Here is a 139,457-nt window from a genome sequence, read left to right as displayed (position 1 = left end):
CTAAGTGGCAGAGATTGGGTGGCTAAGAGGATGCTCAGAATAAACAGGAGAGAAAGATGAAAAGCAGAATGAGGATTTCACATGCGAGCCTCACCTAATCCATTACTTTTCAAATGATCAGGTCTATCTCTGTGGCTGAAAATCACCTCAGATACCTGGCACAGTATCTGACATACAACCTCAAAGCTCAGCTAAGAAAACTTACAAAAATCTCTCTGCTTTAACTTCATCCAGCCTCTTTCTCTTCAGCTTCTCCTCTGTGCTCATTGGTTATAAACATATTTATTGATACTTACTAATGCAAGCCAGAAAAAGAAATGTGAAAAAAGTCATCCTTCCTCCAAAAGAGTTCGTAGTCTAATGTTACAGCAAGTTACATAAGCAAACAACTTTACAAACCAGTGGCCGGGCGCGGTGGCTCACGCCTGTAACCCAGCACTTTGGGAGGCTGAAATGGGCAGATGGCTCAAGCCCAGGAGTTTGAGAACAGCCTGGCAACATAGCAAGACCTCATCTCTACAAACATTGTTTTAAAATATGCCAGGCATGGTGGTGCATGCCTGTAGTCCCAGCTATTCAGGAGGCTGAGGTGGGAGGATCTCCTGTGCTCAGGGGTTCACGGCTGCAGTGAGCTAGGAACACACCACAGTGCTCCAGCCTGGGCAATGAAGCAAGACCCCATCTCTAAAAATAACGTTTAAAAAAACAGTTGTGAGGCCGGGCACGGTGGCTCACGCCTGTAATCCCAGCACTTTGGGAGGCCGAGGCAGGTGGATCATGAGGTCAAGAGATCGAGACCATCCTGGTCAACAAGGTAAAACCCCGTCTCTACTAAAAATACAAAAATTAGCTGGGCATGGTGGTGTGCGCCTGTAGTCCCAGCTACTCAGGAGGCTGAGGCAGGAGAATTGCTTGAACCTAGGAGGTGGAGGTTGCGGTGAGCCGAGATCGCACCATTGCACTCCAGCCTGGGTAACAAGAGCGAAACTCCATTTCAAAAAAAAACACAAAAACACAACAGTTGTGATCTTTGCTTTAATATTCCTGGAGTGTGACGTGTGAGGCAATCGGGGGAGCAGGGTGAGTGCTGAAGATGAGGCGGACAGTGAGCCATCAGCATGTCAGTAACAGGGGGATCGGATTGAACACTGAAATTATAGTATTAGAGTATGTGGGGTTTGCTCATATACTTAATTTTACCAGTGGATTTCATACCTTCAAATGTTTTCTTTTTGCATGCTAGTGGTTTTTTCTTTCAGTTTGAAGAATTCTCGTTAGCCCTCACTTCTTTTCTTTTTCTTTTTTCTTTTTTTGAGACGGAGTCTTGCTCTGTCACCAGACTGGAGTACAGTGGCGCAATCCCAGCTCACTGCAACGTCTGCCTCCTGGGTTCAAGCAATTCTTCCGCCTCAGCCTCCCAAGTAGCTGGGACCACAGGTGTGTGCCACCACGCCCGGCTAATTTTTGTATTTTTAGTAGAGACAGGATTTCACCATGTTGGCCAGGATGGTCTCAATCTCTTGACCTTGTGATCCACCCGCCTCAGCCTCCCAAAATGCTGGGATTACAGGCGTGAGACACCAGGCCCGGCCAGCATTCACTTCTTGTAACACAGGTCTGGCAGTGGTGAACGCTCTCCTCTTTTGTTTGTCTGGGAAAGACTTTTATGCCCTCTTCATATTTGAGAAGACACTTTTCTAATACAGTACTTTTTTTTTTTTTTTTTAATTAAGACAGGGTTTCACCATGATGGCCAGGCTGGTCTTGAACTCCTCACCTCACTTGATCCACCCACCTCAGCCTCCCAAAGTGCTAGGATTACAGGCGTGAGCCACCGCGCCAGCCCTCTAATACAGTATTCTCAAACGGCAGTGTTTTTCTTTCAGCACTTTGAAAATGCCATCCCTTTCCCTCCTGAGCTGTGTGATTTCCATTGAGAAATCGGTTGCCAGACCAATTGCAGCCTCTTTATCTGTTATTTGCTTCTTTTCTCTTGCTGCTTTTAGGACCCTTCTCTGTCCTTGACCTTTGAGCGTTTTGTGATTGTCGCTTTTTGGCAGCCTTATTTGGGTTGAACTGTCTGGTGTTCGACCTTCTTGTTCTTGAGTATTTGTCTCTTTTTCAAGTTTGGAACGTTTTCTGGGCTTTTGTTTGTGTTTGGTTTTGAATCAGCTTTCCACCCTTTACTCTTGCTCAACTCCCTTTTGTGTGTGTTTGTTTGTTTTGAGACAGAGTCTTGCTCTGTCGCCAGGTGCCAGGCTGGAGTGCAGTGGCGCAATCTCAGCTCACTGCAACTTCTGCCTCCCGGGTTCAAGCATTTCTCCTGCCTCAGCCTCCCGAGTAGCTGGGACTACAGGCGTGCGCCACCAAGTCCAGCTAATTTTTGTATTTTAGTAGAGACGGGGTTTCACCTTCTTGGCCAGGATGGTCTCAATCTCTTGAGCTCGTGATTCTCCCACCTCGGGCTCCCAAAGTGCTGGGATTACAGGCGTGAGCCACCGCCCCTGCCTCAACTCCATTTTGAACACCAAGAATTCTTAGATTTGGTCTTTCGAGGTAATTGTCTATATTTAGCAGACAATTTTATTGCATGTGATTCTTTTTGTTTGTTTGTTTTGCTCCTCTGTGTATTTTGTAGAAGCCTGTCTTTGAGCTTGCTAGTTTTCTCCCTCTACTTGATTCATTTAGCTGATTGAGAGCCTCTACTGATTTTTTTTTTTTTTTTTTTGAGACGGAGTCTCAGTCTGTTGCCCAAGCTGGAGTGCAGTGACACCATCTCAGCTCCTGCAGCCTCCGCCTCCCAGGTTCAAGCAATACTCCTGCCTCAGCCTTCCGAGTAGCTGGGACTACAGGCTCAGGCTGCCTTGCCTAGCTAATTTTTTTTTTTAATTTTAGTAGAGATAGACTTTCATTGTGTTGCCCAGGCTGGTCTCGAACTCCTGAGCTCAGGCAATCCACCTGCCTCAGCCTCCCAAAGTGCTGGGATTACGGGAGTGAGCCACTGTGCCTGTCCATGAATTCTTTAGTTGAGTGAATTTATTTCTCAACCCCAATGTCTTTCTGTTTCATTATTCAAAATTTCAATTTCTGTGTTAAATTTCTCCTGTAAATTGCTGAATTACTTTTGTATGTTATCTTGGAGAGCACTGACTTTTCTCGAAACTGCTATTTTGAATTATTGGTCAGAGGTTCGCATATTGTCTCCTTAGGGTCAGTAACTGGTTCTTTGCTTTGTCCATTTGAGCTCAGCGTTCCCCTCTTTGCTGTTGTTTCCTGTCATGTGAGTCTATGTCTTTGCATTAAAGGATTTGTTGTTTATTTGTCTTCTCTGTCTGGCTTGTTTCGTTTTTATCTGATATGTTTGCTTTGAGTTTTTTTTTTTTTTTTTTTGAGTGCACAATAGTTTTGTTGTTTACAAATACACAGCAGTCCTTCAAGTTTTCAAGTTTCATAAAAAGGAGGAGGGGTGGAGAAAGGGGGTAAAAAAACAAAAACAAACCGACGAACCAAACAAAAAGGAAAAAAAAGAAAAACCAAACATGGAAGAAAAATAACCAGATAAACAACACAACCGTATCGCTCCGAAGACCACAGAGTTGACAGGTTCACACACGGTTTGCGGTATGTACATCAATTACAGAGGTGGCGACGCAGGGGACAGGGGTTCATATTCGTGTTTTCGCTTGTGAGAGGCACTCGGCCACACCCAGCACGCATGTGTGCCAGAGCACACGAGCACACGCATGCGCACTCACGCTCGCACGACGTCCACACGCACGGACACGCCTGCGAGTGGCAGGCACAGGGGAGCGCGTATCAGCAGTCCGCCTCCCTCTCTGTGTAATAATCAGGGGTGATACCATCAAAGAGGCCGGGGTCGAGGGACTTCCGCTGCTTTCCTTTGGCGAAGACGCGGGAGATGGAGCCGAGGCCCATCTTCTCTTTCTTCTTTTTCCGGTTTTGGTCTTCAAGATCCTCCAGTGACTGTACAATAGGGTTGTGCAGTTTCTTCGGAACTGGGCCGGGACTGTAGCCGTTGCAGAGGGAGTGCGTCCGGTGTCGAGGGGAGTTGATGTCGCTGGGTGTGGACGACCGGTCGCCTTCGGCGACAGATGCGTCGGAGATGAAGGAAGGCTGCCCGGAGTGGCAGGGGCTCACCCTGACCACCTGCCGGTCCGCAGGGTGAGGGGGGTGTGAGTGGTAGAGAGTTTGTGGATTCTGCCGGATGGCTGCGGTCAGCGGAAGGTCCGCCTGCACCACCCACTCCTGGTTGTCATTGAGCACCGTCTGGTTCGGCATGGCGAGGGAATGCCGCTTGGGGACGTTCTTGGTCAGCGTGGCTAAGGACTGCTTGGCCATGGCCAGCTCGGCCTCCAGCTTCTTCATCCGGTTGTCCTTGAGGTCCAGCTGGGAGCGCAGGGCCTCGGCGTGGTCTGTGGCCTCCTTGGCTTAGCGTCGCAGCTCCCACTTCTTGCGCTCCAGCAGGTCCTTCTCCTTGGCCAGCGCTTTGACCGCGTCTTCGCTCTCCTTGCGGTGCAGCTCATAGTTGCGGATGAAGTCGCGGAGCTGCTCCTCGCGATTCTCCTGCGTGGCATACAGCTGCTGCATCTGGCTCACCAGGTCCGTCTTCTCGCCCTTTAAGTGCGTCCCGTCAGCTTTCATGGCCTGCAAAGCTGCTTTGGCCCTGGCTAGCTCCTGCTCCTTCTGGGCCAGCTGGACCTTGAGCTTGGTGGCCGAGAGGACCTCAGAGGACTTGCCTCCCTGTGACTCCTCCAGGTCCTTTGCCAACATCTCCGTCATCTGCCGGAGAAGGTGAACTTCCTCCTGGAGCCGCGCGACCCCTCTTCCCGCAGGAGCTCCGGCTGGCCGCAGTCGCCAGGCCCTGCCACGTCCACGCGTGGCTCGGAGGCTGCAGGTCCCCGGGGGTGCGCGGGCCCGGCCCCCGCTCCGCAGGAAGGCGCCGGCTCGCCCTGCGCTGTCAGCTGGCGGACGCGCTCCCACGAGCCCGAGTCGGCCGTCGGCATCCCGGGTGCCCGGGAAGCGCTGCCTGGGGGTGCTGCCCGCGGCGGCGCGAGGGGCTCCGACGGCACGCGCCGGGCTCACAGCTCCAGGGTTCACCGTCGCATCGGGGCGCAGCCGAGCGCCATGCCTGCCGCCCGCTCGGCCGCCCCGGCGCCCCGGACCCGGGCTCTCCGTCTAGCGGGACGCTGGGTGGTCCGCGGCCGAAGCAAGCGAGGAATTCGGCCGCCGGAGTTTTTATTTTTAATTTACCTGTTGATTTATTATTTTTTTTCTAGCTAGGTCACCGCCTCCTTTTTGAAACTAGATGGCGGCATAAGCCAGGTTTGCCTTGGTGTAGAAAGCAGTTGAGTGCCACCCATTGGGATTAGGGAGGTCTCAAAGGGGACATTCAGTAGTGTGGGAAGGATGGTTAGGAGTTGTGCACCTACCGCCCCCTTTTCTTTGTTTCGGGGGACCTCTGAAACAAACCTACCACGTGCTGCTGCTGAACAGCCACGCTGATTTGCTGTCTCCTTCAGCCAAGTTAGAGCAAAGGGTCCAGGGCTGGAGAGGATCCTGCCTTCCCCTCTGTCTCTGGCTGTCCTCTGGGATATTTCTCTTTTCTGGCACACTAGATGCTTTCTGTGGGTTGAGTCAGGGACAGGTCTCCTGTCAGTGAACCCAAGATGGTGGAGAAGCTGGTTGGCCATCTCGATCTCATTTTTCCAGTGCAGAATGCATGAGTCAGGGAGTTTTCTGCATGCTTGAGTGGGGCGGATTTCAGGGAGGGGGATCATGGAGATAGAAGTCTGAGTCTCAACCGGGAGCAGTGGCTCACGCCTGTAATCCCAGCACTTTGGGAGGCGGCGGTGGGTGGATCACTTGAGATCAAGAGTTTGAGACCAGCCTGGCCAACATGGTGAAACCCGCCCCCCTCCTAAAAATACAAAAAGTACCCAGGTGTGGTGGCGCACACTTGTAATCTCAACTACTCAAGAGGCTGAGGCAGGAGAATCTGTTGAACCAGGGAAGCATAGGTTGCAATGAGCCATTGCACTCCAGCCTGGGCGATAGAGCGAGATGACCCTGTCTCAAAAAAACAAAACAAAACAAAAAAAAACTTGGCCAGTCACGGTGGCTTCCACCTGTAAACCCAGCACTTTGGAGGCCAAGGAGAGTGGATCATGAGGTCAAGAGATATGGAGACCATCCTGGCCAACATGGTGAAACCCCATCTCTACTAAAAATACAAAAGTTAGCCGAGCGCAGTGGCGGGAGCCTGTAGTCCCAGCTACTCAGGAGGCTGAGGCAAAAGAATTGCTTGAACCTGGGAGGCAGAGGTTGCAGTGAGCCGAGATCGCGCCACTGCACTCTAGACTGGCAACAGACCAAGACTCCGTCTCGAAAATAAAAAACTTTTTTAAGTGTGATTCTCTTGACATCTTCTGAAGTTTTTTCATCTGTGACCCCGGGGACTGTCTCATCCTCATCTCTGAGTTCTGGGACAAGGCTGGTGAGGATCTCGGTGCTGTGTGTTTCTTTCTGGTTTTCCGCTGGGGAAGTAAAGCCAGCTTACTTCTGCAGCACCCTAATGAAATTTTGATTGAGAAATACTCTGCATATGTTTGTATATGTTACTTCCTTTTCAGTGATCTAGCCTTGTGATTAACAAGGACTTTCTCATGGTTCTGTACCCCTCACCACCTCATTCTCTTTTTCTCCTGTATATAGGAATGAAAATTCTCAGCCTCTCATTCTATGGACTCATCTCACATTATTTCTACCAACATTATTTCTAGTCCGTCACCTACAGCCCTCTTTTCTTTTTCTTCAAATCTCAATGTACTTTTTCTTTTCTTTTTGAGATGGAGTCTCACTCTGTTGCCCAGGCTGGAGAGTAGTGGCACAATCTTGGCTCACTGCAACCTCTCCTGGGCTCAAGCGATTCTCCTGCATCAGCCTGCTGAGTAGCTGGGATTACAGGTGCCCACCACCAAGCCTGGCTAATTTCTGTATTTTTAGTAGAGACAGGCTTTTGCGGTGTTGGCCTGGCTGGTCTCAAACTCCTGATCTCCGTAATCTGTCCACCTCAGCCTCCCAAAGTGCTGAGATTATAGGTGTGAGTCACCACGCCTGACCAATGTACCCTTTTAAAAATATATAAAATGCCGGGCACGATGGCTCACACCTGTAATCCCAGCACTTTGGAAGGCCGAGGCAGGTGGATCACGAGGTCAAGATATCGAGACCATCCTGGTCAACATGGTGAAACCCCGTCTCTACTAAAAATACAAAAAATTAACTGGGCATGGTGGCGCGTGCCTGTAATCCCAGCTACTCAGGAGTCTGAGGCAGGAGAATTGCCTGAACCCAGGAGGCGGAGGTTGCAGTGAGCCGAGATCGCGCCTTTGTACTCCAGCCTGGGTAACAAGAGCGAAAACTCCGTCTCAAATAAATAAATAAATAAAATAAACAAAAAGAAAAGGAACAATTTCTATCTCCGCTAAGAACTCACCTCTGAGAAAAACGGCACTGACATCTCTCAGCCTCATTCTGAAAATCAGGATTCTGGAAAGTCTTGTGCTCTAAGACAAGTGATCTAGGCAAGAAAACTCTATACATCTATTTATTTGCCCCTTAGAAATCAAAGCTGATCACTTGTACAGTTTGGTGGCATTCTCCCGTCAGGTAAGAGGTGTCCATCTTTCAGTCTCCATAAAATGTAACTGACATCTTTAGCAACTTGGAACTCTCACTTCTGGTACATTTAGTGGGGAATGTTGTATTGAATTTAATAGATAATGTTGTTCATAAGAATTTTTTTTTTTTTTTTTTGAGATGGAGTTTTGCTCTTGTCCCTCAGGCTGTAGTGCAATGATGCGATCTTGGCTCACTGCAACCTCCGCCTCCCGGGTTCAAGTGATTCTCTGGCTTTAACCTCCCGAGTGGCTGGGACTACAGGCGTCCACCACCATGCCTGGCTAATTTTTGTATTATTATTATTATTATTGTTATTATTTTTCTTTTGAGATGGAGTTTCGCTGTTGTTACCCAGACTGGAGTGCAAAGGCAGATCTCGGCTCACCGCAACCTCGCCTTCTGGGTTCAAGCAATTCTCCTGCCTCAGTCTCCCGAGTAGCTGGGACTACAGGCGAGCACCACCATGCCTGGCCTTGATTTGGCTTTCTATCTCTAGGCGTGCCCTTGTGCAAAACACAGTGCACAGCGGGGTGCTGTAGCTTTTCAACTCCAGAGACCTTGGCGTCCCTTCCTCTTGCCTTGTTGAAAAATTCAAACTGTAAGAATCTTACAATGCTGGGTATGGTGGCTCATGCCTGTAATCCCAGCACTTTGGGAGGCCAAGGCGGGCGGATCACGAGGTCAAGAGATCAAGACTAACCTGGCCATGGTGAAACCCCGTCTCTACTGAATAAAAAAAAATACAAAAATTAGCTGGGCTTAGTGGCACGCGCCTGTGGTCCCAGCTACTCAGAGGCTGAGGCAAAAGAATCGCTTGAACCCGGGAGGCGGAGGTTACAGTGAGCCAAGATCATGCCACTGCACTCCAGCCTGGTGACAGAGCAAGACTCCGTTTCAAAAAAAAAAAAAAGGAATCCTATAAAATAAAATGCAATTAGTAAGCACTCTTTAGGTGTTTAGGGCTCTGTTTAAAGACAGAAGCTACTTCCCATATATTTATTTTCTTTTTTTTTTTTTTTTTTGAGACGGAGTTTCGCTCTTGTTACCCAGGCTGGAGTGCAATGGCGCAATCTCGGCTCACCGCAATCTCCGCCTCCTGGGTTCAGGCAATTCTCCTGCCTCAGCCTCCTGAGCAGCTGGGATTACAGGCACGCACCACTGTGCCCAGCTAATTTTTTGTAATTTTAGTAGAGACGGGGTTTCACCATGTTGACCAAGATGGTCTCGATCTGTTGACCTCGTGATCCACCCGCCTCGGCCTCCCAAAGTGCTGGGATTACAGGCTTGAGCCACCGCGCCCGGCCCTTATTTTCTATTTGACAATTTTTTTTTTTTTGAGACGGAGTTTCGTTCTTGTTACCCAGGCTGGAGTGCAATGGAGCGATCTCGGCTCACCGCAACCTCCGCCTCCTGGATTCAAGCAATTCTCCTGCCTCAGGCTCCCGAGTAGCTGGGACTACAGGTGTGCGCCACCATGCCCAGCTAATTTTTGTATTTTTAGTAGAGATGGGGTTTCACCTTGTTGACCAGGATGGTCTCGATCTATTGACCTCGTGATCCACCTGCCTCGGCCTCCCAAAGTGCTGGGATTATAGGAGTGAGCCACCGCGCCTGGCCCTATTTGACAATTTTAGTCAGAACATTTAATATGTCACTTTAATTATTTTAGTTATTTTCTTAAACTATTATAACTATTATTATTCTGATCATTTTTTGACATGGCGTTTCACTCTTATTGTCCAGGCTGGAGTACAATGGCACAATCTCAGCCCACTGCAACCTCTGCCTCAAAACAAAAGTGCATTGTGTTCAAAGTGCCTGTAATCCCAGCACTTTGGGAGGCAGAGGCTGGTGGATCACCTGAGGTCAGGAGTTCAGGACCAGTCTGGCCAACATGGTGAAACCCCATCTCTACTAAAAATTCCAAAATTAGCCAGGCGTGGTGGCGAGCGCCTGTAATCCTAGCTACTCGGGAGGATGAAGCAGGAGAATTGCCTGAACCTGGAAGGTGGAGGTTGCAGTGAGCTGAGATCACACCACTGCACTCTAGCCTGAGTGACACAGTGAGACTATCTCAAGAAAAAAAAAAAGAAATAATGGTGGGTGCAGTTGCTCACACCTGTAATCCTAAGCACTTTGAGAGTCTGAGATGGGCAGATTGCCTGAGCTCAGGAGTTCAAGACCAGCCTAAGCAACATGGTGAAACCCCATCTCTACTAAAACGCAAAAAATAAAATCAGCCGGGCGTGGTGGAAGGCACCTATAATCCCAGCTACGTGGGAGGCTGAGGCAGGAGAATTGCTTGAACTCGGGAGGTGAAGGTTACAGTGAGTTGAGACTGTGCCACTGCCTTCCAGCCTGGGCAACAAAATGAAACTCTTATTTCAAAAAAAAAAAAAAGAAAGGAAAGAGAAAGAAGGAAAAGAAAAGAAACAACGAAGATACTGTATTTGTAAAAATTGCTTTGAAATGAAAGGCAAACCTCTGATGGTTCTATTTGTGTGAGTGTGAGTTTGAGAGGCAGCATACTGATGGTTCTAATGTGAATAAAATGACAAGTACACTCTATTTGTTGAATTATGCAAGAAATGCTCATAAACATGGCTGAGGGGCAGATTTAAGCCCACAGTGCTTATGAAACCACTTAAGAAAAGTATCATGCCAGGCACGGTGGCTCAAGCCTGTAATCCCAGCACTTTGGGAGGCCAAGGCAGGTGGATCACAAGGTCAAGAGATTGAGACCATCCTGGTCAACATGGTGAAACCCCGTCTCTACTAAAAATACAAAAAATTAGCTGGGCATGGTGGCACATGCCTGTAATCCCAGCTACTCAGGAGGCTGAGGCAGGAGAATTGCCTGAACCCAGGAGGTGGAGGTTGCGGTGAGCGGAGATCGCGCCATTGCACTCCGGCCTGGGTAATGAGTGAAACTCCGCCTCAAAAAAAAAAAAAAAGAAAAGAAAGAGAAATATCACAAAACATTGAATTTTTCACGTAAAAGAAAGGCTTCAGCAAACTTTCACAATGTCTCCATATTTCTCACGCCTAGAGTCTAGGATTCCTAGGCATCACAGCTCTTCAGATCTAGTGGAAGATGCCTTTCCCCTGTATTTCCCTCCAGGGTCCTTCCTCTGGTTATTCTTTCATTCTAGAGTGAGAAATCTCTAGGGCACAATCTCCATGTGCTGGAGGCTCAGCGAGTCATGATGGACGAACACAGATGCCAGACTGTCATGAGCTAGGAGATCTTGGACAAGTCCCAAAGCCTCTGAGCCCCCATTTCCTAAGCTATAAAACAAACATAATGCCAACATTGGTAGGAAATGTGTGAATATTGAGTAAAAATGTATAATTGAAAACAGTTTGTAAATTCTGCAGTGATCTATAAAATACGCTATTAGATTTTTTTCCCTTTCTTTTCTTTTCTTTTTTTTTTTTTGAGACACAGTTTCCTTCTGTCGCCAGGCTGGAATGCAATGGCGCAATCTTGGCTCACTGCAACCTCCACCTCCTGGTTCAAGTGATTCTCCTGCCTCAGCCTCCTGAGTAGCTGGGATTACAGGCATGAGTCACCAGGCCCAGCTATTTTTTGCATTTTTAGTAGAGACAGGATTTCACCATGTTGGCCAGGATGGTCTGGCTCTCCTGACCTCGAGATCCGCCCACCTTAGCCTCCCAAAGTGCTGAGATTACAGGTGGCAGCCACTGCGCCCGGCATTTTTTTTTCCTTTGAGACAGAGTCTCCCTCTTTCACCCAGACTGGAGGGCAGTGACATAATCTCAGCTCACTACAACCTCTACGTCCTGGGTTCAAAAGATTCTCTTGCCCCAGTCTCCCAAGTAGCTGAAATTAAAGGTGTGTACCACCACACCCGGCTAATTTTTGTGTTTTTAGTAGAGTTGGTTTCTTTTTTCTTTTTTTTTTTTTTGAGACGGAGTTTCACTCTTGTTACCCAGGCTGGAGTGCAATGGCGCGATCTCCGCTCACCGCAACCTCCGCCTCCTGGGTTCAGGCAATTCTCCTGCCTCAGCCTCCTGAGTAGCTGGGATTACAGGCACGCGCCACCATGCCCAGCTAATTTTTTGTATTTTTAGTAGAGACGGGGTTTCACCATGTTGACCAGGATGGTCTCGATCTCTTGACCTCGTGATCCACCTGCCTTGGCCTCCCAAAGTGCTGGGATTACAGGCTTGAGCCACGGCGCCTGGTGGAGAGATGGAGTTTTAAATTCATGTTGGCCAGGCTGGTCTCAAACTCCTAAACTCAAATGATCTGACTGCCTCAGCCTCCAAAATTGCTGGGATTATAGGCGTGAGCCACAGCACACAGCCACATTTGGCTACTTTTTAATTTTTTTGAGAGATGGGATCTTGCTATGTTGCCCAGCTGGTCTGAAACTCCTGGGCTCAAGTGATTCTCCTGCCTTAGCCTCCCACAGGGCTGGGGCTGTGGGTAAGAGCCACCCTGATGGCAGATCCACCTTTTTGTTTTTAAATTTATTTATTTTACTTTAGGTCCATACTATATCTGGCATTTTTCCCCATGTTATCCCTCCCCACCCCCCATTACCTCTCCACTACCCCCCCAACTGTCCCCTGTGTGTGATGCTCTTCTCCCTGAGTCCACATGTTCTCTTTGTTCAACACCCACCTATGAGTGAGAACATATGGTGCTTGGCTTTCTATTCTTGGGTCAGTTTGCTGAGAAATGATGGTTTCCAGATTCATCCAAGTCCTTTGTAGGGACTTGGATGAATCTCATCATTTTTTATGGCTGCACAGTATTCCATGGTGTATATGTACCACATTTACTTTGTCCAGTCTATCATTGATGGGCATTTGGATTGGTTCCAGGTCTTTGCTATTGTACACAGGGCTGCAATGAACATACGTGTACATGTGTCTTTATAGTAGGATGATTTATAGTTCTTTGGGTATATACCCAATAGTGGGATTGCTGGGTCAAATGGAATTTCTATGTCTAGATTCTTGAGAAATCACCACACTGTCTTTCACAATGGTTGAACCAATTTACATTCCTACCGACTGTGTAAGAGTATTCCTATTATTGGCCGGGTGTGGTGGCTCACGCCTGTAATCCTAGCACTTTGGGAGGCCGAGGTGGGTGGATCACCTGAGGTCAGGAGTTCAAGACCAACCTCGCCATGATGGTGAAACCCCATCTTTCTAAATAAATAAATAATAAAAAAAGAAGATGGAGTTGAAGCAAAGAAGCACCCAGGAAGAAAGAAAAAATAAAAAGAGGCCGGGTGCGGTGGCTCACGCCTAGAATCCCAGCACTTTGGGAGGCCAAGCCGGGTGGATCACGAGGTCAAGATATCGAGACCAACCTGGTCAACAAGCTGAAACCCCGTCTCTCCTAAAAGTACAAAAATTACCTCGGCATGGTGGTGCATGCCTGTAGTTCCAGCTACTCGGGAGGCTGAGGCAGGATAATTGCTTGAACCCATGAGGCAGAGGTTGTCGTGAGCCCAGATCGTGCCATTGCACTCCAGCCTGCGTAACAACAGCGAAACTCCATCTCAAATAAATAAATAATTTAAAAAGAATCTTCTTCAATGGAATTTTTTTTTTTTTTTTTTAGAAACTTGGTTTCATTTTCCGTTAAGGTGAAAGCTAACATCTGGGTTCAATTCAGTTCTTAGCCTACACGCGGTTGTTTTCTGTCTTGTCTACTGCGTTGAGGTGTTGTAGACATTGCTGTGTTTCGGTGCAAGGTGCCATGTAGACACGTGTTGGCTAGCTTTGGGTTGTTATTACTGAAGAGGTTCATGTCTTCAAGCTTTGCTTCTTCTCTACCCTCGCCATTATTTTTAGAGTTTATTCTAGCTCCTACGTAACAAAAACATGTAGTGATTCGGACAGGAGGGAAAGTCACGTGTGCTTTGAGTCGTAACACCAGAAGGAGAATTGGTATTCGCGCCTCCTTCCCGTGGTGCCAGTCAGGGCTGCTGGCTGAAAGCAATACCAACCACTGTGGGTAACTTGAGCAGAGAAGGAATTGACCAAAAGGTAATTTCCAGGAAGCCTGGGGAACCAGGCTGGGACAACGGGCCAAACACCAAGGCCATCCAGGCACACAGGACACCAGCCAGGACCAGTGTCAGAAATAGTGTGACTGATAAGCCCCTATGGGCACTGCCTCTAGGGACACTTGCCCGTGCTTCTGGGTAGCAGCTTTAACCATCTCTACCTCTGTGGCCCTCCCTCCAGATTTGAACACTTGGGCAGGAATAAATGAGCAATGGGTAAACTGGGCTATCTGTCCAAGCCCACACTCCCACCGGGAAGACGGATGCTGGTTCAATCTTTCGTAGAGGAAGACGTGGCCCTTCCCCACACTTGGACGTCCTCACTGAGAAAGACAGATAGGATGGGGGGTTGGGGAGAGGGCAATTGAAGCAATGGCGCAAGTCCACTCTAGCCCACCCTTTCATTTCCCTGTACCCACGTGCAGCCTTTTAGGAGGAGCTCCCAGAAGCCATGCGCCTCCCTGTCCATATTGCCTGTCAGAACTCTTGGTAACTGGGATCAGGGAATGACCCCAGCCAACATTTCAGCTCCCCTCTTCCTGTTTGCCTTGATGGCACAAGGAGACAAAACATCAGGTGTCTCTATTCACACCCCTTTCACCACGTCTCCTGGTGCAAGCATTCCCTGCGTGGGTACTGAAGTCTCGAAATCAGTCAAGAACAGATTCATGAAGACAGGAAGCAAAAAAAAATCGAACGGATCATTCAATGTAACTTTGTCCACTTCTACCTCCTGCTTCTTAGCTCTGCATATTTTGGCCAATGGGAGGGACCAAACCACGCGTCGGTTACTGATTAAGAGAAGTACTAACTTCCTGCCACCTAGCACACCCATCTCTGAAACTGTTAAAATTGTGTCTTTGGAAACCCATGTTGTGTCACTGTTTTATGACTTCTAGATAATAGTTACGTGATGAGACGATTGAAACCCATGAGAGAAGCCCATTGCCACTGGCTTCTCCTCCCCCTCCCCCTCCTTTTTTTCTCCCCTCCCTCCTCCTTCTCCTTCCCTTCCCCTCCTCCTTTTCCTCCCCCCTCCTCCTCTTCTTCTTCTTCCTTCTTTCTTCCTCTTCTTCCTCCTCTTCCTCCTTCCTTCCTTTCTTTCTTTTCCTGATACAGAGTCTCCAACACTCTGTTGCCCAGGCTGAGTGCAGTGGTGCAATCTCGGCTCACTGCAACCACCAGCTCCCAGGTTCAAGCAATTCTCCTGCCTCAGCCTTTTGAGTAGGTGGGACTACAAACGTGTGCCACCATGCCTGGCTAATTTTTGTATTTTTAGTAGAAACAAGGCTTTGCCATGTTGGCCAGGCTGGTCTTGAGCTCCTGACCTCAGGTGATCCACCTGCCTCAGCCTCCCAAAGTGCTGGGATTACAGGTGTGAGCTACCACGCCTGGCCCAAGGCATTCATTAATGTCACATTTCATGTGTAGCAGAATCAAAGAAAGCAAATACGGGCCAGGCACGGTTGCTCACACCTATAATATCAGCACTTTGGGAGGCCAAGGCAGGCGGATCACAATGTCAAGAGTTCGAGACGAACCTGACCAACATGGTGAAACCCTGTCTCTACTAAGAACACAAAAATTAGCTGGGCGTGGTGGCGCATACCTGTAATCCTAGCTACTCGGGAAGCTGAGGCAGGAGAATCACTTGAACCTGGGAGGCAGAGGTTGCAGTGAGCTAAGATTGCTCCACGGCACTCCAGCCTGGGCGACAGAGCAAGACTCCGTCTTGAAAACTAAAATGGAAAAAAGGAAAGCAAACACAAATCCAGGTCAACTGTCTATTCCAGTGAAGACACAGAGGCATTCCTTTCCTGATGGGAGGGGTCTAATGTTTAATCAAAGGTCTAATGTAATAAACCTGCCACCAGGTAGCTGGCTGGTCTCCTCGATGACTAGAACCGTAACAGAGACAGCGAGCCGGCACGCTGCTAACTGGGCTCACAGCAGTGGCGGTGTTCGGGTCCACCTTGATGAGCGAAGGTTTGTGTTGTTGACAAAGCGTAAGACCTCCATTCCTTCCACTATGACCCTTGGCTCCTGAGCCCCACGCACAAGAAGGAGGCTCTCGGACATCCGCAGAGCAGACCATCTTACCCACTCGCCTTTTAGGAAGTGGAGTTCTTTCTATAAGAATTCATAGGGGACACAAACGTACCACCCAGAAACATGTACTGCCCGTGGTTATTGAGAAGAATCAATGAGCCAATATATTGGAAATGCATGCCACACGACTTGTGTTCAGTAAGTGGCAGTTACTGTTACTAAATAACAGAGTATGTGCAATGTAGAAATATACCCTAAAATCCCATTAAAAATACAGTAGAAAATAGAAAGGTATACCGTTTGTACAATGCATAAAGCAGCACTCAGAACGGACCCTGGCACACAAAGAAACCATGCTATTTTCTAAGAAAGCCTTTATTGACTTTGGTCAAATTCAATACTAGTTACTCTAATCAGGAAAAAAAAAGGTGGCATTTTTATTTATAATCAGAGTTACAATGTCAGGTTCAGTTGCTGTGTTTGCCTAGAACTTTATGGGTTTTTTTTTTTTCTTTCTTTCTTTTTTTTAAAGACGGGGTTTCACCATGATGGCCAGGCTGCTCTTGAACTCCTGACCTCAGGTGATCCACCCACCTTGGCCTCCCAAAGTGCTAGGATTACAGGCTTGAGTCACCGCGCCCGGCCCTTTTTTTTTTTTTTAATAAAGATGGGATTTCACCATATTGGTCAGGCTGGTCTTGAACTTCTGACCTCAGGTGATCTGCCCGCCTCAGCCTCCCAAAGTGCTGGGATTACAGGCGTGAGCCACTGCACCTGGCAAACTTTGTGGTTATGTGAAACTCATGGGCCCCTGTACATTGGATGGAAGTGGATTCATGTGATGCAGAAAACCACAGAAGGGAAAGTATTTACAGGTGTTTTTTTTGGTAAAGGGAAGTGTTTCAAAGTTAATGCTTTACTTTTACGCGACTTTCTCCCCCTAATGATCTAAAACTGCTTGTTAGGCAACTGTGGTCTGTGGTCACCACTTCGCAAAATGGGCAATAAATTTCATTAATAATCCAATTGATATTCGGGTCCAGGGCAGGAAAAAAGGTTCTCCAGCTTCTGTGGAGCTCCCATCCAATCCGGGTGAAACAGCGTGCTGCTGAAGAGGCACACTTACAGAACCACGGGGTGAAACGCAGAGCTCCGAGACATTATGTGATGGCTGAGCATCTGCAGTTTCTTTCTGCTTAGTCCCTGTGGAAAAAGCCTCAATCCAGACAGACAGGGACTGCTCCAGGTGCTCGGGTAGGTGAACGCTGGACCCCAGGGAAGCAGCTGAGGCTTGAAGGAGAGGCTCTGCAGCCAGGGCACATGCAGGAAATGAAGGGACTCAGAGAGGATGAAGGGTTTAGGGTGGCTTTTTATATTGAGCACAGAGCTGGTCAAGAAAACTACAAATTTACACTCTCAGGCTCCTAACACTACTGGGAGACCTGCCTCTTTGATAGCTCATGAATCACAGAACTTCCCAGATAAATCAACTCATTTAATTATCCTCTTTGCAGCTGTCACTAACCCGGTACATTTTCCCAGAGCTTCCTAGTTTTATCACAGATAGTAGAGGTGGAAAACCTAAATTACACTCGAATGGATGAAGTGTCAGTTCAAAAATCCCACGCTGTTCCGCAGCACTTTTCTCTGGCATTACAGAAGTTCCCCCACAAAGCTTCACAGCCATCAGACTTTGATCCCAGCTCTGTTTGACACCTCCCTGCAGTTCCCTTTCTACCATTTCATGTGTGTGTGCACCCGCTATTGCAAATGCCTTGGCTGTCTCAAGATTTGTATGTTTCACCGCCCCCCCCCCACCATGTGGTATCATGGTAGCAGTCACATAATTGGCTCCCAATAAACATTTACTCGAAGTTTGAGAAAAATTTACGCCATTTAGTGCTACTCCTTTGTTCTCTGCTTCTGGGTGACCTGAACTGAAATCCTTTGCTCTTGATGTTAATGTTCCCTTACCTTCTGTTCAAGGTGAAAAGGATTCATGAATTCTCTCTCACACAAACCAGCCATGCAGGGCAAGATTTACTTCTAAGTGTTTCCTATCACCTTTGAAGTGTGATTGCAGGAGTTAGGCTTTTGTCTCTCTCCACTGATGCCTAAACTTTAACCACTGGACATTCATTCACCTGTACTGAGTATGTCATTTTCCCTGTGCCCTTTTTACATAGACTTTGCATGAGCAGTAAAGAACCATAAATGAGGAACCTAGTTGACTATGTTGCCCAGGCTGGTCTTGAACTCCTGGTCTCAAGCAATCCTCCCATCTCAGCCTCCCAAAATGAGATGAGATTACAGGCATGAGCCCAGCCTAGATTTGCTTTTTTTTTTTTTTTAATGTAGAGTCTCACTCTTGTCAGCCAGGCTGAAGTGCAGCGGCGCCATCTCAGCTCACTGCGACCTCCGCCTCCCGGTTCAAGAGATTTTTTTGCCTCAGCCTCTCAAGTAGCTGGGATTACAAGCGCCTGCCTCCCCACCTGGCTAGTTTTTGTGTTTTTTAGTAGAGACAGGAGTTTCACCATGTTGGCCAGGCTGGTCTTAATATCTTGACCTCATGATCTGCCCTTCTTAGCCTCCCAAAGTGCTGGATTACAGGTGTGAGCCACCACGCCCCACCCGCCATCTGGTTTTCTGATACCACCATGTTAATAAAAGACCTGTGCCAACAGAATTCAGCATGATTTAATCCTCACGGTGTTTCTTTTTCTCTTATTGCAGGAGTGGTCTGTGGGCTGCTATTACCACCGTACGTATTCTTTTTCTTTTAAATAGTTACTTAGATGTAGTTGACATGCAAACCAATTCACCCATTTAAAGTAGGTGATTCAGTGTTTTTATTATATTTTCAGGGTTGTACAACCATTGTTACAATCTAATTGTAGAAGCTCTTCATTCTGCCGCAAGAAACCCCATTAGTAGTGACTCCTCTGTTTTCCCGAACCCCTGCAGCCCTAATCTACTTCCTGTTTCTATAGTACGCTGCCTTTCCATATTAGCCAGTTCTTCAAATGACTATTTCACAGTGATGAGGTTGCTGTAGCTAGGAAGCCAAGGCTCTTTCATTTTTTTCTGCCCCTCTCCTTTGCCTTCCTTCAGCACCAAGGAGAATAGTCCAGCAGCAGCTCAGTCCATGCTTGTCAGCCGCCCAGCTCCATACACTCCAGCCCTCGTCCACATTCCCCAAAGCTCCTTGTGATATTCCTCAGCAGCACCAATGCACTGACTGTCGCTCTGTCTTCTCTTAGGTCCTGTTGACGTCCTCCAGGACTGCGTCCTTGAAGACATCGAGGACGAGGAGCCCCTGGTGAGATGCATTTGTTCATCTTGAGGAGAAATGTCTTTTTCTGGGGCTTCTAGAATATCAAGTGAATATCATTTTTAACTGCCATTGTGAATCAGGCCTCAGCTATCATGGACTCTAGCTACCAGTCACTAGAGTTTATAACCAACTGAGGCCTGATTGATGATGTCAGTCAAAAGATGACATCACTGACAAACTAGTAGTGAGCCTATTTCTCAGTAGCAACATTTTCTTCCTGAAAAATAATTTTGTATTTGGCAGCCAACATGGACTGGCTAAATATCCCATGAAAACCCACTGTCTCAGTGGCTCACACATGGAATCCCAGCACTTTGGGAGGCTGAGGCAGACAGGGCCAATATAATGAAACCTCATCTCTACTATAAATACAAACATTAGCCGGACATGGTGACAGGCACCAGTGGTCACAGCTACTTGGAAGGCTGAGTGAGGCAGGAGAATTGCTTGAACCCGGGAAGCTGAGGTTGCAGTGAGCCGAGATCATGCCACTGCACTCCAGCCTGGGTGACAGAGCAAGAATCTGTCCAAAACCAAAGACAAAAAGCCACAGCCCTTTCTCCAAGCATCCTCTATGCTTTATTTGGGGGTCAGTGACTTGATCACTGTTTGATACCTGGTTTTCTAACACCACCAAGTGAATAAAAGACCTGTGCAGTCAGGACCCAGTATGATCTGATCCTCATGATGGTCTTTTTCCCTCTTACTGCAGGCGGATGCGGCACGTGAGGATCACCACCGTACGTATTCTTTGTTTGACATAGCTTCATTGGGATGTAGTTGACATGCAACCCAATTCACCCATTTAAAGTGGGTGATTTGGTGTTTTTACTCTATTTATAGGCTATGCACGCATGTTACAATCTAATTGTAAAACCTCTTCATTCCTCCTCAAAGAAACCTCATTAGTAGACACCCCTCTATATTTCCCAACCTTGCACCCCCGGTTCTAGGCAGCCCTAATGTACTTTTTGTTTCTATATACAGTGCCTTCTTCATCCCCTGACTTCCACAAGCCTGTTCCAGAACCCTACACCCATTTTCTCTTCTGAAAATGAATGCTGAATGAATGAAATTTTAGGTAATTTTTTTAAGGGACCCATTCTGTCCATATTAGAAGTGGCAGAACATGTTCTGATAGTGGAGACCATAGGGATCGGGAGAGGGAAGAGGAGAGCTAACAACAGATACCACCCACTGTCCTCGCTGTGAGCCTGCAGTCCCCTGCCGCTGGGGCCTCTGCAGGGAGTTGGCAACCCTGATTCCTGGGCCTAGAGACTGAATGAGACTTTGGCTTTGCAGTCCCTTGCTGAGTCAGACCCTGCCTGGTGGGCTCTCAAAGCCCCGCTGCTGCAGCCCCTGCTGAGCATCCTTCTGCATGCACTTTCTACCCTTGGGGGACCCTCCTCCTGGTCCCCCCAACCTCAACATTTCCCTTCCCTGCCGGCCCCTGGATGGGTGGGCCGGGCAAACCCAGCAGCAGGGGCCTGGCTGTATCAGGACAGCAACTCAGTTTTCCACACGCAGGCTCTAGGGTACCCACGTGTTGAGCTCAGTTCCTCTGACTCTCAAGCCAGGGCTCTGACGGCACCTGCCTCCATCAGGGTGCAGGAGGTTGGTCTGGGCAGGGATCTTCCTAAGGCAGGATCAGTGTTGAGTAAAGGCCAAGACCATTTTCCCAATCAAGTAAGGCCAGGCCCAGGCCTGGGTCTAGGGCCTCTGAATCTACTTCTGCCCTTTGGCCAAAAGGGTCATGAGGGGTGAGTGGCCTTTTTCAATTTCCCAAGCAATTTCCCCAGGTGTTACCTCGTGTTATACTCATGAGGACCACCCTGTGAGGTAGGAATTAGCAGCCCTGCTTTAAAAGGGAAACTGAGGTAAAGTATGAGGCCTTCCTGGCAGGGCCAGCCTCCGGCACAGCAGCAGGGGGATAGTGAGGATGGCCCCAGCTGGTGCCCCCTCCCTAACTGCCCTCCCTTCCAATCTACAGTCTATTCCCATTCTACTCATTTTCTCTCCCGCTTCCCCTCCCCTTCTGCCATGTTTTTGATGCTTGTGAATGTCTTATGCAAGAGTTTTCAATAGCTCCTCCCAACAGTCTTATAAGGCAGTGTAAAGGTGACCAGACATGGAGCCCCAAGAGTTCCCTTGGGGTTCCCAAAGGCATGTATAGGATCCAAGGTGCTTTTTCTGGCTCCAACTCTGCTCCCTTTCAAGAAGTGCACTTGTGGTTCTAAGTTCAGCTTTGACTGCCTCCTGTGGGTGTGCAGGAGAACACAGTAGGCTAGAGCCCAGCTCGGGGCCAGAGAATCTCATCCTACTCAGGAGGGTTCTTTTGGTGGGTGGGTACAAATCTCAGAACCTCCCCACTGTATGTGTTGTGAGGGTGAGATGGGATGCGTTGGGGGAGAAGGGGGCTGCAACGGGTGCAGCTGCAATTATTCAGAGCAGAGGTGGCTTAAAAGACTGCACTGTGTTCACCATCCAGGGGCCCTCTGCCTTGGGAGGAGTCCTATCAATGCTTTCGTCATGTGCTTCTGGAAATTATGTGGAAGATACTTTTACAAGTCGGTTGAGGCCCACTGTCTCTTTCCAGTTCACATTCTCCCTCTGTCACACACCTGTCCTATTGCAGTGGCTGTGGCTATTTTGGATGTGGCTTCCAAGGCAAAATTGGGGGATCATCTTGCATGGGTTTAGTGGGATTTCTGGGCTTTGAAGTCACTTCTGTATCTACTTAAATTGCTATGGTTATCTTTGTGCATAAATGGCTTCTGGTTGATGCAGGCGAACCCCCATATTGGGATTCAGCCAGGGAGGGTTCTTGGCTTTGCACTGCAAAGATTTCCACAGAGAAAACTGAAGGCAAAGTGAGTATATTCCAGTTTGCTCCTCCAGAGACAGAGCTGGGCGAACCCATAGGTAGAACAGCACTCCAAGATTTCTGGCAAACCACAGTTATACCCACTGTTAATTATATGTTAAATAAGGGACAGGTTATTCATGAACTTTCTGGAAAAGAAACGAGAAGTCCCTGGAACCATATACGGTCATTCCTGGGTTATTGCCATGGCGTCATTTATAAACTGTCATGGCCCTGGTGGGTGTATCTTATGCAAATGCATTATAATTCCTAATCTGAGCTAGTTTTGGCTCTTCTTTATTATTGTTATGTCGTGTTTTGATCAGCAGGGTTTTCACCTGTGCTTGGAAAAGTCCTGCTGATCTCCTACCTCACAGGGATCTGCCTACTGCCAAAGGAGAGGCAGAACTGTCTTTCTATTCTCTCCATAGGAAATATGACACAATCACTGTCACACGAGAGTGCGATCAAAGAGTCTGCAGCCAAAAAATATGAGGGAACAGAGTATTTTAAAGGTGAAGGTGGCTGGCACTTAGTAAAAATGTCAGATTTTTTGTTTTCCTGGAGTTTGTGGTGCTTGTCAGCTTTTCAAAATTCGTCATTTCTTAATCTAAATAATCATTTTATAGAGAAAAAAATTACTCATCAGTGTTGATGATGCCCTGGTTTTCTGTTCAGTTTTGTTTTCCAATCAACTTTTCATCCAAGACTCAATCTTCCCCTCCAACTCTTCACGCAAGACTCAATCCTCCCCTCCAACTCTTCACCCAAGACTTAATCCTCCCCCTCCAACTCTTCATCCAAGACTCGATCTTCCCCTCCAATTTCACCCAAGACTCAATCCTCCCCCTCCAACTCTTAACTCAAGGCTCAATCTTCCCCTCCAACTCTTCACCCAAGACTCAATCTTCCCAACTCTTCACCCAAGACTCAATCCTCCCCCTCCAACTCTTCACCCAAGGCTCAATCTTCCCCTCCAACTCTTCATCCGACTCAATTCTCCCCAACTCTTCACCCAAGACTCAATCCTCCCCCTCCAACTCTTCACCTAAGACTCAATTTTCCCTTCCAACTCTTCAAGACTCAATCCTCCCCTCCCAGTGCTCACTGATTATCCTCTTATCAGCTATTAATGGGGTCTCAAACATTCTCCATGGCTCTGTTCTCATGCCATGCAATCTGCTAATCTTTATAAACTGAAGACCCCACTTAAATGCATTTAAAGTATAATGTGACCCAATAGCTTCTTTACCCCAAGCTTATTGCTTCCTATAAGAATCATCATCCTCAAGTCACACATGAAGAAACTGAGGTCAAGGCCAATGCTAAGGCTAATGGAAGTGACTGATGTTGAAGATGACACAGCATGACCCAAGGGATTAAGTCAAGGATATTGATGAGATCAAGACAGCTGCTGTGCTTTGTCCCAAGGCCATTCCAGTTGGTGACAAAATAATAATCTGTCTCTAACAGATTCCTGGCCAGGGCTTCTCCCTCAGACCAGCTGCCTCCTACTGGAGCCAGCAATTATGCCTTGGTTTATATAGTTTCACTCATAGGCTGTCTTAGCTCTACTTAAGCAGGAAAGAGCGGAAATGACTTGCCCAAGATCACTCAGCTAGTAAGCGACAGACACAGGTTTCAAATCCAGGTTTCTGGACTCAGGGCAGAGCCAAGGAGAATGAGGGCAAACAGACTGGCAGTTGATCAAACTGATGTAGCCTTCCTGGTAAAGGGAACAGTGAGGAGAAACTAACAGGAGGCTCTGGCCAGAACAGGCTGCCTCCAATCTTCTCTCACCAGTGGCCCCTAAAGCCACGTGAGCTGGGCTTTCTGACAACACTTCATTGCATTTGCAGACCTTACATGCTTTAAACATGCTTTTAGTATCTCACTGGGTCTCTAACAACCCCAGGAGGGGGCAGAGCAGTAATTATTTCATAGATGGCAAAACAGCTTCACAAAAACATTGGGAGCTCAATATTTTCCCTATTGAGATGTATCCCCGCATGAGCATCAGGATCTGTAAGGAGAAAACCAACAAGGTCTTCCCTGAGGGATGTGGGCCTAAACCCCAAGATCCCTGCACCATTTTGTAACCCTCTTGACATTTCATAAACCCTGATCAGAGTAAAACATTCCATGAGGAATGTTTTTAAAAACATACTGCCTAACCACCTAACTACAGGAACATCCCTATCACCTCCTGCTGGACAAGGAGCCAAGGAGCAGCTTTATCAACATGCTGGGCAGCAAGCCATACTGCCCCCCTCCCCCCTTCCAGACATGTAACTGACAGAGCAGAAGCACTGCCATCTTGAACACCACCATTCTAAGTTCCCCCTTAATTAAAAGCTGCCTAAATCCAGCTCCAAAACATCAGTCAAATGGCTGTCAGCATACCCAGAAACTTTCCAACTCTAAGATAAACCCCTTTCTGATCAGAAATATGCCAGCCCCAAGATAGTCTCCTCTCCGACCAGAGATACTCCAACCCTGCCATAAACTTTTCCTCACATGAAACATTCTGAACCTATCATAAGTCCCCTTCCAAAACCCTTAAATATCCTTAGTTTGTAAGAGAGTGTGGCCTAACTCAGCCAGCAGCCCCTCTCAGGTTTGCCTAAACTCATCCCTGTTGACTGTCCAGTCACCCTTCGTGTCGCTTTCTTCTTTTATTCTTACAATAACCATTCCAGTCTGTAAGCAGGACACATGCTGTGAAACTAAGCTTGTCCCCCCTCCACAGGTTTGTGCTGGCATGGCAATAAACCTGTGTTGCCGTGAAGCCGCCAACTCTTTTTTTTTTCTTTTAATATATTTCTGTCCTGTCTCATGGCATTGTGAACCCTTCTCGATTCTTCTTGAACCCTCACCTTCCCTTCAAAATCTAAGAAGGATGAATTTCTCCCATCTCCCTTCTTCAAAACCTAAGAAGGATCAACATCAAGATAGAGAGGGTCAAACCCAAGGAGTAGATTCCATGAGAAGTCTCCCTACTGACAAGGGTTACTAAGGATGGGGTCTTCTCTGGACCCCCTAGTCTTAGACATAGTCCACCACAGCCAGACACCCTTAAAATAAGATTGCAGTTCTTCTGGCGTAGCCGAAGACAGACTTCCCTTAAAATCAGTGCCTAGCTCTCCGCAGGCTGTGCCCTCATTGTTAGTCCAAGCTGTATTCTTTTGTAAATCCGTCATTTTGTAGACGATGGTCAGAGTGAAACATTCCACAGGGGTTTGGGCTTTCAGTAACACCCTGCCTAATTGTCTGACTTCTTTTTCACATCCTGTTGGACAAAGATTTAAAGAATATTTTAATTAACATCTTCTTGGGCCGTAAGTCATACCATCCAGACCCCTCTCGTTAGAATTTTTCCAGCCTGTAAGTGGTAGTGGGGCTTTGGCATTGAGTTGGTCCCCACCTCGCTAGGCTGTGTTAATAAACCTGTGTCTGAGTCATCAACTGTCTTTAACCTCATCTTTTTTTCAAAATCTAACACTCCCGTGTTCTCTCCCTTATCTCCCCCTTGCATCCCTTTGCTACTGTCCCTCTGTCCTTCTTTCCCCTCCTTAACGCGAAATCTCTCCCGAAGGTAAAGGTTAAGTCTCCCATGGGTTAAGAGGGAGCTTGAGGCACCACAAAGAGCTGCAGTCACAGCCACCTAAGAAAGCCATCTCGGAGGTCTCTTCCTGTCCAAGAGCTGGGGTCCTGACTCAGACCAAGATGGCTTTTGTTTTTTTTCCTTTCTAGCCCCCCACTCCCCACCCACCCCTTTTCTGCTCTCTAGCAGGGGCTCGTTATAGTTTATAGGGCTGGGGAACGATGCCTCTCCTGCCCTCCATTTCTGCCATCTCCCTTCTTTCCCCTCCACTTTGAGTCCACCCCTCTCCCCTTCTCTTTCCCTCCCTCTGGGACGCTGCACAGTTCCTTCCACCCGACACGGCCTGGGACTCCAGACTCCCTCTGAAGGCACGGAAGTAGTTCCTTCCCTCCCCTCGACCCGGGCTTCGGCCCTTGATTCAAAACAATCTGAGATTCCTAGGCCCTTCCCTTTCCACCCTGCGCTCCCCAGTCCCGGGAAGTCTTCCCGCCCCTTCCCTGCAGCCCCCGAGGCCACCAGGACACAGGGAGCCATCCGGCGGCGCCCTCAGAGGCCCTAGATACACTGGCGGATGGTCACCGGCTCCTAACGGAACAGAGAACGCCCGTTGGCCGCTGCCCCGTGCCAGTGCGTCCCCAGCATGCTCTGCGCGGGGGCGGGGCTTCAAGGGGCCAGGCGAAGGCGGAACTGGCTTGGTCAAACCAGCCCATCAGCCTGTAGCCTGCTCCGTGCGGGGGCGGGGTGGGGCTCGGTTTGGGTATCCTGGCGTTTTGCCCCTGGGTTCTCTGAGATGCTCCCACGCAGATGTGTGGGCCTACTTCGCTAATTTCCACTCTATATCCGGTTCCATTCTCTTGTAATGGGCGTTTGGAGTGTTGCCAATTTTTTGCTATTTTATAGATTGTAATAGTACATAATATGTAATATTACATAACATCTTGAACATAGTTTGTAATAACATTAAATATAGCATATTGAACATACAGTTTGAGCATGCCAACCTGATGGGTGTGGAATGTATTATTCATTATAACTTTGATTTTCATTTCCCTGCTTTCAATAAGTTTGAGCTTTTAAAAAAATGTGATTATTGGTGTCTGTAATCCCAGCACTTTGGGAGACCGAGGCGGGTGGATCACGAGGTCAAGAGATCGAGACCACCCTGGTCAACATGGTGAAACCCCGTCTCTACTAAAAATACAAAAAAAAAATTAGCTGGGCATGGTGGCGCATGCCTGTAATCCCAGCTACTCAGGAGGCTGAGGCAGGAGAATTGCCTGAACCCAGGAGGTTGCGGTGAGCGGAGATCACACCATTGCATTCCAGCCTGGGTAACAAGAGCGAAACTCCGTCTCTAAAAAAAAAAAAAAAAAATGTGATTATTGGCTACACTGTTTCATGTTCTGAGAATTGCCTGTATATATATATATATTTGCCCATTTTTCTACTGAGTTGTGGTTTTTTTCTTATTGATTGGTAGTTCTTTACAATTTTATGGATACCAGTATTTTACTAGTTCAGTGCATTAATTGCAAATATTTGCACCTACTCTGTGACTTGCTCCCTTTCCACCCCCAATTTCTAAGGTGTTTTTTTTGAAGCACAAATTTGGAATCATAACAGGCGACTATCAATCTTTTCCTTAATGATTTGAGCATTTTGTGTTGTCCTTAAGAACTCAGGCCCTGTCCCAAGGTCATAGAGACATTCTCTTGTATTTTCTACTGATGCACCCACCATATTTAAGTCCATCTGTACTAATTTTTATGTATGATATGACATAGAGATTCTACTTTATTGCATTAACCAAAAAAATAAAATAAAATAAGACAGGTGTCTCAATTAATAAAGGTTAATTTAGCCAAAGTTTGAGGACGCGCCCAGGAAAGACACAAGTCTCAGATCCTAATGTTAACACCTCACATTTGGTAGAAATGACCTTCAAGATTCTCCATAGCAGAGATGTGGTTGAAGAAGAAAAGGAAGACATTGAGTTCGTAGATGGCAGTAGCTTCCTGAAAGAGGCAGAAGAAGGGCAGAATATGCAGTTGTCTCCTTGTGGGAAAGCATAGAGGCCAAAAGCCTCCCTGCCCAAACTTCAGCCCCAAAGATAGAGATAATAAATAGCCTTAACCAGCACCCTGGCACTAAGAAAAGGCAAGGCCTTATTTATACAGACGTGAGATACGTGTTCTCTGTGATCCATGTTCATGGTGCAATCGAGTAAGAAAAGGGACTTCTAAATGCCAATGACAAATCAAATATGCAACATAAATATTGGCACTACTGCAGGCGGTGGAAATGACAGATTGCTGAGGTCATCTAATGGGGGACTTTGGAATAATGAAGGGGAGCAACCTGGCACATACAGGGAGGGAAAGTCCTTGCTTCCTTCAATACCGCTTTATGAATATAAACCAAGACACTCCCCTAGGGAGTTACAGAAAGCCATGTAAGAGAGAGATCATCAGAGTTCCCTCTCAGAGGGATGGGCCCTAAATAAGAAAGGCAGGATTTGGGTGTCCAGAAATCTGAGTTGGGCTACTATAAATCCTGCCCATGATCTCTCGAACTATGGCAAGGAGGCTATGCACACTTGGCTCCTCAGGATAATAAGGACCCCAAAATTGAAGAAAATGATAGGTAAAGTGGCTGACCAGTGTGTCTATTGTCAGAGAAACAATGCTCAAACCAGACCTCCCATACCTCCCTTGGCCAAGGTGGTACAATTCAGGGGAATCGTGCAAGGGGAGGACTGGCACATTGGCTCCATGGCTTCCAGAGGATTTAAATATCCCCTGGTGCTTTGTTTTCTTGACGCTTTTACTGGCTGGATAGAGGCTTTTCCATGCTGGACTGAAAAGGTGGAAGCCATGAAGGCTTTACTAAAGGAGTTTACCCCTCGAATCAGTCTCCCTAAGTCAGTCCAGAATGCTAATGGACCCACATTCATTTCTAACATAGTGGCAAAAACCTCCCAGGCCTTGGTCATACAGTGGAAGTGGCATGTAGCCTGGAGACCAAACTGGTTGGGAAAGACCAAAAGGTCCAATAGAACTCCCAACGGTAGTTTAGCCAAGTCCTGCCAGGAGGCCCAAGAGAATTGGTTAAGGCTGTTACCCATACTCTTGGCCCAAGTACGGGTAGCACTCAGAGGAAGAATGGGACTTAGCACCTTTGAAATGTTATATGGGGCCGGGCATGGTGGCTCATGCCTGTAATCCCAGCACTTTGGGAGGCTGAGGCAGGTTGATCACTTGAGGTCAGGAGTTCAAGACCAGCCTGGCCAACATGGTAAAACCCCATCTCTACTAAAAATACAAAAAATTAGCCAGGTGTGGCGGCGTGTGCCTGTAATTCCAGCTACTCAGGAGGTTGAGGCAGGAGAATCATTTGAACCCGAGAGGCAGAGGTTGTAGTGAGCCGAGATCACACCACTGTACTCCAGCCTGGGGGACGGAGCAAGACTATCAGAAAGAAAGGAAAAGAAAGAAAGAAAGAGAGATTATATGGAGCTGGGCATAGCGACTCACACCTGTATTCCCAGCACTTTGAGAGGCCTAGGTGGGAGGATCATTTAAGCCCAGGAGTTTGAAACCAGCCTGAGCAAAATAGTGAGACTTCATCTCTATTAAAATAGTAATATTAATAACCCAGTGTGGTGGTGCGTGCCTGTAATCTCAGCTACTTTTGAGGCAGAGGGAGGAACATTGCTTGAACTCATGGAGGTCAAGGCTGTAGTGAGCCATGATGACCTGGACGACAGAGTCAGACCCTGTGAAAGAAAGAAAGAAAGAGAGAGAGAAAGAGAGAACGAGAGAAAGAGAGAGAGAAAGAGAGAACGAGAGAGAGAGAGAGAAAAGAAAGAAAGGGAAAGGAAAGAAATAAAGAAAAAGTGTTACATGTAGGGCCTTATCTAGGCATAGCCAACCCCTTCTCTTGTCCAGATGGGGAGGATATAAAGGGTGATAACACCATTGCACTCCAGCCTGGGTGACAAGAGTAAAAATCCATCTCAAAAAAAAAAAGAAAAGAAAAGAAAAAGGGGGTGAAGCATATCATGTTATTCATCTGGAGTCAGTGGTTGCTGCTGTCAACTGCCTCGGCATCCCCAGCCTCCTGGTCTCCTCTGGGGTAAAACTTCATCTGTTCAACTCAGGAGACTGGATATACCTCAGGACCCAGAAGGCCGAGTCCCCCAGGACCACCTCAGCCCTGTATGGATGGGGCATCTTTTATTTCTACAGTTTCTCGTCTCCACACCAGCAGAGAGGAGCGCACAGGACCCTGCAGGGCTGGACCCTACAGGTGTGGTGGCGTATCCCTGTAATCCCAGCTACTCGGGAAGCTGAGGCAGGAGAATCGCTTGAGCCTCACTGCAGAGGTTGCAGTGAGCCGAGACGTGCCGCTGCACTCCAGCCTGGGCAACAGAGTGAGACTCTGCTCAAAAAAATAAAAATAAATAAATAAATAAAACTTAAGGAAAAATCTGTCAGGAAACAGGATTGAAGGGAGGAAAAGCAGTACCTCTTGCCTTTTACCTCTTATAAAGTTGAGTATACTCCAAATAGGAGGTATGGATTCACTTCTTTTGAGTGTTTGGCTGCCCTATGCCTACTGGCATCTCTGAACCTTTCATCCCTGGATTGAGTGATCCCTGGATTATGGGGACTTGAACTAACTAGAAATCTTGGAGCATATATATTATCCTCAGCAGGTAAAAAGGGCATAGCCTCTGCCAACTAACAAGCCTTGCCATCCTTTTTGGCCAGGAGATTAGGTGTAAATCAAGGTTTTTGAAGAAAGCCTGCACTGTCACCTTGCTGGCAAAGACCTTAGGAAGTGCAGTCATGCACCTCATTTCCGTTTCGGTGTCCCCATATACAATGGTGTCCCCATGAGATTATAATGCGGATGAATCACTACTCCTGTCATTCCAGCACGTTGGGAGGCCGAGGCGGGTGGATCATTTGAGCCCAGGAGTTTGAGACCAGTCTGGGCAATATGGTGAAACCCTGTCTATAAAAAATACAAAATAAGCCAGGCATGGTGGTGCCTGCCTGTAGTCCCAGCTACTTGGAAAGCTGAGGTGGGAGACTCACCGGAGCCCAGGAAAGTCGAGGCTGCAGCGAGCCATGGTCATGCCACTGCACTCCAGCCTGGGCAACAGTGAGACCTTGTCTCAAAGAAAAAAAAAAAAGATTATAATGCCTAATGCCATATTTTTACTGTAGCTTTTCAGCTTTTCTATGTTTAGATATGTTTAGTACAAAAATGCTTACCATTCTGTAGGCCGGGACTGACTGGTGAGCAGGTCCCCGACCCCATGACATCACCCCACCTGGCCTGGGGCCGCTTGATGGAGCAGGAGTGGCTCACTCCAGGCAGCCAGCGTGGGGGGTGAGGCTGCCCTGGAAGGAGTTGGGGCCTGAGAGGGGTCCAGCATCCCTCTCCTCAGCTTGCTGGCCAGGCCCCTGCTTCCCCACTCCCCCTGCCTAGCCGCCACCGCCCAGTGCTACCTCTGGCCACCTCTGCCATGTTCATCAGATGAATTTTTCTTTTTTCTTCTTTTTTTTTTTTTTTGAGACAGGGTTTCACTCTTGTTACCCAGGCTGGAGTGCAATGGCGTGATCTCAGCTCACCGCAACCTCCGCCTCCTGGGTTCAGGCAATTCTGCCTCAGCCTCCTGAGTAGCTGGGATTACAGGCACACACCACCATGACCAGCTAATTTTTTGTATTTTTAGTAGAGACGGGGTTTCACCATGTTGACCAGGATGGTCTCCATCTCTTGACCTCGTGATCCACCTGCCTCGGCCTCCCAAAGTGCTGGGATTACAGGCATGAGCCACCGTACCTGGCCAGATGAATTTTTCTATGCCCTTAATCATGCCAAACAAACATTTTTAAAAAAATGAAAAACTATCTGAAACATAAGCAGTTGTGCTATGTAATTTTGATTGCTGGTGATGGCAGAATTCCAGCTCACAGACTGGTGTTCTCCTCTGTCTCAGACTGTTTTGCTGCCATGTTTACTAAGGATGTCAGAGAAGCAAGACAAGAAGAAATAATAACGGAAGGAATAGAACCAAATTCATCAGGGTCCTTGAGCCAGTATGCTTGTACAGGCTGCCTGGAATTCAAAGAAGATAATGCATGGCCGGGCACGGTGGCTCACGCCTGTAATCCCAGCACTTTGGGAGGCTGAGGCGGGTGGATCACGAGGTCAGGAGATCGAGACCATCCTGGTCAACATGGTGAAACCCCGTCTCTACTAAAAATACAAAAAATTAGCTGGGCATGGTGGCGTGTGCCTGTAATCCCAGCTACTCAGGAGGCTGAGGCAGGAGAATTGCCTGAACCCAGGAGGTGGAGGTTGCGGTGAGCTGAGATCGCGCCATTGCACTCCAGCCTGGGTAACGAGCGAAACTCTGTCTCAAAAAAAAAAGAAGATAATGCCGAGTGCCTGTTGCTATCTACAGCTTGTCTTCTTCCTTTTTTTTTTTTTTTTCATTGTTGTTGTTTGGAGACAGAGTCTCGCTTGCTCTGTGGCCCAGGCTGGACTGCGATGTCACAATCTCAGCTCACTGCAACCTCCTCCTCCTGAGTTCAAGCAATTCCCTTGCCTCAGCCTCCCAAGTGCTGGGATTACAGGTACCTGCCACCACGCCCAGCTAATTTTGTGTATTTTTAGTAGAGATGAGGTTTCACCATGTTGGCCAGGCTGGTCTAAAACTTCTGACCTCAAGTTATCCACCCATTTCGGCCTCCCAAAGTGCTGGAATTACAGGCATGAGCCACTGTGCCCAGCCGCATGCTGTGAGTTTTTAACGAAATAACTTCACCCATCCAACTGTCTTGAAATTCATTCCTTTGCTGATGCCCAAGGTTGGACAGATTTGCACAAAGTGGCTCACAATTCTACTGTTGAGCATTTCGTGGAAGTAATCAGAAACCAGGAGTTTGTGTTGTTACAGCCAGTGAAATTGCAAAGCTCTAGGCTAGCGATGACACGAACATCCCTGATGATGAGACAATTTTGAATGCACTTCTTACTTGGGCCTGTCATGATTTGCTACAGACAAAGATCGAAGCAAACTTTTGGCTTATATTGGGCCACCTCTTCTTGCACCACAGTTCCTGGCAGACATGGAAAGTAATGTACTTTTTGGGGATGATATAGAATGTCAGAAACTAATTATGGAAGCAGTGAAACCATTCATTACCAGAGAGAAGACCATGGTAGAAAGTCCCCAGACAAAACCTAGGAAGTCAACTGTTGGTACATTCTTTGCAGTTGAGAGAATGGATTCAACAAAAGGAGCAACAAGCATTGAAAAGCGTGATCTCTGTACAAATGTGTGGACTCCAGTAGCAAATATGAATGGGAGGAGGCTACAGTTCGGGGTTGCAGTGCTAGATGACAAACCGTATGTGGTTGGGGGAAGATATGGACTGAAGACTTCGAATACCACAGAGTGCTACAACCCCAAACATAGTGATGCCACCTATGTCCACACATAGACCTGGCCTTGCTGTGGCTGTACTGGAAGGTCCCGTGTATACCGCAGGAGGGCATGAAGGCTGGGGCTATCTGAATGCAGTGGAAATCTGCAAAAAATCTCCTAATCACTTATTAATAGGACTGACGGGAGGATAATAGATAGCTATGGTGACTTCATGTGAGATTGTTCAGGCCACTCCACATAGTGCACCGATTAGTGCACATTTTGAACTAGACGCTCATCTTGATCAAAGAATAGACAGCTAGGCTTGATGTGGCTAATATAAACAGGAGGCTTATGTTAAGATTAATTATAGAGAGTGGAGTGTGGGGAGAGGGATTCTTATGAGTTCAGTAATAGTGCTAGATTTGAAGCAATAATGTATGGGGGGTGTATTTCTATACATTGTCGTACATTATACAACAATGTGTACAGAGTTTTATTGCATCTGTGATTTTTACTGCCGAGTGCCCCCTGACGTCCTGGTGGTGGTGTCCCCACTGCTCCCAAAGCTCCCAGGCTCCTGTGTCTCTTTCTCCCAGTTCCTTCCTAGCCATACTTCCGGCTCGATTCGCCTGTGGATAGACCCAGTCCCTACTTCTAGAAGCCTCCAGGGATAATTCTCATTGCCTCCTGCTCATTCTACATCCTGCAAAGCCCCTTTCATCAGGTTCTGCAAGGAAAGTCAGGCCCTGGGAATTCCCATGCATAATCCCTTCTCAGACAGGGTGTCTGTGAGGGGGCACCACAGGGCACAGACACCCGTGTCGGGGGAGACAGTATGGTCCAGGCTGCTCTGCCTTTGCCACGGGCCTCTCCCCAGCCTACTCCTGGGCCTCCTTAGAATGCTTGCTGCTGTGAGAATTGCAGGCTCCCTGGCCTTGTAAGAATTGAAGGTTCCCTGGCCTTATGACAACACAAAGGGAAACAAGAAGTTCCAGAATACAGGGCCCTGGCCCAGATCAGAGAGGGCACAGGGACGGGGCCCTGGCCAGACACAGGCCCAGGTCTGCAGCTGGCCAGTTGTGGCTGTGGTGCCTGGCATTGTCTCAACATGGCCCTGGAGCTCTACATGGACCTGCTGTCAGCACCCTGCCGGGCCGTCTACATCTTCTCGAAGAAGCATGACATCTCGTTCAACTTTCAGTTTGTGGATCTGCTGAAAGGTCAGCTCCCGCTGCTGCCCAGCAGGCCTGGTCCTGGGGGAGGCAGGGCACATAGCTTGGGGCTTTTATTTTTTCCTTTATTTTATTTATTTATTTATTTTAGGAAGATTCTCGCTCTGTTGCTTTGGTTGTAGTGCAGTCGTGCTATTTTGGTTCATTGCCACCTCCAATGGGTTCAAGTGATTCTCCCAGCTCAGCCTCCTGGCAGCTGGGATTACAGGTGTATACCACCACACCCGGCTAACTTTTTGTAATTTTAGAAGGGATGGAGTTTCACCATGTTGGCCAGGCTGGTCTTGAACTCCTAATCTCAAGTGATCAGCCCAACTCAGCCTCCAAAGTGCTGAAATTACAGGTGTTAGCCACCTCACCCAGCCTGATTGGGGCGTTTCTGAGAAGCAGAGACAGAGACAAGGGAGTCCCCCGAGAGGTCTGCAGGGAAGGAAGGGAAGCCAGGGGGCTTGTAGGCTGCATCCATGTCTAGCCTATCTTAGCCAGTCCCCACTAATGGCAGTCCCCATGCCAGAGATGAACAGGCTCTTCTAGGGGAAGGGAAACTAAAGAGCGGCTGAGACTCCCTGGGCTCCCACCAGGCACCCTCACTTCCTGGTGGGAGTCTAGGACCTTGTGAACACAGCACCTGCCTGCCAGGTTGGCAGACGGGGCAGAAGTGCACAGTCTGTCTACACCCATCCTCCCCAGTGTTCCAAATGGCTCAGGGCTCCACTGACCCCTAGTGAGGGTCAGAGGGTTGGGTTCCAACTCCATCCCGGGCACACAGGGGCTCCAAGAGTTCAGCCTGCAAAAGCAGAAGCCTTTGGAGCACAGAGGAAGACACAGAAGCTGTGGAAATGAACAGGGTGCGAGTGGAGCCCTGGAAATGTTTCCAACAGGAGGCAGCTGGTCCAGGAAGAGCTTCAGTTCCTGGCCCCACATCAGGTTCCCTGTTCAGACAACCCCGATTGCATCTGAGGGGCTCCCCTTTGGATGTCCAGCTGTGTGCTGGGCCCAGCTTCCTTAAAGCCAGGACAGAGTGAGGGTGATGGGTGCGGGGCTGGGACCCAGGCCCTCAGGGCTTCAGGTGATTCAGAGGCTGTGGCTGCAGATCCTGCTTTGTGGGTGGGCACTGGAAGCCTCCAGCTTCTGGGCCAAAGGGTCATCCTGGTCCTGGGACACAGGGAGGAGGCACGGGAGTCACCAGCCCTAGAGTGGGGCAGGCTGGGAGCCAGCAGTTCTTATCCCAGTCAGATTCTGCCACTGCCTTGCCCTGTGACCTGGGGTGAGCCGCGATGTCCCTCCAGACCTCAGTTCCCTCTTCTTGAGAAAAGAGGGGGGCATTTGTGTCTCTGGGAGTCTCAGTTCTCTCTCCCCTGGAGTCCCACAGCCTCAGACCTTCGCTGCTCCTCCCAGGTCACCATCACAGCAAAGAATACATTGACATCAACCCCCTCAGGAAGCTGCCCAGCCTCAAAGACGGGAAATTTGTCTTAACTGAAAGGTGAGTCTTCCCCAGGGCCCTTGCACTGTCTGTCTCTGCTCTTCCTGGGAGACTCAGTGGGAGCATCTGTCTATTTACCACACTCACAGGCACACTAAAGTTGAGTGAATGCTGATGAACAAGGTTCATGATGAACTCCGCAGACCCACCGCCCAGCTGCCAACTTGGGGTCCATTTTACATCAGTTCTATTCCCCTGCCTTCTAGACACCCCACCATTTCATAATGTCTACGGGCCAGCTCATGTCTATAATTCAGTACTTTGGGAGGCTGAAGTGGGTAGATGGCCTGCGCTCAGGAGTTGAAGACCAACCTAGCCTGAACAACATGGCACAACCCCATCTCTACAAAAATACAAAATGTAGCCAGCGTGGTGGCCCACACCTGTCATCCCAGTTACTCAGGAGGCTGAGGTGGAAGGATTGCTTAGGTGGAGGTTGCAGTGAGCCATGATTAACGTCATTGCACTCCAGCCTAGGCGACAGAGTGAGACTCCATCTCAAAAAATAAAAATAAGTAAATAAATCAATAAATGTTTAGAAACATACCTCTAAGAGGTAAGCGTTCTTAAAAAAAAAAAAGGCTGGGTGAGGTGGCTCATCCCTGTAATACATGCACTTTGGGAGTCTGAGGCGGGAGGATTGCCTGAGGTCGGGAGTTTGAGACCAGCCTGATCAACATAAAGAAGCCCCCTCTCCACTAAAAATACAAAATTATCTGGGCCTGGTGGCGCACGCCTGAAATCCCCGCTACTCAAGAGGCTGAAGCAGGAGAACTGCTTGCATCCCAGAGGCAGAGGTTGCGGTGAGCCGAGATGATGCCAATGCACTCCAGCCTGGGCAACAAGAGTGAAACTTAAATTTAAAAAAAGCAACAGGCTGGGTATGGTGGTTCATGCCTGTAATCCCAGCACTTTGAGAGGCTGACATGGGAGGCTCGCTTGAGGCCAGGAGTTCAAGACAACAGTGAACTCTGATTGCACCACTGCACTCCAGCCTGGGCTATGATAGAGTGTAGCATCACTACAATACCATTAGGATACCTAATGAAATTAACAGTAATTCCTAGATTTTATCTAACATTTGGTGCCTGTTCAAAACTCTCTGATTGTCTCCTAAATATTTTCCTGGCAGTTTGTTTGGATCAGGTCTGAAGGAGATCTGAGTCTTGCAGCTTGTTGCCGTGTCTCTCCTCCACTTTTAATCGATAGCTCTCTCCATGCCCTGACCTTTCCACCTTGGCATGGCTGCTGTGATGATAAAGGAACCCTTGTCCTGTGGAGGTTCCCATAGCAGCCATCAATCAGCAAGGCCTAGGATGTCCCCTCCAAAGCATGGCTCCCCCCCCACCCCGTCCCCTTCCCTCACTCTGATGCGTGTCTCCCCCCCTCCCCTTCCCTCACTCTGATGCATGTCTCCCCCACCCCCCCGTCCCCTTCCCTCACTCTGATGCATGTCTCCCCTCCATCCCCTTCCCTCTGTTCCCACGGCCTCCACCCTTCCCAGACACCACAACCTTCCCAATAGTTGCTGGCCTCCCTGTTGTCCATTCTGCCCCCTTGGGCTCACCCTCCATCACGAGGCAGAAAGGTGGATCCTTTCATGGCCTGGCTTACATACTGCCTAATCTTAAGAATTAAGTCTGTAACCTCCCTGCATCTCCAGGGGCCATCATCTGTGGCCTCCACAGTGTCTCAGTCTCACCACTCCCCAGTCACCCACTCCCTTCTTCCAGTTGCACCCACCTGCTCTCCTTCAAATTCACCTTGCTCCCCTTACCCTGGTATTTCAGCATGTGTTTTTCTTTGCCTGTTTTTAGAGGCAGAGTCTCCCTCTGGTCCAAGCTGGAGTGCAGTGGCACAATCTTGGCTCACTACAACCTCTGCCTCCCATGTACAAATGACTGTCGTGCCTCAGCCTCCCAAGTAGCTGGGACTACAGGTGTGCACCACCACACCTGGCTAATTTTTCTATTCTCATTTTAGTAGAGACAGGGTTTCACATGTTGGCCAGGCTGGTCTCCAACTCCTGACCTCGAGTGATCTGCTTCCCAAAGTGCTGGGATTACAGGTGTGAGCCACCGTGACTGGCCTGTTTTTGTTTTTGAAAAAGGATCTGGCTCTTTCACTGAAGCTGGATTGCTGTGGTGCGACCTTGGCTCACTGCAGCCCCAAACTCCTGGGCTCGAGTGATCCTCCCTCAGCATCCTGATTCGGCACGTGCTCTTCCCCTTGCTGGCCTACTCTCCTCTACCACCAGCCCCAACTCCTGCTCACCCTGCAGGTCTTCCTCCCTGCCCTTGCTGACTGTCAGACAGCTCTAGTGAAGATCTTTCCCAGGGCTGTTTGGGCTCCTCCTTTCCCTGGAAGCCCTAGCAGTTGGGCCCAGGTCACACTGGGGTGACTGAGTAGGGGCACTCGGGAAGGCAAGAGCAGTGCCCCTGACTGGTCCCTTCCGCAGCGTGTCCATCCTCTCCTATCTGTGTCGCAAGTACAGTGCACCATTGCACTGGTACCCGCCAGACCTGCACACACGTGCCCGTGTGGAGGAGTTTATGGCTTGGCAACACACAGCCTTTCAGCTGCCCATGAAGAGGATAGTCTGGCTCAAGGTGAGCAGGGTCACTTGTGGGGCTTGGGGACAGAGAGTCAGGAAGGCTGGAGACCACTTCCGGCCCTGATCACTGCTGGTGAACTAAAGTAAGTCTCCCTCCCTCTCTGGGCCTCATTTCCTCAGCTCCTTCTCCTGCCTGCCTAGCAGAGCTGTCAGGAGTGTGGATTGAAACAATGGGTATGAAAGAGTCTTAGTAGGGAAAGGGGAAGGGCATACAGGAGGTGCTGATGTTAGCCACCCCAGGACAGCATTCCATGCTTTTCATTCTGAACAAGAGAATCTCAAAGTCAAAAGGCCCATAGAAGGCCAGGCGCAGTGGCTCACAACTGTAATCCCAGTACCTTGGGAGGCTGAGGAGGGAGAATCACTCAAGGTCAGGAGTTCAAGACCAGCCTAGCCGACATGGCGAAACCCGTCTCTACCAAAAATACAAAACAAATTAGCCAGATGTGGTGTCGTGCACCTGTAATCCCAGCTGCTCGGGAGGCTGATGTAGGAGAATCACTTAAACTTGGGAGGTAAAGTTGGCAGTAAACCGAGATCGGACCACTGCACTCCAGCCTGGGCAACAGAGTGAGACTCCATCTCAAAAAGAGAGAGAGAGAAAGGCTATAGAAAATTTGAAAATGACAACCAGTACATGTGTCCCTATTTCTAATTGTATGCCTGTAACAGGCATCACTTAATCAACCACAGGATTTATGCCTGATGAGCTAACCAAATCATTGTGAACACATAGTAACTTCCGGCAATCAGAACTTCCACCAATCAGAACTGCTAAAAGAGGTGAAACTACTTTATGTCCTGGGAACTGTCCAATAGCTATTGAGCAGACAAGAGTACAGAGACCTGGTAGGGCAGATAGCCCACGAGTGTTTCCCTCCTCTTCCCAACCCTGGCCAGTTGCTGATCCCAAAGATAACAGGGGAGGAAGTTTCAGCTGAGAAGATCGATCACGCAGTGGCGGAGGTGAAGAACAGCCTGAAGCTCTTTGAGGAGTATTTTCTTCAGGACAAGATGTTCATCACTGGGGACCAAATCTCACTGGCTGACTTGGTGGCCGTGGTGGAGATAATGCAGGTGTGGGGAGGGGTGGAGGAGGGTTAGACCTTGGGCAGAGGTGGAACTCCTCTGTGATCAGTGGGGCCGTCACTTGAGGATAGGCTGGTGAAGCCGGGAAGGCAGGTGGAGCTGCCATAGGGGCTGTGGGAGCCAGGTCTGGGTGCCCGGACTCAATGTGGGGGCAACAGGAAGCACAGAATGTTATGAAACAGGAGGGATCACAATTCTCCACACTTGACAAAGATTCTTCAGTGTGGGAGGAGCTGGAGGGTGAGCCTGAGATAGGGAAAAGGGCACTGCATTTCCTGGTCAGTCCACCAGGATCCCAGATGCCTCCTCCTCTTGCTGGACTCCCCAGGAAATGTTCACTGGCTTCCTGGCTATCCTTCTGGCCCTGTCTCTTTCCCAGAGCTCCAGACAGACAGCTGTGAAGGACAGCTCTCCTGGCTGGGTCTGAGCGGCATCCACTGTGCGTTTGGAGGCACATCTGGGTGTGGGGCATGTATGTGGCCTCTACATGCACGGGAGGGTGACCAGTTCTGCCTCTCAAGATGCTGGCCAGGGTCTACACTGGCCATCCTGCACACCAGCTAGGGCACTGCACACTCACCAAAGAGAGTGGCCAGAGCTATGCCCAGGAGGAGGCATCCGGGATCCTGGGGGATTGACCAAGAAACACAGTGTTCTTTTCCCTATCCCAGAGATCTCTGACTGATATGCAAATTAGTCTCTTCGATCTGCTTGCAGTGCAGATCAGCATGAGAAAAAGTCATTCTGGCCTCCCCCAAGGGTTCAGTCATAGGCTTCGTCCCACACCCCTTACATTTCACCCACCACCTCACCCATCTTGGGCTTCCCGAAGATCTTGCGTGCAAGCCAAGCTACAGGGTAGACTGCCTTAGTGAGCCAGCCAAACTGCAGGGCAGACTGCCCGCCAGGTCTCCCGTTCTAGCCCCTGTGCTTGATCACAGTGGGAGGTTAAACATGGGGTAAAAAAAACTGAGGTCTCCCCCTCATCCACATATACACACCTGGGATAAGGGGTTTTCCTGAAAGAAGGCAGGATTCATGGGAGGTCGCGGGCTGGAGAAGTAGAAGCTGCCTGGGCCAGGAGCCCTCTCTGTGTGGTTCAGAACTTGGAGCGAGAAGACCAGTGACCAAGGACCCTGGGGAATTCTGGATCCTCTATCCCCACCTGCATGTATTACATAGTCTGTGACCCCTTGCTCAGGCTTAGGGGACAGCAGCCTAATTCTTTGCAGAGGCTGATGGGGAGAGCCCCTGAGGCTGTGGGCAAGGACCCAGGTGGGGCTGGTCCCCAGGATGACCACCTCTTCCTCTTTGTCTATCTATAGCCCATGGCAGCCAACTATAATGCCTTCCTGAACAGCTCTAAGCTAGCTGAGTGGCGCAAGCGGGTGGAGCTGAGTATCGGCTCCGGCCTCTTTATGGAGGCCCACAGTCGACTAATGCAGTTGGCTGACTGGGACTTTTCAACATTGGATCCAGTGGTCAAGGAGAATATTTCTGAGTTGCTGAAGAAGAGCAAGTGACCCTAGGTGCAGCCCGTCCTGCAGGGCTTGGCTGGCTCAGCAATCTGAGCCATGTTCCTCAGAGGAAATGCTAAAAAAACAAAACAACAACAACAAAAAAACCTGTTCTTTGCCTAATAAAGAACTGGAACAACCATCACAGCTGCTGAGCAACAGACAGTTGGTGTATGCGTAGGGTCTGATGTGGGAGTGGGTGGTGGTCACAGATCCTTCCAGTTTTCCAAAAAAATTTTAAGAGTAAAGGGTTCAATATAGTTGCATTGTCAGTAATAATAGTTGGTGACTTCAAAACCCCACTTTCATTAATAGAAAAACTACAGAAGATCATCAAGGAAATAGAGGACTTGAAAAACACCGTAAACCAATTGCCCACAGTAGACACGAACAGAACTTTCCACCGGACTAGAGCAGAACAAGCATTCTTCTAAAGAGCATGTGGAATATTCTCCAGTGTAGAGCGTATATTTGGTCATAGGTCTCAAATTTAAGAAGATTGAAATCATACAAAGTATGTTCTCTGGACACACTGGAATCAAGTTAAAAATCAAGAACAGAAGGAAAACTAGAAAATTCACAAGCATACAGAAATTAAAGAGCCCACTCTTAAACAACAAATGGGTCAAAGAAGAAATCACAAGGGACATTAGAAAGTATCTTAAACAAATAAAAATGAAAACACAACATGCCAAAATTTACAGGATGCAGCAGCAGCAGTGCTGCGAGCAAAATTTATATCTGTAAGCATATAAATTAAAAAAGAGCAGCCTCGAATCAATAACCTAACCTTATACCTTAAGGAACTAGAAAAATAAGAGCAAACTAGACCCAACACCAATAGAAGAAAGGAAATAATAAAGATTAGAATGGAGGTAAATAGGAAATAGAGGAACAACAGAGAAAATAAAAAAATTGTATCTTTGAAAAGATCAACAAAATTGATTAGAAGAGCTAAGTGAAAAAAATTAGGCTTAAATTATTCACCAAGAAAGTGGAGGCTGGGTGCAGTGGCTCATACCTGTAATCCCAGCACTTGGGGAAGCCGAGGCAGTAGGATCACTTGGGTCCAGGAGATTGAGAACAGCCTGGATAACACAGTGAGACTTTTTTATAAAAAAAAAAAATTTTTTTTAATTAGCTGGGTGTGGTGGTGTGTGCCTGTAGTCCTAGCTAACTGGGTGGCTGAGGTGGAAGGATCACTCAAGTCCAGGGGTTCAAGGTTACATTGAGCTATGATTGCGCCACTGCACTCCAGCCTGGACAACATAGGAAAACCTTATCTCCAGCCTGGGCGACAGCGTGACCCTGTCTCAAAAAAAAAGAATGTGAGATACCATGGGGAAGGTGTGGCCCTGGGGTAGGGGCTGGGAGACTGGAAAGCAGCTGTTAGCAGTCCCATTGCTGCCCAGAGCAGACAGTGCCCTGTCCACCCTCATGAGCTCCTTGGACTCCTTGGACAGGACTGACTACACATGAGAATGTGGGGACCCTTATTTTGAAATTGTTAAGAATCTCAAGATGGCAACACCAAAGCTTTAAACCAAGTGCACGGCCCTTCCGAGTTGTAGACCCACGAGGCCGACAGACTGCCATTCACATCCTGGTATAGCCACTCCTCTTGAGTGTGGCTGGGGCCTGTGCTCTATTGCTTGGAAGCAAGGCTTATCCCGAAGCCTTATTTTCAGGGAGGTGGATTTGAGAGCTATTATCCCACCTCCTTGCTTGGTGCCCTGCGAATAAATCTTTTCTCTTTTGCAAAACTCGGGTCACGGTGATTAACTTACTGTGCATGGGCAGGACGGACCTGGTCCTGGCCAGTAACACCCGCAAGGCATTCTGGGAGTCTGCGCTGCCAAGGCAGCACTGAGCAATGGTTGGGAGTGGTCTGTCTAAATGACTTTTCTCTTTTTTCTAGGCTGGGCACGGTGGCTCATACCTGTAATCCCAGCATTTTGGGAGGCCAAGGCAGGCAGATCACTTGAGGGCAGGAGTTCAAGACCAGCCTGGCCAACATGGTAAAACCCTATCTCTACTAAAAATACAAACATTAGCTGAACATGGTGGCATATGCCTGAAATCCCAGCTACTTGGGTGGCTGAGGCACGAGAATCACTTGAGCCCAGGAGGCAGAGGTTGCAGTGAATCCTGAGATTGTGCCACTGCACTCCAGCCTGGGTAACAGAGACTCAGTCTCAAATAAACAAACAAAAAAACACTCTTTTTTTTTTTTTCTATAACAAATACAGCCTCTTGTGAGTTGGTTAATGTGAGTCAGACCCAAAGAAAATTATAAATCCTGAAATGCAGACCAAATTAGTTGTTTTTTTTTTTTTTAGACCAAGTTTCCCTCTTGTATCCCAAGCTGGAGTGCAATGGCGCAATCTCGGCTCACTGCAACCTCTGCCTCCCAGTCTCAAGCGATTCTCCTGCCTCAGACTCCTGAATGGCTGGGATTACAGGTTCATGCCACCAGTCCCAACTAATTTTTGTATTTTCAGTAGAGACAGGGTTTCACCATGTTAGCCAAGGTAGTCTTGAACTCCCGACCTCTAGTGATCTGCCTGCCTCGACCTCCCAAAGTGCTGTGATTACAGGTATGAGCCACTACTCCCGGCCCCAAATTATGTTTTGAACTTGCAAGACAGGCTGAACCCTGGACCAGAGTCCTGACAGCTCCTTCTTGGGCCTCTGACTGAAGGTACCCAGAGGTGAGGGTAAGGCAGCCATTGCCTTCTCTGAGTGTCTACCTCCTTTCAAAACTTTTAACATGAATATCTGAATTTCTCATCTTTCCTTAATCTTTTTTTTCCAGTTAAAAATCATTATCACTGGCCAGCTGTCATGGCTCACATCTGTAATCCCAGCACTTTGGGAGGTAGAGGTGGGAGGCTCTGTGTCACAGTTCCCTCCAGATATCATGCCTGCATTCCTTTTGTCTCCTACCCCATTCCATTCCAGCTTCCAGGTGACCTCTGAAAAGAGCTTTAGCAAACACTTATTTGACCCTGTCCTTGTGTGAAGCTTTTTATGGTTCCTCACTGGCCAGAGGCTAAAGTAGAAGTCATTGAACTTTGTTTTCCAAGCTTTACTGCCACTCCTCCAGGCTGCCTCTTCTACCTGCATACTTTCAGACCCCTCTGGGCTCCCACCTTGGCCCCTTGGCCTCTGCTCATGCTGTTCCTGCCTCATCTTCTTTGCCTGGTGCCCTTCCTGGTCTTCTGGCATTTGGCAAAATGAGACTTCTTCTCCAGTGAGACTTCTCTGACCACCCCAGGCCTACTCCAGGTCAGGTGATCTCTCTGAGCTCCTCGGCCCCAGTGTTTCCCTTCGGGGGAATGCCCCCTGGGTTGAGCATATATCATAGATGAGGGGGGATCTGGTAAAAGATGTCTGAATCAGGATCAGCCTTGGTCTCTATGGGACGTAAAAGTTCCTCTTCAAAATTTCCTTTCTTGTTAAAAAATAAATCATGTGTATGCTAATAATTCTCTGTTAAGCCCTATCCTATGTACCTGTTAGACATGCTTATAGGCACGTAGTACATTCTATCTCCTTGTTCTTTAGCCAAAATATCCATGCTAGTCGTGCCATAGCAGCCTATGCCCCTTCCTTATTTGAGCTTCTCCATTGCTTTTACCTGTTTAGATAAGTTTTAAGTGGTTAGCCAATCAGGTTATAATTTAAATAGTGAGGTCTGGCTCCAGCCAACGGAGAGGACAACCCCAAATGCGTAAGGAATAAATGTCTGCTTTTCCTTTCTTATACTCTCATGGAAGATGGCTAGCAGGGTACCCTTCCTGCAGTGCAGGAAGTAAAAATTGCTTTGCTGAGAAGTCCTTTGTCTCAGTGATTTTTCTTTGCTGCACCGAACACCTGTTTTCAACAGTCTCCTAGGTCTCTCTCCTCACTCTGAAGCGATGTTGTGTCCCACAGGTGGCGTACAGTGCTGGTTCATGAACCTCCTTGCAGGAAGGGAAATTCCTGGCTCTTTCCTGGCCCTCTCCCATGCCTCCTCATAACCTTGATCCCTGTCTTCTCTACACCCCACTCCCTGAAAACTGGCCTGTCCATGCCCCACACCTGGTCTCAAACTTGTCACCTGTCCCTGCCCTCTCCCCTCAGGACTGTCATATTTACCTGTTGTGTGTCTCAGACATTCTGATATCTGGGTCATCTAGTAAACAAACTGCTAATAGTACAAGATCATGACAGTGACTCTTGGTCGGCCTGACTCTCAGTGGAGACTCCTTTAGGTATGCACACTTATACACAATTTTATACGTGTAGTTGAAATTGTACATATAAACCTACACTTTTTTTTTCTTTCATGTTTTGGGGGTATGGGGGAGCCTGGGTCTCACTCTGTCATCTAAGGCGGAGTGCAGTGGCACATTCATAGCTCACCGAAGCTTTGATCTCCTGGACCCAAGCGATTCACCTGCCTCAGCTGCCCAGGGGCAGACCATGGTACCTGGATTTTTTTTTTTTTTTAAATAAAGAAGGGAATCTTGCTATGTTGCCTAGCCTGGTCTTGAATTCCTGAGCTCAAGCAATCCTCCCTTCTTGGCCTCCCAAAGTGCTGAGATTACAGGTGTCAGCTACTTTGCCTGGCTACAATTTCAGTCGTATTTACAATGTACAATTCAAGTGATTTTGCCACATTGACCACACTCATGTTTAAGCCACATCAACAGATTTCCATGTTTTAAATGACATATCTTGCCACCCTCTGGTGGATGGTGGCTCACCACCGGGTCAAGAGGCTACACAGGCAGTCAGTGTGGACCAGCTGGGGATGGGGAAGGTCGAGAATCCAAGGGTCACTGCCCAGCCCCACCCGGGCCCGCGCGTGTAATTAGATCTCGTGATTGCCCAAGAGAAGCGCAGATTTCCATAGGGAACATAAAATTGCCTGACTTTGAAATGGTGGCAAACCAATCAAAAATATTTTTAAGCTCCCGTTGCATTGATTATTAGGGTCGAGGCTGGGGAAGACTCCTATAGGTTCGTGTGTGTCTGTGTGTGTTTGGGATGTTCAGACCTCTAATTGGGCTAGGAACCAGGCGACCACAACACGGAAAGCTTGAGGAGAGGGAAATCTACCTGGTGCTGGCCAGGAGGGTCCAGGAAGGGACCAGGTGGGGCCACGACGCAGTGAAAGACTTGTAGTGGGTGGGGCGACACGTAGTGTTGGGGGGGGTGTCAATGGGACTTCCGGAAATCTGAGCCGGCACACATGACTTTTGTTTGCAGAAGCGGGATATACCCTAGGCAGCCAATCGGGAGCGCCGAGTCTCTGTCCAGCCAATAAAAACCCAGGTTGCTGTGGCGCCACGCCCCTGCGCCCGGGTCCGCGACCTTTAGGTACTCCGAGCTTTTTCTCCGCCGGAGTTGTTTTCGTTCCTTTGCCCGCCATGCCGTTCCTAGAGCTGGACACGAATTTGCCCGCCAACAGAGTGCCCGCGGGGCTGGAGAAACGGCTCTGTGCCGCCGCTGCCTCCATCTTGGGCAAACCTGCGGACGTGAGTGTGGGGCGGGCAGCACCGGGTGGGCCAGGGGTCCGGGCCTGTCCCTGCTCCGCCTCCGTGACCGCGACCGCGTCCCATCTCTCTAGGGACCACATCCCCCCTCATTCCGCACGCCAAGCTCTGACTTGCCGTCCTCCACGATCCCGCTGCTCCCCCTCCGCAAGGCTTTCCCTTGTCGCCCTCCCCAATCATGACCCGGACATGACCTCCAGGAACCGCCTGTGCCGGGATTCCTGACCCAGCAAACACTGCGCGTTTCAGCTTTTGCGCGCTCGGGTCCGGTCCCCAGAGGTAGCCCGGCCCGCCCCAGCTTCGGGCAAAACTTTCCGTGTCTCCCTCAGCGCGTGAACGTGACGATGCGGCCGGGCTTGGCCATGACGCTGAGCGGGTCCACCGAGCCCTGCGCGCAGTTGTCAGTCTCCTCTATTGGCGTCGTGGGCACCGCCGAGGACAACCGCAGCCACAGCGCCCATTTCTTTGAGTTTCTCACCAAGGAGCTAGCTCTGGACCAGGACCGGTGCGTAGGGGCAGTAGGGGATCCGTTTGGGACTACGGCAGACTGGAGTCAGTGATCCTGCCTCAGGGGGAAAATCCCATTTCTTGCCCTGCCCCGTAGGGACACATCGGGGCGTGGGGCCCCTCACCTGAGGTTTGTGAGGAAATGAACCTAGGCTCCTTATCGTAGGACCATCTTCAAAGTGCAGTGCAGGCAGGATTGAATGAATTCCTGGCTCTGCTCCTCAGTGTTTAAGTCTGTGAATGGGGAAGGCTCCCTTTTAACTATTCCCTAGAAGCATAGCAGGGGTCATATGGGATTGTCTGTGCTGTATCTGCCTTGGCATGTGTCAGGGTAGGTACACCTGGCTGAAGAGTGATTTTCTAGAACTTTTTCCAGAAAAAATGAGCCAGGTCAGAAGGAATTCTGGGTACGTTCTGAGGTTATGTCTTTTGGACCTGTGTCCCAACCAGGTTCCAGGTGAGGTTCACGGGGACTCAGAGTAGTGAAAGAGCATTGGCCTGGATGTCTAGACGTCTGCTTTGGGTCCTGCATAGCTGGGAGACCCCATAGAAACTTGGAAATGAACCATCTCGTTAGCAACCTCCTCCTCTGTGAAAACAGGGAAATGGCGTCCCTCTCCCTCAAGAAGCCTCTACAACCCAAACCTGTCGTTCTGTGACAGAGTTAAAGTTTCCTCTTGGGTAAAAGATATTCTTGAGCCACGTCCATGCCTCTGAGGAAGTAAGGGCGTGAGAAGCTTGAAAGGACACTGACCAGGTACGGTGGTTCATGCCTGTAATCCCCGCACTTTGGGAGACCAAGGTGGGAGGTTCACTTGACCCAGGAGTTGGAGACCAGTCTGGGTAACATAGTGAGACGCCATTCCCCCAGAAAATGTTTAAAATTAGCCATACATGGTGGTGTGCACCTGTAGTCCCACTTACTTGGGAGGCTGAGGTGGGAGGATGGCTTCAGCCCAAGAGGTTGAGGCTGCAGTGAGCTGTGATTGCAACATTGCACCCCAGCCTGGGTGGCAGTGAGACCCTGTCTCAAAAAAAAAAAAAAAAAACCTTCTGGAGTGGAGCCTTTGTTAGTCCATGAAGGTCGATGACATATAACTGAGCCTGATGTGTCCTCTCTCAAGCTATAGAGAAATAATAGAGTCAGCCCTCTGTATCACTGGGTCCGCAGCTGTAGATTAAACCAACCATGGATTGAAATATCAGAGAAAAAAAATGGGTAGTTGCATCTATACTGAGGATATGTACAGACTTTTTCCTTGTCATTATTCCCTAAACAATACAACTACTGCATACATTAGATTAGGTATTGTAAGTAACCCAGAGATGATTTAAAGTATGTGAGAGGATGTGTGTAGGTTATATGCAAATATTACACCATGTTATGTAAGAGACTTGACCACAAGAGACTTGTAGATTTTGGTATCCTCTGGGGATCCTAAAACAAATCTCCCACGGATACTGAGGGGAAACTGTTATTTAAGAACAAGTATTAAGAAATGCTTACCATGTGCCGGGTGCTCTACAGGTAGTTAACACTCATGATCCCGTTCCATCCTTACAGTCCCCGTCCACACTCTCTTTGCTCAGACAAGACATGCTATCCCCATGAGGTAGATACCTCCATTATGCCAGTTTTATAATGGGAAGATGGAGGCTATTCATACTCCCCCTGCCCCCAGCCAGGCTATCCCAAGCTCTGGTGCTCCTCGCTGGAATCTTGCTGTCACCTCTGAGAAGATCATGTTCACTTATGGCACGGACATTAGTGGCTGGGTTTGGCGGGGGGTCACTCTGTGCCCAGGCTTTGAGAAAACAAGTGGCTGAGGCATGTGCCTGTAGGGAGCCTGCAGTTAGGAGGAGGCAGGCTGCCCCTGAGCCCACACCCAGACTGATGGAGATGATGGAGTATACACTGTTGAGTGTCTGTCCTAGGTGCGCCATGCTGGTGTGCAGTCCCCGTCCCACACCTGGGTGTCCCACTGCCCTGCTGGAGGTTGGGGGAAGGTCATTACTGGGATGAACAGGCTTGCAAAATGCCTGGTGGGCTGAGGCAGGCTGTCCTGCGTACCCAAAGAGGCTGATGATATCTTTTTCTCTGTCTCCTGAAGGATACTTATCCGCTTTTTCCCCCTGGAGCCCTGGCAGATTGGCAAGAAAGGGACGGTTGTGACTTTTTTATGATTGGCATGGAGGGATCCCGGGCGTCTCTGAGCTGGCTGCCCCTTCCAGGGAGACCTCTTGGCGCAGAGTGAGGGCCTGGTGATACCAGCTTCGGATAATCCTGCATGCAACATTCCTGAGATCACATAATCCTCTTCTTCATCTTTATACGAAATAAATGAAGAGAGCTTCCTTGTTCAAACATGACTTCTTACCTCCTATTATCCCTCCTGGGCATCCTGGGCCACCATAGGCCACAGGGCTGGTGGATAAAGAGACAATATGGAACCTGGAGAGGGATGTTTTCCATCTTCAGGGCTGCTGTCTGCTATGTTTAGACTGCTCAGATCTGGGTGTGGAAGCCTCAGCCTGGAGGCTCTGCTCTCTACACCCATGTGCAGGCCTGTGGGAAGGTGTGGGCAGCTGGTCCAGCTGGGGCCTTCCTGCAGACTGCTGATCTGAGCTTCTGTCCTCAGCCCCCAGATGGGACCAGAGCTCTGTTCTCCTGAAGCCTACTCCCTCTGTGACTGGCTGCGTGGCCTGCTAATCTCTCCCCTTTGCCCCACCTCTGTGGAGTGTGGGCAGGAGTTGCCTGTGTCCTTTTGGGGTTGGTCACCGGTTTTCCGAAAGCAAGGTCCTCCGTCTGCCCCTCATCCTCCTGCACAGGGTGGCAAGTTCTGATTCCCACCCTTTGGCAAGCCCTCCCAGCCGGCCTCATCCCTTCCTGGCAGTAGCAATGGCTTTCACAACCTTTCAGCCCCAGGGCCCCCAGGCCAGGAGGAAGGCTGGGGGGACACGGCAGGCCTGTAAGGCTTCCTGTGTCTTTTCTCCTGTTGCACCTGTGCCTCACTTACACTCACACACTCATAGACACACAACCACGTACTTTCACACACACATCCTCCCACATCCACACAGTCACACGGTAGTCACATTCACACACATATACACCCAGATACAAAAGCATACCATTTACTCACATTCACAGTCACACAGTTCATACACGCGCAGTTCCCTGACATTCACACACACACCACACAAGCAGTTCAGTCACATGGCCAAAAGCCAGTCCTCACCTTGCTATGGTTCCCTTCCCAGTGTCACCTCGGCCTTTGGCCCTCAGTTTCCCCTCCCCATGCCTGGACTGCTGGAGAGCCCTGAACACACCCCCCCATCTCATGCCTCCAGCACTTGCCCAAGCCCTTCCCTCTGCCAAGAGCACTAAGTGGAATTCAAGGTCCCTTCGAGGGACCTGTCAGGTGACCTGGGGATCCTGCTGGCCCCACTTAATGATGATGCACAGCATGATTATTTCAGCGGAGGCCACTCTCCCAGGCTTACTGCCACCTACACAGCACCAGGACTGACTGTTGAGCTTTGTTCTTTATTTCGTATACTATACTGGAATGTCTGTGGAAAGCAAAACCATCCAATTAGGAACAATCCAAAAGGAGCCAGCGTGGATCAAGAGGGCACAGGCTGTGGCTGCCATCCCCATGCCTGATGGGGGAGCAGGGGTGGTAATGGAAAAGGCCCAGGAAAGCAGGCCACTGAGAGACAGCCGGAATGGGACCTAAGAAGCCACCACCAGGTACCCTCAGGGCAGGACAGTGGCAATGGTTGCTGCTTGGAGTACTTCAGGCTAGGAGTGGCACATGGTGGGCACAGGGCAGTAGCCCAGAGCGTGTATGAAACATCCTGTTTATTGGTTGGCAGTGACATCTACTGTCATGTCTGAGAACTGCATCCACAGCCACATGGCCTCCTGTGAAGACCTCAGGGCAAACTGTGAAATCCTGCCCTTGGAAGGTGATGCCAGGGGGCGAAGCGACACCTTCCTTGGAGGTTTGAATTCCTCAGAGCCCCTCCAGCATTTTGGTTTTCCGAATTCCAATGTCCTCCCTTGATCCCCCAGCCCTAGGGGTAGTAGCTTCTTGCCGTGTTTACCTCCAAGTTAACCTGGATTTTCTCTGTCGTTATATTAAGTTCTCTGTTAAAATAATTAGGTAGGGTGTTACTTAAAGCCCAAACCCCTGTAGAATGTTTGACTCTGACGAGGGTCTACAAAATGGCGGGACACTCACAAAATAATACAGCTTGGATGAACAATGAGGGCCCAGCCTGGGAAGAGCTAGGCACTGCTTTTAAGAGAAGTCTGTGTCTTTGGCTACGCTGGAAGCATCCCTATCTTATTTCAAGGCTTCTGGCTGTGGCAGACTTAAGTCTAAGGCTAGGGGGTCCAGATAAGACCCCATCCTTAGTAACCTTTGTCAATAGGGAGACTTCTCACAGCACCTGTTCCTTGGGTGTGACCCTCTATTTTGATGGTCATGCCTCAAGGCGAAGGTTAAAGAAAGAGCTGGCAGCTTACCCGCAGCATAGCTTTATTGCCAGCACAAACCTGTGGAGTGGGACCAGCGACCAGCTTAGTGTCAGAGCACGAGTCCCGCTTACAGACTGGGTTAAAGGCGGTTTTTTTTAATGGCCCGAGGCCCCATGTTTTACTCTGACCAGGGTCTGAAATGTCGGGAGGCTTACAGAATGGTGCAGCGTATCTTGGGATTTAAGCCCACGTCCCTCAGGAAAGACCTGTTCGTTTTCTCCTTACAGAACCTGCTGTGACATTAAGTGAACAGCTCCCTGGGATACATCCCTATAGGGAAGTTATTGAGTTCCTAATATTTTTGTAAAGCTGCTTTATCATCTATGAAATAACCATTGCTCTGCCCACTCCTGGGGTTGTTGGAGACCCACTGAGATACTAAAATGGTAGCACTAAGAAGCCCGGTACAAGTGCTGCTAAAAATGTAGTACTCTCTTTCCTTCTGAGAGTTGGGTAGTGGTGAGGAGGCCTGGAAGCCAACTGAGCTTGTGCAAACCCCTCCCCTCCTCCAGCCTCAGTTTCTTCGTTTGTACAATGCAGGAGGGTACTTCTATAGCCCCTCTCAACCCTGGGAACCTCTGCCTGCCTCAGCCCATTCTTCATCTTGGGACCGGTGCAGGGCACACAGTCCATGATTCAAGCCATCAATAGTGAGCAGACAGTGTGGTGTTCGCGCCAAGGGCTCGAGACAGCTAGTTGACTTGCCCCAGTTTGGCTGCTGGACCTGTACTGCATTTCCTCGCCTCGAGGGCTGTCGAGTGAGACAGGGCCGTGAGCTGACTCACTAAAAGCAACAACAGAATGCAAAGCAAAGGCCTGCAGTTTATGAGGACATTGTGCTGTCTGCTTCCATGTCCCCTTCAGTCTCTGTGTAAGCAATAAACTTGCTGCAATTGAGATCCCTAAAAGGAGCAGAGACCTCTGCCCATATTTTCCCCGGAGCCAAGCCTTTGTTTTAGCTCCTGATGAAAACAGGTTTAACCAGCCAGCTTAAGGGCGCCATTGTATCTTTGAAATGTAAAATCACTGAAATGTAAACTACTACCACTAGCCCCCTTAAACTGCCTTCTGAGCAGGATATCACAAGCCCCTGATAACTATTTTTTATGGAGTTTCTGTTTCCTTTCTGTCTACCCCTTTCTTTCTTTCTGCTGAGATAAGGTAAATGTAAACAAGAAAAAAGGTATAAAAGCTGTAACCCACAAAAATAAATTTGCTGCGTTTTGGCCATAATCTTCACGCAGCCCTCCAGACTCTACTTTTCTATATTCTTTCTTTTCCGCGCACTCTCTCTCTCAGGTTGAACGAGACATCTATGTTGGCAGTCTCGGGGACTCCCGCAGGTCGGTATTCCCCCGGCAGACGTGCCGGACCCCAACAAGACAGACATGACTGACTGGCCCCACAAGGCCCAGCAGCAGCCCAGGGACCTGCTCCCTCTCAGCCAAGGTGAAGGCCCGGTCCTTCAAGGCTCAGTACCTTCCTCAGGGGGTTCACCTGGGCAAAGGCATCACTGTGCCACTGGCCTGCGGGGCAGATCAGTGAAGTGAGTGGGGAGTACCCTAAGTTCTCTGAGGTCTGTGCCCTCCCCCACCCCAAAATCCCAGCACCAGAGTTCTGAGGCCGGTATCTGGGAGGCATCAAGGAAGAGGAGGCCTCTCTGCTAGTCACTGGATCACAGACCTGACTCATCACAGGTCCACCTTTCCTGTGTCCAGCTCCTTGAAGCAAGGGTCAAGGACAATTCCCTGGAGCTGCAATTCACCCTCCACTTCCAGCCAGTCCCATCCATAGGTCAGACCCCTCCAACCTCCTCCTAGGCTCTAGGCTGGCCCGACTTACTGAGCTTCCTATCCCAGCTGGGCACTTAGGCCCTGCTGACCAAGCTGGGTGACCTGTCAACACCCCAGAATCCCAGCTAAACATGTCCCAGCCCTCAGCCCAACCTCATTCTCGCTGGGAATCCCTGCCCCATTCAGCCACACAGTCTCCAGTGGCTCAGCTCTTCTTCCTTTCCTATGCCAGACTCTCAAGGCTCCCTCCCCACTGGTGGCTCCCAGGCCTGACACTTTCAGCACCCCAGTTCTGTGCTGGAGGCTGCATTAGGTGCCTGGTTAGTGTGTTTGGATCAGAGGGCCTCAGTCGAGCCAGACTGCAGTCTGATCACAGGCCTACCCACGGGCCTCTTTGCCCTTCTACGGAATGGACATGCACACCCTGCCCATTCTCCCTCCACAAACTGCCTCTGTATCCAGCCCCGTTTTGCAGCAGGTGGCTCCAGCTTGTTGTACCAAGGGCAGCAGTTGGGAAGGTTCAGCTGAGCAGGGCCCTCCTTCTGGCCTGCCCAGGGGGCTCTGGCTCTGCTCTCTGCCCTACTGCTCAGTTATAGCCCTGGCTCCTCCACTGAATTCGGCTCCAGTTGCATCTCTAGGCCAGCCAGACCAGCAAACACTGCAGCTCCGGGTGGGGGTGCTGGCCTCCCCCACTGCCCTGCCACAGGGCCCTCCAGCCTCTAGGAGTAGCCCCTTCAGCTGGGTGAGAACCCCCATGGGATAGAGCAAGTCAGATACAGGGGAAAAAAAAGAATGGCAAGAAATACACAAAAGTGGCAGAGACCCTGGGCCTGGCATGGTGATGCATGTCTGTAATCCCAGCACTTTAGAAGGCTGAGGCATACGGATCACTTAAGCTCAGGAGTTCAAGTCCAGCCTGGTCAACTTGGTGAAATCCTGTTTCTGCACATATCAGAAAAAAAAAAAAAAAAAGTAGCCGGGCATGGGGCGTGCCTGGTAGAGTCCCAACTACTCTACATGGGAGGAGGGAGTGGGAGGATTGCTTAAGCCTGAGAGATTGAGCCAGGATCATGCCACTGCCCTCTAGCTTGGGCTACACAGTGAGACCCTGTGAAAAAAAAAAGTGGAAGAAACCAGGCAGGGGTAGACAGGGACTATTCATTTAGGAAACAAGGAGGCAGTTTCATTGCTTTTTCCAAGCACATAGGGTACAGTTATTCTGGCGCCACTCCATTTCCCTACTCTCCTCTGCACCTCTCTGTCCCCTCTTAACCTGTATTTTGAAGAATGTTTTGTATTCACTACACAAAGATCATACCTCTATTAAAATAGACAACCAGAGGGGCATGGTGGCTCATGCCTGTAATCCCAACACTTTGGGAGGCCAAGGCAAGAAGATTTGAGCCCAGGAGTTCAAGACCAGCCTGGGCAACATAGCAAGACCTCCTCTCAAGAATAATAATAATAAATTGGCCAGGCATGTCGGTGGGCACCTGTAGTCCCAGCTACTTGAGAGGCTGAGGCGGGAGGATCACTTGAGCCTGGAAGTTTGAGGCTGCAGTGAGCCATGATTGTTCCACTGCACTCTGGCCTGAATGACAGAGTTAGATCCTGTCTCCAAAAGGGAAAAATAATAAAGTAAAATAGATACCACACTGGAGAGTCTGATTCTTCCTGTTGGTCTGCATTCCTGATCTGACTTCAAAGCAGCGGGGACAGGCAGGGATCGGTGTCAATATCCCCTGGGCCGCCTGCCCTGCCAACCTGTGATCAGCTCCAGGGTGCGAAGCTCGAAGGGGATGCCGTTCTTTTTGGCAAAGATGGAGACTGCACAGCAGGTCTGGGACAGCAGGTAGGGGAGAGTTGGGCAGGAACTGCTGGGTCACTGAGCCTGCAGAGCTGCTGGGCACCAGGAGCCTGAGCCCGGCCACGCCATCCTCGCTCAGGAGTTGGCTCAGGAGAACTTTGGGCCAATCAGTGGCACGTCCGCTCTCTCACCTCCCCTTCCTGGGAATCTAGGCTGCGGGTATCTTTCCCACTAAAAAAGAAGAGAAAAAAGGAGGTGCAGCAGCCTCCTTGCCCACTGCCAGTGCCCAGTGCCCAGGATGGAGGCCAGAGAGGAAGGGTGACTGGCTGCCCTTGAGGCTGCCAGCCTGACACCTCATGGAGGAATGAGCTGTCCCTCCCCAGCCACTGGAGTCATATTTATTACACTCCAGCTAATCCTTCCCCCAGATGGCTGAGACCTATCCAGAGGTTTACTAACAGTGCCTGGCATTGCACAGAGCTTCCTATCTGCTATTCAATGGCAACTCTAGGGCTTCTGAGGCCTGTGGCTATGACACTCCCATTTCCCAAGGGAGCCTCCCAAGGTAGGAAAACCCTATCCATAAATCCAAGATAGAGAGAAAGAACGTTGGCAAGAGGATGGTTACTGGAAACTTGGCAATAGCCTTGCTGCTCTGGTCCCCCATGGTTCCCATGTGCCCCCTTTGTTGAGATAGAGTCTCACTCTGTTGCTCAGGCTGGAGTCGGTGACATGGTCATAGCTCATTGCAGCCTCGACCTCCAGGGCTCAAGTGATCAAGTGATCCTCCCACCTCAGCCTCCCAAGTAGCCGGGACCACAGGCATCACATCTGGTTAATTTTAATTTTAATTTTTAATTTTTTTTTTTGTAGAGACAGGGTGCCGCTATGTTTCCCAGGCTGGTCTCCAACTCCTGGGCTCAAGTGATCTTCCTGCCTCAGACTCCTAAAGTTTTGAGATTACAGGCATGAGCCACCACACCCAACCCCATGGTGCCCACTGAAGGAAGACCTATTCCCCCGCAGAAGAGTGTCTTCCTGGCCTAGTGCAGCAGCTCTTTCCAGACTGAGAGGGGCCACATTCTCCTACCCCTTCAGTTGCCTACCCCTTTTCACAAGTCACCTTTGGCCGGGATTACTGCAATATCAAATCTCCCTGCGTCCTCCCTGGCTGCCTTCCAGTCCAAGCCCCAGCAGCAGCCAGAATGTTATTCGAAAACACCATCAGAGCACTCCATTCCTGCTAACAGTTTACAGCCAGGCACCCGGGCATGGCATTTAGGCTCCTGAATGACTGGGTTTTGACCAGGAGAGCTGCTGTCTAGATTTTCTCCTCCCGACCAGTTCCTCAGGAGCAACACAAGACTCCTGACTGACAGTAAGGGTCATGCCCTGGGAGGCCAATGCAGCCAACTGCTGGGTCGCCATGCCTACAGCCACCAAATGTGGGATGCTGCTGGGCCTGGTGCTGTCAGATACTTACTTTCTCTGGGAATTAGAAGGCTACAGACATGTTTTGTTTTGTTTTGGGTTTATTTGTGTGTTTTTAGAGACAGAGTCTTGTTCTGTTGCCGAGGCTGGAGTGCTGTGGGTCAATGAGAGCTCACTGCAGCCTTGAACTCCGGGCTCAAGCAATCCTCCCACCTGAGCCTCCCAAGTAGTTAGAACTGCAGTCATGCACCACCACACCCGGCTAATTAAAAAAAAAGAATTCTTATGGGCTGTGTGAACCCGGGAGACAGAGGTTGCAGTAAGCCATGGTCATGCCACTGCACTCCAGCCTGGGTAACAGAGCAAGGCTGTCTCAAAAAAAAATTTTTTTTTTGAACTCCTGGACTCAAGCAATCCCACCACCTGGACCTCCCGAAGTACTGGGATAATAAGCACGTGCCACCGCACTTAGCCACGTTTGTCAATTTCTCTACTGGTAAACATCAGGGAGAAGCTGACCCACAGGGCCTGGGAAGGGGGATTGTCTTTTGGATAGAGATCAAGACCAGGGTTGGGACGGAGGAAAGTCAAATAAATCACACATTTGAGTTAGAAGCAGAGGCTCAGGCTGAGCTCAGGTTTATTATCCAAACTTGAAATGCAGTGATTGAAGGACACAAGGTCTCAGTGTGCATCATTCTTATGGTGGCTTTCAGGCAGCTGTGGAAGACAGGATAGGGACGGTGGCCTGGGGAGCTGAGGTGCTCTGGGACTTGGGCAAGTCTTAAGCAAGCCATTCCTGCTCTCTGGGCCTCGGTCCCATGGGCCATTAGAAATGAAAGTGATGGCCGGGTGTGGTGGCCCATGCCTGTAATCTCACCACTTTCGGAGGCCGAGGCGGATGAATCACGAGATCAGGAGTTCGAGACTAGCCTGACCAACATGGTAAAACCCTGTCTCTACTAAAACTACAACAATTGGCTGGACACAGTGGTGGGCAGCTGTAATCCCAGCTGCTGGGGATGCTGAAGCAGGAGAATCACTTGAACCCGAGAGGTGGAGGCTGCAGTGAGCCGAGATGGCACCATTGCACTCCAACATAGGCAACAGAGCAAGACTCTGTCTCAAAAAAAAAAAAAAAGAAAGAAAAAGAAAGAAAGAAAGGAAGGAAGGAAGGAAGGAAGGAAGGAAGGAAAAGAAAAGAAAAGAAAAGAAAAGAAAGAAAAAGAAAGAAAGAAAGAAAGAAAGAAAGAAAGAAAGAAAGAAAGAAAGAAAGAAAGAAGAAAGAAAGAAAGAAAGAAAATGAAAGTACTTTGTGGAACTGCTGAGGGCAGTGCAGGGGTGAGGTTTCCCAGCTCACTGGATCATGGCCAGTACCCTGGACATCAGCTTCTGCTTTGTGGTGGGGTCTGCAGGTGGAAAGTCCTTGGCCTTCAGAATGATCTCATGGGCCTCCCGGAAGAGGTCTTCCCCCACTGCTGCCTCCACGCGATTCCGCCATGCGGCCAGCTTGGGTCGGCCTTCGAAGACTTGGCAGCCAGCACCCACGGGCTGTGGGGAAAAGGGGACAGAATGGGGATGGACAGTTATAAGGGCAAAGATGGGCAGCATCTGATTTGGGGACCACAGAAGCTCCAGAAGGAGTTTGCACACACACATAAGCACAGTCCTGTAGCCAGCAGGGGCAGGCATAAGCAGGACTTCAGCAGCTAGCCAGGACCCCCTGCCTAGTGGGCCCACCTGCCCCCAGCACTCACATGCATCAGCTCCGTGATGGCCACCAGGTCAGCTAAGGAGATGTGAGGCCCGGCGAGGAAGGCCTTGTTCTGGAGGAACTTGTCCTCGAGCAACTGCACGTTCACATCCAGCTCTGCCAGGGTGGCTGCCAGTGTCTGGGGAGATACCGGCTCACCCAGGAAAACAGGGAACATCACCTGGGGATTGGGCAGACGAAGTGGGGCGTTAGTGGAGTAGAGAGGTAGTTTTGGTTTGCATTTCCCTAAGGATTAGTGATGCTGAGCATCTTTTCTTGTACTTGTGGCCCAAAATGATAATATTCTGAATATATTGTGTTAAGTAAAATATATCGACTTCTTTTTACTTTTTTTGTTTTGTTTTGTTTTTGAGACAGTGTTTCACTCTGTCACCCAGGCTGGAGTTAAGTGGCACTGCTGCAGCCCACTGCAACCTCTGCCCCCCTGGGGTCAAGAGATTCTCCTGCCTTAGCCTCCCAGTAGCTTGGGTTACAGGCCCACGCCATCACACCTGGCAGATTTTTGTGTTTTTATTAGAGATGGGGTTTCACCATGTTGGCCAGCCTGGTCTCAAACTCCTGACCTCGTGATCTGCCCGCCTAGGCCTCCCTATGTGTTGGGATTACAGGTGTGAGTCACCATGCCTGGCCCTCCTTCTACTTTTTAAATGTGCCTACTAGAAAATTTAAAATTATGTATGTGGCTCACTTTATACTTCTATTGGACAGCACTTGACTAAATGAACTAAATTCCAGAGAGGCACAAACCCTTCCTAGATAAGCTACTTTCATTCCAATTTCATATCCTGGGGCCCAAGCAGGCAGTGAGAAAGACGGCCACAGGCACAGGCTTTTCCTACTGAGCAGCAGTTTGGGAACTGGGGGCAGGGCTGAACAGCAGAGAGATCTTATAGGCACTGTAGTAGTTGGTGATTAGATTTCAAAGCCCTGCTGGAGTGAGGCTAGTGACCTGATCTCACATTCAAGATATTTGAAACCAAAGATAAACTGAAACCAACGAAACCTGCAACCCAGCCCACCTCTTGATTAGCTAGAAGAGAACAGCCTCACATCCTGGCTGCCTGACAAAGGGAAGTGCGAGCCCTTTTTTGCGGATATTTATTATGCAATTTAATCTCTGCTTTTCTTTTATCATAACGTCTGGCAGACAAGAATAAGTCATGAGGGCGGCACAGTGGCTCATGCCTGTAATGCCAACACTTTGGGAGGTCGAGGCTGGCAGATCACCTGAGGTCAGGAGTTCAAGACCAGCCTGGCCAACATGGTGCAACCCCAACTCTACAAAAAATACAAAAATAATCCAGGCATGATGGTGGAGGCCTGTAATTCTAGCTACTTGGGAGGCTGAGGTGGGAGAATCTCTTGACCCCAGGAGGTGGAGGTTGCAGTGAGCCAAGCTTGAGCCATTGCACTCCAGCCTGGGCAACATCTCAAAAAATTAAAAAATAGTAATACATCATGAAATATGCAAAGAAGCAGGCAAATGTGACCCATTATCAAGAGGAGGAAAAAAACAATAGAAATAGACCCATAGGCTGGGCACAGTGGCTCATGCTGGTAATCCCAACACTTTGGGAGGACGAATCACTTGAGGTCAGGGGTTTGAAACCAGCGTGGTGAAATCTGGTCTCTATTACAAATACAAAGAGTAGCTAGGTGTGCTGGTGGGTGCCTGTAATTCCAGCTACTTGGGAGGCTGAAGCAGGAGAATCACTTCAGAATGGGGATGGAGGAGGTTGAAGTGAGCTCCACCCGATAGGTGGAGGTTGAAGTGAGCTAGATCGCACCATTGCACTCAGCCTGGGTGACAGAGTGAGACCCGCCAGACCCACATTTAGAACATTTAGGTGCTGAAATTAGTTGACAAAGATTTTTAGTTAACCATGATACATATATTAAAGAATTTAGAAAAAAAGATAAAATGGATGAACAGATGGTGAATTTCAGCAGAGAAGTAGAAATTCTAAGAAACAACCAAATGGGGCTGGGCTTGGTGGCTCACGCCTGTAATCCCAGCACTTTGGATGGCTGAGGTGGGCAGCACGAGGTTAAGAGATGGAGACCATCCTGGCCCAACATGGTGAAACTCCGTCTCTACTGAAAATACAAAAATTAGCAGGGCGTGGTAGCGCATGCCTGTAGTCCCAGCTACTCCAGAGGCTGAGGCAGGAGAATCACTTGAACCTGGGAGGTGGAGGTTGCGGTGAGCCGAGATCACACCGCTGCACTCCAGCCTGGCGACAGAGCAAGACTTTGTCTCAAAAACAAACAAATAAACAAAAAAAACAAATGGAATTTCTAGAGGTGGAAAATACATCCTCAAAGAATGTATGGGATGAGCTTGACAGCAATCTGGCACAACAGAGGAAAGAATCTGTGAAGGCAAAGACAGGTTGGTAGGAGAATAATTCAGAACGAAAAGGAGAAAATGGTGCCTGAGCACTTGTGGGGAATGCCCTGACTGCCGCCCCCACACTCCCAGCCTCACCTTATGCCACAAAGCCCGGAGGCAGCTTCTCCGCAGAGTCGTGTGCTGCCATGCCAGGTACTCATCCACACGCGCTCGGGCCTGCAGGTCCTGAGGGTACCAGTGGTCAGGGACCTTATATTTGTGTGTCAGGTAGAGCAGGATGGCCACACTGTGGGTGAGGGGAGACATGGGTAAGGAAGGGCACTGCGTCAGGTATTTTATACATAGTCATTTTTTTTTTAGACAGTCTTCCCCTGTCACCCAGGCTGGAGTGCAGTGGTACAGTCTCAGCTCACTGCAGCTTCGGTTTCTGTAGGAGTGCACCATCACACCTGGCTGTTCTTTTTCTTTTTGTAGAGATGGAATCTCACTGTGTTGCCCAGGCTGGTCTTAAACTCCTCCTGGCCTCAAGCTTCAAGCAATCCTCCAGCCTTGGCCTCCCAAAGTGCTGGAATTACAGGCTTGAACTACTGTGCCCAGCCCACTTCTTTAAACTTTCTGACAATTTGCCAAAGTGTTAGCCTCATTTTCCAGAGAAGAAACCAGGCTTAGAAAGGCAAAGACTTACCCTAGGGCACACAGCCTTTAATGGCAGAGCTGAGAATCTTTATGAGGCTAACACCCAAGCTTTTCCTACCACCAGGCAAAATCCTACAACAGTGTCCCGCCAAATGTTTAGGACAGTTTCTGATCAGAGGACCAGAGAAAGCTTCCTGAAGGAGGTGGCATCAAAGTTGAGCTTTGAAGAAGCTCAGTTCTTTCCATTCTGCATCTGCTTCATCCTCTGGCATTCCGTCCAGTCTCTGATGGCCTGGCTGTTCAAAAAGGCTTCCCTGTCCCTTTGTTCTTTCTGTCATTCTGTCTGCCAAGAATCGACTCCTACCTAAGCTGACTGAGGTAGTGTGGCTCCCTAAAGTACCAACCAGGAAACCCTCCTGCATCTGCAGGATCCTCGAAGAGCAGAGCAGACGAGGCCCCCGGCACTGTCCTCCTTCCCTGGGTTTTGAGTGCCGCCATGGTGATGAGATGAGCATGGAGCTGGAAGAACACTGAGGATGTGTCCATTTGGAGACACGGGAAAGCCTTCAGAAACTTGGGGTTTCCCAAGGATTGGGCACGCCAGCCAAAAGGGCAGAAAACCTCTGTATCTGCCACTGGTTCATGTTCTCTATTAAGCTGGACCATACCCATGTCCCAGCTTAACAACTCCATTGTCTGCAGCTTCTGTTTCTATAGGAGTGCACCACCACGCCTGGCTGTTTGTTTTTTTTTCTTTTTGTAGAGATGGGATCTCACTGTATTGCACAGGCTGGTCTGAAACTCCTGGCCTCAAGGCTCAAGCAATCCTCTGGCCTTGGCCTTTTGCTCTGAGCCAATTGTTGAAGCCACCTCTGAGGAGGGCTGCAGGTCCCTGTGAGCCACAGACCTCCTAAAGGTGAGAGGAGTGACAGGGACATGCAGAGATTGCACATTGCCACTGACTAGTACCCGGGGGGCACAACACTGAGTGACACAAGGACTCAGGACACCTCGGGTACCAGAAAGGAAGAATGGCTCTGGCAGAACGTCAGAGGAATTCATCCGAGGTGGGTCCATCCTGAGATTTCAGAGATGAGCTCTAAAGCACAAACTCCAGGTTCTCCTTGTTATGGGATGAGTGACTCTGGTGACAAAAGTGGCAGAACCAGAGAAAGGTTGAGATTTCTGAAGAGGAGTCAACTTCTTGGGACCTGGTATGATGTAAGTCATCCATATCTGGTGCCTCTCCCATCGGGGAGACCCATCCCGGGAAGCTGTAACCCAGAAACGGAGCCACTGGGCAGCCCAGATGCCACTGAGCCATCTCCACACAAGCTTAGCCAGAGGCCTGCCCCTGTGGTGGGTAAAGCTGCCATCCTCCCCTGCCCTGCCCTGCCTTAGGGATACACTCACCAGCAATCAGAGGACTGGTGTGGAGGTAAAATAGATGTTTGCTTTTCCAAACACCAGGGTGAACTGGAATAGCAGGCAGGCAGGGGCCTGAGGTCCATCCCAACTCTCTGCACAATATGGGGCAAAGAGACTCTGCCTCTGAAGACTTTAGTTTCCTTTTCTATGAAATAGAGGGTTAGAACAGGATGGTTCCAGCAGGCCTGGCAGCAGCCCTAGGTTCCCAGTTACCTCTCACTCAAGGTGAAGTCCCCGTCCTTCAAGGCTGGCACCTTCTTCAAGGGGTTCACCTGGGAAAAGGCATCGCTGAGGTGCTGACCTGGAAGAGTCCAGCATGGTAGGTAGTGGGAGGAGAATGCTGAGCCCTGTGCCCCTCCCTGCAATGCTGAGAACCCAGTTTCACAGTTCTTCTTCCCATCAGTCTGCACTCTTGGATGGCAGATTGGAAGGGCCCCTGTGGGAGGAAGAGGCCACTCCACCAGCTGGTACAAAATAGACAACACTCCTTGCCAAGTCCTGCAGGCACAGCCTCCTCCCACAGCCTGCCCCTCTGCAACAGAGCTCACCATGCAGGATGTGGTGCCTGGACCTTTGCACGCACCCTGCCCACCTCCCCTTTCCACTACTGCCAGCTTCATGAACTCACATTCAGAGTGCCCCAAGCTGCAGGGTAGGTCACCGGAGGGGACTCTGACTTACTGTCATGTCCCTTCCACCCAGAGAAGTGGCCTTTTTCTGGCATCTACTTACTTAGAAACAACTTCTGCTGGCCCTGCTGTGTCCCTTGCTTTGCCCTGCCCTGGGCACTGTGGAGCTGTGACTTTAAGCTCTGCCAAAGCTGGGACAGATTTTTCACCCCATCCACAGCCCCTGAAAAGTACAGGCCAGTGTCCCCCTGGGCATCTGGCCCCTGCTTGCGCTTGTCTGAATGCTCTCTGCCTGAGCTTGTCTGAGTGGTTGTCTGCTGCACATGCTGCCAGAGAAGCTTTTTTTTTTTTTTTTTTTTAAGACAGAGTCTCAAACTGTTGCTCAGGCTAGAGTGCAGTGGAGCAATCTCGGCTCACTGCAACCTCCACCTCCAGGGTTCAAGTGATTCTCCCACCTCGGCCTCCCTAGTACCTGGGATTAGAGGCATGCGCCACCACACCCTGCTAATTTTTTGTATTTTTACTAGAGATGGGGTCTCACCATTTTGGCCAGGCTGGTCTCAAACTCCTAACCTCAAGTGATCCACCTGCCTTGGCCTCCCAAAGCGCTGGGATTATAGGCGTAAGTCACCGTGCCTGGCCCGAGAGAAGCTTCTAAGAGCATTAGGTCTCATCACTGCCCTGCTCCATAGTCTTCAGTGGCTCCCCATTGCCAATGATCAGATAGAAGCTCCTCAAAATTATACACAATCACCTTAACTCTTCAGCTTTAACCACACCTGCTACCACCCCTCCCTCTGCCCCAACCTTTTTTTTTCCCTTACGGATGGGCTCTCACTATTTCACCCAGGCTGGTCTTGAACTACTGGCCTCAGGTGATCCTCCTACCTCGGCCTCCCAAAGTGCTGGGATTACAGGTATGAGCCACCACGCCAGGCCTGCTACCCTCTCTTTGCTCTCCCTTCAGACTGTTTCTTCACCAGGAACACCCTCCCCTCTCTCTTGGTAAAACATGCCTCCCTCTGCACCAGTGCATTTGACAACCAGCTTGAACACCTTCTTATCCCGCATTCCCTTTCCGCTGCCCCACACTCTGCAGAGGAAGTCCTTGTGCAGGACAGGTGGGCAGTTTCCAGAAGCGGCTAAATGACGAAGTTTCAGGCGGAGGGCCAGCCATGGAGTGGGAACCCTGGGCAGAAGGGTTAGCCAAATAGAGTTGCCCTACTTGCCCACCCAGCCATACCTGGGTTCTGCTTCCAACCCCTCCTACTACCCTACCCCACACTAGGCCTGGGCCTGCCAGCTGAGCCCTCAAGGGCCTTGGAGGCCTGCCAGAGAAACAAAAGAGGATGTAGGGCTCACCAAGCCCCAGGGTCCCCCTTCTGCCCCCAGCCTATCCCCTGGGGCAACCTCCCTCCCCAGCAGGAACAAGAGGCAGAGGACAAAGTTTCGGGAGGCAGAGGATGCTGTGAGCCGTGATTCTACCACTGCACTCCAGCCTGGGTGACAGAGCGAGACTCCATCTCAAACACAACAAACAAGCAGAAAAACAAAACTCCTTGGGCTGAGCGTAGTGGCTCATGCCTATAATCTCAGCACTTTGTGAGGCTGAGGTGGGCAGATCATTTGAGGTCAGGAGTTTGAGACCAGCCTGACCGACATGATGAAACCCCATCTCTATTAAAAATACAAAAAAATTAACCAGACATGGTGGTGCGCACCTGTAATCTCAGCTACTCAGGAGACTGAGGCAGGAGAATCACTTGAATTCGGGAGGCGGAGGTTGCAGTGAGCCGAGATCCACACCACTGCACTGCGACAGAACAAGAGCAAGACTCCGTCTCAAAAAAAAAAAAAAAAAAAGCAGAGGACAAGATTAGAGGCAAAACAGGAGAAGCAGAGGAAGGAAGGGACAAAGAGGGACCCCAGTGCAGCCTGAATGAGTGCAGAGGGCAGGGCTGGAAAGTCAGGTCCTGGGGCAATGCCTCATTGGTTTGCTGTTGCAGAATCTCAGCAGCTGGGCCACAAAGAAGGCACTTGACTCTGTCCCAGTCTCTACACTTGGCACCCTTAACCTCTCTCCTCCCCCCTTTCCCTAGGCCCAGGTCACACCCGTTTTTATTTTGTTTAAAAAACATTTTTAAGACGGGGTCTTGCTACATTGCCCTGACTGGAGTGCAGTGGCTATTGAAGGGCACCATCATAGCGCACTGCAGCCTGGAACTCCTGGGCTCAAATGATCCTCCCACCCAGCCTCCCAAGTAGCAGGGACGACAGGCGCGTGCCCTGCACCCAGCCGCGCCCGTTTCTGTCCTCTGGTCTCGCTTCTTTTTATGGTCCCTACCACTTCATTCGGCCTCAAGGGAACCCCGTGGTCCATTCCGTGAGAGCAGGCAGAGCTTGGGGGATTCCTGACTCTTGGATCTCCCTGGTGGCTCATCTTTCTCCGTTCGGTCTCCAAACCAGACCAGCAACGGCTCCAGGAAGACGGTGGCGCCAGGAGAAGTTCCCTAAGCCACTGTATGTCTACCTGTCTACCTGTCCCTTCCTGACTTTTCAGTTCCCCAAACCCGAGGCCGGGCCTACCTTTGATCAGATCCACGGTGCGCAGCTCGAAGGGGATGCCGTTCTTCTTGGCGAAGATGTAAATGGCGCGGCAGGGCTGGGACAGCAGATCCAGGTACAGTTCCAGGCCCATAGCGGAAACCGACAGACCAGACTGGAAACCTGTTGGGGAATCTGCAAACTCCGGTGCCAAGACTTAGGTCTCCGACCTTGGACCACGCCCCTGCGGTCACGCCCCCCGACCGCGGAACCCCATTGGGCGGCTCGGACGCCTGGGACACTTTAGTCCAATTGAAGGCGGGCGGCGTGTCCGAGGGCTGGGCCCGCCTGGCTTCTGCCGGATCAGGGTGGGTCCCCTCAGGGGGACGCACAGAGAGGCCCCAGTCCCAGCCCTTTGGTGCCTGGCTGGTTTATTTTACTTAGCAGTATGTCTTCAAGGTGCATCTGTGTGTCAGAATTTCCCACCGTCCCCATTTTACAGAGGAGGAGACAGACTCTGAATGATTATAGGCTCAGAAAGTCTGGCTCCAAAGTCCATACTCTTGGCTCAACACTGCAGAGACCTCAGGGCTTACGTTCAGTGTTTTGTGGCCACTCGCTTCACTCCAATTGCACTCTCTGGAATGTGACAGCCTTGGTCTTGCTACTCCTGCCAGCGCAGTGCCATCCATCGCGTTCCCTGGGTTCATTTCTTCCCTTCTCCAGGCCTGCGTTCTCCATCATATTTAAAATGGTAAGGAAGCTAGAGCCCTCCAGAGTCCTTGCAAGTCCACAGCCTGGATTCATCTGCTGAGCCATAAGCCCAGGCTGGCCCTTTGATGCCAGGGAGCTCCCCAAGGCCTGCCATGGAGGCTGTCAAACAGTACCAGGGTCCCGTGTCATTTCCTAAAACAAATGAAAGTGTGTCAGCCAAAGCATAATGTTTTCTACAGAGTAAGGACCATTTCTGCAAAGTGAAAGTAATAATTATTTTATTTTATTTGGATGGAGTCTCACTCTCTCATCCAGGGTGGAATGCAGTGGTATCATCATAGCTGACTACAGCCTCCAACTCCTGTGCTCAACCCATCCTCTCACTTCAGCCTCCCTGAGTAGCTGGGACTACAGATGCACACCACCATGCCCAGCTAGTTTAACTTTTTTTTTTTTTTTCCCTGTAGAGACAGGGTGTCACTATGTTGCCTAGGCTGGTCTCAAACTCTTGGCTTCAAGTGATCCTCCCATCACCACCTCTCGAAGTGCTGGGATTACAGATGGGAGCTATGACAGCTTGCTGGTAATAATGATTTTTACCTGGAAAAAAGAATTAAGGAAAGATAAGAAATTCAGATTTCCGTGTTAAAGTTTTTAAAGGAGCTAAACACTCAGAGAAGCCAATGGCTGCCTTTTCCTCACCTGTGGATAACTCACATCAGAGACCCAAGGAGGAGCTGTCAGGATTCTGGGGCAGGCCTCAGCCTGTCTTGCAAGTTCAAAACCTAATTTGGGGCCAGGAGTGGTGGCTCATGCCTGTAATCACAGCACTTTGGGAGGCCAAGGTGGGTGATCTCCTGAGGTCAGGAGTTCGAGACCACCCTGGCCAACATGGTGAAAACCCGTCTCTACTAACAATACAAAAATTAGCTGGATGTGGTGGCCTGCACCTGCAATCCCAGCTACTCAGGAGGTTTAGGCAGGAGAATCACTTGAACACGGTAGGCAGAGGTGGCAGTGAGCCCAGATTGCACCATTGCACACCCTCCTGGGTGGCAAGAGGGAAATTCCATATAAAAAAACAAAAACAAAAACAAAAAACCAATTTGGTCTACATTTAAGGATTGATCATTTTCTTTTAATCAAACTCACATAAACCAGCTCACAAGAGGCTGTATTCCTTTTATTAATTTATAGAAAAAAATATACATATATTTTTTGAGACTGAGTTTCTCTCTGTCACCCAGGCTGGAGTGCAGTGGCACAATCTCGGCTCACTGCAACTTCTGCCTCCCAAGTTCAAGCAATTCTAGTGCTTGAACCCTCAGTCACCCGGGTAGCTGGGATTTCAGGCATGCTCAGCTAATTTTTGTATTTTTAGTAGAGATGGGTTTTCATCATGTTGGCCAGGCTAGTCTTAAACTCTTGGCCTCAGCCTCTCATAGTGTTGGGATTACAGGCATGAGAAACTGTGCCCAGCCTAGAAAAAAGAGAAAAGTCATTTAGACAGACCACTCCCAACCATTGCTCAGTGCTGTCTTGGCAGCGCAGACTTCCAGAATGCCTTGCGGGTGTTACTGGCCAGGACCAGGTCCGTCCTGCCCATGCACAGTAAGTTAATCACCGTGACCCGAGTTTTGCAAAAGAGAAAAGATTTATTCGCAGGGCACCAAGCAAGGAGGTGGGATAATAGCTCTCAAATCCACCTCCCTGAAAATAAGGCTTCGGGATAAGCCTTGCTTCCAAGCAATAGAGCACAGGCCCCAGCCACACTCAAGAGGAGTGGCTATACCAGGATGTGAATGGCAGTCTGTCGGCCTCTTGGGTCTACAACTCGGAAGGGCCGTGCACTTGGTTTAAAGCTTTGGTGTTGCCATCTTGAGATTCTTAACAATTTCAAAATAAGGGTCCCCACATTCTCATGTGTAGTCAGTCCTGTCCAAGGAGTCCAAGGAGTTCATGAGGGTGGACAGGGCACTGTCTGCTCTGGGCAGCAATGGGACTGCTAACAGCTGCTTTCCAGTCTCCCAGCCCCTACCCCAGGGCCACACCTTCCCCATGGTATCTCACATTTTTTTTTTTTGAGACAGGGTCATGCTGTCACCCAGGCTGGAGTGGTGCAAACTCAGCTCACTGCAGCCTCGACCTCCTGGGCTCACACAATCCTTCTGCCTCAGCCTCCTGTGTAGCTCAGACCACAGGCGCATGCCTCCATGCTCGGCTAATTTTTGGACTTTGTAGAGATGGGGTTGCACTTTGTTTCCCAGGGTAGTCTTGAATTCCTTAGCTCAAGTGATCCTCCTACCTTGGCCTCCCAAAGTGCTGGGATTATAGGTGTGATCCACTGTGCCTGGCCTCTCTGACATTCTTGACATTTAAAGTTACCGTCATTGACAAGGAACATGGGTGGACTCACGCTTGCTGAAGAGCAGGACTCATTCTGTTGAATCTGCAGGCTTTCTCAGGTCAGATTGCTTGGTGGTGCTTCTTTGGATTCCTTTAACAGTACATTGTAGTTTTCTGTGTCCAAGTGTTGCTTTTCTTTTGGTTAAATTTATTCTAAGTATTTTATTCTTTTTGATCGTATTATAAATGGAAGTATTGTTTTAATTTTGTTTTTGATCCTTTATTGCAAATGTATACTATTGAATTTTGTGTATTAATCTTGTATCCTGCAACGTTGCTGAACTTGCTTATTAGCTCTAATGCTTTTTAAGTGAGTTCCTTCAATGTCATCATCTATGATTAAAGATAGTTTTACATCTTTCTTTGTGATCTGGATGCTCTTTGTTCCTTTTTTTTTTTTTTTTTTGCTTAATTGCCCTAATAAGTAGAAGTAGGCCGGGCGCGGTGGCTCATGCCTGCAATCCCAGCACTTTGGGAGGCCGAGGCGGGTGGATCACAAGGTCAAGAGATCGAGACCATCCTGGTCAACATGGTGAAACCCCGTCTCTACTAAAAATACAAAAAATTAGCCGGGCATGGTGGCGCGTGCCTGTAATCCCAGCTGCTCAGGAGGCTGAGGCAGGAGAATTACCTGAACCCAGGAGGTGGAGGTTGCGGTGAGCCGAGATCACGCCATTGCACTCCAGCCAGGGTAACAAGAGTGAACTCCGTCTCAAAAAACAAATAAATAAATAAATAGAAGTAATGTGAATGAACATTCTTGTCCTGTTCCTGATCTTAGTGGGGAAGCACTCAATTTTTCACCATTAAGTATGGAGTAGTTATAGTTTTTTCATAGATGCTCTTTGTCAGGTTGAGGAAATTCCTTCCTAGTCTTTATTCGTTGAGTGATTTTATCATAAAAAGATGTTAGAGATTTTCAAATGCCTTCTCTGCATTAGGATGATCATGTGACTTTCTGTTAATATGGTGTGCTACATTGATTGATTTTTGTATGTTAAACCACATTTGTATTCCTGGGATAAATCCTACCTGGTCAAGGTGTATAATCCTTTTAATATGCTGCTGAATTTGATTTGCTAATATTTTGCTGAGGATTTTTACATCTATATTTTTAAGGATATTGCTTTATAACTTTATTTTCTTGTAATGTCTTTTTCTGTCTTTGGTATCAGGGTAATGCTAGCCTCATTGAATGAGTTGAAAAATGTTTCCTTCTGTTCTGTTTTTTGGAAGAGTTTGTGAAGGCTTGGTGTTAATTCCTCAAGCATTTGGTTAAATTTACTAGTGAAGCCATCTGGTCCTGGGCTTTTCTTTGTAGGATATTTTAAAAAATTAATATTTTGATCTCTTCCCTTGTTACGGGTCTATTCAAATTTTATCTTTCTCCTTAAGACAGTTTTGGGAGATGGTGCATTTCTAAAATTTTCCCATTTCTTCAAGGTTATCTCATTTGTTCACATACAATTATTCATTATTTTTTAATAAACCTTAGCACTTCTCTAAGACCAGGAGTGATTACTTCATTTTCTTTCTTTCTGGTTTCTATTTTGTGTTTTTGTTTTTTGAGATAAGGTTTTCTTATGTTGCCCAGGCTGGAGCACAGTGGTGCAATCATAGCTTAGTGTGACCTGGAGCTCCTAGGCTCAAGTGATCCTCCCACCTCAGCCACCCAAGTAGCTGGGACTACAGTCGTTTACCACCACACCCAGCTAATTCAACTAATTTTTCTTTCCTTCTTTCTTTCTTTCTTTCTTTCTTTCTTTCTTTTCTTCCTTCCTTCTTTCTTTCTTTCTTTTTCTTTCTGAGATGGACTTTCCCTCTTGTCACTCAAGCTAGAGTGCAGTGGTACAATCTCAGCTCACTGCAACCTCTGCCTGCTGGGTTCAAGTGATTCTCCTACCTCAGCCTCCCAAGTAGCTGGGATTACAGACACCTGCCACCACACCTGGCTAATTTTTTATTTTTAGTAGAGATGGGGTTTCACCATGTTGGCCAGGCTGGTCTTGAACTCCTGACCTCAGGTATTCTGCCCACCTCAGCCTCCCAAAGTGCTGGGATTACAGGCATGAGCCACTGTATCTGCCCTCCCAACTAATTTTAAATATGTGTGTGTGTGTGTGTGTGTGTATGTATATATGTATATATATACATACACATTGTGGAAACAAGTCTCACTATATAGCCTAGGCTGGTCTCAATCTCCTGGCCTCAGGTGATCCTCCTGCCTCAGCTTCCCAAAGTGCTGGGATTACACATGTGAACCATTGCACTCAGCCTTCACTTTCTCTCTTGGTGAATAATTAGAGTCTTATTTTTTCACTTGGCTATTCTAACTATTCTTATTCTTATTTTTTCACTTGGCTATTCTAAAGGTTCGCCAATTTTTGTTGTTCTTTTCAAAAATCCAATTTTTGGTTTCATTGATTTTCTCTATTGTTTTTCTATTTTCTATTTCATTTATCTCCATCTAATCTTTATTATTTCCTTTATTCTACTGGTGTTGGGTTTAGTTTGCTCTTATTTTTCTAGTTCCTTAAAGTATAAAATTCGGTTATTGAGATTCTTCTTCTTTTTTTTTTTTTGAGATGGAGTTTCACTCTTGTTGCCCAGGCTAGAGTGCAATGGCACAATCTCTGCTCACCACAACCTCCCCCTCCTAAGATCAAGCGATATTCTTGCCTCAGCCACCTGAGTAGCTGGGATTACAGGCATGTACCACCACATCCGGCTAATTTTGTATTTTTAGTAGGGGTGGGGTTTCTCCATGTTGGTCAGGCTGGTCTCGAACTCCCAACCTCAGGTGATCCGCCTGCCTTGGCTTCCCGAAGTTCTCAAATTACAGGCATGAGCCACCGTGCTGAGCCTGACATTGTTCTACTTTAACTTACGTGTTCAAAGTTATAAATTTTGCTCGCAGCACTGCTGCTGCTGCATCCTGTAAATTTTGGCATGTTGTGTTTTCATTTTTATTTGTTTAAGATACTTTCTAATGTCCCTCGTGATTTCTTCTTTGACCCATTTGTTGTTTAAGAGTGGGCTCTTTAATTTCTGTATGCTTGTGAATTTTCTAGTTTTCCTTCTGTTCTTGATTTTTAACTTGATTCCAGTGTGTCCAGAGAACATACTTTGTATGATTTCAATCTTCTTAAATTTGAGACCTATGACCAAATATACGCTCTACACTGGAGAATATTCCACATGCTCTTTAGAAGAATGCTTGTTCTGCTCTAGTCCGGTGGAAAGTTCTGTTCGTGTCTACTGTGGGCAATTGGTTTACAGTGTTTTTCAAGTCCTCTATTTCCTTGATGATCTTCTGTAGTTTTTCTATTAATGAAAGTGGGGGTTTGAAGTCACCAACTATTATTACTGACAATGCAACTATATTGAACCCTTTACTCTTAAAATTTTTTTGGAAAACTGGAAGGATCTGTGACCACCACCCACTCCCACATCAGACCCTACGCATACACCAACTGTCTGTTGCTCAGCAGCTGTGATGGTTGTTCCAGTTCTTTATTAGGCAAAGAACAGTTGTTGTTTTTTTTTAGCATTTCCTTTAAGGAGCGTGGCTCAGATTGCTGAGCCAGCCAAGCCCTGCAGGACGGGCTGCGCCTAGAATCACAAGTACTTCTCCCGAAACTCACAGATTTTCTCCTTGACCACTGGATCCAATGTTGAAAAGTCCCAGTCAGCCAACTGCATTAGTCGATTGTGGGCCTCCCTAAAGAGGCCAGAGCCGATACTCAGCTCCACCCGCATGCGCCACTCAGCTACCTTAGAGCTGTTCAGGAAGGCATTATAGTTGGCTGCCATGGGCTATGGATAGACAGAGAGGAAGAGGTGGTCATCCTGGGGACCAGCCCCACCTGGGTCCTTGCCCACAGCCTCAGGGGCTCTCCCCATCAGCCTCTGCAAAGAATTAGGCTGCTGTCCCCTAAGCCTGAGCAAGCCATCACAGACTATGTAATAGACTTAGGTGGGGATAGAGGATCCAGAATCCCCCAGGGTCCTTGGTCACTGGTCTTCTCACTCCAAGTTCTGAACCACACTGAGAGGGCTCCTGGCCCAGGCAGCTCCTACTTCTCCAGCCCGCGACCTCCCATGAATCCTGCCTTCTTTCAGGGAAACCCCTTATCCCAGGTTTGTATATGTGGATGAGGGGGAGAACTCAGTTTTTTTCCCCATGTTTAACCTCCCACTGTGATCAAGCACAGGGGCTAGAATGGGAGACCTGGCGGGCAGTCTGCCCTGCAGTTTGGCTGGCTCACTAAGGCAGCCTACCCTGTAGCTTGGCTTGCACGCAAGACCTTTGGGAAGCCCAAGAGGGGTGAGGTGGTGGGTGATATGTAAGGGGTGTGGGACGAAGCCTATGACTAAACCCTTGGGGGAGGCCAGAATGAGTTTTTCTCATGCTGGTCTGCACTGCAAGCAGATCGAAGAGACTAATTTGCATATCAGTCAGAGATCTCTGGGATAGGGAAAAGAACACTGTGTTTCCTGGTCAATCCCCCAGGATCCCGGATGCCTCCTCCTGGGCATAGCTCTGGCCACTCTCTTTGGTGAGTGTGCAGTGCCCTAGCTGGTGTGCAGGATGGCCAGTGTAGACCCTGGCCAGCGTCATGATAGGCAGAACTGGTCACCCTCCCATGCATGTAGAGGCCACATACATGCCCCACACCCAGATGTGCCTTCAAACGAACAGTGGATGCCGCTCAGACCCAGCCAGGAGAGCTGTCCTTCACATCTGTCTGGAGCTCTGGGAAAGAGGCAGGGCCAGAAGGACAGCCAGGAAGCCAGTGAACATTTCCTGGGGAGTCCAGCAAGAGGAGGAGGCATCTGGGATCCTGGTGGACTGACCAGGAAATGCAGTGCCCTTTTCCCTATCTCATCTAACATCTGATGCCTGTTCAAAACTCTCTGATTATCTCCTAAATGTTTTCTTGGCAGTTTGTTTGGATCAGGTCTGAAGGAGATCTGAGTCTTGCAGCTGGTTGCCGTGTCTCTCCTACACTTTTTTTTTTTGAGATGGAGTTTCGCTCTTGTTACCCAGGCTGAAGTGCAATGGCGCGATCTCGGCTCACCGCAAACTCCGCCTCCTGGGTTCAGGCAATTCTCCTGCCTCAGCCTCCTGAGTAGCTGGGACTACAGGCACGCCTCCTCCACTTTTAATCGATAGCTCTCTCCATGTCCTGACCTTTTCACCTTGGCATGGCTGCTGTGATGATAAAGGAACCCTTGTCCTGTGGAGGTTCCCATAGCAGCCATCAATCAGCCAGGCCTAGGACGTCCCCTCCAAAGCATGACTCCCCTCCGTCCCCTCCCCTCACTCTGATGGATGTCTCCCCTCTGTCCCCTCCCCTCACTCTGATGCGTGTCTCCCCTCCGTCCCCTTCCCTCACTCTGATGCGTGTCTCCCCTCCGTCCCCTTCCCTCACTCTGATGTGTGTCTCCCCTCCTCCCCTCCCCTCACTCTGATGCATGTCTCCCCCCCATCCCCTTTCCTCACTCTGATGCATGTCTCCCCCCTCATCCCCTTCCCTCACTCTGATGCATGTCTCCCCTCCGTCCCCTTCCCTCTGTTCCCATGGCCTCCACCCTTCCCAGACACCACAACCTTCCCAATAGTTGCTGGCCTCCCTGTTGTCCATTCTGCCCCCTTGGGCTCACCCTCCATCACGAGGCAGAAAGGTGGATCCTTTCCTGCCCTGGCTTACATACCACCTAATCTTAAGGATTAAGTCTGTAACCTCTCCACATCTCCAGGGGCCATCATCTGTGGCCTCCACAGTGTCTCAGTCTCACCACTCCCCAGTCACCCACTCCCTTCTTCCAGTTGCACCCACCTGCTCTCCTTCTTCAAATTCACCTTGCTCCCCTTACCCTGGTATTTCAGCATGTGTTTTTCTTTGCCTGTTTTTAGAGACAGAGTCTCCCTCTGGTCCAGGCTGGAGTGCAGTGGCACAATCTTGGCTCACTACAACCTCTGCCTCCCATGTACAAATGACTGTCGTGCCTCAGCCTCCCAAGTAGCTGGGACTACAGGTGTGCACCACCACACCCGGCTAATTTTTCTATTCTCATTTTAGTAGAGACAGGGTTTCACATGTTGGCCAGGCTGGTCTCCAACTCCTGACCTCGAGTGATCTGCTTCCCAAAGTGCTGGGATTACAGGTGTGAGCCACCGTGACTGGCCTGTTTTTGTTTTTGAAAAAGGATCTGGCTCTTTCACTGAAGCTGGATTGCTGTGGTGCGACCTTGGCTCACTGCAGCCCCAAACTCCTGGGCTCGAGTGATCCTCCCTCAGCATCCTGATTCGGCACGTGCTCTTCCCCTTGCTGGCCTACTCTCCTCTACCACCAGCCCCAACTCCTGCTCACCCTGCAGGTCTTCCTCCCTGCCCTTGCTGACTGTCAGACAGCTCTAGTGAAGATCTTTCCCAGGGCTGTTTGGGTTCCTCATTGCTCTGGAAGCCCAGCACCTCTGAGAAGTATGTTCCTAAACATTTATTGATTTATTTACTTATTTTTATTTTAGAGATAGGGTGTCACTCTGTTGCCCAGGCTGGAGTGCAATGACACAATCGTGGCTCTCTGCAAACTCTACCTCCCGGACTCAAGTAATCCTTCCAATTCAGCCTCCCGCATAGCTGGGACTACAGGTGTGGGCCACCACACTGGCTAAATTTTTATATTTTTTGTAGAGATGGGGGTTTTCCCACGTTGCCTAGGGTAGGCTGGTTTTGAACTCCTGAGCTCGGGCCATCTACCTGCTTCAGTGTCCCAAAGTGCTGGGATTACAGGCGTGAGCTGGCCCCTAAACATTTTTGAAATGATGGGGTGTCTGGAAGGCAGGGGAACAGAACTGATGTAAAATGGACCCCAAATTGGCAGCAGTCAGAGGTGGGTCTGTGGGGTTCATCATGACCCTCGTTCATCAGCATTCACTCAACTTTAGTGTGCATGTGAGATTTTCCGTGGTAAAAAGACAGATGCTTCCACTGAGTCTCCCAGGAGGAACAGAGACAGTGCAAGGGCCCTGGGGAAGACTCACCTTTCAGTTAAGACGAATTTCCCATCTTTGAGGCTGGGCAGCTTCCTGAGGGGGTTGATCTTAATGTATTCCTTGTTGTAGGGGTGACCTGGGAGGAGCAGGGAAGGTCTGAGGCTATGGGACTGCAGGGGAGAGAGAACTGAGACTCCTAGAGACACAAATGCCCCCCTCCTTTCTCAAGAAGAAGAAACTGAGGCCTGGAGGGACATTGTGGCTTACCCCAGGTCGCAGGGCAAGGCAGTGGCAGAATCAGACCGGGATAGTAACTGCTGGCTCCCAGCCTGCCCCACTCTAGGGCTGGTGACTCCCGTGCCTCCTCCCTGAGTCCCAGGACCAGGATGACCCTTTGGCCCAGAAGCTGGAGGCTTCCAGTGCCCACCCACAAAGCAGGATCTGCAGCCACAGCCTCTGAATCACCTGAAGCCCTGAGGGCCTGGGTCCCAGCCCTGCACCCATCACCCTCACTCTGTCCTGGCTTTAAGGAAGCTGGGCCCAGTGCATGGCTGGACATCCAAAGGGGAGCCCCTCAGATGCAATCGGGGTTGTCTGAACGGGGAACCTGATGTGGGGCCAGGAACTGAAGCTCTTCCTGGACCAGCTGCCTCCTGTTGGAAACATTTCCAGGGCTCCACTCGCACCCTGTTCATTTCCACAGCTTCTGTGTCTTCCTCTGTGCTCCAAAGGCTTCTGCTTTTGCAGGCTGAACTCTTGGAACCCCTGTGTGCCCGGGATGGAGTTGGAACCCACCCCTCTGACCCTCACTTGGGGTCAGAGGAGCCCTGAGCCATTCGGAACACTGGGGAGGATGGGTGTAGACAGACTGTGCACTTCTGCCCCCTCTGGCAACCTGGCAGGCAAGTGCTGTGTTCACAAGGTCCTAGACTCCCACAAGGAAGTGAGGGCACCTGGTGAGAGCCCAGGGAGTCCCAGCTGCTCTTCCTTCCCCCTTCCCCTAGAAGAGCCTGTTCACCTCTGGCATAAGGACTGTCATTAGTGGGGACTGGCTAAGGAAGGCTAGACATGGATGCAGCCTACAAGCCTCCTGGCTTCTCTTCCTTCCCTGCAGACCTCTCGGGGGACTCCCTTGTCTCTGTCTCTAGTTCTCAGAAATGCCCCAATCAGGCTGGACGTGGTGGCTCATGCCTGTAGTCCCAGCACTTGGAGGCTGAGTTGGGCAGATCACTTGAGGTCAGGAGTTCGAAACCAGCCTGGCCAACATGGTGAAGCCGGTCTCTACTAAAAACACTAAAAATTAGCTGGATGTGGTGGTGTGCACCTGTAATTCTAGCTACCAGGAGGCTGAGGCAGGAGACTCAGTTCAAACCCAGTGGAGGTTGCAGTGAGCCAAGATCGTGCGACTGCACTCCAGCCTGCGTGACAGAGCGAGACTCCATCAAGAAACAGGAAAAAAGAAAGCCCCAAGCTGTGTGCCCTGCCTCCCCCAAGGACCAGGCCTTCTGGGTGGCAGTAGAAGCTGACCTTTCAGCAGATCCACAAACTGAAAGTTGAACGGGATGTCATGCTTCTTCAAGAAGATGTAGACGGCCCGGCAGGGTGCTGACAGCAGGTCCATGTAGAGCTCCAGGGCCATGTTGAGACGGTGCCAGGCGCAACAGCCACAGCCAGCCAGCCGCAGACCTGGGTCTATGTCTGGCTGGGGCCCCTGGCCCTGTGCCCTCTCCCATTTGGCCCTGGGTCCCTGTATTCTGGAACTTCTTGTTTCCCTTTGTGTTGTCATAAGGCCAGGGAACCTTCAATTCTCACAAAACCAGGGAGCCTGCAATTCTCACAGAGGCAAGTTTTCTAAGGAGGCCCAGGAGTAGGCTGGGGAGAGGCCTGTGGCAAAGGTGGGGCAGCTGTGACTATACTATCTCCCCTGCCACGTGTGTCTGTGCCCTGTGGCGCCCCCTCACAGATACCCTGTCTGAGAAGGGATTATGCATGGGAATTCCTAGGGCCTGACTTCCCTTGCAGAACCTGACGAAAGGGGCTTTGCAGGATGTAGAATGAGCAAGAGGCAATGAGAATTATCCCTGGAGGATTCCAGAAGGGTCATCTTGGTGACCTACATCATTTCCTCACCTGGGCAGCTCCAGTTGGTTCAGGCTCCAGCTTTAACCCCTCGGGTCCAGCCTCTGTCTCAGAGCTGCACAGGCTGAAATGAGGAAGGGGCTGCAGTGATTTGGAAAGTCTCCCCTCCTACCTCTGCCTCCCCCCTACAACTCTGAGCCCCAGATCCTGGCTGTGACCCTGGGTGAGCACCAGGTCACCATTACCTCTCTGCTATTAGGAAGTCACCTTCTCTGAGGGCAGGCACCTTCCCCAAAGGGGTTCACCTTTAGGAACTCTGGCTTCAGGTGGTCCCCTGGTGGGCAGAAAGGAGAAAAGGCTCAGTGTAGGGCCTGGTCCTTGGCACCTACTCCATGAGGCCCCGCTCAGCCACCTGGCTCACCCCAAGCCAACTCCACAGGCTGCAGCTCAGAAGGGATGCCGTTCTTTCTGGCAAAAGTAAATGGTGTGGCAGGGGGGTGAGTGCGGGTCCAGAAACAGCAGGGGCCCCATTGCTGCTCCTCCCACCTGCCCTCCCCAGAGGTCTGGACCTCCAGGGGTTTCTCAGCCCTTCTCTGCCCATGCTGGGCTGTTTCCTATCCATAGTCTGCTGTTCTTGTCTGGAGAACAGGGCAGGCTGGGCTTCAGGGACCTTCTCTGGGCATTCCAGGGAAGGTAACTTCATCGTCTCTCTTAACTCTTGCTGACAATTCTCTGGAGCTGGGCACCTTGTAAAACCCATGTCCTAGAATGCCTAACCTGGAAATGCAATGTCAGTGTTGAAACTGCATCGAAACTGAATGAATGAGGTTCCCACCCTTTTATCTAAATACCCTCTCAGTCTGTTCAATGTCAATGTATGTAGGGATGGTGTGGGGGGAGGCCAAAGGGAGTCTTCATTTCTGTAGCCTTCCACATGTACTATGTAGAGTTTTCCTCTAACGATCCTTGGACACCATGTGGTCACTGTTTCCCTGCAAAAACGTTTGATGATCCTTGTCTTTTTTTTTTTTTTTTTTTTTTTGAGATGGAGTTTACACTCTTTGTTACCCAGGCTGAAGTGCAATGGTGCAATCTCGGCTCACTGCAACTTCCGCCTCCTGGGTTCAGGCAATTCTCCTGCCTCAGCCTCCTGAGTAGCTGGGATTAGAGGCACGCGCCACCGTGCCCAGCTAATTTTTTTGTATTTTTAGTAGAGACGGGGTTTCACCATGTTGACCAGGATGGTCTCGATCTCTTGTCCTTGTGATCCACCCGCCTCGGCCTCCCAAGATGATCCTTGTCTTTAGCACACCAGTGAATCGCCAAATTCAGATTTTCAGCCTGTGCAGTCTACATAGTTAATAGTCAGTTTCTAATGGAATATGCCTGTTCCTGCTGTGTTTGTACCTGACCACTGCGAAGGACTTTCATTAAGAGCTGGACCTTGGAGTTCCTTCCCCTGGCCCCAGCCCCCTGGCCCAACTGTTTTGCACTCTTTCCTCTGCCAGTGTGTTTCATGGTGTTCTGCTTCCCAGAGTGTTTGGGTTTCATATGAATCAATTGTTGCAGTCTCCAAGGATGGGATTCAGGCCTAACTCCCCCAAGACCATAAGGCAACAGTCTTCCATCTAGAATCCCCATATTAAATCTGCCATCCTCACTGTAGTGAGAGTGATATTGAGAGAGAAAAGTTAGGTAATTAGGGTGGGTTCTTGGTAAAACTCCTTTAAAGAGAGAAACAGCCTGAAAAATCAGGCTGCAGGCACAGATAAGGAAAGTTGCAAACCTCTGGCCCACTTAGATAAAGGAACAAGGTGCAACACAGAAACCCCTTTGATGTTTGTGCCTAAGACATGCCTGCAGCTACTTTGATAAGGGAACAAGACCCAGCATAGAAATGGCTTTGTCCTTTGTATAACCAGTGGGCTTCCAGGAAGTAGTCTCTTCTGCTATTGTGGGCATGTACCCAGTGGGCTCCAGTGGCTTCCAGTAGGCACTTTCCTTTCTTGGACATGCTTTAGACTGTGACCCCAGCCTCTATGACTATCACTTCAGCCCCTGATTGGTCCTGGGCCAGGCTATCGTTTCAGCTCCTGATTGGTCCCTGTCAAGGTCTGGGTCAAGCTGAGTAGCACTTCCTCCAAGACCAATCAGCACATTCCTTCCCTTCCCAGTCCATAAAAACCTCTTTGCCTCAAAGTAGGCAACCCCCTCGGGCCCCCCTCCACTGCAGTGAGCTTTCTTCTTTTGCTTATTAAACTTGTACTCTAACCTCACCCTTTGTGTCCACACTGTTTAATTTTCTTGGCCATGAGACAAAGAATTCTGGGTGATACCCCACAATGAGAGACTGGTACATCGTGGTGCATGGGCAAGACTGACTTGTCTGTGACTTGACTTGTGTCTGTGACTGTGACTTGACTCTGCTTGCTTGTGGGCTCTTCCCACCTCTCCAGAGTGCTCTCCCCACACTGTGGCCCAGAGCTTTGCCTTATGGTAACACTGCTGGCTGACACTCCTGTATGATCTGCATGTTTCTCACCTCGGGACCCTCCCCACACAGCTTCCTGCTGCTTGGACCACCCTTCCCACTTATTTTCGACTGTTTCTTTCCAGCACATCTTTCATGCTAAGGCTCGAGTGGAAGCTGCACCGAGGCTGAGAGTTATCCATGTAGCTTTGAAACCATCTATTTATGCTTCTGTTCATCCCCTCTGCCATACTGTTTACCCCAATACTCAGTCAAGGTTGGTGACTCGTCAATTTTCAAAACTTTTAGCTTATCAGTGCAGCTTTACTGTACGGAAGTGAGTTGTTCACCATGCTTTTACTGTCTTCAAGGTTAAAAAGGCCCCAACATTCATTCCTATTTAAATCATCCTTGCTAGACTCAAGAAGCTATGAATTCAACCACAGTGTAAAGTTCTTCCCCACAATGCTTTATTATTGTTATAGCTCCCAAGAGAGTACTGTCTAGCCGTGACAGAAGCCTTCAACTCTGTCACCTTTTTCAGCTCTGGAATTCTGACACCACCTGTCACCCCCTCCTAGCTCATTTCCCAGGTTTTGTTCTTTTTTTCATTTTGTTTCAATATTCTATTGTATCTGTGACTTTTGGGCTTCAAATCTGTTTTGGAAAGAGGAGAGGCACAGGTAATATAATGAATGAAGATGCTTTTCCTCCCTGGTTCTAAGTCAAGCTTTTCCAACCTGCTGGAGGGCTTGGCTTTGAATGTAGCTCAACACAAACTCACAAACTTTCTTAAAACATTTGAGATTGTTTGGTGACTTTTATTTTTATTATTTATTTATTAGCTCATCAGCTATCCTTAGTGTATTTTATGTGTGGCCCAAAACAATTCTTCCAACATGGCCCAGGGAAGCCAAAAGATTGGTTATAACACACAGCCCATCATTTAGCAACTGCTCATGATTTAGCAAGCTGTGGAGCCGGGTAATAACCCACAGCTGTAGGTAATAACACACAGCCTGTTAAAACTCTCACTCTGAATGAAGAGACTCCCCAAACAGGTTTTGTGTGAGCAACAAGGCTGTTTATTCACCCGGGTGCGGGTGGGCTGAGTCAAAAGAGAATCAGTGGAGGGCAGTGCGGTAGAAGCTGGTTTCATAGGTCTGCGGTAAGCAGTGGAAAGTTACAGAAGTTACAGTTTAGGGTAGTTTTTTGCAAGCTGGGAGGGTGTTGCAGGGTCTGGAGTCATGAGGTTGACCAAGGTCAGTTACAAAGTCCAATGGCCTTATCAATCAGGGCTGGAACAAGAAACAATAGAAGAATGTCTCAAGTTAGTTAGGCACTGCAGGGATTGATCATCTTCCTCTTTCCATGGTCTTCTGGGGTCGTCATATGACACCTTCAGTCAGCCTAAAAGACCTTACATTCCTGTCTTTTTATATTACTACTATAAAGGAAAAAGAAGTGAAGAGTGGAGGGCAGAGGAATATCAGGAAGGCCGGCCCAGAGGGGTGATTGGGCGATGCTTCTCAGGGCTTCTTTGAGTGGGCTTGGGGGCAGCTCAGAAACCTAAAAATGGGAAAGAATTTAGACTGCTGAGAGATTTTGGGGCAAAGGTTGATATTGTGGGGTTGTTAGAAGGAGCATTTGGCATATTGACTGATTGGTTATAGCTTGGATACAATTTTGTAGGAATTGAGAGATTAATCAGAAAACACAGGGTCCAAATAAGAGAAGGAGAAAGATAGGTATCAGAGGACTAAGGATTGGAGGAAGCCATGACTCCCAGTTAGAGAGTGTCCAGCCAGTCCAGTCAGGTCCAGAATAACCATTTGCCTGATTAGCAAGCTTTTGGGCTCTGTCTTTTAATTTATTGATGGCATCATATACAAGGCCAGACTGGTTTACATAAAAACAACATTCTTCATTTAGAAATAGGCAAAGACCTCCTTTTCCAGGAGTCAGTAAATCAAGAGCTCTGCGGTTTTGGAGGACAGCTGCAGCCAGGGATTTACTTGAGCTTGAAGGAGGGATAATGATTGAGGTAATTCTGCAGTGCTAGCAGAGAAACCATTAGAGAGGCTACGGGAGGAGACGATTGAAGGGGTAAGGCCTGCTGTGCCCGTGCCGAGTGCAGTAGTAATTCCTAACCCTACAAGTAAGGGGATCAATGGAATGATCTGCTTGTGTTGTGTCAGGACCACAGGGGGAACAGGGAGGCTTTCGTTTCCATTGGCAAACTGAATTTTGGGAGTAAGGAAAACTAGGGTACAAGTGCCTGTCCGGTTGGTAGGAAGGCAGATGTAAGAAGGAGAACCACCGAGGAAAAAAGTCCTTGGCTTAAACAGAACTGAAAAGGCAAGTAAGTGTTCTGAGGGGGTGGGCTTCGGACCCAAATGCCAAGGGAACCAGCAAGGGCGGCAGCTGTTAAAGGTTGCAATGGAGTTTGGTAGGGTAACTGTGGAGGAGAGCATTTGTTTTCATGGTGTATGAGGAAGCGTGTGCTATCTAGAACTGCTCACTTTCATTAACAACATTGGGTATGAGCAGAGAATGGGAGTGAGATTAAGAGTGAGTAGAAAAGGGCCAGGCGCGGTGGCTCACGCCTGTAATCCCAGCACTTTGGGAGGCCGAGGCGGGTGGATCACAAGGTCAAGAGATCGAGACCATCCTGGTCAACATGGTGAAACCCTGTCTCTACTAAAAATACAAAAAATTAGCTGGGCCTGGTGGCGCGTGCCTGTAATCCCAGCTACTCAGGAGGCTGAGGCAGGAGAATTGCCTGAACCCAGGAGGCGGAGGTTGCGGTGAGCCGAGATTTCGCCATTGCACTCCAGCCTGGGTAACAAGAGCGAAACTCTGTCTCAATTAAAAAAAAAAAAAAAGAGTCAGTATAAAAGAAAAGAAGAGGACTTTATCCGGGTGGAAGAATTGGAGAGTTCCCTGCCACTGAAGATTATCCACTCTAAGAGAATTAAGGGTGGCAAGCTGAGGGTAAAACCATGAAGTATCACCTGTAACTGCCTGGAGGAAAAGTGTAAACCAGCAACTTTTTTTTTTTTTTTAGATGGAGTCTCGCTCTATCGCCAGGCTGGAGTGCAGTGATGTGATCTCAGCTCACTGCAGCCTCTGCCTCCCAGGTTCAAGCGATTTTCCTGCCTCAGCCTCCTGAGTAGCTGGGATTACAGGTGCGGGTGGGTGCCACCACGCCCAGCTAATTTTGTATTTTTAGTAGAGACGGGGGTTTTACCAGGATGGTCTTGATTTCTTGACCTTGTGATCCACCTGCCTCGGCCTCCCAAAGTGCTGGGATTATGAGCGTGAGCCACTGTGCCTGGCCTAACTAGCAACTTAAACAAAAGCAGGGCATGTAAAAGTAAATGAGTACCGTGAATTTCAGCGCAGTTAGAAAATAGAAACAGACTTTCTGAGGTGTAGTTTAAGTAGTAGGGGCGACCGTGTTAAATAGTGGTGTTAGGAAAAAGATGCCTAGTGAAAGTAAAAGGTATGTTAGGTTTGTATAGGGTTACTCTTCCACCTTGGGCATATGGGTGAGTTTATAAGAAGTGAGAGACAGTACTTGCGACTTCCAGGAGGAGGCGGAGGAGTCAGGCCGATTGTCTGATGGCCACAGCTTTATCCTGGAATGATGGACCCCCTGGAGAGGGTAGACCAACAGCAGTTGGGGTACTATAGACGATCAGGAAGGGTCCTGTCCACCAAGGTTGCAGAGACTAAGGGGTGAGGCTTTTAACTAGGGCTGACCTTCCAGCTAGGGTGTTTTCATATGGCCAGGTACCTGGAGTGGTAAGAGGAAATTAGCAGACTGGTGGATTTCATGTCTGGCCTGTTGGAGGACTGGTGTCTCGAATAAGGTTAGGCCCAAGCAGAAAGGTGTGGCCATATAGGAGTTCCAAGGGGCTATACCCTGTGGCTTCTTTAGGAGTGGCTTGAATCCTGAGTCCTCTGCAGTGGAACTCCAGCCTTGGCTGGAAGGAGAGCAGCCTTAAGGAGGGCCTTTATTGAGGGGGCATTGATAATAGAGGACCCTTGTATAGTGAGAAAACCTCTTTCTGCCCATATAACAGCATGGTGGTGTAAGATGTGAGAGGCGTACTTAGAGTCAGAATAGATATTAACATGTAGTCCTTTGGAAAGAGTAAGAGCATGGGTTAAGGCAATCAGTTCAGCTTGCTGAGAAGTGGTAAGAGAGGGAAGTATGGCAGCCTTGATGATAGATGAGTGGGATACAACAGCATAGCCAGCTTTGGCCAGTGCCAACTGACTAGGCTTAAAGAAACTGCCATTAATAAACCATGTGTGGTCTGGGTCTGGAATAGGAAAAAGAGAAGTATGGGGAAATGGGGAGGATGCTATATGGATTAGAGAGACACAGTCATGGGGTTCAGGGTTTGTGTTAGGTATTAAGAAAGACCGAGAGCGAGGGTTACAGTGGGTGTTTCAATGAACAGTGAATACAGTTGGAGGTGAGGGGTGGGTAGTAGGTGTGTAAGGTGTGAAGAAGAAACCAAACTTTGGAGGTTGTGAGAGCTACAGAGGGTAAGTGGGGCATAACCTGTGATTTTGAGGGATTCTAAGAGTATCAGGGTGGTAGCTGCTGATGCTCGTAGGCATGAGGGCCAGCCCAAGACTGTGAGGTTAAGTTGTTTGGATAAAAAGGCTACAGGCCGTGGGTCTGGCTCCTGTGTAAGAATTCCGATGGCACAGCCTTTTATTTCTGCTGTGTAGAAAGAGAAGGGTCAAGAGGAATTGGGGAGTGCTAAAGTAGGAGCAGTCTCTAAGGCCTTTTTTAGAGAACGGAAGGAAGAATTGGGGAAGGATTTTTGGTCTATGGGATCAGACAGGCTTCCTTTTATAGGTCTTGGACTAGCCTGTAGGATTTGCCTAGTTTTTTATAGATAGGATAGGGGAAGAAATTTGGGCTTTGGAAGGGGATACGTGATACTCCTTTGAGTATAGATGCTGAAGAAGCAGGAGGGTGAATTAAAAGGCCATGTTGTAATAGATGGATGATAACAGGCTTTAGGCCTTTAAAGCCTGTTGTGGGATGGGGTACTGGTGCTGGACAGGGTAAGGGTGGTTAGGTTTTAAGGGGATGATGAGGGGTGAATGACTTGTAGCAAGGGATGGGGAGGTGGTGTTCCACACCCTAGGGTTAAGGTAGCGGGACGTAAGGGGAGCTATTGAGGGAGGTACGGGTTCTGGGAGGAAGGCGGCAATGAGGTGTGGCTGTAGCCCAGGAATAGTGAAGGAGGCAATTTTGCTAGGATATCTCAGCCTAACACGGGAACTGGACAAGCGGTGATAATTAGAAAAGAATGTGGAAAGGAGCGCTGGCCTAATCGACACCAGACTTGGGGAGTTTTGAGAGGTCTGGAGGCCTTGCTGTCAATTCCCACAACAGTTATGGAGGCCAAGGAGACAGGTCCTTGAAAAGAAGTCAGTGTGGGATGGGTGGGTCTGTGCTGATTAAGAAGGGGATGGACTTACCCTCCACCATAAGAGTTACCTGAAGCTCGGAGTCCATGATGGTCCAGGGGGCTTCCAAAGCAGTCTGGCAGCGTCAATCTTCAGTTGCTAAGTTGAGAAGTTCTGGAAAGGAGTCAGCTGGAGAATATTGGATTTGAACTCCAGGAGCCTTGGGAGTGGCTGTAATATGAGCCATACAGTCCGATTTCCAGTGGGGTCCCCCAAGGACAGGACATGGCTTGGAAGGGGCCTTGGGCTGTGAGCATTTGTTAGCTCAATGTCCAAGCTTTCGGCATTTGAAGCAGGATGGAGCCCCAGGCTGTGGGCTTGCCTGGCCCAGTGAACAGTTTCTGGCCACTTGGAATCATTGTCTAATTTGTATTGAGGGCAGTCTGTATTACAGAAAAAATTAGACTTTTAGGTTTCCGATCGGGCGACAGTTGAAGAGGTTTTAGGTTTTTTAGGACACAGGCTAGAGGGGAAGACTGAGGAATAGAGGGCGGAATACCGCCCATAGCGAAGGAGTTTATATATATATATATATATGACGGGGTTTCACCATGTTGGTCAGGCTGGTCTTGAACTCCCGACCTCAGGTGATCCGCCCGCCTTGGCCTCCAAAGTGCTTGGATCACAGGCGTGAGCCACCGCGCCTGGCCAGAGATAAGTTTTAAGGAAAGGAGTAGAGACCAGGAGAAGAGGCGAGCAGCTACCAGGGTTTTCAGTAGGCATCCCTGACGGATTCTTGGACTGTAATGTGGAAGGCAGGCGTCCGTGCGATTGACCAGACCCCAAGGGAAGACTGTCTTCCAGAGTCCATGACCACGTCAGTTTGTGAGCTAGAGGGAGAGACTTGTCTCCTCTGGCTCCACACGGATAGAGTGTCTCCTTTTTCTCTACTAGAAGGAGATAGCTTTGAAAGGAAAAGAGAGAAAGAGAGGGAAAGACTTGTCTCCTCTGAAGTAAAAGAGAGAGGAAGAGATATGTCTCCCCTTCTCTGAAGAAAAAGAGAGAGGGAGAGAGAGACACTTGTTCCCCTTCTCTAAAGGAAAAAGAGAAATGGGGGGAGACTGCTTACCCAATCTGAAGGTGGCTGTTCCTCACGCTAAGCGGGAGCTGCTGAGCTGGTCTGATGTGTCGAGGTCTCAGGTGGGTCTCTTCCCAGAGGGGGAAGAGGGGACAGGGGGCTGGTCTCCCCAAAGGAGTATCCTTGTCCGGGTTTTCTGCACCAAATGTTGAAACGCTCTCTGAATGAAGAGACCCCCTCCCCCGACCCCGGCCAAACAGGCTTTGCGTGAGCAGCGAGGCTGTTTAGTCACCCGATGCAGGTGGGCTGAGTCAGGAAAGAGAATCAGCAGAGGGCGGTGCGGTAGGAGTTGGTTTTATAGGTTTGGGGTAAGCAATGTAAAGTTACAGAAGTTACAGGTTAGGGCGGGTTTTTGCAAGCTGGGTGGGGGTCGCAGGGTCTCGAGTCACGAGGTTGACGAAAGTCAGTTTCAAAGTCCAATGGCCTTATCAATTGGGGCCGGAATAAGAAAACAATATTAGAATGTTAGTTCTTCTGTTGTTAGAAGAGTTAGGCGCTGTAGGGGTTGATCATCTTCCTCTTTTCTTGGTCTTCCGGGGGTAGCCGTGTGGAGCCGTCAGTCAGCCTACAAGACCATACACCGCCCATCATTTAGCGACTGCTCAGGGCGCCAGCTGTGCAGCTGGGAGTCCGACTGAGAGCTGGTGCTCTGAGCCTCCAGCACGCGAGGACCAAGAGCGGGAATCCGGAACCAACAAGCTCCACTCCCGCATTTCACAGATTTCACAGACACACACCGCTCCAAGGGTAGCTGTCTGCAGGGTCCCGGCGAACTAGTCCGATAGGGCGGGAGAGGGGCGCGTGTGGCCACACTGATTGGTTGGTGCAGCCGGCACCGGAGCCAATAGGAGCGCGCCTTATTGTCAGGTGCTCAGCCGACTGGCGTGGTGGTCGGGAAGGGCTGGCTGTTGCTGTGGAGACGCCTGGTGAGCTCCTGGAAGGCTGGATTGAAGGCTGTGTGCCGGGGTTGGGGGCGACGCCGGGCAGAGCCGGGGGCGCGGGTCTGAGGGGCTGCAGGCGTGAGGCTGGGTCACGTGAGGACGCTGGGGGTTTCGCGGGCAGCTCTAGAGCCACAGTCCGGGAAACTGAGGCCGGGCTTTCTGGCTGCCTCGCGGGCCTCTTTAAGGCTCTCGCCGCCGCCCTGAGGTGCCTAGAATGGGTTTCAGCCTTGGGGGGTGGTTCACAATAACTGCAGGAGCCACCATTGATTTGCTGTCTGCTGGATGCAAAGCCCAGCGTTAACCCTTTACTCGCGACTTTCGCTTCACCTTCACAGCAGCCCTGCGAGGTGAGTGCCGTTATTAGTGCCATTTACAGGGGTGGAAACTGAGGCCGAGGGAAGGTGAAATGACTTGCTACAAGCCACCCAGTGGGTGAGCGCGACTCCAGACTGAAAATTTTGACTATTCTGCTCACTGCCTCCCCGCAGGAGGCCGGCCCTGGCCAGATGAAACTCACCTGACATTCCCAAGGTGTCTGCACAAGTGGCTTTGGGAGTTACTGAACTCTTCAGGACCTGGGTACAGGTAATAAATGTGGGACCGTCGGATTCCATGTTCCTTCTGTGTGATTATTGTGGTTAGAAATAGAATGTCCTTAGAACGGTCTCGTTCAGCAGTCCTCAAACTTTGTTGTAAATATATTAATGTTTACATTGTTATAGGGTAAATATAATGAGTATAATACTGTTCATAGTAGTTTAGCCTTGGCGGGGAGCGTACTCTGTCTACTCAAGTGTGGCAATGTGTGGATACAGCCAAGGACAATACACAAGAGAGTGGCTGTGTTGCAATAAAGTGTTAATTATGGGGACCGAAATTTTAATCGTATATATTGTTTATGTAATTTTCATGTGTCATAATTTTTTTTTCCAAATATTAAAAACAATGTAAAACCCATTCTTTGCTCCTGGGCTGGTTAGCCTGCAGAAACCTCATCTAGCACAAAGCCTCATACATGAGGGGACTGAGACCCAGAGACAGGCATCTGTGTCATGTCAGTCCCGCAGCCAGGGCAGTGCCAACTGGGTTTAAGACATAGGCTCCCCACCTTCCAGGCCAGAAAACACCCCCAGTTAACACTCTGGATCAGGGTGCTGAGGTGTTCAAAATGTGCTATCCTTTATCATGTGTTCTGAGGCCATGGAAACCATACTCTAACAGGTTTGATAACTTATTAGCTTAGACTAGTAAGTCTGCTGAATGTGCTGCTATCTGAGGAAACGCAGCTGCTGGGCTGGGAGTCAGAAATGAATAGATAATTTTCTTTTTCATGATTTTCAATAGCTATTTTTTTTTAAAGCTCCTTTTAGTGAGTTTCTTGGGTTTGTGGTGAACAATACATAAATGGTCACCATCCTCACATTGCTTACAGATGATAAATGTATAATCCAAATGGTTATTTATTAATTTATTTTTTATAGAGATGGGGTTTCTCCATCCTATAAAAACCTCCAGCCTGGGGTTTCTCAGGCTGGTCTCGAACTCCCGACCTCAGGTGATCTGCCTGCCTCAGCCTCCTGAACTGCTGGGATTACAGGTGTGAGCCACGATGCCTGGCATGGTTATTTATTTTTAAGCTTTTTAAGCTAATTTTAGATTTAGAGAAAAATTGCAACAACAATACAAAACATTCTCTTATGTCCCTCACCCTGCTTTCCCTAATGTTAACATCTTACATAATTATAATACAATTATCAAGAACAGAAAGCTAGTGTTGGTACAGCATTATTAACTATATTACAGACTGATATGAATGTTACCATTTTTAAAATTAAGGTTGCGGTTTCATTCCAGGATTCTATCCAAGAACCCATGTTGCATTTTAGTTATTTCTCGTTGGTCCATAACACTTCCTTAGACTTTTCTTGTGTTCCTTGGCTTTGATGCTTTTAAAGACTACCGATCAGTTATTTTGTCTAATGTCTCTCAATTTAAAGGTTTATCCAGTGTTTTCTAATGATTGGGGTGAGATTATGCATTGTTGGCCAGAATAACGCAAAGACGCATTATCTTGGTGTCTTTCTCAGTGCATCAGATGGAGTCCAGGATACTGGTATGTCTTTATTACTGGTGATATTTTGATCTATTGTTTGCTTGGTGTCTGCCAGATTTCTACACCATAAACTTAGTATCCCTTTTTAATTAATGAGTCTGTTGGGAGACATACTTTGAGAGGATGCAAAGTTTGGTTTTCTACGAGTTTGTGCGCAGACTTTAGCCTCCATCTGCAGTTCTTTGTGGTGTTTGCCTGAAGGTAATTATTTCTCTTTCCTTCTACATTTATTTATTAAGTCAAGTTCCACTGAAAGAAGAACTATCCACTCTCTCTTTTTTTATTTGTTTGTATTAGTGTAGGCCATGGATATGCATTGTATTCTGTGAGTTAAAATTCACTGTCATTATTTTGTTGCTTACTGCTCCAGCATTGGCTATTCAGTTGAAGGTCTCCTTCAGGTTGGCTTCTGTAGCCTATCAACTGGCCATCATCTTTTTGTTATTGTTGTTGTTGGGCACTTACTTTATGACACCTAAAGATGTTCCAGGTTCATCTTGTGTTTTCTCTGTCCCAACCCTGGAATCACAGTTCTTTTTGTCTTCAGCCTCACAGTATCCAGTCAAGATACTGTTTTTCACAGTTACTTAGTTTAGTTCTTTTCTTCCTCATGCCCTTCAGAGTGGTCATGTTAGTTGTAATAGTTAGGTTTATTGTTAGTGTTTGTATTTCATTTTGAGTTCCCCCTATATCCTAGTTGATTTTAGTTTATTTTTGGGGTATGAATTATGACTGATTTCTGATAGTTAGAGCTACACACAAAGGTATACTGAAAGAACTTTCCTCCTCATGCCTAGTGCCCTGTTCCCATTTGCCCCTTCTTTTCACCCCTTCCCTATATACCCTGTATATACTTTGGTATCTGGATTATCTCATATTTCTTTTGCACAAGTGAAAGATAGCTGTGTATTTTCTTTTTTTAAAATTATTTTTTCTTTTTTTTTTCTCCTTTTTTATCGTACTTTAGGTTCTGGGGTACATGTGCAGATTATGCAGGATTGTTGCATAGGTACACACATGACAATGTGGTTTGCTGCCTCCATCCCCCTGTCACCTACATCTGGCATTTCTCCCCGTGTTATAGTTGTGTATTTTCTCATATCCTCTTCTTTCTTATACAAAGGGTGACATGCTATAGATAATTGTGTTTGCTTTTTTCAGTTAATAGTATGTTTTAGGTGGAGTGGGGTGGCTTACGCCTATAATCCCAGCACTTTGGGAGGCTGAGGTGGGTGGATCGCCTGAGGTTAGGAGTTTGAGACCAGCCTAGTCAACATGGTGAAATCCTATCTCTACTAAAAATACAAAAATTAGCTGGGTGTGGTGGTAGGCACCTGTAATCTCAGCTATTTGGGAGACTGAGGCTGGAAAATCGCTTGAACCTGGGAAGTGGAGGTTGCGGTGAGCCGAGATTGTATCACTGACCTTCAGCCTGGGCGACCAATTGAGATTCCATCTCCAAAAACAAAAACCAAATAGGTTAAAAGGTTGTTTTGAAAATCATCCCATATCTGTTCATAGAGATCTTCATTCATTTTTAAAAACATCTTTATTGAGGCCAGGGTCGGTGGCTCATGCCTGTACTGAGCACTTTGGGAGGCCGAGGTGAGCGGATCATTAGACCAGCCTGACCAACATGGTGAAACCCCATTTCTACTAAAAATACAAAAAAAACTAGCTGGGCATGGTGGCACATGCATATAGTCCCAGCTACTAGGGAAGCCGAAGCAGGAGAATCGCTTGAACCCAGCATGTGGAGGTTGCAGCCAAATTTTGTATTTTGGGGTTTCACCATGTTGGCCAGGATGCTCTCCATCTCTTGACCTCGTGATCTGCCCGCCTCAGCCTCCCAAAGTCCTGGGATACAGATGTGAGCCACCAGTACCTGGCTGTATGGTTTTATTTTTTATCATTTAGATTTCTAATTCATTTGCAAGTTTATTCTTGTGAGTTATCTTTTTCCAACAGTGAATACTGTTCCAGCAGTATTTAGTACAAAGATCATCTTGACTGTAGTGATTTGAGATGCCATCTTTTCCATGTTTTTTATTTCCATATGTACTTGAGTCTAATTCTGGACCTCATCTTTTTGTTTGTATATGCACCAGTACCATGCTGATTTAATTATGAAGGCTTTGTATAGTATGGTTTCATGTCTTATGCCTATCCCCCCTTACAGTTTTTTGTTTACATTGTTTTCCTAGTATTAAATTTTTGTTTTTCCATATGAATTTTAGTATCATCTTGTCTATTATGTTGTCAGTATTTGTATTGGGATTGCATTGAATATATAAATTAACTTGGGGAAAACTAACATCTTTATATTTTTGAATTCTGTCCAAGAGCAGGGAATGCCATTTCATTTGTTCAAGTTAACTTTAGTGTCTTTTAATAACGTTTTAAAATTTTTCTTGCACATTTTTTTTTTTTTTTTTTGAGATGGAGTTTTGTTCCTGTTGCCCAAGCTAAAGTGCAGTGGCACGATCTCAGCTCACTGAAACCTCTGCCTCCCAGGTTCAAGCGTTTCTCCTGCCTCAGCCTGCCAAGTAGCTGGGATTACAGGCATGTGCCACCATGCCCGGCTAGTTTTTTATTTTTAATAGAGACAGGGTTTCTCCATGTTGGTCAGGTTGGTCTTGAACTCCCGACCTCAGGTGATCCACCTGCCTCAGCCTTCCAAAGTGCTAGGATTACAGGAGTGAGCCACCACACCCAGCCTCTTGCACAGTTTTAATTTATTTTTAAGTATTTAATTACCTTGTTGTTATTTCGAATGGGATTTTTCTCTACCATAATGTTTTCTTTTATGGTTTGTATATATGAAGGCTATTGATTTTTATTTATTAATCTCATATTGTGCAGCTTCACTGAGTGTTTTTGTTTAGTTTTTTGTTGTTGTTTTGAAAAGGAGTCCCGCTCTGTCGCCCAGGGTGGAGTGCAGTGGCACAATCTCGGCTCACTGCAACCTCCACCTTCCAGATTCAAGTGATTCTCCTGCCTCAGCCTCCCAAGTAGCTAGGATTACAGATGCCCACCACCATGCCCGGCTAATTTTTGTACTTTTGGTAGAGACAGGGTTTCACCATGTTGGCCAGAGTGGTCTCAAACTGCTGACCTCAAGTAATCTATCCACCTAGGCCTTCCAGAGTACTGGGATTACAGACCTGAGCCACTGTGCCCAGCACACTGAGTTATTATTGAATAAATTTTATCACTGATTTTGGGTTTTCCAGGTAATATATTGTATTATCTGCAATTAGTGGTATTTTTTTTTTTTTTTTTTTTTTGTCATAGACCTTCAGAGCTACTGCAAATCAAAGTGGTATTTTTTTCTTTACCCTTTTTTTTTTTTAACCTCTAATTGATTTCTCTTTACTAATTTCACTGGCTAATATTCATAGTACAGTGGTGGATAGTAGCAGAGATAGTAGACATCTTTGCTTTGCTCTTGATATTAATGGACATGCCTCTAGTGTTTGATCACAAAATAAGATTTTGGCTTTAGGACTAAGGTATATTTGTATTACCGTATTTATAAAATATCTTTCAATTTCTATTTTCTTGAGTATTTTTTATTATGAATGGATGTTGAATTTTGTCAGACTTTCTCTTCTATGGAGATAATCATATAATTATTTTTCCCCTAGATGATTGCATTGTGTTTTCATATGTGGTGTGTGTTTTTATTAATACCTATTTTTTATTTTATTTATATTTTTGAGGCAGAATCTTGTTTTGTCACCAGGCTGAGTGCAGTGGTGTAATCTTGGCTCACTGCAACCTCCACCTCCCAGATTGAAGCGATTCTTCTGCCTCAGCCTCCTGAATAGCTGGGACTACAGGCGCGTGCTACCACTTCTGACTAATTTTTGTGTTTTTAGTAGAGATGGGGTTTCACCATGTTAGCTAGGATGGTTGCAATCTCTTGACCTCGTGATCCATCTGCCTTGGCCTCTTAAAGTGCTGGGATTACAGGCGTGAGCCACCATGCCTGTGCTATTTTTTATTTTTTTATTTTTGATACAGGGTCTCACAGGATCGTCACCCAGGCCAGAGTACAGTGGTGCAATTACTGTTCACTGCTGCTTCAACCTCTCAGGCTCAAATGATCCTCCTGCCGCAGCCTCCCAAGGAGCTGGGATTACAGGCATGTGCCCCTACACCCAGCTAATTTTTAAGTATTTTGTAGAGATGAGATCTCCCTGTGTTGCCCAGACTGGTCTGGAACTCCTAGACTCAGGTGATCCTCCTGCCTTGGCCTCCCAAAGTGCTGGGATTACAGGCAGATTACAGTCATGAGCCGCCATGCCTGGCTGTTAGTATTTCTTTAAATTTCTCTAAATTTTTCATTGCATTTCCTTTTATCTGGAAATTGTGAGGAGATTCTTCAATTTTTATGTAGACACACCTTTCTTCTAGGTGTGTAACGGCTGTGTTAGTAAATTTCTAGTTTTAAGCATTATGATTGGGAAGTGTTGTTTTTAGTATCTTTACTTGATGGAAAGTGTTTTCTTTGTGACCTAATACATGAACAGTTTTTTTGTGAATGTACTGTGAATGTTTCTGTCATCAAGGTGTGAAGTTTGATATACATCTACAGAGTCTCCTGTATTATGTTGTCTAGATCGATCGTCTATCCCCTTACTTATTTTTTTCTCCACTTGATTTGTCTTTTTCTTTTCTTTTTTTTTTTTTTGAGGCAAGGTCTCACTCTGTATCCAAGGCTGGAGTGCAGTGGCCTGGCTCACTGCAGCATTGAACTCCTGGTTTTAAGTGATCCTCCCACTTCAGTCTCCCCAGTAGCTGGGACTACAGGTGCATGCCACCATGCCTGGCTAATTTTTATTTTATTTATTTTAGAGATTTTGAGGGGGGGGGGGTCTCACTGTCTTGCCCAGGGTGGTCTCTAGCTCCTGGACTCAAAGGATCCTCCCACCGTGCTGGGATTACAGGCATGAGCCACCAAGCCTGGCCATCATTTTAAAATTGTTTTGTAGAGACAGGGTCTCGCTCTGTTGCCCAGGCGAGGCTCGAACTCTTGGGCTCAAGCCATCTTCCTGCCTCGGCCTCCCAAAGTGTTGGGATTACAGGCATGAGCCACAGCATCCGTCCAATTTGTCTTTAAAAAAAAATTTTTTTTAATTTATTTTTTAAGAGACAGAGTCTTGCTATGTTTCCCAGTCTGGATTTAACTTCTGGGCTTCAGCCTCCTGAATAGCTGAAATTACAGATGCTCACTGCCATACTTGGTGTGTTATTTGTCTTGTTTTGAGATTGATGTGAAGTCTCAAATTTTTAGGGTATTACTATTTATGTCTTTGCATTTCCTTTGGGTTTTGCTGCTTTATGTTGGTTGCTGGATTGGGGCATATTCTCTTTTTTTTTTTAGATGAAGTGTCTCTCCGTCACCCCAGGCTGGAGTGCAGTGGCGAAATCTCAGGTCACTGCAGCCTCCGCCTACTGGGTTCAAGCAATTCTCCTGCCTTAGCCTCCTAAGTAGCAGGGACTACAGGCATGTGCTACTACACTTGGCTAATTTTGGTTAACCCAAAAGAATTAAATGTAACAAAGGCACAATTTTCACTGATGATATGACAGTCAAGAATATGCTGGCTAGGCATGGTGACTCACACCTGTAATCCCAGCACTTTGGGAGGCCAAGGTGGGCGGATCACCTGAGGTCAGAAGTTTGAGACCAGCCTGGCCAACATGGTGAAATCCCATCTCTACTAAAATTACAAAAAATAGCTGGGTGTGGTGGCATGTGCCTGTAATACTAGCTACTTGGGAAACTGAGGCAGAGCTTTTTAGTAGAGACAGGGTTTCACCATGTTGGCCAAGATGGTATCGATCTCCTGACCTCGTGATCTGCCCACCTTGGCCTCCCAAAGTGCTGAGATTACAGGTGTTCGGCTCAGAAAGGGGGAAAGGTGTTCCATCTCTTTAAATTTTCTAATAGAAGCCACCTGTGAAATCATCTGTAGCCTGAGAAGGCCAAAACCGAGGCAAGTATATACCAGTTCTACAGGGATCTGCCAGACCAACGAAAGTGCACAACCCACGTTTTTGTAGGATAGTTTCCACTGCTCGCTCACTCTGGAACCAGCCAGCCAGTTTAGGAACATGGGCTGCTGTCCCTGGAGCTATGAGTTATGGGGCTGAGGAATGGGGGATGGTAGCTGAGTCGAGCAAGTTATTCTTTTACCAAATATTAGCAGCCTCTGTTTATCAAATACTCTGCTGGTTGTTGTAAGTGTTTGGTCAGGTTGCAGAGTCTCTTTGTTTTGTTTTGCTTTGCTTGAGACAGGGTCTCACTTGGTCTGTCAGGGTGAAGTGCAGTGGTACAATCTCAGCTCACTGTAGCCTCGACCTCCCAGGCTTAAGTTATCCTCCCACCTCAGCCTCCCAAGTAGCTGGGACTACAGGTATGTGCCACCATGCTCAGCTAATTTATTTTTTTGAGACAGGGTGTCACTCTGTCACCCAGGCACAATCTCGGCTCACTGCAGCAGTGGCACTATCTCAGCTCACTGCAGCCTCAACCTCACGGACTTAAGTGATCTTCCCACTTCAGCCCCCCAAGTAGCTGGGACAATAGGTGCATACCTCCATGCCCAGCTAATTTTTTTTGTATTTTTTTATAGAGACAAGTTTTCATTGTGTTGCCCAGGCTGATCTTGAACTCCTGAGTTCAGGTGATCCACTCACCTCCATCTCTCAAAGTGCTAGGATTATAGACTTGAGCCACTGTGCCTGACCTAATTTTTTTTTTTTTATGTTTTGTAGAGATGGGGTCTCACTATGTTGTCCAGGCTGGTCTCAAACTCCTAGGCTCAAGCAGTTTATCCTGCCTTGGGATTATAGGTGTGAACCCATGCCTGGCCAGGTTCCAGAGTTTGAAATGGTAGATTTTGATAATTATTTTCCTAGTTCACTGGTTGTTTGGTGCAAGGATTGACCTTTTCATTCTTGTAGTGGTGTCTTTTGTAAAGAAAGTTTTTAAATTTGGAAGTCCAGTTTATCAAACTTTTGCTTATGGATTGTGTTTTTCTGTGTGTTGTCTGAAGTCTTGTCTAACCCTAGGTTTCCAGAATTTTCTCCTGTGTTTGTTTTGTATTTTATGTTTAGAAATGATCCATTTTGAGTCATTTTTGTATTAGATGTGAATTTTTGGTCAAGGTTCTTTTTCTTTTTGCTTTTTGCATATGGATGTTCCAGAGCCATTTGTTCCAGGCAGTTCTGCATTGAATTGCCTTTGCACTGTAGTCAGTAATAAATTGGCCATGTTCATTTGAATTCTTATGGACTCTGTATTTTGTTTCATTGATTTATGTCTGTTCCTTCAAGACTATGCTACCTTGGTTATTACAGCTTTATTGTAAGTTTTAAAATTGTGTAGTGTGATTCCTCCGATATTATTATGATTTTTAAAATGGGGTAATTCTAGTACCTTTCTGGCCTTCCATTAAATCTTTCTGTCAGTTTATCTATAATCACAAAAGACCCTTCTGTGATTTTTGTTGGAATTGGACTAAATCTAGGTCTGTTTGGGGAAAATTGAGGTTTTTACTATATTGAATCTTCTAGTTCATTTCCATTTATGTAGGTCTATTTTGAGTTCTTTCATCACTGTTTTCTAGGATTCAGAATATAGACTTTATACACATTTTATTATATTTATACATAATTTTTGGAGCTATTATAAATGATATTATTTTTTCAATTTTGATATCTAGTGTTTATTGCTAATATGCAGAAAGAAATACAATTACTTTTTATGTGTTGACCTGTACCCTATGACTTGCTAAACACACTTAAAAGTTCTAGGTCTTTATTTTCTTTTTTTAAGATGGGGTTTCACCATGATGGCCAGGCTGGTCTTGAACTCCTGACCTCAGGTGATCCACCCACCTCGGCCTCCCAAAGTGCTAGGATTACAGGCATGAGCTACCACGCCTGGCCTAGGGCTTTATTTTCTAGATTCCTTGAGATTTTCTATGAAGGGCAATCATGCCATCTGTGAAAAGGGACAGTTTCATTTTTTTCTCTTTGTAATCTCTACTTATTTCTTTTTCTTGCCTTACTGTGGTAGCTAGAGCTTCCAGTATATTGTGGCATAGGACAGATGACAGTGGATATCCTTGCCTTGTTTCTTGATCTTGGAGGGAAGTTAGCTGTAGGTTTTTTGTAAATACCTTTTGTGGGATTGCTATGGTTTGAAGTATCCCCCACAGTTTATATGTAGGAAGCATAATTCCCAATGCAACAATGTTGACAAGTGAGACTCAAGAGTTGATTAGGTTATGAGGGCTCTGCCTTGGTAAGTGAGTTAATGGTGTCATTGTGGGAATAGGTTCACTGAACAAGAGTGGGCTTGTTACAGAAGTGAGCTTATCCCCCTTTTGCTTTGTCATGTTCGCTTACCCTTCTACCTTCCACCATGCAGTGATGCAGTAAGGCCTTTGCTAGGTACTGGCACTGGCGCCGTGTTCTTTGACTCCTCAGTTTCTAGGACTGTGAGCCAATACATTTTTGTTCTTTGTAAATTACCCAGTCTCAGGTATTCTGTTATAGCAGCACAAAATTTACTAAGGTACAGATTGAGGAGGTTTCTTCTATTTTGGGTCCACTGGCAGGTTTTTTTTTCAATCATTACAGGCATGTTTCAGAGACATTGTGGGTTTGGTTCCAGACCACTGCAATAAAGTGACTATCACAGTAAAGCAAGTCCCACAAATTTTTTGGTTTCCCGGTACACATAAAAGTTAATGTTTATACTGTACTGTAGTCTATTAAGTGTGCAGCAGCATTATATCTTACAAAATGTGCATACCTTAGTTAAGAAATGCTTTATTGCTAAAAAATGCTGACACAGAAACACAAAGTAAGCAAAGTAAGCACATGCTCTTGGAAAAATAACACTTAACTTTCTCGACAGAGGGTTGCCACAGACTTTCAGTTCATCAAAAACAGTACCTGTGAAGCTCAATAAAGCAAAGCACAGAAAAATGAAACGTGCCAAAAAAAACTGGGACTGATGAAGTCCTATTTGAGCTGCGATGGGAGTGCTCCTCCTTGTATGGGAGTGCTCCTGTCCATGGTGTTAACAAAGCCGTCACTGAGCCATATCTCTGTAGGCTGCCTCTGCACTGAGGTACCTCTGAAGCTTGCGCTGTCCTTCAAAGGTCATCCTGTGAATGATGGATGCTGGTCATGAAGAAAGATTTGACTGAAAAGTTAAATGTGTACTGTCCTCTAGTTGTTTTTTTCCAGCCCTTGTTTTGTCTTTGTTATGGAGTGGTGCAGTTCTATGACTATTCCATCCTTAGGAATATGGTTACAGGGCTCAGCTTTCTTATCTCTAAAATGAGGGTGCACATTTGTCCTGCACGGGAAGCTCTTTGTTTTCTGCTTGACTTGTGATACTTCTCCCTGTGTGGAGGGTTTGACTGAGTAACAGTTGAGCTGTCTAGAAACTACTCATCTACTCATGTGTCTTCCTTCATGGGATTTAGAACCAGATATGGTGATACAAAATACTCCTCACCTATTTATCTATAGGACAGGACTGCTGCCTTTGAGAAGTTTACAAGGCTAGTTAGAGGGACAGACCCAGAGGCAGGGTGATTCTATTGAAGAGGTGAGGGTGTGTAGAGGGGACATTTAGAAAGAATCATCTTTTGCTGTGTCAAATCAATGTTAGAGTTTTAGTTTTTAAAAGATGTGTTTTATTTTTAGGAAAAAATTATTGCATGTTATGATATTTAAAACTCAAGGCCAGGTGCAGTGGCTCATACCTGTAACAGCATTTTGGGAGGCTGAGGGAGGTGGATCACTTGAGGCCAGGAGTTTGATACCAGCCTGGCTAACATGGCGAAATCCTGTCTCTACTAAAAATACAATACAAAAATTACCAGGGTGTGGTGGAGTGCGCCTGTAATCCTAGTTACTCGGGAGGATGAGACATGAAAATCACTTTAACCCAGGAGGTGGAGGTTGCAGTGAGCCAAGATCATGCCACTGCATTTCAGCCTGGTGACAGAGGGTGACTGTCTCAAACACAAAACTCAAGGCCAGTTTTAAGATAGTAGTTACTAGGCCAGGTATGGTGGCTTGTGCCTGTAATCATAGCATTTTGGGAGGCCAAGGCACTTGAGCCCAGGAGTTCAAGACCAACCTGGACAACATAGTGAGACCCTGTCTCTACAAGAAAAACAATTAAAAACTTAGTCAGACGTGGTACCATGAGCCTGTAGTCCCTGCTCCTCATGAGGCTGAGATGGGAAGATTGCCTGAGCCCAAGAGAGGTTGAGGCTACAGTGAGCTGAGCTGAGACTGTGCCACTGTACTCCAGCCTGGGCAACAGAGTGAGACCCTGTTGCAAAAAAAAGATGGTAGTTGCTAGTAAAGAGGATTATACTGTACATGCTCAAAGCTCCCACAGCCTTCCCACTGTGTCCATTATTCTGGCTTCTTAGTTTTGCTACTGGAAATTTTTGGGGAGCTGAGGAAGAGTGGTAATGATGGAGTGGAATTAGGAGGCAGTGGGCAGAAGGGATGCTGGTCTCATGGGCCTAACGTACATGATGAGTCTGTGTGGGAATCATTTTTAGGCTCTCCTGGATGAAATGTTGTATAGATGGTAAAACTGGATATCCACGAGTATGCCTCGGTTCCAGTATGTGTCTGTGCCCAGTCCTCCTGACTTCTATTGAAAAGCAGTGCCCAGCTTAAAGCTTGGGTTCTGCTGCAGACCAGCTGGGCAACCTGAGGCAAATCACCTAATGTGGCAAGCCTGAGGTGCCTCCCTATAAAATGGAAGCTGGTCTTTGGGAATTTTTGATTAGTGTATAATACTTAGGCATTGAATAGCTTTTTGCTAGTACTTTTATTAGAGAATTGGAAATTTTGTTTTCTGTTTTATGGAATGTTGTTGATGATGCATAAGTGATAGTCCAACAGCTTGAGCGAATATGACTTATTCTATCGCCCTCAGCAAACCTGTTAGGAGCCCTTGCAGGGCATCAGTTGTCGCTCTTAGCTGAAGTGTAATAGCTCACAGCTGTGTATGTCCAGGGACAGGCAGGAGACTCTTTGCCAAGGCATGTCACTTTTTGCTGTGCTAGAAAAGAGTGCTGGGCTTTGAGTCCTATTTTTGTTTCTTTCTAGCACTGTGTCTTTGGGCAGGTCAGCTAGTCTCTCTAAGCCTGGGTTTCCTAATCTGGAAAATGGAGGTGATAATGCCTATTTTGTAAGGCTGCATTAAATTCAAGTGAGATAATGTGAATGTGCTTTGTACATGTCTGGGATGGGCTGGAGAGTTGGAGAGGTGCCAAGTACTGCTGTTTTTAGATTATGTTAAAGCCAGCACAGGTACCCTTACAACGGGGAGAGTTGACTTGAGTTTTAACATAGAACAATATTGAAAATAATTTTTTTAAAAAAGCAATTTGGAAATTTGTTTCTTCTCCTGCACTGTGGACTCTTTCAGGGTGTTTGGGCCCTGCTGATCATGGTACTCAGGGAGCTGTTGCTTCAGGAAATCCAGGTGCCTTCCTTACGGAGGAGGTGGGAGGGATTGGGCTGGGGCAGGGACTCAGACAGCACATAGGGCCAGAAACCCTGCTCTGGATTTGAAGCTCACTGTTGTTTTTTTTTTCCTCTGACTTGCCTAGTTATTTGGTCATTCATCTGTCCTGAGAGGCCGTCTCCTGTCAGCTCTGAGATTTGACTTGCACTCACCATGGTCCTGGAGGCAAAGAAGCATATGCCGCAGGAGAAGGCATAGGCCCCCCGGCACCATTCTGGTCATGGTTGGATGCTTTCCTTCGAGGTGTTACTTAGGAAGCAGATGAACTTTCTTCCTTATGAAATAGGTTGGCTTCGGCATGATGGCTGTATTGATGTTCTCCCACCCATGCACGTGGACCCTGCCATTGCCACACAGCGACCTGATCCTTCAGCCATTTGTGGGCCCCTCCCTTGTTTTTCCTCAGGAAGATCCAGCTGGCATCTAGAAGACTGGCCATGACTTGGTGCTAGCACCTGTCCTGCAGAAAGTGGATTGGAATGCCTGTGGCTTGGCAGGAGTGCCACTGTCTGACTTTTCTCCTGCTTCTGTGGGGTGGCAGGGAGCAGGAGAAGTCAGTGTGGGTGTGACACACGGGAATACCAGCTGAGTCTGCTTGTCTCTGTTCAGAGGAGCTCCAGGCTAGTCAAGCTACTGTTGCCATTTTATACATAAGGACACCAAGGATGGTAAAGGGTCGAGGTATCAGGAATCAGAGACACAACTCAACCATGCTCTGAAATCTTCCTATTCCAAATCCAGTGTTTTTTATTTTTCCTTCTTAAAACCCCAGGTCTAGGTAGGACAGCTGAGTTTTACAGTCGGATAGTGGTGAAAAATAAAATCGACCAACGGGTAGTTATTGAGTGACTGCTGGGTAAGTGAAGGAAGCAGTTCTGATGGAGGCTATATGATGTTCAATAGGATTAGAGGTGATTTGGGATTCAGTGCACAGATCCCAATGGGTGAGGAGAAGAGAGTGACTGTGAAGTGGGGGTTTGAGAGGCTCCCCCACCTCTTCTAATTTCCAGTGGGCTCCATAACTGGCCTCTGGGGCTATAAGTTTTGCTTACTGGGAGTCATCAGGGAGTGGCTTGAGCTGTGATCTGGCCATGGGCTGTCAGCCCAGCCTTGAGGATGACCAGAGCGTAGCAGAGACTTTATTTGGAGTAATGTCTTTGTGTTTTGAAAACAAGTTCAACTTTGATCCTACTTGGAAACTATTCTATTGATTGTTTACTTCTGGATATTAAAAGAAATTATAAAATATGCAAAAAAATTTTACAATTTTGCTCATTTTTTAAGTTTTCAGCTCGTTGGTATTAAGTACATTCACATTGTTGTGTTACCATCACCACCATCCATCTCCAGAACTCTTCATCTTGTAAAATCGACACTCTGTATCCATTACACAGTAACTCTCCATTGCTGTCTCCCCCGGGCTCTGGCAACCACCATTCTACTTTCTGTCTGTATGAATTTGCCTGTTCTGTTTTCCACCTGTAAGTGGAATCATGCAATATTTGTTCTTTTGTGTCTGTATGTAGCCAGATGTGGAATTTCTGGGTCATGTTGTAATTCTGTGTTTATTTTTTTGAGGAACTGACACATCCTTTTCCACAGTAGCCACACCATTTTACATTCTCACCAGCAATGTATAAAGACTCCATTTTCTCCATGTCCTCACCAATACTTGTTATTTTCTGGTTTCATTTTGCTTTGATAACAACCCAAATGCAGGGTTTTAATGCTATAGTTTCTACTTTTATATATATATTGTATAGTGGTACCAGTGTCCATCTTGGCATAGCTTATGATCAAGCTGTGGTTTCTGGCCAGGCATGGTGGCTCACGCCTGTAATCCCAACACTTTGGGAGGCTGGGTCACCTGAGGTCAGGAGTTTGAGACCAGCCTGGTCAACATGGTAAAACCCCATCTCTACTAAAAATACAAAAAATTAGCTGGGCATGGTGGCGCGTGCCTGTAATCCCATCTACTCAGGAGGCTGAGGCAGGAGAATTGGGGAGGCGGAGGTTCCAGTGAGCTGAGATTGTGCCACTGCACTCCAACCTGGGCGACAGAGCGAGACTCCGTGTCAAAGAACCTGGAACAAAAACAGAAGAAAAACTGCAGTTTCAAAACTTCTGATTAGCAGTATTTTTTTTCTAAATGTGGAACCCAGGAGATAAAACAGCTATCAGTCTAGGAAAGGTTTGAGTCTTCTTTGTCTGAGAAAGTACTTCCTTCCTTGCAAGAACCCTAGGAGAACTCAGAGCCTATTGTGGAAGCCTGTGCTGGAAGTCATTGCTGTAAGCACTGGTGACAGTAGCAGTCATTTTTTATTTATTATTATTTTTAATAGAGACAGGGTCTTACCTTATTGCCCAGGCTGGTCTCAAACTCCTGGGCTCAAGCAGTCCTTCCGCCTCAGCCTCTCAAAGTGCTGGGATTACATCAGCCACAGTGTCTAGCCAGTAGCAGTTATTTTAATCAATAAAAGTGGAGCATGTGTCAGTCTGTCTGTCTAAGGCTTATCCCACTGCCTGCTGGGCCCTTCCAGGACCTTCTGCCAGCCTCTCAGGTGGGACTTTTAACAGCTCCTCCTCCTGCCCTCCCTACTTATTTGGTAGTGTTCCTATCCCCATCTCAGTTCCTAGGGCCAGCTTCCTAGGTATCAGGTCCTGTAAGTCTACCTCCTAGTGGGACTCCCCTTCATCCCTGCTGTCATGGGTCCATCTGGGATGGCGTCTTTTTAAAAATAAGAACTTTATAATTTACATTCCATGTAGTTCACCTGAAGTATACAAATTCAGTGGTTTTTAGTATATTAACAGAGTTGTGTCACACCACCATTATCAATTTTAGAACATTTTTGTCATGCCGGAAAGAAACCCTAAACCCATTTGTAGTCATTCCCCAATTGTCCTTCTCCCCAAGCCCATTAAATCAGCATTCCCCATCTGTTTGGTATCAGGAACTGGTTTCTTGGAAGACAGTTTTTCCATAGACCAGGGCAGAGGGTGGGGATAATTTCTGTTTGACACTGTTCCACTTCACAACATCAGGCATTAGTTAGATTCTCATAAGGAGCGCACAACTCAGATCCCTTACATGCGCAGTTCACAATAGGCTTTGTACTCCTGTGAGAATCTAATGCTGCCGCTGATCTGACAGGAGGCAGAGCTCAGGCAGTAATGCTTGCTCACCTGCCAATCATCTCCTGTTCTGTGGCTCGATTCCTAACCAGTAATGGTCCGTGGCCTAGGCGTTGGGGACCCCTGCACTAAACCATAGATTGGTCTGTTCTGGACATTTCATATAATTGAAGTCAGACAATATATGCTCTTGTGTATGACTTCTTTCATTTAGCATAATATTTTCAAGGTTCTTCCATGTTGTAGCATGTATCAGAACTTTATTCCTTTTTGACTGAATAATAAATACTCCCTTATATGGACATACTTCATTTTATTTATTTATTTGTCAGTCGATGGACATTTAGGATGTTTCCACCTTTTAACTTTTAGAAATAATGCCTCTGTGAACATTCATGAACAAGTTTTGGTGTGGACATGTTTTCATTTCTCTTGGGAAGATACACATAGGAGTGGAATTCCCTGGTCATATGCTAGCTCGGTTTAACATTTAGAGGAACTAGCAGACTGTTTTCCAGTGTACCAGTTTACATTCCCAGGAGCACTGCATGAGATTCTAAATCTCCACATCCTTGCCAATCGTATCATCTTTTGCAGCCTTCAAACTGGTCTGCCTACCTCTAATTATTTTTCTATTATCTTTTGAAAACATTGGCAAAACACTCTTTTTCTCCCTAAAGTACCCTTTTGTTCCCTGTTGCCTGCAGATAAAGTTCATGGCCTCTGTGTTGTCGCTTGGCCCTCAACTACCTCCATCCTCCACGCACATCCCTGCTCTAACGCCTAGTCTCCTAGTTTTCCCATCACACCGTGTTCTCCTTGCCTCTTTGCTTCATTGTCTTCCGCTGCAGTGTATTCCATTCTTCAAGGCTTAATGCAATAACTTACTCCTTTGCCTTCCTTAATCCCTTTGAATGAATTGTTCTTTTCTGCCTTAAGATGTTGCCTGTGTTTCTTTTCATATCATTCAGCTTTTGAAAAAAATAATAGGTTTATTACCTCTGCTTGCAGTGATCCCTGGGGGCAGGGATTGTTCTCACACTTCTGTGTGCCTGGCACCTGGTGCATTGCCCGGCAATGATGAATGCTATGGTGAGGATGAATGCTATACCAAGGAGCTATGGTGAGGCACACTTTTGTGTGCCTGGCACCTGGTGCATTGACAGGCAATGATGAACGCTATGGTGAGGATGAATGCTATACCAAGAAGCTCCTTGTGTAATAGACCAAGGCAGCTATTCACTGGACTATGTGCACAGAGCTCAGGGAAGGACTGTTTCCTGGTGGACCTCAGCACTGTGACCTTCCTGGCTCTTCTTAAGCCTTATCTTAGTTGTCCTATTTCCCTTCTAGGAGAGTTTTGGACTGGGGCAACCTTTACCAGTGTTGAGAAGTGATGCTGTGTGGCAGTGCTGAATCTCTCTGAATATGGTAAGGACTGATGCCTGCCTATTTTGCGGACAACAGGGTTCTTCTGTTGCTTTACTCCTGGGGGCAAGGGGCATTTTCCTGGTAGACTCTGAAGGCTCTTATGGCGCAGCCTTCCTCCCAGGAGGGCTGTTGGCATTTTTGAGGGTGTGAGTGCTTGCCTGGTGGTTGAAGTGGCTTGCAGGACCTTGTCAGAGTTGCTGGAAAGACAAAGTTACATGTTTTGTTGAAATCTGTTGTTCCATTACCTGGGTCTTCCACTGTGTTGAACTGTTTCTGGGGTATCCCCAGTGTCTGTTGCTTTTGCAGTGGACAGTACCCAGGACACACTTTCTGCACAGATTAGCATAACCCTCCCCTCATTTTTTTTCTTCAGATGATGATTTTTTGTTCATTCCCCACATCTGAGGAGGCCATAGCTTTTCAAGGTAGAATAGATTATATGCTGGAGCAGAATTGTATTCATCTGTTGATGTTTGAAGAGATGAGTGACATCTCAAAGCATCTTGTCTCTTCCACCAAATCCCTGTTTCTAGATTCGAATTGCAGCCTTAAATGCCAGCTCCACCGTTGAGGATGATCATGAAGGAAGCTTTAAAAGTCACAAAACCCAGACAAAGGAGGCTCAGGTATGTAATGCAATGTCTTCCTCTGCAGGTACCTTCTAATTTCTATAGATGGAACCTCATTTTAAATGAATTTAGACATCTCCTTAGTGGGGTTTTAGGGGGAAATTCCGTTTTGAAAAATGGCTAGCTCCCATCTCCTGTTAAACCTGTTTTACTTAGGAGATGATCATATTGAGGAGAAATTCTATTTATTCTGTCAGTGTATATGAAAGCCAGTTTAGCCCCCAGGCCCACTTCCATGTAGCCCATTTTTTGTGTAGGCCTTGGGAGTTGAGATACCCAGGGAATGGCAGAATATTAATGGCAGATGGTGCTTCGAGATTCCCTAGTGTATTGCCCTCACTTTACAGTGTGATGAGACTCTTGAGGGGAGCAGCCTAGACTGCGATCACCCTCCAGGTCAGTGAGAGAGCCAGGTCCAACCATAACTCCCTAGAGATTGCTGGTCACTCCTCTTTCCCATGAGGCCTGGCATCTCTTCCATTTCAGTCTTCTTTCTTTCCATCCATTCATCTCTATACCCTTGTCCTATTCAAGTGTAACAAGGGTTTGCTCCTGCCTGTGTTTTCCCTGAAATAAACATATGCTTCCTCCCTCATACCCCCTGCATTTTATGGTAGAAATCAGGACAGTTCCAGAGCTGTCTCAGAAGTCTACTAGTCACCTGTCCCTAGTCTGTAAGGCATGTCAGTGAGGCTCGACCCACCCAATGCCACCTCCCTCCCACGGGAGGTTGTCATCCTCCCTAGGCAATGATCAGGCTATGGCAGAGTGGTGAGTAGAAAACAGTGGAAACCAGGCCAGGCACTCAGCCTCCCAGCACTTTGGGAGGCTGAGGTGGGTGGATCACTTGAGGTCAGGAGTTTAAGACCAGCCTGGCCAACATGGTGAAACCCCATCTCTATTCAAAGTACAAACCTTAGCTGGGTAAGGTAGCTCATGGCTGTAGTCCCAGCTACTAGGGAGGCTGAGGCAGGAGAATAGTTTGAACCTGAGAGGTGGAGGTTGCGTGAGCTGAGATCATGCCACTGCACTCCAGCCTGGGTGACAGAGTGAGACTATGTCTCAAGAAAAAAAAAGAAAGAAAGAAAAAACAATTGAAACCAGTTTTTTTTTTTAGGCGGAGTTTCGCTCTTGTTACCCAGGCTGGAGTGCAATGGCATGATCTCGGCTCACCACAACGTCCACCTCCTGGGTTCAGGCAAGTCTCCTGCCTCAGCCTCCTGAGTAGCTGGGATTACAGGCACGCGCCACCATGCCCAGCTAATTTTTTGTATTTTTAGTAGAGACGAGGTTTCACCATGTTGACCAGGATGGTCTCAATCTCTTGACCTCGTGATCTACCCGCCTTGGCCTCCCAAAGTGCTGGGATTACAGGCTTGAGCCACCACGTCCAGCCTGAAACCAGTTTTGTGTTTGTGGTAGTTTCTGTTGTTGTTGTTTGTTTGCTTATTTACACTCCGTTACCCAGGCTGTAGTGTAGTGGCATGGTCACAGCTCATTGTAACCTCTAACTCCTGGGCTCAAGCAGTCTTCCTGCCTCAGCCTTCTGAATAGCTTAGGACTACAGACACAGGCCACCATGCTCAGCTGATTTTTAAATTTTTTGTAGAGAGGGGCATCTCTCTATGTGGCCCAGGTGGGTTGTGAACTCCTCAGTTCACACCTTGGTTTCTTAAAGTGCTGGGATTACAGATGTGAGCTGCTGTGCCTGGCCTGCAATGGAAACCATTCACACTGAATTTTTCACCCACAGCACTTCTGACATCATATATTGGTGGTATTTTCCTTCCATACCAACCAATTTTCCAACTCTTCATATACCAACTGGGTGTCCTACAATTCAGTTCTGACACTAGCTACCTAGAGTTAGTGACAGACTCCATAGTGCTAACAGCTCATTAGCACAAAACTGCCCTCACTTCCGATGCCAGTTGCAAGCATTGAGTGCCAGGATACCCATACTTCTGTTCAGCTGGGCTAAAAGTCAGGGATTCTCACCCCCAACCTTTTTAGGTTTGACAGTTTGCTAGAACGACTCAGGACTTAGGAAAACACTTTACCTACATTTATTTCGAAGGATACAACTCAGGAACAGCCAAGTGGAGGAGATGTTTATGGCAAGGTATGGGGTAGATGCACAGAACTTCTGTGCCCTCTCCAGGTGCGGCACCCTCCCAGCACCTCAATGTTGTTCACCAGCTTAGCAGCTTTCTGAACCCTGTCCTTTAGGGTTTTTTTTTTTTAATGGAAATTCTATCAGATAGCATGATTGATTAAATCACTGGTGATAAACTCGATTGTCAGCCTCTCTTCCCGTTCTGGAAGTTGGGAGGTCCGGGAGCTGAAAGTTCCAGCCATCTAATCACATGGTTGCTTCCTCTGACTATTGCCCTGCCTTACATACATTTTTGTCTTAAAAAAGACAGATCTTTATGCTGTATAAAAACATCTCTTGTCTTGGTTTGCAGGAAGCAGAGGCTTTTGCATTGTACCACAAGGCCCTGGATCTGCAGAAACATGACCGGTTTGAGGAGTCTGCCAAAGCCTACCAAAAGCTCTTGGAGGCGCGTTTGCTGCGGGAGGTGAGGCACCAGCAGGCCAGGCAGTGTGCTGTGGTGGTTAGTGTATGCACTGTGGGGCTGGGTGCTCTGAGCCTTACCTCTCCTCTTCCATTTCTTGGCTGGGGAACCTTGGAAACTCACCTCTCTGCCCCTATTTCTCTACCTCTAGAGTATCTGCCTCACTGAGTTTTAATGAGGGTTGAGTGAACCAGTGAAGCATGTAGAATGGTTTCTGGTGCAAAGTAAGTGCAGAACGGGAGAACACATTTATAAATCATATGTCTAATAACCGATATACCCAGAAGAACTCTTACAACTCAATATTAAAAGACAATCCAACTTAAAAATGGGAAAAGAACACGAAGAAGCATTTCTCCAAAGATAATATTTTAATGTCCAATAAGCCCATTAAAAAGTGTTCAACATCGCTAGTTACTAGGAAAATGCAAATAATCCAAAACGAGGTGTCTCTTTCCACCCACTAGAATAACTACAACCAAGCAGACGCATAACACCAAGTGCTGGAGAGGATGTGGAGAACAGAACCCTCATACACTGCCAGTGGGAATGTAAAATGGTACAGCCACTTTTTTGGAAGATAGCATGACAGTTTCTCAAAATGTTAAAAATAAAATCGCCTTCTCTAGCAGAAGGCGCAAGGGGCTCAGGACAAAAATAATAATAAAATAAAGTCAAATTGCCTTAAAGTCAGCAACTTTACTTCTAGGTATCTAACCAGGAACAATGAAAATGTATGTTCACACAAAGACGTGTAGGTGAATGTTCACAACAACAACACTCACAAGAACCAAAAAGTGGAGACAAGCCAAATGCCCATCAACTGACGAAGGAATTCAAATGTGGGGAATACGAAGGAATACTATTCAGCAGTCAGAAATGAGTTCTGAGGCATGCTACCACAGTGATCAACCTCAGCAACGCAATGCTTCGTGAAAGAAGCCAGATGCAAAAGAACACACGTCGCATGATTTCGTTTATATGAAAGGTCCAGAACAGCCTAATATAGAGATAGAAAGCAGCTTACTTGTTGACTAGGGCTGGAAATGAGACTGAAAAGTGACTCTGATGGGCACAAGTTTCTTTCTGGGATGATGAAATATTCTTAAACTAGATTTTGGTGATTGTTACATAATTCTGTCAATATACTAAAAATCATTGATTTGGACCAACCGCAGTGACTCACACCTGTAATCCAACACTTTGGGAGGCCACGGCAAGAAGATCACTTGAGCCCAGGAGTTCAAGAACAACCTGGGAAACATAAAGAGACTCCATCTCTACAAATAATTTAAACACTGAAAGTTAAAGGATGGAAAACATATTCCCCACAAATAGTAACCAAGAGAGAGCTTGGGTTGTTATAATAATATCAGACAAAATAAACTTTATGTCAAAAAAAATTGCAAAAGATCAGGATATTACATTAATAGAAGGGCCAATTCACCAAGAAAACATAATAATCATAAACATATATGTCATAAACTTCCCAGCCCTAAAATGCATCAAGCAAACTGACAAAATTTAAGGAACAAATACAGTTCTACAAAAACAGTTGGAGACTTTAATATCCCACTTTTATTTTTGAGACAGAGTCTCACTCTGTTGCCCAGGCTGAAGTGTAATGGTATGATCTTGGCTCACTGCAACTGCTGCCTCCCAGGTTCAAGTGATTCTCCTGCCTCAGCCTCCCAAGTAGCTGGGATTACAGGTGCCTGCCACCATGCCTGGCTATTTTTTTTATTTTTAGTAGAGATAGGGTTTCGCCTGGTTGGCCAGGCTGGTCTCGACCTCACGACCTCGGGTGATCTGCCCACCTTGGTCTCCCAAAGTGCTAGGATTACAGGCATGAGCCAACACACCCAGCCCTAATATGCCACTTTTAACAGTGAGTAGAAAAGTAGACTGAAGATGATCAAGAAAATAAACGGAACAACACTATCAACCGATTGGACCTAGCAGACATACACAGGACACTGCATCCAACAGCAGAAGAACACACATTTTTCTCAAGTGCACATGGAACATTCTCAAGGATGGACAATATATTAGCCCAGAAGAGAAGGATTAATCAACTTTAAAGACAGAAAGTATACAAAACATCATATCTAGTCACATTAAATTAATTAACATGAGAACTTTCTAAAAAAATCACAAATTTTTCCATTGTTTGAAAAATTACATTAGATGTGGTAACTCACACCTGTAATCCCAGCACTTCGGGAAGCCAAGGTAGGTTGGATCACCTGAGGTCAGGAGTCCGGGACCAGTCTGGCCAACATGGTGAAACCCTGTTTGTAATAAAAATATAAAAATTAGCTGGGCATGGTGGCGGGCACCTGTAATCGCTGCTACTTGGGAGGCTAAAGCATGACAGTCACTGGAACCTGGGAGTCAGGGAGGTTGCAGTGAGCAGAGATTGCACCACTGCCATCCAGCCGGGGTGACAGAGCGAGACCCTGTCTCAATTAAAAAAAAAAAGAAAAGAAAAACTAAACAACATACTCTTAACTAGCCAATGTATCAAAAAAGAAATCACAAGGGAGTCAGAAATTATCTTGAGATAAAAGAAATAGAAAACATAACATACCAAAAACTTACCGATTCAAGCAAATGCAGTGCTAAGAAGGTAATTACACACATACCGTTTTAGCTCATTCAGGCTGCTATAACTAAATGTCATAAACTGGGTGGGTTATAAACAACAGACATTATTAGAGTTCTGGAGGCTGGGAATTTCACATCAACTCACCAAAAAATTTGGTGTCTGGTGAGAGTTCACAGATGTCTTGTTGTGGCCTTGGCTGGGAGCAGTGGCTCACGCCTGTATTCCCAGCATCTTGCGAGGCTGAGGTGGGCGGATCACCTGAGGTCAGGAGTTGGAGACCAGCCTGACCAATATGGTGAAACCCTGTCTCTACTAAAAATAGAAAAATTAGCTGGGCATGGTGGCAGGCACCTGTAGTCCCAACCACTCAGGAGGCTGAGACGGGAGAACTGCTTGAACCCGGAAGGCGGAGGTTGCGGTGAGCAAAGATCATGCCACTGCACTCCAGCCTGGGCAAGAGTGAGACTTCATGTCAAAATAAAAACAAATAGAAATTTAGCTGTCTTTGTTGTGGTCTCATAGGAAGAATGAAACAAGGAAAGTACTGAAGTCTCTATTTAAAGGGCACTAACATCACTAATCAAGGAAATGCAAATGAAAACCACAATGAGATACAAACTTACTCCTGCAAGAACTGCCACAATTAAAAAGTTCAAACACAATGTCAGCTTGAATGTGAAGAGGGAACACTTTTACACGACTGGTGGGAATGTAAATTAGCACAACCAGTATGGAAAACAGCATGGAGAGTCCTTAAAGAAGTAAAAGCAGAACTACCATTTCATCCAGCAATCCCAGTACTGGGTATCTACGCAAAGGAAAAGAAGAAGTCACATGAAAAAAGACACAAAGACACGTACAAATGCATGTTTATAGCACAATTTGCAACTGCAAAGATATGGAACCAACCTAAGTGCCCATCGACTGATGAGTGCATACAGGAACTGTGGTGCACATACACCATGGGCTACTCCTCAGACATCAAAAGGGATGAAATCATGTCTTTTGCAGCAACTTGGATGGAGTTGGAGGCCATTCTTCTAAGTGAAGTAACTCAGAAATGGAAAACCAAAATATCGTATGTTCTGTCACTAAACTGTGTGTTATATTTTACGTAAATAAGGAGAAAAAACAAGTCTCAATGGAGGCATACCAACATTTCATGGGCACATAGATATGGGTATACTCAGAGAAATAACACAAAGCAATATGTTGATGCTTTTAATCAGCTAGCTAGTTTGTAATTTATGTATTAGAACATCCATTTAATTTGTTCTCTTTTATCTGCTGCAATGCTTTCGTAAAAGCATTAGATTTGCTCTTCTGTGATGTGCTGCGACATGAACCCAGGTAAAGATAGAAGGTTGAGACCTCATTTAGCATGGGCCTATATTACTTTTCTGTGTGTTAAGATCATAAAAACACCATCAAAATTATAAGTTAAGGTGCACTGACTGAATTTTTTTAAATAATGAGACACAGAAAAGTTACATTTCTGTTGAAACAAATGTTTTATAATTGCTGTAATCTTTCTGAGAGGCACGGTCGTGCTATGTTGCCCAGGCTGAAGTGAGAGAGTAGCTATTCACTGGCACCATATTTCACACTACAACCTTGAATTCCTGGGCTCAAGGAATCTTCCTGCCTCAACTTCTGGAGTAGTTGGGACTACAGTTGCGCACCACTGCACCTGGCTTTTGGGGTGCAGTTCTTTTTCCCACAGTTGAAAAACAGCCAAGCCCTAGACAAATTTCTTAGTAAGTCAAGTATTACTGAACTGTTTTTTTTTCTAACAAACTCTATCACTGATACACCTTTTACTTTTATATCCCTATGTCCTATTTGTCGGTAGTATTCTATGTGTCTCAATCCAGTTAATGATCTTATCTCACCCTTATCTGTCCTTCCAAAATTTTGGGGGGAGTTTTTAACTGTTTTATAGCTCTTATATAGTTTAAGTGACATTTGTTTACTGAACTATTATTTTTTTTTTTCAGATGGGGTCTCACTCTATACCCCAGGCTGGAGTGCAATGGCACAATCTCAGCTCATTGCAACCTCCGCCTCCCAGGTTAAAGCTATCCTCCGGCCTCAGCTCTTGAATAGCTGTGATTATAGGTATGTGCCACCATGCCCGGCTAATATTTGTATCTTTAGTAGAAATGGGGTTTCACCATTTTGACCAGGCTGGTCTCAAACTCCTAACTTCAGGTGATTTGCCTACCTCGGTCTCCCAAAGTGCTGGGATTACAGGCATGAGTCACTGTGCCCAGCCTACTGAATTTTTGATACTGGAACTTATTTGTGCATGAGAGCCCTCTTTTGATAAATGTCTTTGTTATTTCTATCATTTCACTAACATGTACCCCAATTGAGATAGATGATCAACTGATGAACCACCCCACTAGTACTGTGTTCGCAATACTGTTAATCGAAGTAAATGTAGGTACTCTTTTACCAAATCAAGGTGGAAAGCTACTGAAAAAGAAAAAAAGAAAACTTACCCTGACCCTTTCCATCCATTTAGTGACATAAACACAGAAAGATCACCAAATTGACCAAATGAAGGAGCCAGACAATCAGACCAAAATAATATAAACACATTTTTCAGAAACACACCAAAGGCACCCAGGTTGAGAAACCTGGGTATTCACAGGCAGAGGACTGAAGTGAGACCCTTACGTTGCATAAGAACACAAACATCAACACAAAACCAACTCAGCACCTAAGTTTAATCCTGAAACTTAACAAGCTCTCAGGAAAAAACACAGGGTGAGTGTCTATTATTTATAAACAAGGAGAAAACGGTGAACCCAAAGAAAAGGCACCCTACAGGTTGGGATAAAATTATAGAAAATCATATATCCGAAAAGAACTGTCATCTAACATATGCAAGAAACTAAAGGCACTAAGTGAGCATAATGATAAAATAACTAAAACCTCTATTTACCCAAACAACCTGCCACTGGCATAAAAACAGAAAGGCTACCCAAAGGACAGAATGAGGGAGTTCCACATGCCACCCAAATGAATGTACACTGAACATGTTTTTCAACACAAGACAAAAAGACACAATGGGAAAATAATAAATGATTTTGAGCGAACTGGATAACCACATGAAAAACATGGAAATAGGACAAAAATCGATGTCAATTACACTGAAGGCCTAAACTCAATCTTGAAACCATTTACTTCCCTCAGGAAAAAAAGGGTAAGCACACAGTTTAGAAGACTAATCTATGCACACGAGTTGCAAATGTGAAATATAAAAAGAAAAAGAAAGAAGGAAAAAAACCATAGACAATGCCATGGATTGGCAATCTTTTTCACTGGTTTTAACTGCACACAGAAGTCACCACTAACATGTAAACACGTGGAACTACAGAAAACATTGATCTTATGCTGTGAAAAGAAAACAATGAACAGAAGAGAAGGTGCCTCACAGACTGAAAGAAAACTATGGAAAATCCTGTCTTTGAAAGGGGTCGTTATAAAATTTGTGCAAGAAACTAACACAACCAAGTGGGGGGAAACAAAAACAAACACCCAAGCTAAGTCTGGGCAAAGGACCTGAACAGACGTATCTACGAAGCAGATGTAAAACTGACTCACAGGTAAAAGAAAAGTCTCTCAAAAGCACTAATCCTCACAAGAATATCAAGGAAAACTGCACTGAGATACTGCTTCCATCCATGCAGAATGATTGTTACCTAAAACAGAAATAAAAGTTTTAAAAGGAAACAACTAGTACAGACTTTCGGGAAACTCTTCTCATACACTATTGGTGGGAATGTCAACGTCTATACACACTACGAAAAACAGCTGGAAGTGCCTCAAAGTAAAAACGCCATTTCATCCAGCCATCATTCCATTCCTACGTGGAACAGATACCTGCCTTACCCTCCGTACTGCAGTACTCACGATAGCCAAGATAGGGAATACACCTACCTATTCTTCCATTGATGAAGGGATGAGGAAACCAATATACATCCAGAGCAGAATATTCTTCAATCGTAGAAATGGGTGAAATCTCGTCACTTGCGGCCACGTGGAAAAACCTGAGGAACATTATGTTAAATGAAATAAGCCAGGCGGAGAAAGGCATATACTGCATGATCTCATGCACATGGAATCTGAAACGACTTGACCTCATAGAAGCAGAAAGATCAATACTGGTTACCAGAGGCTGTGGGGAAGGGGCGCCTAAGCAGGGATTGGTCATGGGTACAAAGTTACACTTAGAAAACAGATCAGTCCTGCCCTTCTCTTCTATAGCAGGGTGACCAGGGTTAATACTGTAGTAAAATTTCCAAATAGCTGGAAAGGATTATGAGTATCATCTCCACAGACAAATAATACCTAGAGGACTTCACAGATGCTAAATATTGTGATTCAATCAATATGCTAGGTGTACCCATATCAAAATGGCCCCTGTATCTTCTAGTTATATACATATACTCTAGGGCAATCTCTTTTTAAAAAAAAAAAAAAAAAAATACCAATGACGCTAAAATTTACAAGGAACCATGAAACACCCTGAATTTCAAAGCAACCCTGAAAACACAAAGTACATGGATTGCATCACGGTCCTCCATTTGAAATTATATTGAAAAGCCAGTTATCTAAACAATAGATGACTGGCACTAACCGAGAAACCCACCAACAGACAGAATGAGGGAGCTCAATCACAAACCCAAATTCCTATGTGGTGTACACATTTTGTAAAAGAACACCGAGGCCAGGCACGGTAGCTCAAGCCTGTAATCCCAGCACTTTGGGAGGCCAAGGCGGGTGGATCACAAGGTCAAGAGATTGAGACCATCCTGGTCAACATGGTGAAACCTCATCTCTACTAAAAATACAAAAAATTAGCTTGGCATGGTGGCGCATGCCTCTAATCCCAGCTACTCAGGAGGCTGAGACAGGAGAACTGCCTGAACCCAGGAGGCGGAGGTTGCGGTGAGCCGAGATCGCGCCACTGCACTCCAGCCTGGGTAACGAGAGCAATACGTCGTCTCAAAAAAAAACGGGGTCCAAAGTGGCTCCCACCGGAGGTCATGGTGCTCGCCAAGGCGAGGTCATCAGTTCAAGGCTAACCTGAGCAACCTCATAAGCTCAAACTGATTGGCAAAAAATAAAAATAAATAAAAAAATAAATAAAAAAAAAATTAAAAAAAGAACACCGAAAGACACAATGAAGAGGGGGGAATCTGCTTAGTCAATGGATTTGAAAACTGGATATCCCTATGTAAGTAGAATAGGACCCCAATTGTGTAAAAAGACCAAGGATTAACTCAAAATGAATTAGAGACTGATCAAAAGTCAAAAGCATCAAACTCTTCCAGTGAGAAGACACATGGTGTGGGTATATTTAGGTCAATGTGGATCTGTGCTCACAGTGTGCCAAAACGAAATAAAAAATACAGGGGGGAAAAACTCATAGGTGATGGGATAGTTTGGTCATGATTCTGTTTTTCCTCATCAGTCACCTACATCAAAGGACAACAAGAAAACAGACACACGTGGGACTGCATCATATGTTAGTTTGTGCCCAAGCAGATTTCTAAAAAAATCTGCTGGGCGCAGTGGCTCAAGCCTGTAATCCCAGCACCTTGTGGATCACGAGGTCAAGAGATCGAGACCATCCTGGTCAACATGGTGAAACCCCGTCTCTACTAAAAATACAAAAAATTAGCTATGCATGGTGGCGTGTGCCTGTAATCCCAGCTACTCAGGAGGCTGAGGCAGGAGAGTTGCCTGAACCCAGGAGGCGGAGGCTGCGGTGAGCCAAGATCGCGCCATTGCACTCCAGCCTGGGTAACAAGAGCGAAACTCCGTCTCAAAAAAAAAAAAAATTATCCTGAATTTTACAAGAAAGGTTTCGGCAAACCTACATATGATGAAAGGTTGTCTTCAAAATGTCTAAGCAACAAACACTACTTACTAGCAAAAGAGAAACCAATAACTAAACTAATAACTAAACAAAATGGGACCAAATAACCTAAATAGACATTTCTGCAAAGAAGACGTAATGTTGAAAACAAGTTTTACAAACTTAGATAATATCACAAATCACGAGAAAGACGTAAATCAAAACAACACACATGATCTCACTATAATTCATATGGATGTTATCAAAGCAATCAAATACATTAAAAGAGACACAAATGCTGCTGTCAATTTCCACAGACGAACTCATTTGGTCAGAATGTTCATTAGTATACATACTACAGACACCAGTGGGAGCTTCCTCCAAAAGTTGAACCTATAACTACTGCTTCATCTAACAAGTCTACTACTAAGTATACTTTCAGGACAAAAGAAATCAGTCCATGCAAGAGGCATCTACCATCCTATGTGGACTGCAGCACTACTCACAATTACCAAGACAAAGAATAGACTTACCTGCTCATCCACAGATGAAGGGATACCTAATGTATGTGCACAAACACAATCGTCTTCAGCTAGAAAACCGGAATGAAATGTCATCATTTGGAGCCACGCTGTTGAACTTGGAGGACATCATGTATGACCTAAGACAGGCAGAAAAAGAAAAACTAATGTAGAATCCAAAATAAAAGGCTTTATTGCATAGGTCTAGAAAGCACAATAGTAGTTACTAAAGGTTGGAGGGAAGAAGGGGCACAGGCAGAGGTCAGAAATAGGCACAAAGTTACACTTAGATGAGAGGAATGAATCGTTCCTCGCTGGTCCACAGCCAAGTGACCAGAGGTTAACACAACAACATCACACCCTTTTCACAAAATCTGGGAGATTCCAAATGTTTCCACCACAAAGAAATTCACAACTGTTTCTGATAAGAGAGGCTCTAAATACCCTGATTTTATCATTCCTCGGTGTCTGCATTAATCAAAATGCCCCACTGTAACTCCCCCCGCCCATTGTATACCTTTACTATATGACCAACCTTTTAAAAACTATGTAAATACGCAATGCTAAAATTCATGTGGCCCATAAAACACACTGAATTTCCAAAGCAATCCTGAGAAATCCAAACTACCTCGGTTGTGTCACACTTCCTGATGTTAAATTTCATTGAAAAGCTAGGGACCCCATTCCACACAGAGCAGTGGAACAGATTAGAGGACCCAGACTGAAACCCTCACCCCTAACACCATCTGATCTTCAACAAAATCCACAAAAATTAGCTTTGGAGAAAGGACTCCCTCCTTTCAATAGATGGCACTGGCATAAATGACTAGCCAGCTGCAGAAGAAAAACAGTGGGCCCCTTGTCTCACGGTGTACAGACACAAACTCAAGATGAATGAAAGATGTAAATGCAAGACCTCAAACTACGAAAAGCCTGCAAGAGAACCTAGAAACACCCTTCCTGACAGAGGATTTGGCACAGCGTGGATGTGTCTCAGTCTCCAAAAGCAAATGCAACTAAAACAATTATTGCCCAGTTGCACCTAATATAAAAAGAGCTGCTGCAGAGAAGAAATGACCAACAGTGTGAACAGACGGCCTGCGCAACGGGAGAAAATGTTCCCACGCATGCATCTGATGAAGGCTAATCTCCCGGATCTACCTTAAAGATGTTAAGCAAATAAACCAGGAAAACAAAAACTCAATGAAGAAAGGGCAGGGGCATGAAAACATGCACCTCAAAAGAAGGCTTACAGCAACCAACAGACATGACAACACTTCTCTGCCTCAGTCAGCATCAGAAAAAGGCAAAGCAAAAGGCCCACAAGATAGTATTTCACACTGGCCAGAATGACGATTAGGACACAGTCCACAAGAACGAATGCAGGAGAGGCAGAGGACAGGGATGCTGCTCTGCTGCTGATGGAAATGCAAACCAGTTCAGACACCATGGAAAGCCACATGGGGATTTCTCAAATGACTTTCTCCACATCACTAATACTCACAAAAATGTCCATGAAAACCATGCTAAGATTCTGTCTCCTTCCACTCACTATGAATACTACCAAAAACAAAACACAAATTTTGGAAGGCGCCAGCCAGTGTAGACTTACAGAAAGGTAACCTTTTCATCACTATTGGTGGAGACATAAACTAGTATACACACACTGAGAAACAGCAAGAGGTTCCTGAAAAACTTCACAGTACAACTACCATGTCAGCTGGCAGCCCCGCCACTGGTTCCACATTTAAAGCAGCTGAAATCCCTGGGCTGAAGAGAGCTATCTGCCTTCCATGGGTACTGAAGCACTTGCAACTGTGGCCAAAGTACGGAAGAACCTACCTGTCCACCCACAGCTGCAGGGATGAAGAAACTGCGGTACAGATACACCATGGAGTATGTTCCAGCCATAAAGCTCTGGGAAATCCTGCCATCTGCAGCCACATGAAGAAACTTGGAGAACATCAGGTCCAACGAATGAGCCTGGTAGAGAAAGTCCCGTTCCACACGATCTCAGGCATGCAGACTGAAAATATCTTCATCTCCTAGAAGCAGAAAGTTCAACAGGGGTTACTAGAGGTCGCTGGGAAGATGGAGAGGGCCTGGGAAGGAATCAGTAATGGGTAAAAACTTCCCCTCAGATGAGAGCAATCAATTCTGGTCTTCTATTCCACAGCAGGGTGACTGGCCTTAACACAAATGTATCATATGTCTCAAAGTAGCTAGAAGAAAATATTCTGAATGTTGTTACCACACAAAAATATCATAACTATACGAGGTGAAGAGCTGCTAAATAACCCAATTTGATCATTACTCAGAATACACATGTATCAAAATCTTCCCTGTACCCTCTAATTATATACATTTATATATGGCAAATGGTGTTTTAAGATATATAAAGAAAACAAGGCCAAAATTTATATGGAAATGTGAAACACCCTGAATTTCCACAGTTACCCTGAGAAACACAAACCATGTGGCATGTATCACATTCCCTGAGTTCTAATTAAATGAAAATCCCTAGTTAACCAACCCATATGCTACTGGTAAACACAGAGAAACACAGACCAGTGAGCAAAACAAGGGCGTTTAATAATAAACAGAAATTTATATAGAGTGAATATATTTTTCAAAACACTACCAACTGACACAATGGGGAAGGTTTTCAAAACTAGGTGTCCATATGCAAAAGAATAATACAGGACTCTCATTGTATGAAATACACAATAATCAACTTAAAAGGATTAAAGATTATACACAAAACTTGCAACCATAAAGCTCCTATAAAGACAACCTCAGTGTGCGGATATTTACTGCACTTGGATGTATGCTCACGATGTGCAAAAACAAAAATACAAGGAAAAGAAAATCGTGGCCAATGGACTGCTTTGGTAGTGATTGAGTTTTTCCTTCATTAGTAACCAACAGCACAGCTAACCAAGAAATCATACACATGTGGGGCCACGTCACACTGAAGAGTTTGTGTCTAACAAACAATGAACAGAATGAAAAAGTATACTAAAAACTAAGAAACATTTGGGCAAACATTCAGTTGGATAAGGGGTTATTTTTGAAAAGGTACAAGCCAGTAACTCTACCGGCTGGCCAAAAACAAACAAAAAAAAGCAGAAAAATAACCAAACCAAATAACCTGAAGAGATATTTGTGCAGATAAGAAACTGATGCAACTTTTGCAAAAATGTGGTTACCATTACTATGCTGAGAAAAATGAAGACCAATACCACACTCAGACCTTACCTAACTCCAACTAGAATGAACATTACAAACAGATTAAAATATTTAAAAAGACAACTTCTAGTATGAATTTCCACAAAGGGGAACTGTTTGTGGAAACGTAAATTAGTATTAACGCTATAAAAAAACAGTTGGGGGTCCTGCAAAGAATAGAAAAGAAAAATAGCATACCATCTAGCATTCCCACTACTGGGTATACATTCAACCTACCTGTCCATCCACAAAGGGATCAAGAAACTCTCGTATGCATACACTAGGGAATATTCTTCGGCCACCGAAATGATGATTAAACAGTGTCATGTGGAGCAACCCAGATGAACCTGGAAAACATGATGTTAAACATAATGAGCTGGGCCAAGAAAGACAAACACTGAATCTTAAGATGTCTGTCTTAAAAGAGGTAGAAAGCACAGTATTGGCTACCAGGGTCTGTCTGGGAGATAGAGGAGGAAGTAGGGATTGGTTACGGAAGCAAAGTTATCTTAACCTTAAAGGAATCAATCTGAGTGTTCTCCTCAGCCTGGTGACTGGAGTTAAGAATATTATATTTTTCAAAAGGACAAGAAAGGAGAATTTTATGTGTTCGCTCCACACAAAAATAATACCTTATGAGGGAACAGAGATCCTAAGTACCCTGATTTGATCATTACCCAATCTACACATGTGAAAATGTACCCCTAATTGTGCACCTTTATGTTGTGGAAAAAAAAGTTAACAGAAATAAATACATATTGCTAAAAATCACAGGGAACCATAAAAGCAATTCATATCTAAAGGAATCCCGAGAAATACAATCAAAGTGAGGACCCACAATCCTCGATATTAAATCACACTGCCAAGCTGCAGTTATGCAGCACATATATGGTACCTGGATAAAAACAATACCTAGAATTGTGGATGAAAATGGGGAGGACAAAACAAGATCAACGCAAATACGGACATAGTCAAGTCAATTTGATAAAGACCACCGCAGTGTGGAAGGCAGAGTCTGCTCAATGAATACCTTTGAGAAAAATGTTATCTGAATGCAGAAGAGAGAAACAGGACCCCGATTTTACATGATATATGAAAATCAACCCGTCCCGGCAAAAAACAAACCAAAAAAACCCCCGAAGACCAGAACAAAAGACCATTAACCACAAAATGTTTTTAACTAAAACACAGGTTGAGCATATATTCTATTGAAGCAAACACCCTGGAAGAAAAACCTCATTGACAATTAAATGCTTTGTCACTGATAAGTATTTTCTTATATGGGTGACCAAAATTACATGCATAAAACGCAAAAATAAACATGGACTACATCAACCTGAAAAGGTTCTGCACGGCAAAGAAACTACTTTCCAAATTTAAAAAGCATCCTATAGATTAGGCAAAAATTTCAGGTAATCATGTAATTCATGAGTTGTCATCTAAGGTGTACACAAAAAACACTACAAAGTAGCAAAAGAATCTAATATTTCCCAAAGGACCTGAACAGACAATTCTGCAACAGAAAATCGAGTAACAGATAAAAGGTCCTGAAAATTAACTATCCAACAAAGTTAATTTACTGTGTGTGGTTTAACTGAAACCCACACACAGATAATCTCACACTTACTGAATATTCCTAGAAAGTTTTTTAAAAATAGGAGAGGCCAGGCTCGGTGGCTTATGCCAGTAATCCCAGAACTTTTGGGAGTCCAAGGCAGCAGATCACCTGAGGTCAAGAGTTTGAAACCAGCCTGATCAATATTGAGAAACCCCGTCTTTACTACTGATACAAAAATTAGCCTGGCGCGATGGCAGGCCCCTGTCGTCCCAGCTACTCAGGAGGCTGACACAGGAAAATTGTTTGAACCCAGAAGCGCAGGTTGCAGTGAGGCCAGATGGCACCACTGCCCTCCAGCAGGGGCAGAGCGAGATTGTCTCCAAAGAAAAAAAAAAAAAAAAAAAAAAAGGAACACGGGTATGGTTTTGGAGAAAAGGGAACTCATACACTAAATGAAAATCAGTAAAGACACCACGGAAAACAGCTAAATACCTGGAGACTCCTCAAAGAATTGACACTACAAAGGTCACCTGTTCTATTGTGTTTTAGCGAGGTCTCTTTCTAAAGGTCCTGAAACATCAAAATAACCCTGGACCTCAGCTCAGAAGGCCAGGGGCTCGGAGGGTCCCAGATCCCGCGCTTCACCGCGGCCTCTGAGCTAGGCCCTCCTATACGCTGGACACGGGTCGCACACCGTTCCCGGCCAGGGTGCTCACGCTGGGCCGGCCAGGACCCCACAACCACCGCCACGCAAACTACTGGGGCCCAGATGCCCATAAGGAGTCAGGGCCCAAAAGCGAGCGGCGGGGAAGGACCAGGGAGGCCCAGAGGGTCCCCGGTGGAGTCCATGCCCCGCCACTTACCGCGGAAGCCTCCCTCCTGCTCCCCCATCACATGGAAGCCACCACGGCTTCTCCGAAGCTCGCCGCTTCTGGACGCCGCCACTTCTGCTCGCTGGACACCGACTCCGCTTTTGCCGGCTGGGACCGCGCGATAACTTCGGCTCGCTTGGAAGCCGACTGCGCTTCTGCTCATTAGCACTACGTCGCCCACTCTGGCCGCCGCTTTTGCTCGCTCCGACCACAAGGCCGCCGCTTCCGCTCACTTCAAAGACGCTTCCGCTTCCGCCGGGGCCCCGCGGAAAGCGCCGTTTCTGCTTCCGTAGAGGCGCGCACACCAGTAGCGTCACTAGCGACTGGCTGAAGCACCACCCCCTCTTAAAGGGGCCGCGGCTCGGACTGCACAGAAGCAGCTTCGCGTTGCGGTACAGGCTGAGCCTCTGCCCAGCCCCAGCGGTGGACCAAAGGTACCCAGTCTCTCCTCCCGGCTCTAGGGCCCTAGAGGTGGCAGGATTGGAGCCCTGTGACCCCAGCCTCGAGATCGGCTCCCTTTGCCTGGGGAGCTTCCAGGACCTGCCCCTGCCCTCCTCTGGACCTCAGCTTCACCATCCCCAAAGGAAGCGGCCGGAGCTCTGGGGTCCCTCAAGCGCGGCGCCTCAGGATGCAGAGGGGACCCTTAGAACCACGAAAAGCTGGGGGCTGGAGGGACAGTCCAGCGGAGGCCTCCCCAGTCTCCCTGTCCGCATCCCCCCTGTGGGAGCCCGGGGGCCTCATCGGGGCTGCCTGGGTCACCCGGCTCCCCAGGAGGCAGGCAGGGGCCCTGGGGTCCAGCGCCGCCGCACCTCAACTCCATCCTAGGTCAGCGCCCGGAGGGGCCCTGCGGACTGGACCCAGCCCGCCCGTTCCCAGGGAGAGGGACCCGCATCGCATCTGTCTCTGTGACACCCACGGGAGGGCCGTGCTGGCCTCTCCCGGGGATCTGGGGCGAAGCGGGGGAATCCCAGCCACCTGGCCATCATGCTGAAACCTCGTCTCTATTAAAAATAGAAAAATTAACCGGGCGTGGTGGCGCCCGCCTGTAATCCCAGCTGAGGCAGCAGAACCGCTTGAACCCGAGGAGGAGGTTGCAGATCTGGGGTCACTGCAGCCTCCGCCTCCCTGGCTCAAGCAATTCTCCTGCATCAGCTTCCCGAGTAGCTGGGATTACAGGCACACGCCACCGTGCGTGGCTGTTTGTATTTTTAGTAAAGACAGGGTTTCACCATGTTGCCCAGGCTGGTCTCAAACTACTGACCTTGTGATCTGCCATCTTGGCCTCCCAAAGTGCTGAGATTACAGGTGTGAGCCACCTTGTCCGGCCGGATGAGGAGTTCAAGACCAGCCTGACCAACATGCTGAAACCACGTCTCTCCTAAAAATACAAAAATTAGCCGGGCATGATGGCACATGGCTGTAATCCCAGCTACTTGGGAGGCTGAGGCATGAGAATCACTTGAACCCAGGAGGTGGAGGTTGCAGTGAGCCGAGATCGAGCCACTGTATTCCAGCCTGGGTGACAGAGTGCGACTTCATCTCAAAACAAAAGAAAAAACAAAATAATAGTCAAAATGGTAGAGACAGAAAGTAGAGTGGTGGTTGCCAGGGCTGGCAGAGGAGGGAACAGGGAGTTTGTATTTAACAAGTAGAGAGGCACCAAAGCACGCTGAGAGTGCCCCAGCCCGGGAGCTAAGCAGGGTCAGGCTTGGCTAGGGCTTGCATGGGGGAACACCTGGAGGGTCAGGGGGCTGGAGACTTGTGGCTTCTTGCCTCCTTACTGCTTTCCTCCAATTGTCACAACTCTTTCTATCTGCCCCCAACTCTTTGGCCAGTCCTTTTGCGCCTGCCTGCACCCCTGCTCTGGCGTGGGACCTCTTCTCTTTGAAGGCACCAAATTCCATTGAAGCTAAGAGGGGTTCGAGCCTGGCTTGGGCTAGGATTGGGGACTCCCCAAGGAGATGGGGGCTGGTTGCTTTTGGCTTCTTACTCTTTTCCCATTTTTCCTGCTTGCCACAAAGCGTTCCCACAGCCCAATGATTCTCTGGCTTTTCCTTATTGACTTCCACACACTCCTGTGCTCACTCTGTGTCGTGAAGTGTCCCTGAGGAGGACCATGATAGCAGCCCTTGGGCTTCATAGCAGCCTGAGGGTGCCCCAACATAGAAGCTAAGCGGGGTAGAGCTTTGGTGGGGCTTGGAGAGGGGACTACTTGGGGAGACTGTGGTCTAGAGGCTTTTGGCTTCCCACTCCCGCTTTCTTTTTTTTTTTTTTTTTTGCTTGTCACAACACTTCCCAACTACTCGCTAACCCTCTGGCATTTCTTTTCCAGCTAACCTGCCCCCCACCCGTGGCCAGGCACCTGCCTATGGGGTTTCATCTATGCAGCCTCTGCAAACCACAGCAGTCTGAAGGTCAGGGTGTGGTCGAGAAATGTTGCTCCAAGGGGGAAAAGCTGGAAAAGAGCAGGAAGCCAAAAAGCTTGAAGCCTGGTCATTCCAGGTGGTACCCCATCCAAGCATCTGTTAGGCCCAACCCTGCTTAGCTTCTGGGCTGGGGGTCCTCAGTCTACTATGGTGATGGGAGGCTGCTGAAACAAACCCCCACGGAGAAGTTGCAGTTCGAGGTGGGGGCACTGGAGGGAGGAAATGGGAGATTAGGGAGTCAGAGGGCAGTTGGAAATCGTTGCCAAAAGTGAAGGAAAGCAGGAAGTTAGCAGGAGTCCAAAAGTCTCCAGCCACTGGACTCCCAAGGTGGTCCCTCATGCCCTCCTCTGCTCAGCTTGTATGCTGGGGCACCCTCAGGCTGCTATGCCAACTGGAGTCAGCCCAGCTAATTTTTTGTATTTTTAGTAAAGACAGGGTTTCACCTTGTTGACCAGGATGGTCTCAATCTCTTGACCTCGTGATCCACCCGCCTCGGCCTCCCGAAGTGCTGGGATTACAGGCTTGAGCCACTGCACCCAGCCTACTTTTCTTTTAATTGGCTTATTTTGTGAGCATAACAACAAACAGAATAATTCAGACAGAAATGGCTCTGGCCGGCATGATTCCAGGGATGTGAAGCTCAAGAACAGACACTGCTATGTGCAGTGCCAGAAGCCAGGGCACCAGCGGCGCAGGAAATGTACTGAGGGAGAAAGAACACGAGGACACCTCCACCAGGTGGCAGCCACAAGGGCGTATAGATGTTTAAAGTAACAATAAATTTTAAAAAAGAATCACACATGTTATGGACTAAATGTGTCCCCCAAAATTCATATGTTGAAGCCTTGAGGCCAGGTACAGTGGCTCATGCCTATAATCCCAGCACTTTGGGAGGCCAAGGCAGGAGGAGCTCTTGAATCTAGGAGTTCAAGACCAGCCTGGGCAACATGGCCAAACCATTTCTATACAAAAAATTTTTTTAAAACCTTAGCCAGTGTGTTGGCACATGCCTGCGGTCCCAGCTACTCAGGAGACTGAGGTAGGAGGATTGCTTGAGCCCAGGAGGTTGAGGCTGCAGTGAGCCATGATCGCAACACTGTACTCCAGCCTGGGCAACAGAGTGAGACCCTGTCTCAAAAAAAAAAAAGCTAACCTCCAATGTCACAGTGCAGTATATGGAGGGGGGGGGCCTTTGTGATACAATTAGGTTAGATGAGGATGGGGCCCCTTCGATGGAATTAGTGGCCTTCTAAGAAGAGGAAGAGACACCATAACTGCCCTCTTCCTCCTCCTCCCCTTCATGCTCCACCCCCCTCCTCCCACCTTCCTTGTGAGGACCCAGGGGCCATCTGCAAACCCAAGGAGAGAGCCCTTGCCGGACCTGAATCCACAGCCCCTCGAAGCTGGGCTTCCAGCATACAGAACTGTGAGGGATGAACATGCCTTGTTTAAGCCCCCAGTCCATTCAGCAGTATTCTATTCCAGCAGCCCAGGAAAGCTAAGTCTACACAGCAGGAAAATGCTGAAGCCACGAAGGAACCCAGGGGTCTGATTTCCAGAGCTTTCATCGTGACTACCCCGTGTTTGCTTTCCTAGAGAGGACTCTAGAAACCTGAACCCGCCCCCCTTCAGCTCCCCACCGCCCTGGCAAAGGGCTCCAGCTGCTCTGGATGATGAGGAAGCCAGGCACCTCTGACAAGGTACCTCCCCGTGGTGGGGCCGTGCATCGCAGGGTCCAACAGCACCTCCGGCCTCCATGCAGTACCCTAGCAGCCCACCTCCCCACAATTGTGACAACCAGAAATGTTGCCACACATTGTCAAGTGTCTCCTGGGAGCAAAATCACTGGGCTGAGAACCGCGGCTGCGTGGGAAGTTGGCACACAGCCGGGAGAGTCAGCACCAAAGAGAAGCAACAATTAACGCAGCGATAATAAATGCAACAATAACAGCTACTGTAGAAACAATCATTTTGATCATCACAACCACAACAAAAGCAATCGCAGGAGCAGGGGCAGCAGCATACACAACCTCACAGTGCCCCAGCAGGACAGCACATGGCTAATTGTGGAGTGTGTGTGAAGTGTGTGTGGTGAGTGGTGTGTGTCTGTGTGAGGTGTGTGCACTGTGGAGTGTGGTGAGTGGTGTGTGTGTGAGGTGTGCACTGAGTGTGGGTGGTGCATGTCTACAGGTATAGGATGAGTCTGTGGGTGTGGAGGGCGTGTCCACGGGGGTGGAAGGACACCCCCGTGGTAGTCAGCAATGCCCCCAAAACCCCATGTGTCAGGAACCAGCCTCGGCCTTGCTGGCGAGGTCACCGGAGCCTGTCGCTGCAAACAGCGTCCCTGGGAAAAGAGAAGGCTGCAGTGACCCCCAGACCTGTGACCTGCTGGGGGTCCCGCCGGCTGCAGGTGGCTGGGGTCGAATTGTGTTCTGGGCAATGCTGGTGCCACTTAATGAAATACACACAGGGCGGCCAGGCGGCTCCCTTGGCCCAGACCTCAGCCTCCCTGAAGTGACTCCGGATGGCCCCGAGAGTCCCCGCGTCCTACAACCACCCACGCTGGCTGCGCACAACCTGTTTGCGTAGCTGCTAGGAGGTGGCCATGGCGAGTAATCTGGGCTGAGGGAAGCCTGGCGCTAACACAATCCCCTCTGACGGTCAAAGTCAGAATCACAACTGCCCACACAGGGGCTGGGAATGGCTGGGTCCCCACAGACCCTTCCAGAAGCCAACAGGCCGGGAGGTGCTGGATGAACAGGAGCAGAATGGATTAAAGATGAAGCACAAATAAAAATGGGATTGGGGCAAGGTGGCCCGGGGTGCCTGGGCCCCCAGGTGGCTTCAGATGCATGGCTGTGGGTCTGTCGGGCCCCTCCTGTGTGCCGGCTTCCCCCGCAGATCTCAGGAGCCCAGTGCCTGCCTGGGCCTTGAGCAGGAGTTCAGGGGACACTCAGTGAGTGCCAGGCACCAGGCAGTGATGGTGTGATGGAGTAAAGTCGCTGACCAGAAACTATGTGTGGTGCCCAGGGAGCGGGGCTGTGGACAGGGCCACCGGGTCTCCCTCAGCCACAGATGAGGAACCCAGGCTATCAGAGGTGAGGCGCCTGAACCCGCTTGGCCCCAGACCCCAGCTTTGCTGCCTCCGGCCCTGAGATTCTCCACTTCCACACTCGTGACTGCCCACTTACCCAAATAAGCCTGGGGCCCCAGTCACACACCTCACACTACGCCAGGCAGCAAGGAGGGCCCCGGCCAATGCGGAGCCTGGCACGGGGCCGATGCTCCAGAGATGCTTGTGAATGGGAGGGAAAAGCAGAGGCTGCCACCGCATGTGGCAGATGGGGAAACTGGGCCCCAAAAAGGGCAGGGGCACAGGAGAAGCCGTGGAAGGGCCAGGGCAGACCCCAGGCTGGGCCGTGGCAGCCCCCGCCCCACAGCCTACCCTGAGCCTGAAGCAACGGTGGGAGGAGGAAGGGAAAGAAAAGCCACAGAGGTGGGTGGCCAGATGGGCAGGGGCTGCCCCGAGCCACTGCCTCCATCACCCCCGGCCTGCAAGGGGGTGAATGCCAAGGCTTCTGCAGCCTCCAAGGAGGCAGCCGTTGCCATGGTGACCACCGTTATCTGGCAACTGAGCTGCATCGTCCTGGGCACCTGCTGTCTGTTCTCTGGAGCTGCTGGCTGGCTCTAGGGACAGACCTGTGTCCAAGAGCCCCCCGTCTCAGAAAACCCACCTGTGGGGACAAGCCAGGTATGCGTGGGCACAAGGGGACCGCAGAGCCCCTCCCGGGTCTGCAGGAACCAGAATGGAGCCACATCACTCAACACTTTCACTTTTTCAAAGCTGGGAATGAACGTATTGATTTATAGGATAATAAAAATAACATTGTAAAAAAATTTCAAACAATACAGGAAAGTGTACAAACAAAAGGAAGACTCACTGGCATCTCATTTCATCATCTCTCCATGTGGCATATCAAGGCCTAAAGGCAGATGTGATTTTAACCAGGAGGTCGTGCTCTCCACAGCCCCACTCCCTGGGCACCACACAGAAACACGTTTCTGGTCAGCGACTTCATCCCATCATGTCATCACTGCCCGGTGCCTGGCGGTAACTCACTAAGTGTCCCCTGAACTCCTGCTCAAGGCCCAGGTAGGCACTGGGCTCCTGAGATCTGAGACTCCCTGCCTGGCCTCCGGAAATTGAGGGCTCAAAGGTGTCTGGGCCAGGAGACCTTTGATGGGCACATCTGCGACCCCATCTCCAGGACCCGAGTGCTCCACTTCATGAGAAGGGGGCAGCTTCCACAGGGTGGTGTTCCAAGGAAAGAGCGAGCCTGCTCAGCCAGAGAATCAGGGCAGAATTCCTGGAGGAGGCCCTTTTTTGGCAGAGATTAGAAAAACAAGAAAGAGGACAGGCCCAGTGGCTCACACATGTAACCCCAGCACTTTGGGAGGCCGAGACGGGCAGATCACCTGAGGTCGGGAGTTGGAGACCAGCCTGGCCAACATGGAGAAACCCTGTCTCTACTAAAAATACAAAATTAGCTGGGCGTGGTAGGTGACAGGTGCCTGTAATCCCAGCTACTTGGGAAGCTGAGGCAGAAGAATCACTTGAACCTGGGAGGCAGAGGCTACAGTGAGCCAAGATCGTGCCACTGCACTCCAGCCTGGGCGACGGAGTGAGACTCTGTATAAAAAAGAAAGAAAAATGAGAAAGCTTAGGAAATAGAAATAAAGTGGGGGGACAAGAAGAAGGGAACAGAGAGAAGAAAAATGGGGTGGGCAGAGCAGAGGCACAGAGGTGGGACTATGCTGTCATAAATGAAGTCTTACCCATGAAGGGCATCAGGTGCCCTGACCCACCCCTCGCAGGGAAGGCTGGAAGGAGGGGTTGGGGGCTGGGCAGCAGGAAAGTGGGAATGGCACCCTAACCCCCCCTCCCCGCCCCGCTGTGTGGACAGACAGGAATCTCCCTGGGCAGAGACCCCAGCTCTGCCTCAGAAATGCCCCCAGGTGATCTTCAGAAGTGAAAATGAACCTCCAGCCCGACCTCTTCAATGTGCAGCTGGCCAGTGATTTCGAAAGAGAAGGATGCGGGGCAGGGGCAGGGGCACCGTGCTGGAGAGGTGGCACTGGGCACTCAGACCTGGATTCACAGCCCAGCTCTGCTGCCCTCCCAACTCTCCCCACTCCATCACCTCCCTGGGCCTTGTCCCCTCACCATAAGACTGGGGCAGTGGTGTCTACACCCTGGGATGACCACGTGAGGGCAACAGGAAATATTTGTAGCACTCCTGGCGAGGCTCCGCGTCCAAGGTGAGTCCTGCAGGCCCCACAGAGCCCATGCATGTGGCTGGAGGCAACCCGGCCTGTGCAGGGGAGGAGAGAGAAGAGGAACATTCCACTGCCTCATCACTGCCCCAGAGGCACCAATTTAATGCCCCACCTGAGGCAAGGAGGAGACGAGGCATGGGGGAAGCGGGTAGGGTGGCCAGCAGGGCCTGGACAGAGGCCAGGGAGGAGCGATGAGAACAGCCAGACACCGGCTCACAGGCAGCAATGGAGGCCAGTGCCTGCTGCGGCCACACCTGGGCTTCTTCCTGACTGTTCATCCTGGACATCTGCAAACCGCGCCTCCCCTACACACACACACACACACACACACACACACACACACACACACACACACCAGCCCCTGGAGCCCCTTGTTGGAAATAGACACTTGGCACCACAAAGAAAAATCAGCACCGAGACAGGATTTGTCAGCAATGCAACTTTTACTTCCTGGGCTGCAGGAAGGGTACCCTCTCTAGCAATCTTGCCACAAGAGTACAATGAACAAAGGAAAACAGACAAATTTATTCCTTATGCATTTGGGGTCGTGCTTACTGCTGTGTCTGATCTCCGTTGGCTGGAGCCAGAACTTACAATCTAAACTAAAACCCAATTGGCTAATAACTTAAAACTTTTCTTTTCTTTTTTTTTGAGATGGAGTTTCGCTGTTACCCAGACTGGAGTGCAATGGCACGATCTCGGCTCACTGTAACCTCCGCCTCCTGGGTTCAAGCAATTCTGCCTCGGCCTCCCGAGTAGCTGGGACTACAGGCACGCACCACCATGCCTGGCTAATTTTTGTATTTTTAGTAGAGAAGGGGTTTCACCATGTTGGTCAGGCTGGTCTTGAACTCCTGACCTCACGTGAACCACCAATCTCAGCCTCCCAAAGTACTGGGATTACAGGCGTCAGCCACCATGCCTGGCTAAGTTCCTTTTTTTTTTTTCTTGAGAGGGAGTTTCACTCTTGTTGCCCAGGCTGGAGTGTGATGGCACAATCTCTGCTCACTACAACCTCTTCCTCCAAGATTCAAGTGATTTTCCTGTCTCAACCTCCTGAGTAGCTGAGATTACAGGCACCCACCACCACACCTGGATAATTTTAGCGTTTTAGTAGAGATGGGGTTTCACCATGTTGGTCAGGCTAGTCTCAAACTCCTGACCTCAGGTGATCCACCCACCTTGACCTCCCAAAATGCTGGGATTACAGGTGTGAGCCACTGTGCCTGGTCAATACTTTTAGTTCTTATTTGTAACTCTCCCTAGGGGTTTTAGCTGGCAGAATTTGAACATTTCTGGGCTGGTGGTGACGATATTAACAAGTACGCTAAAATATATCAACAATTTTCTGTGTTCGCAGCCAGCTGCTGTAGGCACCACCTCAGAACTTCAGGTGTGGGCCACGATTTTCTGCATGGCCCCAGCAACTCCTGGAATCCATAACCTGACCAGGAACGTCAGAGTGCGTTTGTGATTTTCACAATCATGACCGTGGCAGGAATTGTGTAAAAATGAACATATAGTCATTGGCTTTACGTAACCACTGAGGCCGCTTCACAATGCTGGGCAGGGTCTGGTACCTCTGTAGGCTGGAGTGCTTAGACACACTTAGACAGCTTCAGGGCTCAGACACGCAGTCTGTACTTGCTCACATGGGGATTCATGATACAGTGGCTTAGACATAGAAAGAAAGAACATGGTTTTCTGTGTTATTTCACCAGGAGAAGCACATCCCCACTTGCCTCTTACAAATTTATTTCCAGGATGCCTCCTCTGAGTAGTTCTCAAAATGTCTGAATGTTGAGAGACCCCCACTGTTTTATTTAGTGTGCGTGTGTGTGTGTGTGTCTGTGTGTGTGAGAGAGAGAGAGATGGAGTCTTGCTCTGTCACCAGGCTAGAGTGCGGTGACACAATCTTCACCTCCCAGGTTGAAGTGATTCTCCTGCCTCAGCTTCCCAAGTAGCTGGGACTACAGGCGTGTGCCACCATGCCCAGCTAATTTTTGTATTTTTAGTAGAGAGGGGTTGGCCAGGATGGTCTTGATCTCTTGACCTTGTGATCCGCCCGCCTGGCCTCCCAAAGTGCTGGGATTACAGGCGTGAGCCACTGCACCTTGCCGAGAGCTGGTCTTAACACAGCTGGCGGTGGTTCACATTAAAATCGGGAGGAAGGTGTTACTGTACGCAGACGATTCTTCTCAAATGTCATAGATTTCTCCCGTACTTGCTTAATTAGTGGTTGAAATGATAGTGATTGCACTTTTTGTTATTTCCATTTCAAATTATAAGTAGAATGATTTTTTTAATCAAATTATATAATTATTAAGTCCAAGTGAACAAGATATATGTCCACTGGCTAGTCATCTGTCAGAGTGTCAGGGTCACTGAGGATGTAACAATCATTCATCCTGCCTCTTACTGGCGCTCTGAGGAAGGCACTCCTGCTCTGTAGGGGATAGAAACTGTCCCTTCATAGTCCCATTACGTCATTTTTCCTGCATACAGAGTCTTCCACAGTGGGTCCTAGTCATTTCTCCTGTTTCCCTTCATCTCCTTTCTCCCTTTTCTGAGAGTCTGATTCCATCTAGCACCCCTTCTCTTCCCTGGGAGGCCAGTTCTTCCCGGGTCCAACCTCAGGGCTGCAGTACAGAGTTTCATCCTCTTCCCCTTCCCTTTCTTTTCTCCTTCCCCTTCCCTTCTTTTCTTTCTTCTTTCCTCCCGCCCTCCTTCTTTCCTTCCCTCCTTCCCCTCTCTCTTTATCTGTCTCTCTCTTGAGAAACAGGACATATTCCTGTTAAAGCAGATGCTCGTTCATCTCCAAAGCTCATAGAGGAAACCCAGACCTGGGCCAGAGACCCTCAGGGTGCTGTGGTTTAATGGCCTGGAGGTGACCCTGCCAATCACACAGACATTGCAGGCTCAGAGGGAGGAGCCCCTTGGAAAGAGAGGTGAGCAGAGGCTGGGACATTTGTGCAGACAAAGTCCCCAGACAACTCGTAGAATCTTTCTTTTCTACTTTTGACAGGGTCTTGCATGCAGGCTGGAGTGCGGTGACACGGTCACAGCTCACTGCAACCTTGACCTACTGGATTCAAGGGCCCTCCCACCTCAGCTTCTCAAGTAATTGGGACCACAGGTACATTCCACCAACCCATTTATTTTTATTTTTATTTGTGTAAATGGGGTCTCATTTTGTCACCCAGGCTGGTTTCAAACTCCTGGCTTCGTGGCATCTTCTCACCTTGACCTCCCAAGGTGCTGTGATTGCAGCCATGAGCCACCATACCCAGCCCCCTTTCTCTTTAAAATATTGGCATTTGCCAAGAGATCGAGACCATCCTGGTCAACATGGTTAAACCCCGTCTCTACTAAAAATACAAAAAATTAGCTGGGCATGGTGATGCATGCCAGTAATCCCAGCTACTCAGGAAGCTGAGGCAGGAGAACTGCCTGAACCCAGGAGGTGGAGGTTTCGGTGAGCCAAAATCACACCATTGCACTCCAGCCTAGGTAACAAGAGCGAAACTCCATCTAAAAAAAAAAAATGGCATTTGCAGCCATGCATTTTATTGTGACCACTGGTCTCATGGCTTCCTACACATTTGGTATTTATCTCAAAGAATTTTCCAGCATCACTTGTGATTTCTGCTTTCATTCGCTGATTGTTTAGGAGTGTGTTATTGAATTTTTATATATTCCTGAATTCAGATTTGCTTTGTTATTGATTTCTACCTTCATTCTATTGTAGAGAAGATACCTTGATTTTAGTCCTTTTAAATTAATGAAATCTGTTTCATGGCCTAAGACATGGTGTATTCCAGAGAGTATTCCAGGCGTACTTGAGGAGACGCTGTATCCTGTGAGCCTGTTGAAGGTGTTGTCAGGTCTAGCTGATTCACAGTGTTTTTCAAGTTCTCTACTTCTTTTTTGATCTTCTGTCTTATTATTCTAGCCAGTACTGACAGTACAGTATTGTAAGTATTACTGGGAAGCCGTCTGTTTCTTCAATTCCAACAGTCACTACTTCATAGACTGGGGGGCTCTGTAGTTAGATGCACAAGTATTAATTGTTAAATATATAATGTCCTTCTTTCGCTCTTGTAATAACTTTCATTGACCTACCCATCTCTCTTTTCCTTCCTTCTTTGCCTCCTTCCTTCTTTCCTCCCTCCCTCCCTCTCTCATTTAAGCTGTTGGCTGGACACAGTGGCTTACATCTGTAATTCCGGAATTGGGGAGGCTAAGGTGGGTGAAGTGCTTGAACCCAGAAGTTTGAGACCAGCCTAGGCGACATGGCAAAACCGAGTCTCTACATCTTGACACAACAAAACAAAACCTGAAATTAGCCGGTCATCTGCAGTCCCAGCTACATACTCAGGAAACTAAGGCCAGCGGATCTGTTGAGTCCTGGAGATCGAGGCTGCAGTGAGCCACCATCATACCACTGCACTCCAGCCTGGGCAACAGAAAGAGACCCTGTCTCAAAAAAATAATAAAGTACATAAATAAACTGTGGATTGAGAGCCGTGTATGCGCCAGGCCCTAAGCGGGGCATGATGAGATGGGATGAAGAGTCTGGAGACTTGGGAAAGGCTGCACCTCTGGGAGGGAGGCCGCAGCTTCTCCTTCGTCAAAGAGGGTCCTGGAAGGGGTAGGTAAGATCCCTTCAAGTCAGGTCCTGCAGAGTTCCAGGATCCCAGGTGGAGCTCCGGGTGTGGGAAGGCAGCCAGGAGGCAGCATGAGGGTTGGTAGGGGTATGGGGCTGGAATCGGGTGGGATGTAGGGAGGGGCTGTGCTACCCTCACCTGTGAGCTGCATGAACTCACAGTGCAGCCCTGAAATAGACTACCCCACTCCGTGGCCACACCTGTCTTGTTTGTCTCCTGTTCCACGTCAAAGGTGACAGGATTGGCTTCTCCTTGCCTTTTTTTTCCCCTTGTCACCCTCAGTTCAGGTTTAGGTCAGTGTGAGGATTAATCTTAGCCTGGTGATTTCCAGGGGCAGCCATCTGCAGGTAGAGCCCCCGTAGCTGGGGAGGTGAATCCCCGCCCCCATCCCTTGGCCTGGCCCCCACCCTACTCTCACCTCAGACCTTGCTGCCCTTCCAGGCCTCCCTGGCCAACCACTTCACCCAGGAATCAGCTGGGTTCCTGAATGGCTGGCCCTCAGGGTCCCTGACCCAGCTCATCCTTGCCCAGAGGGAAGGCTGGGCCCAGGGAGGAAAAGGCACTTGCCCAGGATCACACAGTGTGTCACCCACAGGCCTGGGCAAGAACCCAGGAGATAATGGCAATGGCTGAGGGTAGGTGAGGGTCCCCATGGGCCTGGCACTCCCTGGGCATTCTCACTTAATTCCCAAAACCAACCTGTGGGGAGAGACCGTTGTTATCCCCCCTATACAGACGAAGAAACTGAGACCCACAGAAGGGAATCAAATTGTCCAAGGTCAAGGGCTGATTAGGGCTGAGCTTGGGTGGGACCCCTTTTCTGTCTGACGCTGGGATTGGGACTCCCACAGCAGAGGCTCCACTTGGAAGAACATGCTCTAGAGTCCTGCATGCCTTTGCCAGCTGCCCTCCCTCCTCCTAGCCATTTGGGGGGGGTGACCACTGGACTCTGTAGCCCTGACTTTGCCTGATTCTGCTCTGAGGCCTCTTTTCTGCACCCCTGAAATGGGATCAGAGCTGGGGAATGACAAAGGGAGGTCACACCACCTGAGCACATCTGGTGCCTGGCAGATGGCAGTGCCCCATACAGGCGCCCTCCATACAGGTGTGCTTCATACAGGTGTGCTCTGTACAGGTGTGCTCCCATGTGAGCTCGGCAGGCCCCTTCCCTTCCTGGTCTTGGTTTCCCCATTTCCAGATGGGAGGCCCTGGGCTGAAAGTCAGGACACCCCAGAGCTGGCTCTGCCTCACTCTCTGGGATTTAACTGCTCTGAGCCTCAGTTATCCTACCTGTGAAAAGGGACCATGATCCTGGCTGTGGGCCTCACAGAATCCCTGATTGGCTCAGCTGGATAACATGTGGCCTATATTTTAGAAATGGTACAAGCACAATACGGCCACTCAATAGCGTCTCAACACAGGACACAGTTGCCTTTAGGATTTGCAGATCTGGCCAGATCTCAGGCGTTCCAGGCCTTTATTCTCCACCTTGCTCCCTCTGGGCCCTCTGCAGGGCTCTGGGGCTTAGGACACTCCAGCCTGCTGGCCCAGCCCAGCGTGAGTGTTCAAAGCCCTGGTCTACTGTACACCCCAGAGAACTCCTGTGCACTCTGCAGGGCCCTGCCCTGGGCTTGCCTGCCAGCATCGTCTGCTCATTCAGTCTTCTTTACCAAGTGGTCACTGCCTGTGTCCCATTCAGGGCCCAGACCTCTTCCCTCCTTTGTCCCCTGCTCCCACGAATGCCTGGCCCAGTGCAGGGCCTAGCCATGCGGCAGAATGGAAGGAATTTCTGGGTGGTGAGCAGGGTGGCAGAGCAGGTGGCGTGGCAGACAGGTTCTAGGGTCTCTGAGATAATCCTGCAGGGTGCTTCCATGGGGGCCCGTGTGCACCCGCCACAGCCCGTTGAGAGAAGGGGCACTGAGGTCACTCCTATGCCTTTGCTCAAAATTGTCCTCGAGCATGTCCATCCTCCATCTGCCCTCCAGCACTGGTTCCAGCTCCCAGACCTGTTTGAGGTTGCCACCTTTGCTCACATAGAATCTCCAATATCCCCTGTCCCTTGTCTTCTTCACAAAGGGTCTCATCTGCAGCCTGAGCTCTGGACTGGGCAGGGACAAGTACCTCCAAGAAACCCCTGTGCCACAGCCCCCTTCTCCCATGGTGCATGAGCAGGCACATTTCTGGTCTCACCCGGGGCTGGGCTAGGCCGGTCCTGCCTTGCCTGGGACATTAGGAGCTGAGGGTCCTATATAGATCAGGCCCCAGGGGCCTCAGGGGGCTTGTGGAAGGATGGGTGTGTGTGTGTGCATGGACAGATATATGGATAGATGGACAGATGAAAACACAGATGAGTAAGTGTCCAGTCTGAAGTCCTGTCCATGGAGGAGGGACCCAGGAAGGCCTCTTGGGGGCAGCTGTGCTTCCGCGTTCCTTATCATTACCCAAGACCTTCTCGTCCCAGGGCAGCAATTGGAAGGGTCCCCATTTCCCTTTCCCTCCCTGCAACTGGCCCAGCCCTCCTGAAATGTCCAAGGTCTGGAGGCAGCAGGTGGGGTGTGACCTGCAGGGACCCACTTCCAGCTTCGGCCAAAGTGGGTCCCTCTGTGCCCCACAGCTGGCCACAGCTCTGCACCCAGTATTTTGAATAGTTCCTAAGGAGCCCTGAGGAGGAGGCAGGGTCCGCATGAATGGAAGCTTGTGGAGCAGAAGATGCCTC

At 48.0% G+C, this 139,457-nt stretch overlaps 6 protein-coding genes and 1 pseudogene across 60 annotated transcripts; 3 read left to right on the top strand and 4 right to left on the bottom strand.

Moving 5' to 3' along the window:
* Positions 1-3,768: 3,768 nt before the first annotated feature.
* On the bottom strand, positions 3,769-11,683 carry LOC128929659 (kazrin pseudogene; annotated as a pseudogene).
* A 22,389-nt stretch (positions 11,684-34,072) lies between these two features.
* LOC100389598 (glutathione S-transferase theta-4) lies at positions 34,073-41,278 on the top strand. Of its 2 annotated transcripts, XM_078335632.1 has the most exons (6): positions 34,073-34,274; positions 35,056-35,213; positions 35,685-35,772; positions 38,231-38,381; positions 39,287-39,463; positions 40,801-41,278. In XM_078335632.1, exons 2-6 carry the CDS (start codon positions 35,126-35,128, stop codon positions 40,996-40,998), a joined length of 702 nt encoding a protein of 233 aa, XP_078191758.1. In that variant the 5' UTR covers positions 34,073-34,274; positions 35,056-35,125; the 3' UTR covers positions 40,999-41,278. The 2 variants fall into 2 exon arrangements, with proteins under 2 accessions (XP_078191758.1, XP_002743653.1); XM_002743607.6 differs by lacking the exon at positions 35,056-35,213 and having other exon boundaries at positions 40,801-41,268.
* Positions 41,279-46,382: 5,104 nt separating this feature from the next.
* Positions 46,383-52,841, top strand: LOC100389231 (D-dopachrome decarboxylase). Of its 3 annotated transcripts, none has more exons than XR_013521540.1 (4): positions 46,383-46,517; positions 46,865-47,040; positions 47,644-47,799; positions 49,154-52,841. XR_013521540.1 is itself a non-coding variant. In XM_009008048.5 (4 exons), the coding sequence occupies exons 1-3, from the start codon at positions 46,410-46,412 to the stop codon at positions 47,757-47,759; spliced, it is 339 nt and encodes a 112-aa protein (XP_009006296.2). In that variant the 5' UTR covers positions 46,383-46,409; the 3' UTR covers positions 47,760-47,799; positions 49,154-52,841. The 3 variants fall into 3 exon arrangements, 2 of the variants coding, with proteins under 2 accessions (XP_009006296.2, XP_002743652.2); XM_009008048.5 differs by having other exon boundaries at positions 47,705-47,799; XM_002743606.7 differs by lacking the exon at positions 47,644-47,799.
* Positions 51,573-66,180, bottom strand: LOC100387311 (glutathione S-transferase theta-1). Of its 6 annotated transcripts, none has more exons than XM_035304397.3 (6): positions 66,026-66,180; positions 62,796-63,111; positions 60,882-61,032; positions 58,377-58,553; positions 57,997-58,170; positions 51,573-55,419 (listed from the first exon to the last, which is right to left on the bottom strand). In XM_035304397.3, exons 2-6 carry the CDS (start codon positions 62,891-62,893, stop codon positions 55,336-55,338), a joined length of 684 nt encoding a protein of 227 aa, XP_035160288.1. In that variant the 5' UTR covers positions 62,894-63,111; positions 66,026-66,180; the 3' UTR covers positions 51,573-55,335. The 6 variants fall into 6 exon arrangements, with proteins under 6 accessions (XP_035160288.1, XP_035160103.1, XP_035160163.1 ...); XM_035304212.3 differs by having other exon boundaries at positions 63,024-63,111; XM_035304272.3 differs by lacking the exon at positions 51,573-55,419 and adding an exon at positions 57,229-57,339 and having other exon boundaries at positions 63,024-63,111.
* Positions 66,181-69,483: 3,303 nt separating this feature from the next.
* LOC100394194 (glutathione S-transferase theta-4-like) lies at positions 69,484-77,843 on the bottom strand. Of its 2 annotated transcripts, none has more exons than XM_078335702.1 (3): positions 77,636-77,843; positions 76,157-76,244; positions 69,484-72,430 (listed from the first exon to the last, which is right to left on the bottom strand). In XM_078335702.1, exons 1-3 carry the CDS (start codon positions 77,745-77,747, stop codon positions 72,334-72,336), a joined length of 297 nt encoding a protein of 98 aa, XP_078191828.1. In that variant the 5' UTR covers positions 77,748-77,843; the 3' UTR covers positions 69,484-72,333. The 2 variants fall into 2 exon arrangements, with proteins under 2 accessions (XP_078191828.1, XP_035163268.1); XM_035307377.3 differs by lacking the exon at positions 69,484-72,430 and adding an exon at positions 72,751-72,922.
* Positions 77,844-81,719: 3,876 nt separating this feature from the next.
* LOC128929690 (uncharacterized) lies at positions 81,720-124,547 on the bottom strand. 16 transcript variants are annotated; one of them, XR_013521526.1, is made up of 8 exons: positions 124,303-124,547; positions 122,119-122,228; positions 120,496-120,698; positions 118,666-118,793; positions 116,209-116,318; positions 87,226-103,962; positions 84,238-87,060; positions 81,720-82,226 (listed from the first exon to the last, which is right to left on the bottom strand). XR_013521526.1 is itself a non-coding variant. In XM_078335728.1 (7 exons), exons 1-3 carry the CDS (start codon positions 124,472-124,474, stop codon positions 120,618-120,620), a joined length of 363 nt encoding a protein of 120 aa, XP_078191854.1. In that variant the 5' UTR covers positions 124,475-124,547; the 3' UTR covers positions 99,123-103,962; positions 111,856-111,943; positions 116,209-116,318; positions 118,666-118,793; positions 120,496-120,617. The 16 variants fall into 16 exon arrangements, 3 of the variants coding, with proteins under 3 accessions (XP_078191854.1, XP_078191851.1, XP_078191857.1); XR_013521530.1 differs by having other exon boundaries at positions 81,720-81,955; XR_013521533.1 differs by having other exon boundaries at positions 81,720-81,955; positions 86,169-87,060.
* On the top strand, positions 88,108-136,589 carry LOC100392935 (calcineurin-binding protein cabin-1). 31 transcript variants are annotated; one of them, XR_013521498.1, is made up of 11 exons: positions 88,108-88,522; positions 88,664-88,760; positions 106,367-106,444; positions 106,978-107,070; positions 108,191-108,271; positions 109,542-109,655; positions 114,258-114,378; positions 126,644-126,725; positions 128,334-130,488; positions 135,100-135,210; positions 136,265-136,589. XR_013521498.1 is itself a non-coding variant. In XM_035306659.3 (8 exons), the coding sequence occupies exons 4-8, from the start codon at positions 106,442-106,444 to the stop codon at positions 128,431-128,433; spliced, it is 480 nt and encodes a 159-aa protein (XP_035162550.1). In that variant the 5' UTR covers positions 88,108-88,160; positions 88,664-88,760; positions 90,173-90,288; positions 106,367-106,441; the 3' UTR covers positions 128,434-128,689. The 31 variants fall into 31 exon arrangements, 8 of the variants coding, with proteins under 8 accessions (XP_035162550.1, XP_054101326.1, XP_035162523.1 ...); XR_013521503.1 differs by adding an exon at positions 90,173-90,288 and having other exon boundaries at positions 114,258-124,745; positions 126,644-130,488; XR_013521480.1 differs by having other exon boundaries at positions 88,108-88,160; positions 114,258-124,745; positions 126,644-130,488.
* The last annotated feature ends 2,868 nt before the right edge of the window (positions 136,590-139,457 follow it).

Source organism: Callithrix jacchus, chromosome 1 (assembly GCF_049354715.1).
Source record: "Callithrix jacchus isolate 240 chromosome 1, calJac240_pri, whole genome shotgun sequence".
In the NCBI taxonomy this organism is placed as follows: domain Eukaryota; kingdom Metazoa; phylum Chordata; class Mammalia; order Primates; family Cebidae; genus Callithrix; species Callithrix jacchus.
Note: the sequence above shows the minus strand (reverse complement) of the source record. Positions and strands in the feature narration are given on the sequence as shown.

Coding starts and splice junctions, on each gene's coding strand:
- LOC100389598 (XM_002743607.6), top strand. CDS start 34,163: ATGGCCCTGGAGCTCTACATGGACCTGCTGTCAGCACCCTGCCGGGCC. Junction 35,773..38,230: donor AAATTTGTCTTAACTGAAAG/GTGAGTCTTCCC, acceptor TCCCTTCCGCAG/CGTGTCCATCCTCTCCTATC. Junction 38,382..39,286: donor AGAGGATAGTCTGGCTCAAG/GTGAGCAGGGTC, acceptor AACCCTGGCCAG/TTGCTGATCCCAAAGATAAC.
- LOC100389231 (XM_002743606.7), top strand. CDS start 46,410: ATGCCGTTCCTAGAGCTGGACACGAATTTGCCCGCCAACAGAGTGCCC. Junction 46,518..46,864: donor TCTTGGGCAAACCTGCGGAC/GTGAGTGTGGGG, acceptor TGTCTCCCTCAG/CGCGTGAACGTGACGATGCG. Junction 47,041..49,153: donor CTAGCTCTGGACCAGGACCG/GTGCGTAGGGGC, acceptor TGTCTCCTGAAG/GATACTTATCCGCTTTTTCC.
- LOC100387311 (XM_035304212.3), bottom strand. CDS start 66,137: ATGGGCCTGGAACTGTACCTGGATCTGCTGTCCCAGCCCTGCCGCGCC. Junction 61,033..63,023: donor GACTTCACCTTGAGTGAGAG/GTAACTGGGAAC, acceptor CCTCACCCACAG/TGTGGCCATCCTGCTCTACC. Junction 58,171..58,376: donor CCATCACGGAGCTGATGCAT/GTGAGTGCTGGG, acceptor TTTTCCCCACAG/CCCGTGGGTGCTGGCTGCCA.
- LOC100394194 (XM_078335702.1), bottom strand. CDS start 77,747: ATGGCCCTGGAGCTCTACATGGACCTGCTGTCAGCACCCTGCCGGGCC. Junction 76,245..77,635: donor GTTTGTGGATCTGCTGAAAG/GTCAGCTTCTAC, acceptor TGCTCCTCCCAG/GTCACCCCTACAACAAGGAA. Junction 72,431..76,156: donor AAATTCGTCTTAACTGAAAG/GTGAGTCTTCCC, acceptor TTTCATTAATAG/AAAAACTACAGAAGATCATC.
- LOC100392935 (XM_035306632.3), top strand. Junction 107,071..109,541: donor CCCAGACAAAGGAGGCTCAG/GTATGTAATGCA, acceptor CTTGGTTTGCAG/GAAGCAGAGGCTTTTGCATT. Junction 109,656..126,643: donor AGGCGCGTTTGCTGCGGGAG/GTGAGGCACCAG, acceptor TTTCTTTTCCAG/CTAACCTGCCCCCCACCCGT.
- LOC128929690 (XM_078335728.1), bottom strand. CDS start 124,474: ATGAGCAGAAGCGCAGTCGGCTTCCAAGCGAGCCGAAGTTATCGCGCG. Junction 122,229..124,302: donor GCAGGAGGGAGGCTTCCGCG/GTAAGTGGCGGG, acceptor CATGTTTTCCAG/GTTCATCTGGGTTGCTCCAC. Junction 120,699..122,118: donor ATCCCTTTGTGGATGGACAG/GTAGGTTGAATG, acceptor TTCTGCTTCTAG/GAGATGAAGATATTTTCAGT.